General features: G+C 34.9%; 6 protein-coding genes, 1 long non-coding RNA gene and 1 other non-coding gene across 11 annotated transcripts; 6 read left to right on the top strand and 2 right to left on the bottom strand.

Moving 5' to 3' along the window:
- Positions 1-15,878: 15,878 nt before the first annotated feature.
- LOC120073832 (FAD-dependent oxidoreductase family protein) lies at positions 15,879-18,697 on the top strand. 3 transcript variants are annotated; one of them, XM_039026705.2, is made up of 3 exons: positions 15,879-17,012; positions 17,105-17,508; positions 17,772-18,697. In XM_039026705.2, the coding sequence occupies exons 1-2, from the start codon at positions 16,052-16,054 to the stop codon at positions 17,482-17,484; spliced, it is 1,341 nt and encodes a 446-aa protein (XP_038882633.1). In that variant the 5' UTR covers positions 15,879-16,051; the 3' UTR covers positions 17,485-17,508; positions 17,772-18,697. The 3 variants fall into 3 exon arrangements, with proteins under 3 accessions (XP_038882633.1, XP_038882632.1, XP_038882631.1); XM_039026704.2 differs by having other exon boundaries at positions 17,724-18,697; XM_039026703.2 differs by lacking the exon at positions 17,772-18,697 and having other exon boundaries at positions 17,105-17,661.
- A 10,752-nt stretch (positions 18,698-29,449) lies between these two features.
- LOC120074158 (microtubule-associated protein RP/EB family member 1C-like) lies at positions 29,450-31,618 on the top strand. Its single transcript, XM_039027184.2, has 6 exons — positions 29,450-29,743; positions 29,866-30,021; positions 30,193-30,299; positions 30,558-30,780; positions 30,869-30,982; positions 31,086-31,618. The coding sequence occupies exons 1-6, from the start codon at positions 29,636-29,638 to the stop codon at positions 31,365-31,367; spliced, it is 990 nt and encodes a 329-aa protein (XP_038883112.1). The 5' UTR covers positions 29,450-29,635; the 3' UTR covers positions 31,368-31,618.
- Positions 31,619-32,006: 388 nt separating this feature from the next.
- LOC120074560 (ADP-ribosylation factor 2-like) lies at positions 32,007-34,328 on the top strand. Its single transcript, XM_039027718.2, has 6 exons — positions 32,007-32,333; positions 32,820-32,890; positions 33,145-33,264; positions 33,362-33,480; positions 33,789-33,870; positions 34,002-34,328. Exons 1-6 carry the CDS (start codon positions 32,186-32,188, stop codon positions 34,020-34,022), a joined length of 561 nt encoding a protein of 186 aa, XP_038883646.1. The 5' UTR covers positions 32,007-32,185; the 3' UTR covers positions 34,023-34,328.
- A 944-nt stretch (positions 34,329-35,272) lies between these two features.
- LOC120074559 (cyclin-D3-3-like) lies at positions 35,273-37,515 on the bottom strand. The gene is made up of 4 exons (XM_039027717.2): positions 36,569-37,515; positions 36,225-36,426; positions 35,975-36,105; positions 35,273-35,866 (listed from the first exon to the last, which is right to left on the bottom strand). The coding sequence occupies exons 1-4, from the start codon at positions 37,073-37,075 to the stop codon at positions 35,681-35,683; spliced, it is 1,026 nt and encodes a 341-aa protein (XP_038883645.1). The 5' UTR covers positions 37,076-37,515; the 3' UTR covers positions 35,273-35,680.
- An 11,432-nt stretch (positions 37,516-48,947) lies between these two features.
- On the top strand, positions 48,948-49,985 carry LOC120073981 (uncharacterized). The gene is made up of 3 exons (XR_016528090.1): positions 48,948-49,150; positions 49,433-49,533; positions 49,612-49,985. It is a non-coding gene; the product is annotated as an uncharacterized LOC120073981 (long non-coding RNA).
- A 5,829-nt stretch (positions 49,986-55,814) lies between these two features.
- SDN3 (small RNA degrading nuclease 3) lies at positions 55,815-61,267 on the top strand. Of its 2 annotated transcripts, XM_039025597.2 has the most exons (13): positions 55,815-56,049; positions 56,275-56,457; positions 56,587-56,676; positions 57,127-57,195; positions 57,336-57,476; positions 57,665-57,781; positions 57,860-57,932; positions 58,838-58,938; positions 59,047-59,181; positions 59,273-59,380; positions 59,871-59,978; positions 60,218-60,627; positions 60,712-61,267. In XM_039025597.2, exons 1-13 carry the CDS (start codon positions 56,017-56,019, stop codon positions 60,716-60,718), a joined length of 1,575 nt encoding a protein of 524 aa, XP_038881525.1. In that variant the 5' UTR covers positions 55,815-56,016; the 3' UTR covers positions 60,719-61,267. The 2 variants fall into 2 exon arrangements, with proteins under 2 accessions (XP_038881525.1, XP_090167950.1); XM_090311824.1 differs by having other exon boundaries at positions 60,218-60,784.
- Positions 61,268-61,393: 126 nt separating this feature from the next.
- On the bottom strand, positions 61,394-66,544 carry LOC120073028 (phosphatidylinositol 3,4,5-trisphosphate 3-phosphatase and protein-tyrosine-phosphatase PTEN2A-like). Its single transcript, XM_039025596.2, has 13 exons — positions 66,193-66,544; positions 65,110-65,687; positions 64,735-64,836; positions 64,570-64,626; positions 64,324-64,389; positions 63,739-63,915; positions 63,547-63,633; positions 63,393-63,457; positions 63,242-63,318; positions 62,683-62,729; positions 62,456-62,586; positions 62,263-62,332; positions 61,394-62,158 (listed from the first exon to the last, which is right to left on the bottom strand). The coding sequence occupies exons 2-13, from the start codon at positions 65,521-65,523 to the stop codon at positions 61,649-61,651; spliced, it is 1,803 nt and encodes a 600-aa protein (XP_038881524.1). The 5' UTR covers positions 65,524-65,687; positions 66,193-66,544; the 3' UTR covers positions 61,394-61,648.
- A 23,343-nt stretch (positions 66,545-89,887) lies between these two features.
- LOC120074792 (small nucleolar RNA R71) lies at positions 89,888-89,994 on the top strand. Its single transcript, XR_005481074.1, has one exon. It is a non-coding gene; the product is annotated as a small nucleolar RNA R71 (small nucleolar RNA).
- The last annotated feature ends 27,034 nt before the right edge of the window (positions 89,995-117,028 follow it).

Raw genomic sequence — 117,028 nt, 5'->3', positions numbered from 1 at the left:
GTGAGAACGCAAGTGTGGATAACAATTTCTACGGTGTTGTAGACGAAGTATTAGATTTCCAATATGCGAACAGAAGACCTGTTTTCTTGTTGAAGTGTAGATGGTTTGACACAGATAACAACAAAAGTAATAGGACACATGTGGATTTAGGATACAAATTGATCAATACATCACACTTTTGGTATATCGATGAGCCTTTCATCTTTGCTATCCAAGCACAACAAGTCTTTTACATTGATGACATCAAATATGGTAGCATTTGGAAAGTTGTTCTAGTAGTCCAAAATAAACGAATATGAGATGTACCAGAAGTGGATGATGTTGAAAACGCACAACTAGATTTACTAAAAATTGTTGATGGAGTCCGAATGGATGAAACCATTGATGATGTTACTTTATGCAGAGTTGACGTTGATCCTGCAGTTGTGGAAAGACCAATTATTGTACATGGCGATCATGACTTCATAAACGATGATGATGAAGAAAAATTATCTCCCAATAACAGTTTACGTGCTGATGAATAATTTGAATTAGATTACGATGATGAGTAATGATGTATCTACTCAATTCTCTTTTTCTCTAGGTTACATGTATTTATTGTTAATTTAATATTGTTTTGTCTTGTTTGTGTTTGTATAGATACGATGTCAACCCCTAATAGGCAACAGGAGGCTGATGAAGAATTCCAGGAGATATATCTAGGCAACACAGTATCTTCTGTGGGTGATACTTCAGGTTAGTATATTTTGAAATATATTTTGTTAACTGAAATACATCATAAACTGTTTTAAATTTTTTATTCCTCAGATAGTAGCTCAGCATCCACTCAGAGAAAACACAAGCATTCGCGAACATCGAGTTGGAAAAATACGTCGAAAACATGGCAGAATTACAATCGTGATAAATGAGGGGGAGACGAAATCGATATCTCAACATTCGGTACGATTTAGTAATGCGATCAGCGTTGCTGTGAGATCTGCATTTCCAGTATGTTGTCGTACTTTTGCTGTGGTTCCAAACGAGTTTATAGAATTCGCTAAGAGTCAATTATTGGTAAGCAATTATAAGTTTATTCTTTTACAGTCATGAACATCATATATGTTAATTCTTCCCTCCCTCCTTTGTAGCCTCATTTCGAACTTGATCTGTCCAGTCAACAACTTAACCGTTTTATAGAACATCAAATGCAAAACTTCTTCAAAGAATTTAGAGCAGATTTGCACAGACATTACAGAAAATGTGGAAATCCTCAGCAAGCACGTGCCAATTTTTCTAGCTGGCTTAAAAATAGGCCAGAAGATTGGTACTTTTTGTGTGACCGCTTCGAGAGTGAAGCGTTTCAAGTAGAATATTTAGGGTGTGTATCATTTGCTGCATTTACTAATACATCACACTATTGACATTTTTTTTTTTTTTTTGAAATGTAGGAAATGTCTATGACGAACAGTAAGAATAGAGAGAAATTACCGTTCGACCACGTAGGTGGATCGAAGTCATTCCTATAAATTCAGGCAAAGGAAGGTCGAGAAATAGGACGTGTTGACCTATTTAGGGAAACACACTCTAAAGGTAGCAAGTTTGTGAACGAGACAGCTGAAAATACACATGTAACTTTTTTTGGTTTACTATCATGTTTTTTTTTTCTTTTTTAACTTTAGTCGCTCATTCTTACTCATTTAATTAATATGTCTAGCATCAAATGTTGGAATTACAATCCAGACCCACTCTAGAAGGTTCTTAACCACTAATAGGGGATGAAATCTGTGAGACAGTTTTGGATAGACGGCCCGAATATTCAAAAGGCCTAGGTTGGGGCCCGAAGCCTAAGTCAAGAAGGAGTAGCATCTCATCAAACTCGTCATCTACTCAAGGAACGAAGACGGGAATGGAGGAATTGAGGCCAATTTCCAACAGTCTCAGTCGAGGATTAAGGAACTTGAAGACGTTCAGAAAAAAATGCAAGAGGATCATGCAAGACAAATGGAAGAAATGAAAAAAATGATTGAAGACATGATACGATCACATAGAGGAGACCCATCAAATTAGGTATGATTACTACATTATTTAGTTGTCTAATATGTTGCTATCCTGCAGTTATGGTAGCAAAGTAGTTATGTCTTAAGTAGCTTTATGATAAAGAATTGTTGGCTATCTTGCAGTTATGGTAGCCAAACAACTGGACTTTGATATGTTTTTTGTTGGCTATCTTGTGTATTTATGAATGTTTACGAAGTTTAATGTGTTGTGGTGGGGGAGGGGGGTTGAGATCGGGTTAAACCATTTTGGGGACAAAGTTTGAGTTTTATGTGTGTTGGTTATTGTTTACTCATTTTGTGTATTTTTTATGTTCGGGAGATTCCATGTTTGTCATGTGGGGTGGGTAGAGTTTCATTACACACGTCTTGTCCTTGAACTCAGAGTTCTTGTGTATTTATGAATGTTTACGAAGTTTAATGTGTTGTGGTGGGGAATGAGGGTTGAGATTGGGTTAAACCATTTTGGGGACAAAGTTTGAGTTTTATGTGTGTTAGTCATTGTTTACTCGTTTTGTGTGTTTTTTATGTTTGGGAGGTTCCATGTTTGTCGTGGGGGGTGGGTAGAGTTTTATTACACCCGTCTTGTCCTTGAACTCGGAGTTCTTGTGTATTTATAAATGTTTACGAAGTTTAATGTGTTGTGGTGGGGGAGGGGGAAGGTTAAAATTGGATTAAACCATTTTGGGGACAAAGTTTGAGTTTTATGTGTGTTGGTCATTGTTTACTCGTTTTGTGTGTTTTTGATGTTCGAGAGGTTTCATGTTTGTCGTGGGGGGTTGGTAGAGTTTCATTACACCCGTTTTGTCCTTAAACTCGAAGTTCTTGTGTGTTTATGAATGTTTATGAAGTTTAATGTGTTGGGCTGGGGGGGGTTGAGATTGGGTTAAACCATTTTGGGGACAAAGTTTGAGTTTTATGTGTGTTGGTCATTGTTTACTCGTTTTGTGTGTTTTTTATGTTCGGGAGGTTCCATGTTTGTCGTGGGGGTGGGTAGAGTTTCATTACACCCGTCTTGTCCTTGAACTCAGGGTTCTTGTGTGTTTATGAATGTTTACGAAGTTTAATGTGTTATGGTGGGGGAGGGGTTGAGATTGGGTTAAACCATTTTGGGGACAAAGTTTAAGTTTTATGTGTGTTAGTCATTGTTTACTCTTTTGTGTGTTTTTTATGTTCGGGAGGTTATATGTTTGTCATGGGGGGTGGGTAGAGTTTCATTACCACCCGTATTGAAGTTTGAACGTGTTGTGGATGTTTATCGATATAACATTTGAATGTTTTTGTCTTATTGTAGAATGCTATTCGGAGATGAGTTGGGACAATCATTGAAGATGTTGTGTTCTAGACGTTGTTTTGATTTTTTTTCCTTTTATGTATTTGTGATATGAATGTTTATTAGGGTTGGCAAAATTCCCCACGAGATTGGGTCCCCACGGGGCCCTGCCCCGATCGAGGCGGGGAATCCCCAATTTGACCGGGGATGGGGTCAAACAGGGAAATTTTTTCGGGGCCCCGTCCGAGGACGGGGCAGGGACGGGGATGGCATCCCCGACCCCGACCCTGATTTTATATAGTTATATTTTTATTATTTATAAATATATATTTATAATATATAAAATAAGTTATTTATATGTAAGTTTATAATGTATACTATAGACTTATAGTGTTGTAAGCCCAATATTGAATATATAAATTCTAAATTTAAGCTCAAAAGTCAAGTCCAAACTTAAAAAATTAAAAGAAAAAAATGGGAAATCCCCGCGGGGATCTAATAGGGGATTCTTCGTGGGGAATTAGTAGAGGAATCCCCACGAGGAAAGAGGGAATGGGGCCCCACAGGGACCCATTTCCCCGACACGGAATCCCCGCCCCCGTCCCCACCATCAAATGGCGGGGATGGGGGGAATTTCCCCTACGGGGTCGGGGATAGGGGACCCTTCCTCGCCCCGCCCCGGCCCCGTTGCCAACCCTAATGTTTATGAACTTCTAGTATCAACTTTGTTTGGATATTGTAATTTTTTTATTTACTTGTTATAATATGGACTTCATTTTCATTTTTTAATTATGTGAATCTTTATTTGGTTTACTATGTTTTACAGGTTTTCAGATCAAATTTTAAAAAATTACAAACGATAGAATAAAAATAATTTTCAACTAATGAATGAACTCCCCACGCATATATTACTGCGTCGGGAGTTCTTGTATCTCTCGACGCATTAAATAAAACCGTCAGGAGTTCTGGAACTCCATACGCATAGAACAACCGTCGGGAGTTCGTGATCTCCCGATGCACTTTAAAATGGCGTCGGGAGTTATTCGGGGAACTCCCAACGCTCTATATGTGTGTCAGGAGTTTCCCGAATAACTCCCGATGGATTTCTCCCGACCAAACTCTCGACGACCTTTTATTCGTCGGAAAAGGCTCTCCCGACGCATTTTCCACACTTTTTTCGATGAAATGTGACGTCGGGAGAAGTCAGATTTCTTGTAGTGTAAATCATTTGCATATTTGTCATCTTTGTATTATTTACAATTTTTAACCCTAAATTTTGGGGAAGTACACTATATAAACTCACTAACTCTAAAGGCGTCGTATCTCTGTAATCTATATTATCCTCTCAATTGTTAAACTGTTCTCTAACTACCTGTGAACGTAGCTAACACACTGGTAGTGAACTACATAAATCTTGATTGTCGATTCTTAACACCAATACTAGATCAACAAGCACCCTCAAGAGTTATGGCATCATTTTGATTGATATACCTTAAAAGTCAAACTTGGTGCAGATTTGCATCACTCCTTTGTACCTTTTTCTAACACTTTTCTTCCTTCAATGTTAGAAGTTGGATTTTAATGGGTAGTTTTATAAAAGTCATGATAATATTTGGCTGATGATCTTGATAAGGTTAGATGTGTAAAAGTTTTGAGAATATTTGGCTCATGATCTTACGTTTGGATACAGATTTCTCACGTTGAAAAGGCTGAATTTGTACCATTTATTTCGAGTTGTACAAATGAATGAAAAACTATAATTTATAATAACTTTATATATATTTTTTGATTCGTTAGTCAATAATTTGTAATAAGTTAAAATGGAAGATAAAAGATAAGATTTGAGGATGGATTCGTAATCTTGTGAGGTAGGAAAGATGAAGTTAGATATTCTACATATCATAAACTGACTTATTTCACTTTTTTTTTTCTTTTTTTTCTTTTTTTTCTTTTTTTTTTTTTTTTTGAAAATAATGACAAATTTTATCGTTAACTTTATTATTATTATTATTTTAAAAAATATCAGAAAAAGATCCAAGTAGAATATATATATATATATATATAACTGGTATATAATTGATTTTAAGACAACTGTGTTTGAACAAATCATTGATTCCGCTTAATTTCTACTCTTGTCAACAACATTTAAAAAAAAATACCATTAATATTAAGATATTGATATAATTAGATTTACCACAACTTATTAATCTAAGCCTTGTTTATTATCATATTTTTAAAAACCAAATCACCTTTTAGGAAAAAAAATAAACAGTTTTTAAAAAATTTGTTCTCACATATTAATTTTAAGAGAGCGTTTGGCGCACGATAAAAGTAAAGAATTGAGTTGAGTTGTTAATTATTATCTTGAGAGTTACCTTGTCTGTGTTTGGTGTGCAGGATTGAGTTGAATTAGTAGTTATTGTCTATGTTTGAGAACAGAGTTGAGTGGGGTATTGGTACTGCTTTTGTAAATAAAATTGATTTTGTCTTCTTTTTTTTTCTTTTTTTGCTATTATTAATTTTAATTTTCAACTATACACATATTTTCCTAACTTTTCTATATAAAAAAAAAAATCAATTTTTTTTCCATTATCAAAATTTAATAAATTCTCTACAAAGTATTCATATACAGATCATAAAATTTTGAATTCAATTTTCTAAACACTCAAAAAGAAGTGATTATTCCATTTAAAAAACCAACTTAATCATTAATTACCATAAAAGTTAAAAAGAACTGAAATGATTAGTGTCATCAAATGAAATTATTGGTATTGTTTTAGATAGAAGGGATGACACTTAAATGTTAATCTTAAGAAAATCAAAATCTTAGAATTTAAATCACAACTATTAGATAGTCTTTTTTTTACCAATTTGTGGAATATGGATTTACCTTTTTCTAAAATCGATAAAATGATCTTAGAAATATTGATGTCTATTTTTTCTACTATAATGTTGCATTGGTATACAAACAATCTTTTCAAAAAAAAAGAAAAGAAAACTTGAGCGATAATTTTAAATACCACTTTTTCATTAGAATTATGTAATATTTGAAAACATCAAGGGATAAGTTGTTTAAAACATATCGTTAAACTTTTGTTTAGTGAGACAATAATAGGACGTTGTATGTAATAATTTTTAGACCTAAGAAAAAATTGAAACAGAAGAAGAATAATTAGATCTAAAAGAACAACCATAGAAAGAAAATCAAAAAAGAGAAAAGAGGAGTTGAGAAAGATTAGAGAAAATAAAACTCATACGAGCCAGACAGAGAAAGAAAAGAGAAAATGAGAAAGACGAACCAGAGGTGAAAGAAGAGAGAAGATAAGAGAATGGGAATAAATGTGAAGAGATGCATGAGAGAGAAAAATGACAAAGTAATCGAGAGAGTTAGGATAGTAATGAAAACGCGTGGGAAAATGGGTGAGAGTAAGAGAGATAAAATGGTAGATAATTAAATCCACCGTTTTATTTTTATCAGTGGTCATCAAAGTTGGGCACACAAAAGTAGTAGTTAGTGTATGTCACCAAAGTTGCTTGTGCGAAGGTAGTCGCTAGAAATGTCGTCGAAGGTGATTGGTAGAGTCCGGAGTTCTTCGTCGAAGTCGGTCATGCGAATGTAGAAGTCAGGGTTGTTTTGTATCAAGGTCATTGTCGGAATTGGTGGTCGGAGTTCGGAGTTGGTCGTCAAAGTTGGTCATTCGAAGGTGGTCATCGGAGTGTGGTAATAGTAATCGCCAACGGAGACCGATAGGTAGAATCATTAAAAATATTAGAGAGAGAAAATTGGGAGAGTTAGGATGAGTTGGGATGGATTGGTAAAATAACCAATTCAACCTTACTAATATTTAAAGTTGATTATCAAACATTAAATTGGTAAAAAATATCAACTCTTTTCGTATTGTCAAATATTTTGGGTTTTTTTTTTTTTTTTTGGTATTGGGTACAAAATATGTTTCAGTGTCTCTGGGCCTCTGGCAACAACAGGCCACCATTTAAATTATAAATATATTTCTTTTACTTACAGGTTAGAAAGAGATAAATAACTATATGTACATGTATATAATATACTGCTAAATTCCATAAAGCAGGAACGCCAAATGTGGAAGTATTTAATAATTTAGAAAAGTTAAAATAATTTCATGATACACTCAGATTATATTATATGCCATTATCATATTAGTGGACACGTGAGAAACGAGGATTCCTTCCTATCTATTCCAGCTTATAACGGACAAACTTGACAGTTGTTCGACAAAAGCTGAGCGACACGTGTCGTTCACATAACGCACCACGTCCTTCATGACTGGATTGCTCAACCTCAGACAGAGGCGTCCCAGAGCGTAGTCACGTCGGACGTTTCCATTTATCCACCACGTCACCACATGTTCCCAAGTGGACCCCATCTTCTTGTCGGTTCTTTTATCCGATTCAACCGTAGGTTCATAACTAAGTTCATCATTTTAACAATTAATTTAAGGACGTTTGCTCAAAGTTAATATGTTTGAGTTAAACAAATTTTGTAGATTAAATTCATTGATAAATACAAAAAAAATCAAGATGAAAAAAAATAGAGATATTTCATAAATTAAAAACTTCAATAATATTTATTATCCAAGTTGGAGTTGTTTTTTAATACAACTTCTTAAGTTGGTGGACCAAACGTCCCTCCTTATATTATAACTATAAAATTAACCTATTTATAATTATAATTATGAAAAAATATGTTGAAGTGAAAATCTCTAGTACTTTTGTGAGTTTTTTAAATGATGGTGATGTAATTATTTTTATGTATGTTTGAAATCTTAAGCTTGTTGAGTCTGAGGAATTAAACTATGAGGTTTAGATAATATGAATTTAAGAAAACTGTGTTTTGAATGTACATTTTGGAAGTCTGAGTTTAAAAAGCCTATTTCGAAGTACAGACTTAATAAGTCTAGGAATGAAGTGCAGATTTATAAATCTTGAATTTGTGAAATATTTTCTTGTACTTAATTAATGGTTAGATTTTAGATTAGTTCAAATTTGTCATCTTAATCATTTTAATATAGTTAAATTAAAAATAACCTACAAATTTAGAAGAATATATATACATATTTTTAATTTTGAAATAGAGATGCGACTAAAATTATAATTTTATTTAATTTATTATTTTAATAATTTGGTATTTTGATTTACGAGGTTTTGAGATAAAACTTCGTAGACTTTTGTCACTTTAACTAATTTAAAAATGATTAATTTTTTTACCATAACATGCTAACTTCAAATTAAAATAAACTAGTATTTTTAGTCTTAAATTCAATATTGAAACACTATAATTTTTTTATCAAATTATATTTGAGGAAAAAAATCATAAATTTTTAGTTTTAATTTTTATTTGGTCGCTAAGTTGTTTCCAACATTTTAATCCTTTACGTTTAAAAAAGAATTATAAATCTTCGAACTAGTTAAATTGACCAACAAAAAAATGAAAATGTTAAATTAAATTAGAGTTTTCTATACACATAGCCTAAATAAATATATCTGATTATACAATTGCAATCTAATGAGCATTATTTTACACAAAAATATAGCTCAATTTACTTTTTTTTAGCTCTGAGCTTGCAAAAGAAGTTTTATGTTGTCATGAACTTTCCAAAAAAAAGTTTTCTTTTCAAAATCTATATATACACGTAAGGAAAAAATCTCCAAAAATTCAAACAATATATTCGATGTATATTTACATTTTTTTAGTATATTTGTAAATACGCAAAAAAAAAAAAGAACATGGTCTATGTGATGCATTTATATTTGCTATAATATTACTTATATATTCAACATATACTTAAGATCTCAATAGATAGGTGATCGATTTTTAGCTAAAAAATAGAAAATAAATTGAATCTCATAAAATGAAGGAAACATTAATTTTGGACAAATAAATAAAGAGAAAGAACTAAAAAATCAATCTAATGATTATAATTTTTTTAAAAAAAAAAACTCCAAAAGAAAAAAAAATTTAAAAAAAGTATTTAAAAAAAATTATTGGAATTAAACTAAAGGCATCTTTAGAATTATTAAAGAAAAAAAAGTTGGTCGGTGGGGTTGCCGAAAGTGGTGATTAGAGATGGTCAGTAACCGTCATTAGAGGTGTTGTCTGAAAGTTGGCCGACAAACTTTCTAGATTAAATTAGGAAAAAAAATACTCACGAGTTGAATAGTATTTACTATTCAAACCCATAGGAAAATGACGTAGGAAGCAAAATTCCCAGATCCTTGTTGCAAACAAGGATTGGACTTAGAATAGGAAGCAAACTTTCTAGATCCTTGTTGTAAACAAGGGTTGACTTAGGATGCCTAACTCATCCAATCTCAATCGTATTCTTGAAACAAACACTTCTTAAAGGTATTGGAAACTTTTCTATGTATTTTTTTTTAATACAACAATTATAGAATAGAAGATTGAACCTTTGATCTTTTAGTCAAAATGTATGTCAATACCACCGAACTAAACTCACATCGGCAAATTCATCTATATGTTGATTACATTGAGATTTTGACTATTTGGACTAACACAATACTTGTTAACCAAGCACCCAACTAATTTTTTTTTAAAGACTAGAAGAGATAAGAGCGACCTATTTCTTGTTAAAAACAGCTAACGCATTCAAAGACTTAGTGGCAAGTGTACCCTTTGTCCATTCAGGAAGAGTATTTTTCTTAGAGTTTTCTTTCAAAAATTAGTTTAAATTTTACAAAATATTTTTCTAATTAAATTTTCTCATAAAAAAACTATTTTTACCCTTAAATATTAAAATTTAAAATATTATAGAGAGTTTTCTATCCCTCATATGTGATGATTGTTATGTATTACTTAATTATGTAAATGATTTTAATGATGTTTCTTGAGGTAAAATAAATGGTAACAATGATACCAATTGTATATATAATCATAAATTATATAATGTATTTTTTTTCATCCATAAACTACCGCATCAATTTTTATATATTATTTTTAACGAACTATTTTTAAATGTTTTGTAAAATCAAAGGCTCTTTAAATAAATTTTAAAATTCAAAGGTAAATCAGAAAAATTAATGTCTACCTCACAGCTCAAGGCATTTGGCATAATTTAACATAAAAAAATAAATTTGTACATAAATTCCGAAATGTGTGCCACACTATTTTAATAAATTAAACTAGAATGGCTATGTTTTATTATTTATTTATTTTATTTTTATTATTTATTTATTTTAATTTTTTGAGAAACTAGACTTTAATCTAATGGTTTAGGTTAGACATAAGGTCTCTCACTTGAACTTTTAGTAAAACTTGTCGAACTTAAATATAGTTAGAAAAAAAATTCTTTTAAGAAAATTAAGATTTAAATAAATCTATTATAATATTCTAAAAAATAGATTCTACTAGTTCTTTTAATTTTATATAGATGATGGAATACGAAAAGAGAGAGAGAGAGAGAAAGAGAATAATTTTAGATTAACATTCTCTTAAAATTTACTCATACTAAATATATTTTTTTTAAAAATGGAATACATGGGAAACAAAGTTCAAATTTTTTTAAAGTCTCGACAATTTATTTTGAAGAATGCATCCTAATAAAATTAAAAGATGGTTTTTTTATTTAAAAAAAGGAAGAAAAAAAAAGATGAGTTATATTATTATAAATGAAGTTATATATTTAAGGAAAATAGTGAAAGAGATAAGCATGGGAAGGCCACGTCATGTGAATCGCTAGCTGTAACGCAATTACTTTATGGTGATTAAGCCATATGTGATTGGGTGAGAGGCTATGAGTAGGAGGAGCCATAATGGACCTATTTATGAGTGTTGATTCACATATATTTTTGCACAAATCTCTATACATTTATTTTTCTAACTTTTTCCCTTTCATATTAATAATTAACCAATTCTTTTTCAATTTTTTCACAAACATTATTTAATTGAGCTATTAAATTTATTTTAACTTTTTAATGATCAAATACATCCATTTCCAATTGTAGTATGTTATAATTACACCTACTAATACAAACCTAGATAATTAGATTTTTTTTTTCTTTTTTTAATAGAAGATGATTAGAAATTTTTTATTATACCCTTCATTTAGTTACAAATCGATTATAAACACATAAGTATCGTTTTCAAATATAGGAAAATGAATCTTATAAATATAATAGAATTTCATTGTTTATCTATGATGACTGTGATAGACTATTATCTGTATTTACCATGATAGACAAGATATAAAAATAAAACCATTATTAAATTAGATTTTAAAGGTTAACATCAATGTTTTGAAATTAATTTAACATTAATAAATTCAAGCATAACGACCATTAAATAAGTGGGTAGTTAAAGAATATCACATTTTTTCTCTGATGTGAGGAAAAAAAAAACCTGAAATTTTGTTTATTTTTATTATTTTTTTTAAAAGGAGATAATGACATCTCCATTATTGACTATACATAAAATCTCTTATTGTATGATAGAAGGAGAAAAAGGCTTCAATGCAAAACATAAGAAGATATTCAATTTAGACAATGATCTCCACTAATGCAATTTCCCTTTTAACTAAGAGGGTTCATTAATTGATTGCTATAAGAACCTAATCAATAAGTCTCCCACTAGCAAACCCAACTTGGTGTTAATTCAACTAAATATATCCATATATTATGCATGCAATTTGGAAATCTTCCCTTTTATTATTATAAACTTTGGAGTTGTAAGGCATTATTTTGTCACATATATACATATAATATTTTCCTTTAAGTTGCTTTTAACATTTTTTTTTTAAAAAAAATTAATGCATAACTTTAAATCTTGTTTGTTTAATAGAGTTTGTGGTGGGTGAATAATTAAGTAACATTTTCTACTTCATCTTTTATATATATATATATATTGTTCTTTATGTATTAAAATGAATGTTAGTAGTCATTAATAAGTAGGGGTAAGTAGGGTAGCTAATTGGAGATCACGCCTAATAATTTAAATTTAGGTAAAAGTTTGATGAAAACGCACTTTTATAAAGGAAAGTCTAAGCTTATGATTAATTAGGATATATGTATGAATGTTAAGATAGGAGGATGGGGTTTTTATTTCCCAATTGTGATCTCTTTTTGCCTCATCTCTCCTCCAAACATGGGGGCCTTTTTCCACATCATCAATCCAATCAAGGCTGCATTAGCTAGAGATTACCAATATTTTGCAAGTTAAAAATATAACTTAGTTAACTTAATCAGTCTATCATACGATTTATAAGGATGTACATGGAATAGGTAGAGACGTTCAATTTATTCTTCATTCTTGTAAAAATTGTTCATCTATCCTCTTAAGTTAAAAATATAACTTAGCCAACTTAGTCAGTTCATCATACGATTTATAAGGATGTGCATGGAATTGGTGGAGATGTTCAATTTATTCTTCATTCTTGTAAAAATTGTTCATCTTAAAGTAATATGGTTGAGATTCCATCCAAGAAATTTGAGAGCATCAAAATTACTGATGGGTAATTATTTTATGGCTATATATCTATATATCTATATATATATATATAATTAATTAAACAATTTCTTTTGATTTTTTCTATAAATTAAATAGTTACCCTTTTTCATGAAATTGTCATTCAATATTGGTCAATTCCTCGTAAAGAATCTCTAATAAAATAGACTTTTTTAAATTCTAATAACATAACATATCAAATTAACTAATTATCTCTCATCCAGTCCAAATCTTTAACAATAGAGAGTATCCATTACGAAGAACCTTTTAGGAGGTTACGAGTAACCTTAAACCAACTTTGTTTGTATGAGCCTGTTAAATAAGAGGAAGATTCATAATATATAAGTAAAGACACCTAAGATTCATGGTATATAAGTAAGGACACTTAGCTTCAATGGTATAAAGTCGTTTTGGATGAAAACAAAAGCAAAACCATGAAGTTATGCCTAGACAAAAATCATACCATTGTGAAAGTAAATTAGAGGATCCATTATCCGTAACACATCCACTTATTTCTCTACACCAAAATATAAGTAAACCAACCAACTATATAAAAATAAATACCAAAAAAGAGAGAGGGAAAGGCAAGCCAAGTAGGTGTTGGGCTTGAAAAACAAAGCTTTCATTCCATGAATTAAAACTCCCCCAACCCATCGAATGCACATTGAGAAAGTGGAAATTGGAATTGTCAAAAAGAGTAGTGGTTGGTCCCTAATATATAATGTACTGCCCTTTTCTTTTCTCTTCTCTTCTCTTCTACTGTCCACTCATTAGGTGGTAGCAAGTCACCATCTGATTTGCATTAATTTTTCAGGACAATGTCCAAATTAAAGACCCCAAAACTTATAATATTAGCACAACACTAAAGATTTTTGAAGAGTCGTCAAACTTCAAAAGCAAACAAATAAAGCAACAAGAACAATTATCTTCGTCAGTATAGAACTTTTAAGTGAAAAACTAAAAACAAAATTACGGGAATTATGTTTAAAGGAGACATAACCACAAATAAAGTGGAAGAGTTATGTCTAAAGATGTGTTGGAGAATTGGCTATCCTAATTGATAAAGGTATTGTTTAGAATGATTATTTTTGTTTGTGTGTGTGAAATGTGAATGAAGGCAAACAAATGGTGTCTCTGCCTTCCAACTCTCAATCCTTTTGTCTTCTTCCTCTCCTCTGACTACTCTTCTGAATTGCTGCCTTTACTGGCTCTCTCCACTTTTTGTTAGCCTTTGTTCCCCATTTAGCTTTCAATTATTGATTCTCAATCTCCTTTCCAACTTCAATATTATCTTTTCTTTACTCACCTCTTCCTTCTCCTTTAAATATATATAGGTATAAATATTTAGGTTGGATTTCAGGAATTTTGAGGACTTTCATTGTTTATGTTCAAGTACTTCTAATAAGAATTTCATTATTTTATGCTCGAATTGGACAAAAGTTTCTATTTAATTGATCTCTTATATATGTATAATATATATATGTCTAATTTAATACTTGTATGACACAATGATAATTATGTATTAAATGAGCAAGCAAGGAGTAATGACCTACTTGAAAAATATGCTTCTGTATACTTTGATGCTTAAATTAGTATGAGTAATGATAGTGTTAGCATACCTCAAAAATGGGATTGTTCCACTTGTGAAGTATGATACAATGAAAGGTCTACCATCTCTATGACTTAATTGGCTTAAGTTTATCTTGACCCATGGTCTATGTCAAGTAAATTCATAACAAGTTTAGTTTTGTTCTTGAGTTATTCATGAAATTGATGAAATGAATTATTAAACACAAAACTAAAAAAAGTTTAAGGACCTATTACATGAACGTTATAAACTATTACTTTAGAGATTCTTACAGCTGAGAAAGCGGATTCAAAGATTTTTGTGTTGAAATCACACCGAAGTTGTTGTTGGAAATGACTTTTGGGCTTAGGTCCATAGCAAAAGTTAGGCAGTGGGAGAGCTTTATCCCACATTGAAAAATTTGACAATGTCTAAAGGTATAAATACCAAGGTACGCTAGATGTGATTCTAAAGTGTGTTAATGGTAGAAGTATAACTTTTTTACCACATGCACGCATCGGATTAGCACTGCCACGATTGAATGCTACTCCTACGAATTGATGGTCCGATGATTTGCTATCTCTTCCCTTTCTTATTATTACTAAAAGAAAAACTTGATTTTAGATTAAAAAAAAAAAAATTAGAGACCGGATTTCAAAATATAAAATTTTTCTAAAAGAACTATTCAAGACATAAAACTAAATAGACATTATTTTAAAATTATATAAGTACATATGTGTGTATATATGCCCTGTAGATTGTTTGGAGTATTAAAACAAAATCTCAATCATTCTTCTTATCTTCCACCAGATTCTTTTTATAAGTTACATGTTAATTTAGAATAATGCAATTAAAATTTCAAAGTACAAATCCACCTTTTAAACTTTTTATCTTCTTGAAAAACATTCCAAAACAACATTGGAAAACAAAATTTAAAAACATTTACTACAAAAAAAAAAAATAAATAAATAAAAACAGAGGAAATAAGCGACATGATTGTGTGGGGAAAAGCATCCCACTCACCACCAATCCCCTATTTGGATAGGAAGAGTTCTTATGCTAACAATTCAAATTGGATTTTAACACTAAAAGTTGGATTTTAATAGAAAATAAAGTGAATTTTAGCCTTTTGGTATTTGAAGATTATTTAAAGATTCAATCCATTATTGACTATATATTTTCTAATTTTATTACCATTCCAAATATATATATATATTACGATGTTTTGCTAATTGCTACAAAGTGTTCATGTTAATATATACATTTTTTAATGCTCAATTTTCAAATATCGCCATGAGCACTTTTAGCCTTCCATGCTATATATGTAAATTTCTACTGAATCGTATATAACTTTTTTTTCCTTTTTTTCAAAATTACCTTCTTGTTGATGATGATCTTTTCATATTACATTTTTTTTTTTCTTTTAATTTCAAATTGATCAATCTGTCAAGTTTAATAATTCAATTTTTTTTGCTCCGATATGACAGTCAGCATGACATAGATATAATTATTCTGTTGAGATCAGAATGTTCCGACCTCTTAGTTGTTATACTAAAAAAGAACATGCTTATCAAGGAAGGGCTTTAGAAAGGAGTTTCGGTTTGGGTTGTTTTGGGCCTTCAAAGAAGGGCTTCTGAGATTCCCTTTGGGCCGAAACCTGGCCCAAGTTCTGGACCCTACTCTTCATGAGTGGACCACACGTCGGCCCAAAAAAAGAATTTGGGAGGGAAGTATCGGCAGAAATGGCAGGGACACTATCGGTTTCATCGTTCTCTCCATTTCTTCGTTACATCCCAAACTCTCGACCTTCCACTGTCACATTGATTCGATCCTCCTCTTCTCCGGTGACACCGCCTACGTCCATGGATACTCCCCGGGAAACCAAGAAAGTAGTCGTTTGCGGTGGCGGAGTGATCGGAGTCTGCTCTGCGTACTTTTTAGCCAAGAAAGGGGCGGCAGTTACTCTCGTCGAGAAATCTGCAGTCGCTTGCGCCGCCTCGGGTAAGGCCGGCGGCTTCCTCGCCCTCGATTGGTGCGATGGTGGCCCCGTATCCACCCTTGCGCGCGCAAGCTTTAATCTCCACCGCTCGCTCTCACAGGAGCTCGATGGCCCTAAACAGTACGGCTACAGAGCCCTAACGACTCTCAGCCTTACGATTTCAGAATCGCAGAACCCTCCCACTCCCTTTACCTCCACCTCCAAATCCACCGGCGATTCCGTCGTGCCTTCGTGGGTTGACGGTCCAGTTCGGAATACGAGAACGATCGGAAACACCGAAACAACGGCGCAAGTTCACCCACAGCTCTTCACTCGGACACTCATATCGAATGCAATCGAAAAGTACGGCGTGGAGGTTTTGATCGGGAAATTGGAGAGGATTACGTTGGAGGGTGGCAGATTTGAATCGGCGGTGCTGGAGGACGGCCGAGTAATTAACGCTGATGCGGTGGTTCTGGCGTTAGGACCATGGTCTGGGAAGTTCGAGCAGCTATCGTCGCTGTTCAGAGTGTATGGCCTGAAAGCACACAGCATAATTTTGGAACCTAAGGAGCCGGAAGCCATAACCCCGCATGCTCTGTTTCTAGGTTACTATCCGGCTCAGGGTGGAAAGCCTTTAGACCCAGAGGTGTATCCTCGTCCCACTGGTGAGCTAGTTTTCTGCTTTTGTATTTTTAATACATATTGTTTTGTGGGATTCTGATTTTGAATGTAAATGGGTTTTGATGTTGGTGGGCAGGGGAGGTATATTTGTGCGGGATGTCGGCGGTGGCGGAAGTGCCGGAGGATCCAGAGGAGATTACGGCCAATCCAGAATCGATAAGCGTTCTAAAGAGAGTAGCGAAGACTGTGTCAAGCCGATTGGGGGAAGGAGAGGCGGAATTGAAGGCGGAACAGGCTTGCTTCTTGCCGTGTACGGATGATGATTTGCCGGTGATCGGGAAGCTTCCGTCGGTGAGTGGGTGTTATGTGGCGACTGGACACAGTTGTTGGGGAATTTTGAATGGGCCTGCAACTGGAGCGGCCATGGCTGAGCTTATTTTGGATGGAGAATCAGCAATTGTTGATCTTAGTCGGTTCAGCCCCGCCAGGTTTGTCGGACGAAGAAGAAACCGTTGATAAATTTAAATGGGGAACGAACAGGTTTGGTTTCTGACAGATGGATAAATCTCTGTGAAGCTTTTAAAATTTTCCTTTTTAGTTTCATAGAATGCACGTTCTAATTATGTATGGAATCACTTTCATATAAAAATATTGATGTTTGCAATGTAAAATTAAAAAGGAAATTACTTTGAAGTGATTCGTTTGATACTGCCCTTGATTAAAGTTTTCAATAAAAGATTTTTTTATTTTTGAAGGATAAATTCATTAAACCTAAACCAAATTACTGCCACTCTCAATTATAGCAAAGGAGATCCAAGAGGGAATATTATCCCCCCAAAAACAACAACCAGACTCTTCCAAAGAAAAGAAGAAGCATAGATGCTCAAAAAAGGATACAAAGCGGGTGGGGGAAACCGCTTTAGCAGCCCAGTGTGCGGTTGAGTTGCAGGAGCGAGAACACTTGGAGAATTGAATATTCCCCAAGGCAGGAGCAATGTGTAAAACATTACAAGCCACAGATTTTATGTTCGATATATCTGAGTTAATATCCTTCAGAGAAGTGATCGCCTCAGCCACAAGCGAAATGGGGATCTCACCTCGATAAGATATCAAAGCTTGCAGACTCTTCTCTATAGCTTTCATCTCCAGCACCTTAACCTTCCAAACTCTATTAATCTTGAGGAAGCCGACACCAACCAGAGATCCGGTAGAGTCACCCCTCCAACACCCAGCTCCCGAACCAACTGGCGTCAGTGTTCATTTTCCAACCAAAGAGGGGTGGAATCCAATGATCATGACTCGACGAGCTATCCAGCTTCGGCCCACTGAGACAAACGATTCTTGGTGGAGTGTTCACGAAAGCTGATACTGAATGCGCCCTTATAGATATGAAGCCCACGAAAGCCCCCGGGCCTGACAGGACTCGTGCTCTCTTTTTCCAACACTTACGGGATATTGTGGGTAATGATTTATCTCGCGTTTGTCTTAGTATCTTGAAGGGGTTAAACCGTACTTTTATTGTTCTCATCCTCAAAGTGAAGAGTCTAAGAGATTGTCTGAAATTAGGCCAATAAGCCTTTTTAATGTTGTGTATAAGTTGATCTCGAAGGCCTTGGCGAACCTTTTGAAAAGGATAATTAATGAAATTCAGACGAGTTTGGTAGGTGGAAGGAGAATGAAATCCGGAGAAATTCTCTTCCATCGGATGCCGAAACCATTCTAAAATGAACTTTAATAACCAATCATTTTCATGAACTTTAATATAATATTAGTAAGTTGAATTGGTTTTAAGTGATAGAATTGTGTTTTGGGATGATATCATTTTCAAACTTGTAATAACTTGAGAGGTAACTAGACCATCCATTTATTTTAATTCTTCTTTTTTAATATATCTAAAAATTAAATCGATCTATAGTAGCAATTTAACTGAAATTTCTCTACCCAAAATAAATAAATAAATAAAAGAACAAGAAAAAAAAATCTAATTCTAGTATATCCCATCAAATTAACTTTTCAAATACCAACTTAAAAGAATAAGGATTTATGCGAAATAAATAATAATACTTTTTTTTAGATAATAATAATACCAATCTTCTTGAATAATAATAATTCAAATATAACAATTAATTTCCATAAAATTTTCCTTTAGCATATAAATATAGGGAAATTTGTATGGATGATTTATTTTTTTGCTTCAAAATGTCAAATGACCCATTTCTAAAAAATAATGTCAATTGACTCTCTGTTGACATCATCGTCATACCAAATTACGTAAATTTTTCTTACACCAGCCTCACGAGGTAAATCTCGCTCTCGTCTAATTTAATACTCTTGCTCTCGCTTGAAATTCCCTTGTTTGATGTGATTGCTCGTCAGTGTACGAATGATTTACAATTTTCACAACGAAAGTTTCAAATCAAATCAATAATACCTAAATACAATACAATGGTGATTTCTTTAAACTCTAAGCTCCATTTCAGCGGTGATTACTTCTCTAGTTTTTTACGATATTTTGTTGGACGGAGATTTTTTGAACATGGATTTCCAAGACGAGACTTTTTCATAATGGATCAGGTTTTTCATAAAGGTGTTTCAATATTTTGAGTCTGTTTAAATATTTTTGTTGTGTTATTTCTGGAAATGTAGCATTACGAAATTTGTATTGGGAGAGTGTGGGCGAGAAATGGAATGAGAGTGAGAAAGAACAAGAGTAAGAGAGAGAGTGAGATTTTGAGAGAGAGCGAGATTAAGAGAGAAAGTGTGATTAAGAGAGAGCGAGAGTGCACTTCAATTGCTTGTACAACTTAATGACAAATGTTCTCTTGCTTTGTAGGATGACAGAAAAGTATCTACTTATTCGATATGGAGGTGATTGGGATGAGAATGTAGGTTCGTATATTGGGGGACAATTAACAGGAATCATTGTGTCTTATACATTGAAGTATGAAGAACTTAAATCTCACATTTACAGGGTTACAAATGTCAGTTTTTCAATGTTTGATCTTATACTGAAAGTTAAATATAAGCTTGAATATGAAGCCCCCCAACAATACATAAGGAATTATGATGATGTTCGCTTCCTTCTTTTCCGAAAAGAGCTTAATAGACTTCAGTTAGCTGTAACGTTGAAATCGAATCAGGAGGAAAATATTATGACGGGGTTTGGAAATGTGAGTTATGATGATACGACTGTGGACAGACAATACGAGGAATCATATCAGTTTCGTCGGGAAGAGGATGATATTTCATTGTCTACCAACACTGTACCATCCACATTATCACTAGACAACGACTGCACTAATCCAGCAAGAATGAATTCAGAATTGGGCGGTACTTCAGTTGTTGGTAATGAGAGACCATCTAGATTCGATTATATGGATTATGCTCATCCAGAGCAAAGTTGTGGTCCTTCAATGGATGTGAATGAGCAACCAACAAGATTGAATGAAATGGATCGTAATCATGGAGATCTGCGTCGTTCTATAGCAGCTTCAGTGGTTCCACCATCTTTATCTTCAAGTCATAGGACAGAGTTGATTATGCCTGGCACCTCTTCATCTAGGACAGAGAACGTTGAAGTTGGTCAACTATTTTTTAGCAAAAAGGACTTGAAAATGAGATTATCTATTCTGTCCATCAACAAAAATTTTGAATTTAAGGCAATGAGGTCAACCAAATCTTTGTTCACTATCAAATGTATTGGGGAGACATGTAAATGGAGCCTTCGTGCAGTCAAAATGAAAGAGTCTGATATATTCAAGATCACAAAGTACTGCATGTCGCATACATGTTCCATTGGAATTCTGAATCACGACCATAGACAAGCAAATGCTATGGTTGTTGGTCAGTTGATTAAAGATAAGTTCACGGGAATAGGACGTATTTATAAACCTTGTCATATTGTTGAGGATATGAGGAGAGATTATGGCGTGAACATAAGTTATGATAAAGCGTGACGTGCAAGGGAAGCCGTGTATGATCTCACTAGAGGCACTCTAGAATACCCATACTTCATACTACAAGCTTATGGAGAAGCATTAAAAATAGAGAATCTGGGTACAGTCTTTGAGATCGAACTTGAAGATAAGGTGCATTTCATGAAGGAAATCGAATCCGAGATTTCCATGAGCAGCGGAAATAAGATCATTCCAAATTACAATCATGAATGAACAATACAAATTACAATCGTACAGAAACATACGGTTATACAATTAATACAGAAATTACAGCATGAAAACTCAAATGAACAAAGAGAAAACTCTACGAACATTTGAAGATGCGTCTCCACGCTCCTTTGCGCATGACCGCTCGAACAACAACAACCTCAAACGCTCGATCTACATGACCTCAACACAGCACGAACACTTCGTGCTCGTCCTCAACGATCGCCTCGGTCACAAACTTTTTAGCAACACAAACGGCCTCCACAGAACCTCGGAGGTGTCGAGTTGAGTATGACACCACCAACAAGGGTACCTTGGTATTCTCAATGTGAGAATCCAGATGATGGGCTCTGTTCGGACTTGTAATGAGGCAGACGAAAGAGGAAACATCGATCGTGTACACGACTGGACAAGTGGGAGATGACGGAGACCTATCTATAGGTCGATGCCCAATCGTTTAGCTAAAGATATCCGGTCATCTAGCAAAATCTATGCGATCGTTTAGCTCGGTGTCTGTCGCCTCAAACGCTACACGATCGTTTACTTTGGGCAAGCGATCGTCTAGCAAAAGCTATGCAATCGTTTGGTAAATACTGTACAATCGTTTAGCTCGCCACTGCACGATCGTTTAGCTCGTCCAAGTTGTCGTTTAGTAAATCTGTATTTACTTGACAACTCCGTGAGATCCTTTTTTACGAGAGAGAAATCTCAAAAAAAAACTTTTTATTAAAACTTACTAAAATTAGGAAAACCATTTTTCTTTTATCTCACGGTTACTAAGAAAATCCAATAACCACCCACTCAATTGGTTATTAAAGAAAAAAAATTTAATTATCCAATAATTAATATTATTATAAATATAAATGATAACCAACTTATCATTCTATATTTATAACCTATAGTTTTAATATTTCATTTCATAAAACATATAAATCATAGTTCTTTTTCTATTCCATGGTACTTAATGTAAATCTCATTTACATCAATCCTCCACTAGATGTATCTCAAACATTATACCGATTATATCATATATAATCAAAATACCTCTTGTCAATTTGAACATTTCAATCAACACCAAGAGCTAATTCTCAACTGAATCCATTGAGCTACCAAGGGGACCTCATAGACCTGTCGTTCAAAGCTCCAACGGTACGTTAATAACTGACTAAACTCTTTAGTCACATGATCCACCATCCGTTAACCGTCAGACACTCCACAAAAGACTGACAGCTGAACTCTCCTTACCACAGATATATTATGTGTCCATCTTAACCAATCAGCAGTGCGACAACCTTTCACAGATCGCTCATAAGTACAGCTGGACCAATAACCGTTATGCCTCTATAGTTACATCTAACTCCTTAAGTACCACTGATCCCTCTAATGAACATAAGTCATAGTCCTACTATGACTGAGTCTTCTCTTCCAAAGAGAAGTTATGGCCACTATGTTCAAGTCCCGGAATCAGCTCTTAAGGGAGCAATCTCTCTACTTATCCCTGCTTCGGAAAATGAGTGAATTTCATCTTGTGGATTAAGTTCCTAGCTCCCAGATCAGACAAGTCTTTAAAAAGGTAGGCATGTTGAGTTAGCAATCTGGCCACTTTCACCCATACTAATCAAAGGACCGCCCTCAAAGATAGGAGTTCCCAAAACACTCAGGATTGAGGTCGTGTCACTTGTGGTCGTTTAGGTGAGATGCAAGTCTCTAGTATCAACGGCGTTATATACAAAGTCTAGTCATCTCGTGGTCTAGGTCTTATACAAACTCTTTGTATAGGATACCCCCGCTCGCACGTCTCCACATGAATGGTCATGATCTACCATCTGTAGTAGTTTACAACACTTGTAAACCTCTACAAAATGGGTCGTATCCATAGTGTCACAAGGATCAAGTATCCCACCTTAATCCTTATACTACAGACCTATTTAGGTTATATCACATATACATGCTTAAGTTCACATAAGATAACCAAGGAGCTTTGTTTATTGGATATGAGTAGATGCCAGAATTAAATAACACTTATTTTATTCATTAAACAATGTGTATCTTTACAAAACAACGAGATTCCGGGAGAATTAGAACACCAATCCCAACATTTCAAATATATGTTTATGGCATTAGGGCCTTGTATTAGAGGTTTCGCAAGCTGTCGGCCTGTGATAATTGTTGATGGGTCGCACTTGAAAGGAAAATACAAAGACACCATGTTGGTTGCGGTTTCTATGGACGGGAACAATCAATTATACCCACTAATATATGCAATAGTGGACAATGAAACCGATCGATCATGGAAATAGTTTATGTCAAACTTGAAATGCAGTATCAGAGAACCCAATAATCTGGTCTTTGTGTCTGATCGGATGGTATCTATATTCGATGCTATTCATGCATTTTTTTTCCCACGACATTTCATGGATTGTGCACATGGCATATAGAACAAAATCTTGTTACAAACTTTAAGGATAGCACGGTTGTTGGGATATTTAGAGATGTAGTAAGGGCATTTCGCATGACTGAGTTCCAGACAAAATATGACGAACTTCGTAGTTTTCGAGACGATGTTGTCACGAAATATCTTGAAGACATCGGTCTTCAAAGGTGGGCACTGGTTTACCAAATAGAACGAATATATGATAACATGACATCCAACAGTGTAAAGTGTTTCAATTCATTAACTAAAGAGTATCAACTATTGCCCATAGTATGCTTGATTGAACATGTTGGAGGAATGCTCCAATCGTGGTTTTACGAACAGAGGAATTACTGGACATCTCGAACGACATTACACTATGACTACTGTGAAACCCGATTGGCAAGTGAGGCTGATAAAGGCAAACAATATCGGGTTGAGCCTATTGATTGTTATTGGGTCCACATGCGAGATAATCGATTGGATGGTATTGTCAATCTTCACACGAAGGAATGCACGTGTAAGAAATTCGACTCACTTGGTATCCCGTGTTCGCATGCAATTGTTGCTGCCAAGGAAGGAAATATACCTATCCAAAGTTTTTGCAGTCAATTTTATATAATGGACTCTCTAATGACTGCGTATGTGGAGCCTATAAATCCACTTGGCCACATATCTAAATGGAAGAGACCTCTTGGATATGTAAAAAAGACTATCCTTCCTCCGAAGTTTGTGGCATAAGTCGAGCGAGGAATAGTGAGAAGAATACCATCCAGAGGAGAATTTCGCAGACAAATGAAATGTGGTCGGTGTAGGAATTATGGGCATAACCGCCAAAATTGTAGTGAACCGCTCACAACCGTGCGACGTGCTGAAAATGTCAGAAACCGTGACACAAACACCTCTCATCTAGTTTAATTTATAACTAACTTGTTTTTCATACGTCATCCTTGTAACATACTTGTAACATACTTCATACTTTTTCATACTTGTAATATACTTGTAACATACTTCATACTTTTTCATAATTGTAACATACTTGTAACATACTTCATACTTCATACTTTCATCTTGTAAACAAAAAACAATAACAAGCTGGAGTATTTCTATAATAGCAATTTTCATACTCTCTTAATCTTGCTCTCTCAATCTTCATACTCGTAACAAAAAACAATAACTTCATACTCTCACAATCTTGCTCTCTTTCAAAATCTCGCTCTCTCAATCTCACTCTCTCTCAAAATCTAGCTCTCTCAGTTTCACTCTCTCTTAAAATCTCGCTCTCAATCAAAATCTCGCTCTCTCAATGTTTGAACTTTGATATAATGTTCTATATACCATTAATATAATGAAAAGAGCAGTAGCTCAATTATACATGTTTTGATAAAATGTATGATATTGAACTTTGAACTTTGAACTAACATAAAAAAATACATGTTCAACTATACATGTATACCATTGATGCAATGATACACTGAAAAGAGCAGTAGCTCAATTATACATGTTCTATATACCATTGATACGATGAAAAGAGCAGTAGCTCAATTATACATGTTTTGATAAAATGTATGATATTGAACTTTGAACTTTGAACTTATATAAAAAATACATGTTCAACTATACATGTATACCATTGATACAATGATACAATGAAAAGAGCAGTAGCTCAATTATACATGTTTTACATACATAAAAAATACATGTTTTACATACATAAAGAAGACATGTTTTTATATACATAAAGAATACAATAAAAAATACATGTTCTATACACATAAAAAATATGGAGTGTTCGCCCATAGTTGATATGCTAACTGCATCCTATATTCACTCATCTTCTCCTGAGTGATTACGGATGGATCAGTACCAATCACCAGGTGTTCTAGTAATTTTATTGCAAAGATGCCACAATCAAGCGACCCGTGCTGTATATCGACGTTCATAGGTCGCGAGATTTTCCAACGAGCTGTGGATAGGTCCGGCTTTGAACGATCCACGTCATAGTAGTGAAGTAGGGATGGTACTGTGACAGTCAATGGCTCTAGCCAATTTACCAACTTTGTCATTAGTGTGTATGACGAAAGTGAAATGAACACAGATATGTGGCCTCTGTTAATGTCCATTGCAAGGACCATTCAGTGCTCACTGATATTCGTTGCTGTATAAATGAAATCCACATCTGCCCATTTGACATTGAATTTACCGGTGACGTAGTCCTTATATGTGTCTTCATCCTCCCATGCTAAGGCAACCTCCAGAAGTGTCTTATTCTTTATTCATTTAAATATCCCACCACGAGCATTAAGGTGACTCTGTTAAATAAAATGAGAATTTAAGTAACGAAATAAAATGAAAAGTTAAGTAACGAAATATCATATCAATATTTACCGTTACACCAATTGGCAAAATGGTGAACTTGTGCATGCACATGTTAGGCCAGGTATAAAATTTTTCTTTCATAAAATAAAATAAAGTATTTATGGTCTGCACAAAAAATTACTATGTCAGAAAAAGTACAAGATATCCAACATGTAAAGAAGTCAAGACCAGGAAACTTACATCGCACTCGACCCATGAACTCGGAAAAATCAATTCCTTGAAGAATTGCTTGGCGAATGGTTTAAAGGAGTTCTCTCGAACATTATTCTCGGTATACTCGTCCGAGATCCAACCCATCATTTTTGTAACGATATTGTGTGGAACATCATGTGCTATGTGTATGCGACAATTGCTCTGGATAGTGACGTAGCTACACTTGGGAGAGGATGCTTAACCATTTTTTCTTCTTTACTTGAGTTGGAGGTGTATATTTATCAACAGGTTTCCTCTTACGACTAATTCTTCGAGATTCCTACATAAATAGATAACAAAAAGAACACTCATCAAGAAATATAAAAATATAACAGAGATTACTGATCAATAATTAATCACCAATGTAACTCCTTCTGTGGTTGTAACAATCTCAGAAGTGTCGGCCTCTGGGATGTCAGACATGTCGGCCTTTGTATGTGGTATGGTGAGTAAGGCAGACATGTCGATTTTTGTTTGTGGGATGTGGGCCTCTATAGGTTCGACGTCAATTGGTGATGTTATTGTGGTATCGGGCTTTAGAAGGGGGGATGGGAGTAGGTGAAGTGGTGGTATTTTGAGGCTCTACAGGGGGATGGGAGTATCAGAGGTGGTCGCATTATTGGTATCCAGATCCCGAGATAGGATGGGTGACCTTGTCGTCTCCTCATTCGTGGAACCCTTCAATTAGTAAAGTAAAATGATGAGTTCACGAACATGTAAAAACTAAACACGTAAAGACATAAAATGATAGTAAATGCAAACCTTGCACATAGACTGTAATAGTGGTAGAATGGCCGACAATTTTCCTTTCATGTCTGTCATGTTTTCCTCCATATTGGATACACAACTATCTAAACCTGATGTACGGCCATTCAACCTCGATAGTGAGCTGTCAATGGTCTGCAGGTACGAATAAATATAATCATCAGGATTGGCTCCCTCCCTGCGGCGGGCAGCACACTCAGAACACTTCTCATCCACAGATCGCTCTCTATGGGAGTCCGCAAGATGGACATCAGGTGGGTTCAACTCGTCCTCATCGCGTATGTCCCCTACCACATCATGGAATATATCATCACTAGGTGTGTATGTCCCTCCTTCCACCCTTCCACATTCAACATCCCCGTGCTCAGAATGCTCATGTTCATCCCCTCTCTCCACCCTAATAACTTCATCATTGTCGTCTCCACAATGATCATCACCGTCACTTTCACTTTCAGAATTACCCCCATCACTAGTCGACCTATTGCCACTTTCAGCACTATTATCGTCCGCATCTAGATCAAATATAGGTTGCCTGTCCACTGAGGTATCCCGAAACTCCCTCTCAGTGTCTGTCATGACAGTACCCTCTTTATCCTTTATCTACATTAACAACCCACTAAATTGGTTAATGTCAATTTAACAACCAGATAAACATATTATGCATAGAGTAAACATACATTGTTAGACTCGAATATCTCTCTCTCTCGAGTAATTTGAAGGACACTGAGTGGGAGCATGACCATCGTAATGCGTGGGACAAAGCCACCTTGCTCCTTCACTCCGCAATGTTCCCAACTATCGATGCAACTAGGATCTCGTACGTCCATACCTAAATAAAATCTAACATATATTAAGAATAATAGTAATGTTAAATCAAACAACACGATTATTATGGTAAGCAAATTTACCTGGAACGCTTGTGGAAATCCATGTAAAGAGTACTTCACAACATAATTTTTATTTCCTTTTACCTTTGTCTTGTATAGACTACTCTAATCATTCAATGTAGTCTTTAGGGTATCCAGTGTCCTCTCGTAAATAATGGTACCCCAATCAAGACTATTGTAGTACTCTAAGTTTTAAACGTTCTTAAAACGTTTGAGGTCCACTGCATTTTTCTGTTTCTTTTTTCCCATCATTACAACCTCAATATAGTAGACTACTGCGATCTTCACAGCATCCTCATCATTTTCAAACTCTAACTCCTTGTTTTTCTTCAAGTAGACGAACATGTAAGATGTCCTTCGTCACTCGATTACTAAAATACTTGATTTGCAAGTTCATACGAGGACTGCTCATTCTGATAAACTCGTGTTGGGGATTGCCACAAACCAATCATCAACAAAAAATCATCCTTCGAAAAAGTGACGACCTTTCCACAAACAGAGAATGACATTGAGTCAAATCTCGTTCTCTTCACTTCTCTCAGCAACATGTGATGGATAATTAGGTTGTTAAACACCATGTCAACGTCTACAAATCGCCCAAAAATTGTTCTTTTGAACATGTATAACTGCCTTGGCGTAAGCTTCTCCTTCACAATCTTGTTTACATTAGCAATGTGGGCCAAGCTCGTTACTTGACCGAAAAATCGATCGGTTACGGGCATTCTGAAACGTGTTGCCATCTTAAATCACTTATGCATGAAATAAAGATTCAATAAGTAAACTCCCTCAAGAAAAAAAAATTGTAAAAAAACATTCTTTTTAAATCTCGTTGGCATTGCTCTCTCTGGTATTGCTCTCTCCGGTATTACTCTCTCTGATGTCACTCTCTCCAGTATCGCTCTCTCTAATGTCGCTTTCTCTAATGTCGCTCTCTCTAGTAACTCTCACTTATCTCGCTCACATTCTCTCTTTTTACTCGTCTTCAACCACATAACACATTGAAAACCAGAAAAACAAACAAAAAAACTATAGGTTCACAGTATTTCTAAACCCCAGAACGACTCACCCTTTCTGGTGTCGTTCTTTCTAATATCGCTCTACCGATTTCACTCTCACTTATCTCGCTCACAAACTCTTTCTACTCGTCTTCAACCACATAACACATCGAAAACCAAAAAAACAAACAAACAAAACTATAGGTTCACAGTATTTCTAAACCCAGAATGACCCACAAAGCCCCATGACTTATCAGTTTAAGACATTTTCAGGCACATATTGAAAGATTTACCGATCAGATTTGATTTTTCGGCGGTAGTGAAATCGTTTGCAAGCCAAAATGATGGATTCTAAGGAGTTTTTAGTTTATGAGTGATACGAGTTAGCCTTGGGAAATTTGAATGAAGAATTTTTAGTTTTAGTTGGTTTTCAGTAAAAAGATAAGAAGACGAAGAGGTACGGGAAATTTACGTAATTTGATATGACGATGATGTCAGCAGAGGGTCAATTAACATTATTTTTTAAAAATGGGTCATTTGACATTTTGGAGCAAAAAAAGGGGTCATCCGTACAAATTTCCAAATAAATATATGTCAATCGGCTGGGCCGAACTTATGTTTTCTGGTGGAGTAGAAGGGCCCAATAGCCAGCCCATGTATAGGTGGGGCGGCCGTTCCGGACGACGTGACGTTTGATTTTGAATTATTGGAAATCCCGCTCCTCCTCCTTTTTTAAATTCCTCTCTACAGAGAGCCGTTGGCAAGTGACCCTATTCGATCGTCGTCGCGCTCCAACTCCGAAGAGAGAATTTGTTTAGAAGCCGGTGACAAACTCCGGCAAATTTCTGTGTGAGAGTTTCAGAACCCTAAGAAATGGCGACGAACATTGGGATGATGGATTCTGCTTATTTCGTCGGAAGATCGGAGATCCTTGCATGGATCAACTCCACTCTTCACCTTAATCTTTCCAAAGTCGAGGAGGTTTCTCTCAATACCCCTAATTCCAATCCTTTTTTCGTTCTTACTTGTTTCGAGATTTTTGGAAAATTTTGTTTATTTGACCCTTTTAATGATTACCCTTATTTTGGATTCTTGAATTGTAGGCATGCTCTGGTGCGGTTCATTGCCAATTGATGGATGCGGCTCACCCAGGGATGGTGCCGATGCACAAGGTCAACTTTGACGCTAAGAGCGAGTACGAGATGATCCAGAACTATAAGGTTCTCCAAGATGTGTTCAACAAATTAAAGATCACCAAGGTATCTTTTTTAATAGCCCCCTTAGATTTCATCTATTGTTCTTGCAACTTCACAGGTTAATTCTGTTTCTTTAAGAAATGTTCTAACTGATTGGGATTTTCTTATTGGGTTCTTTACATCTGCTGTGTACTTGATCTATATTTTCTTACTGGTTTCTTTGAAATGTTGTAGCATATCGAGGTGAGTAAGCTTGTGAAAGGAAGGCCCCTTGATAATCTGGAGTTCATGCAGTGGATGAAACGTTATTGTGATTCCGCTAATGGAGGTGTTTTGCAGAGGTAATCTTGCCTGTTACCTGCTGCAATTTCAATTACCAGTATTAGTTTATCATAAACATCCTGCTTTTAACTCGTAATTACTAAAATCTGACCCCAATAGGATCTAACATGCAAATATTTTATGATTTGAACAATGTAAATACACAATGATCAACTTCAATTTTTGAAAAGTGATGATCATAAAGAAGTTTTAGATTGTCGAATTACACTATGGTAGTTCGTGTATGTTAATAGTTCAATTTTTGTTTTTCTTGTTAGTTATAATGCTTTGGAAAGGAGAGAAGCTTCCAAGGGAGGAAAGGACGCAAACAAGAAAAGCACCACATCACATTCTTCTGCAAAAGGTTCAACAGCTGCTGCATCCAGGGCTCAGGTCTCTCAGAATGCTCGGAGAAATGAGGCTTCAGTGAACTCTGGTAATCAGGCAGCAAATGCTTCAAAACCTTCATCAAATGGAGGATTGACTGCATATGATGAACAGGTATTTTCTGAAGCTGAGTAAATTTCTTGTATATAGATGAATAGAAACTGGAGAAGTATATATATATACTTACTAATGTAAAATGCAGATCACAGCATTGAAACTGTCAATCGACAGCCTCGAGAAGGAGAGGGATTTCTACTTTGCAAAGCTAAGGGACATTGAGATACTCTGCCAAACTCCAGAGATTGAAAGTTTGCCTGTACTTTTTTCCTAAATTGTCTCTGTTTTCTATCTGGATTTTATATGGTCTACTGGGGGATTTCAAGCCCATGAAGTTGAGCATTTATTTCCTTTTGTTTCAGGTTGTAGGAGCTATAAGGAAGATACTGTATGCTGTAGATGATGATGCATCAGTGGTTGCTGAAGCTCAAGCGATGGTTTCCGTTCACCAGAATGAACCAATCAATCTTTTGAGTCCAATTGCTGAAGTTTCTGATGAGAAGCTAACTCTAGAGACCCAGAAGAGAAAAAGTTTCATCAATTTTGATGTAGATGTTGCTGGCATAATAACTTTGTCTCCCAGGCAGAGGGTATCTGATGCTTCTGATGTTCATTGTAGTGGGTCACCCCTTATGACCTACTAACCAAAGCATTATTCTTTTATAACAGCACAATTCAACTGCTAGTATGGTTGTCAAGTTTACTCGAGTTGGCTGGCCACTGTATCTAGAGTAGCTCTGATATGATTTTAAGATCCTGTTCGTTCAGAATGTTTCATGTAGCTGTTTTTTTATGTAGAATTGCTGTAAGACCCTGAAAGGAAACAAAATCCCTTTTGGACAGAAATGTGTTTTGCTCAGAAATTTATATGTTATGATGTGGTATTGTGATCTCTTGTTCTACTCTCCCCCATTCTGTCATCATCATGCTTTTATTTCTTTTGGTTTTCTTAAGCTATGACCAACGAAATTGAGGGGAAAACTAGAGTCAAATAAATTGGAATCGATAATATAAATTTATCAACTTTGACCATTAATTATAGTTGAAAGTTAAAACTGACTAAAGCTATTTAGTTTGATTGCTTTTGTTGGTTTTCATTCCAACTGTACTACTATCTATCATAAAAAATGTGATAAAAATAGCTTTAAAAAGCAGCACTAAAATTTTTAGAATACTTCGTACGTTTGAGATCCATTGCTATTACTTGGTTGGCAATTGAAGAATCTCCCACAAGCAAATGGCCTATTGTAAGCCCACAAAATAATATTAATGCAAAACTCAGTCCCTTTATTCCTGAAGTCTTATCAGAATCGAATTCCTTCCCCTTTTAATCTGATGCCTTTTATTTATCTATCATCTTTTGTAATGCTCCCTTAACGCTACAGCCAAGCACAAGAATTCGTCCAAAGTAATTCATATCGATCAGTTGGTTTTGTGGTTTGAAATCCTGATTTTTGCAGCCATGGGAGTGGCGATATCTCGGTTTGTGAGGATGCTGTTTGCAAAGAAGGAAATGAGGATTTTAATGGTGGGTCTTGATGCTGCTGGAAAAACAACTATTCTGTATAAGTTGAAGCTTGGAGAGATTGTCACCACCATACCCACCATAGGTATCTGCGTTTTTCTAAAACCCTTTGGGTTTTGGTGCCTACATATTTCTCTGTTGTTTTACTTTTGTTCTTCCCCATGTTTAGGGAGACATCATCTGTTTTTATATGTAATGATTAGGTGTTCTTGTAATTGATAACAGTTTGGTACTACAAATTTCTGCTTTTTCGTGTGTCTAATTTGAAAAATGTATGATCAACGCTCGATGTTCTAAAACAAATGTTCTTGAATTGTTATATCTATGTTTTAAATAGTTGACGATTGCTTTGTGCCTTTTAATGTAATTTAGGAATTAAATTGTTTGTCAAGAAATGCCCTTAACCATTTAAAAGCAATTTTGCTACAAGTAAAAGCAATTTAGAACACTCCTTTTTTAGTGGGTATGTAAGTTTAAACATCCAACCTCAAGAGAGGTAGTACATGTCAATTAAAGTTAAACTAGATTGAATTTAACATATTTTTGTTAATCCTTTTTTTTCGTCGATCAGGTTTTAATGTGGAAACGGTTGAGTACAAGAATGTTAGCTTTACAGTGTGGGATGTTGGAGGCCAAGACAAGGTATTTTCTTCATTTGATCATTTGAGAAACACGCTCTATAGTCTATATGTATTCTAACAGTCAATCCAATAAAGAGGTTTTCCCTATATCACATAGAAAAAAAAAACATTCAAAATATTTAAAGTTAAAGAAAAAAGTTTGTCATGTGGTAAATTGTAATTAAATTATTGAGTGAACTGCACAAAGATAGGTACAGTCCAGAATGCATTCAAGTATTTTGCTTGATTCATTACTTTGTTGTTGATGATATGCAGATTAGACCTCTATGGAGGCACTATTTTCAGAACACACAAGGTCTTATCTTTGTGGTGGACAGCAATGACAAAGAAAGGATATCAGAAGCTAGGGATGAGCTTCATAGGATGCTCAGTGAGGTGCTTAATTCTTTATGCTACTTTTTTTCATGCTCCCTCACGTTTCTCTGTTTCTCTTGCCTTTTACACTTCATTTTTCTTTTTCTTCTCATTCAAGCATGAACTGGTTGATGCAACTGTGCTCGTGTTTGCTAACAAGCAAGACCTTCCAAATGCTATGACTGTTGCCGAAATCACTGATAAACTCGGTCTTCACTCGCTCCGACATCGTCGCTGGTATATATATCTCTCTCTAGAATCACATAGCTAGTCTCCCATATTTATAATCTTTCCATGACTTTATTCCCTACGATGGCACCTCAACAATATTTCCAACGAGAACTTAACTATAGCCAATGTGGAAAGAGTTTCTTCTTACTTTCTTATATGGTTGGTTTTGTAACTTCAGTATTATCTTATTCAATCCATATATGAAATACCACTGATATTTCATATTCGGTCAAAATAGACCACATCAAAAGACTTAGATAGACCCTTTTTTTTCCATTTTGAATATTATTGAAACATAGAGATGAGTGATGCAGGTACATCCAGGCTACTTGTGCCACTTCAGGCCAAGGACTGTATGAAGGTCTTGACTGGCTGTCTAGCAATATCTCAAACAAGGCAAGTCCCAGAGCTTTAAGGCTTCCTCTATGTTTCCCCTAAAGCATAATGGGGTGCTTAGTTGGACTGGACTGAAAAAACAGAATATTTGCACTCAAAACTAACGGGTTGTTTTGTACCCATTCTTGCAGGCCCAATCTCAGTTGTTTTGATAAACATCTTGGGGGAAAGCTCTTTAAGTGAAGCCAGAAGGAAACCTAAATATGTAACTGATACCTGTGCACTCTGATCTGCAGTGTTTGAGCTCTCATGTTTTTGTGTAAAGTTTTGGTTTGAGATCCAAGAAAAATATGTACAAAAGCACAAATAAATGTGGTTCGTATGCGTAAATCTTGTTGTAACGTTAAAATCCATTGCCATTGATCAGAGAGTTTTCTGTGATCTTCATTATCTTGGGAGGATTCCTTGTCCACCCTTTTGTACTCTTCCACTGTTAAGGGTTTTGTTGTTGTTTCTTATCCCCGAGGTTGGTGCCCCATGTATTCTTGGAAGAATATTGTCATTAATCTTATGAGCCATCATGGGAAACTCAATCAACATAACTATGCCAAAATGAATGGGGTCCAGAGTAAGCAATGACTAACAAAAAGTGAATAATTTAGACCCAAAATAGAAACATTGAAACAATGAAATATCGGTTGTCATCTAGACAGTTGCCAAACTCAACAAAGAGAAAAAAAAAATGAATTTGCCTTGTACTAAAAAGGCCCCCATAAAGTTCAAGGTTTCCTTCAATTATGGGACTTTGGTCATGGTTATTGGTTTTGCAAACAGATAGGTACTCTTTGAAGGCATATGCAGATGACACAACAAAAATTTCCAAGGTTTATGCTATTTGTTTGACAAAATTCAATTCTCAATTCCTGTTCCTATTTTCTGCTGTGGTTTTGATTCCCATTTTACCATGCCTATGAATCCAAAACGTGCAGACCAACCTTTGGATTTACTGCTTTGAAGAATGCCAACTGTGCAGTCAAGTTTGAGCTGTCAGTTTTTACAGCATGATTTTGACTCCATGAAGCTTCACTGTCATCCAACTGTTTATTGGAGAACCAAACATCCTTTCTAGCCAGTCCTACAACAGTCAACAGTTATATCCTTTTACACTTGGGCTGCAATTTTAAAAAGTAAATGTGAGATCGAATAGGTGAGGCCTCAATAAGTTCATAATTTCAGTTCTGAACTTCCTTTTCTAATGTATCTACTTGATACCACGTTAGATGTTCATATATGCAAGGATTGGGATATCATGTAATGTTATCGTTTACTTTTCACTGATTATTTAACAATATAATTAACATTAGAGTCCGAATTGTACTTATAATATGAAACTAAAAATAAAATATAGAAGCATTCGGATCGATCAAAAGATTACAAGTAGCAAAAATCCAAATCTAGGAAGGAGTGGAAAAGAAAACTGGATTCGAATTTAGAATAATATCATATCGAATTGAAGTACTACATCTATCTCAGATGGAGTACATGAAAAAACTATTCATAACTCAACATAGAAAGCCAACCAAGGTCTCTTCCATTCTCCAACGCCCCCACTTTTTTCTCCCCTCTCACCAGTGAAAGAATTAATAAGCTTCTTCAGAGCATTGATTCCTAGTCTCATTAGTTTACTTCCCAAGGGCTGTTGGCCACAAACAACATTGGATATCATATTACAAAATGCATGTGAGGATACAGTTACTGTACGTGAAGAGAGTCCTAAAACGATAGGAAGTAGGAAAGTCAAGAGTGATACGGCTAAACGTAGCACAATTGCGAAGGCAGATGGATTGATCTCTCGACAATGAGTTTCAGGCTAGGGTGAGATAGATGGTACCATTGGCCATGAATCATTCGAGGAATCGGAGATGAAGTATCCATCCATTACATCGCAAGGGCTGCCTGGTCCGCACATTTGTTTGCTTCTGTTACTTAGATTTTGTGAGCTGTCATGGCTGCCCAGAGAATCAAGGATGCATTTATAGCATTCATCTAGGTGATTCTGTAAAAATATCAACAAGTTTCAGCTGTCAAGAATTTGGCAATAGACTACAGTATAAACACAATTTAAAATACAGAGAATACAAAACTTTCAGACATTCTTCAATACCTTATTAATTTTAAGTACACTGAGAAACTCATTCTGGTACTCCAAGAAATTGTATGGGGCAATCTCTCTAATGATATACAATATTGTTGCAGTCGCCAAGACAGAAGGCAGGTAGCACAAGAATCTATGATCTGGTATTGAAAAAACTAATGATATTAAGAACCCAACCATTTCATCATGGAACATTTCTGTGCTAGCTTAAATAATCAAAGAAATAAGCATTAATAATAAGATACATTTAGCCATTTACCAGCTATGATAGAAAGAAGATGCTTCTGAAACCTCCCAAGAAGTTCCCAAAGCATATCGTTCTTCAAAGGCAACCTCCTGATAATATGATGAAAGAAGGAAATGGGGGTTACTGGATGCATCTTCCATTGAAGGGCTGACAACACCAGTAGCTCCATTCTTTGGATGGTCTTGGCTTCAAATACAAACTTGGATTCCACCACCTAAAACATAATAACAAAAACAATGCCAAGTTTTAAAATGGGTTTACACTTCACAGAGCAAATGAAGAAGAAATTAATTTCACTGCAGCATTTTATCAAATACTTGGAAGGTGAGATTTATAACTGAAGGATTCATACATACTTGAAGGTCGAGAAGAAGGGGAACGTGGGTCTCTTCCACCTTGGCAGCCAGCGAGAGGCAAGCAACAGCTGCAAGCTGACTCATCCATGGTTTGTCCCTCTGAAACCTCACATTGGAAACGAATCTATCAAAGTAGTTGACAGCAAGAAGAGAAGTCAAAGCAGAGAAAGCGTAGTGGTGTTTGACTCTAAAAATCCAGGACAACGCCTCATTCCGAGCTTCAATTAGATAGTCATCGGAGCTCATAGAAGCATAACAAACTTGGGTTTGCTCTTCTTTTGAAATCAGAGAGTGGAGCTGGTTATCAGCCCAAAGTGGGTCGCTTTCCACCAAATTGAAATCGAAAAAAGGCTGGTCTTTTCTCAGAGTTTCCCAGTATTGAGTGTCTTCATCAGAGCCATTAGCAGGCAAATCCTCGTCGCAACAGAGTTCTTCACAGAAAAGAGCATCGAGAAGAAAGGAGTGGGTTTGAATGTCCTGAACTTGGGGTTCGTCATGGAGAGCCATGGAGTTGGAAAAAGGGGAAAAGGGGTAGGTTCATTTGAAATGGAGAATGTGAAGAGGAAAGGAGAAAAGGGGAGTGGTCAAAGGGATATCCATAGGAGGAGGCGTATCCGTTACAGGGAAAAGATTGATAGAAGGAGCAGAAGAGGAGGAGAGAGGAAAGAGGAAGAGAGACAATTCCCAGAATGAAGCTAAGAAACAAAGAGGTTTTATGCCGAGAAGGTTGCACGCCTGTCGTCTTTTCACTTTCTTTTTTTATTATTATTTTATTTTATTTTATTTTGTGGAGTTTCATTGGAGATTTTGGCTTTGGGTTTCCTCGAAAACTCTTTTTAGATTTATAAAATAAGAGAAGGCAAAAAAAAAAACAAAGAAAAGACTTTTTGGAGTTTGGCGCGGATAATGAAACGTAACGGTAGACTGCACAGTACTCGAGTGACCCCAAGGATGCCTCGCATTTTTCTTTATTTTCCTTTTTAACTCTTTTTCTTTCTCATTTTTTTCTTCGTATTTATATATATATATACTCTCTCAGAAAAAAATTGAATTTTTAAAAGCTTTAACACAATTGGCTTCCCACCCTAAAGAATTTCTTCGTTAAATTATGGGGGGAAATTGTTTTTTTTCCCCAACTTTTCGGTTTAATTTCAGTTTGATTTTAAAATATTCCATTTAATTCTTAATTTCAAGTTAGTTTTAGGTTTCAAACGATTGTGATTCTACTTTTGAGATTTAACTTTTGTTTCAATAAGACCTCTAATTTTCAAATTTTACATTTTTAATATTGATTTTTCTTTAAATACTCATTTTCAATTTTAGTTAATGTCAATTAATTAATTTAAATTAATGTAATTAATTTAAATTAATGTAATTAATTAAGTTTATGTTTTACTTACCACATAGTTCATAATGCCCAAATGGGTAACCAATCAAATAAAAAGATTAACAGTATACTTAATAATTATTTTTAATTAATTAATAGACTTTAACGCTAATGACTAAAAATGAGTATTTAATGAAAAATTAAGTTAAAATGTAAACCTTGTAATTTAAAGATCAAATTGTAACAAAACCCAAATCTCGTGAATCAAAATTGTAATATTTTGAAATATATTAACTAAATTGAAATTAAACTAAAAAATTTAAAAATTAAATGGATAATATTTTATAATCTATAGACCAAATGAAAACTAAACCTAAAATCGAGAATCCAAAAAGATACTTTTCTCATTAAATGGTCAAATATACTCTTAAACTATAGGTTCGCTCCAATTATACATTCGAAGTTTTTTTTTTTTAAAAAAAAAATGCTTTGATTTTTAACGAAGTCGTTAAGTTCATAAATAGAAAGGTTTTGTGTAGAGTTATGTGAACAAATTTGGACAGATACATGGAAACAAGTCAATATATTGAACCGCATGGCACATACATGAACTATATTTCTTGTCGTTTTTTTATTTCGACCTCACGTTCCCTTTCATGTTCTTTCGTTTATGAATTTTTTCGCTCCAACTTCCAAATTTTATTTCCGTATATATTTAGACTTATTCATTCAAGCAATACACGAAAAATACAAATTTTTATTTCCATGGGTTTAATAACTAAGACCTTCGAGAGTGTTTTGAAAAGGGCATAAAAAATTGATTAATTTTGAAAGTTAAAATATATATTTTTTTAAATTTAGAGTATACTTGAAATCAACTTCATAATAATTGTAAACATATTAGGGATAATAATTGTAAAATATTTGAAACTATTTGTAATGGAAATATTAGAGTCTGTTTTCATAGAGTTTAAGTCTGAAAACGAGAAATTCAATTGTGTTTTCAAATGTGTGTTTAATTGTAGATTCAAAATTTTGATTTCAATTTAAAAGATGATTTAAAATGTGTTTGATATTATATATAATAAACCATAACTCATATTAGTTGACAATATACTATTGTTAATTAATGTATGAATATATTTATGTAAAAAAAAACAATTATTATTTTGTAATATTATATCATTAATACATTACATAATACATATTATATTTTTGAAAAAAAAATATTGAGTTTATAACATACATATTTTATTTCGAGATGTTTTGAGGAAAAAATACATTTTTAGTCCCTATGTTTTGAGTTTAGTTTTTATTTGGTCCATAGGTTTTAAAATGTTACACATCTCGTCCTTAAATTTTGCGTTCGATTTTAATTTAATTCATAAGTTTCAAAATATTACAATTTTACCCTTAAGATTTAAGTTTTGTTTCAATGTGGCCCTTAGTTTTCAAAATTTTACACTTTTAATCTCTGTTTTTTTTTTTATTAAATACCCACTTTCAGTTATTGATGTTGATGTCTATTAATTAATATAAATTAGTTATGAATCAAAATTTTAGATTTAATTTTAATTGTGATGAAAAATAGTGAAACTTAATTAATTATATTATTATAAATTAATTAACAACCATTAACACTAAAGGCGAAAAATTGATATTTGGAGAAAAATCAGGATTAAAAGTGTAAATTTTGAAACTTAATAATCAGATTGAAAAATTACTCAAATCAAGGGTAAACTTGTAACATTTGAAACCGAACAAAATTTAGTAATTAAATGTGACATTTTGAAAAGTAGGACTGAATGGAAACTAGTCCCAAAACTTAGTGACCAAAAAAATATTTTCCCCTCTTCTTATCTTTAGTTAATATAGTTTTATAGAATCTGCATGGTTTTTGAATACAAAATTTGAAAATATTGTTCAAAAACAAAATTCAAATGATATGTCAAATATTTACCGAACTCAATAAATTTAAAAAACATAAAACAAAATATAGATTCTCTACCAGAAATATTTTGCAAAAATAGTGATACTTGTGGCCATTGTCCACGGCTCACATATTTATGTCATGAAAATTGGTTTTTGAAAAGTCGAACAATTTCCCTCTCATTCTCAAGACGACCATTGCCCTCCTCTCATTGACATACTTAGCCGTTTATAGTTACCTTCGATTTAGATTCAAGACACTTTTAAGCTATAATTTAAGAGGTTATGATTTGAAGTTTGAGAAATTATTTTAAATTAATTACTTTATTTGAAATGAAATTTTTTTAAATGAATATATTTAAAATTATATGTTTAGTTCGTGGCTGAGAAAGAAAAGAAAATTAAAATTTTACTAATATGAACTCTTAACTATGATTTGTTAATTGAAAACCATAACACAGCAAAGTTAAAGTAGTAGTCTACTTATAAATCTTATGAAATCCAACCATTTTAGTCCCATTTTTTTTTAAAGTAAACTCAATATTTCAAATCAATCCGGTTTTTAAAGTCATTATCTTTCTTGCCATAATAAATCACATAAGCCATTTAAAATTAGTTATATCTAGAAGTCCCTTAAAATCGTGAGATTTCAAACATACCATTAATTATTTATGGATATCTCGATTAGTGAAGACATATTTGAAAAATAAAGTATTCAAAGCAGATCGTAGAAGTCAAACAATCTCTATGTATATGAAAAAAAATAATAATAATAATAAAATAAAGCACTTTAAAAGTCGAATGGAAAGAAAAGGTTAAAAGAGAGAACTTCATGGCATAAGTAAATTAAAAAGAGAAAAATCATGGGATAGAAAAGTTAATTGAAAGGGTTGGTCAATGGAAGTTAAGAAGAAAAACAAAGAAAAAAACTGACTAATGAGGATAACAATTTTTATAATCAAATGTAGGAATTTGTTCAGGGAAAAAAATGATACTCAGGTTTCCATTATCTTTAGTTTATTTTAGTTGTATATTCTTTTTTCCTCTCTCGTCCATTTTCTAACACGAATTTTTGTCAATTTACTTTACAAATTTTGTTCATTCTTTTTCATCTACCTACTACTTTTTAAAAAAAATTCCCAAACAAATTTAGTAGCAGTTTAGGAAATTGAAATATAATCATTACTGAAAATCAGAGAAGTATTAGAATATGTGAGGATTCGAAGACGGAACAAGAATTGTGAAACATAAAAATGGTAGGAAAGAAAATTAAATTAAAAACTATCGAAATGAAATGAATTAAATATTACAAATCAAACCCAAAACGTTTAATTCAAACATTGGTTTTTTGATTACATTACAATCTAAACACATTCCATTCGATCCCCAAACGACCTCTTAATTATGAGGGAAAGAAATGGAAAACATATTTTACTTAAATGTGGCCAACACTACACACACCAAACTATGTTGCAGTATTTCCTTAAAATGTGTCTTTTTTTATTGTTTTACATGTTACAGTCATGTTTTTTTTTTTTTTTTTTTTTTTTTTTTTTTTTTTTTTTTTTAAACGTGTCATGTCATTTTTTCGTCTTTACTTTTTGAGGAAAAAAATGATATGAAAGTTATTTTGAAAAAATTTAAAATCCAAAAAATTTAACGTTCTTGAAAATAAAATTTTCACCGATAGAAAAAATGTCAAATTATTTATAAAAATAATAAAAAAAACATTGGTAAACATAAATAGACTTCTATCAGAACGTGAAAATATGTCAAACTATTTATAGAAATAGCAAAAAAATACTGATAGACAACGATATATTTTTATCAACATTAGTATCAATGAAAGTTTCTAACACCGATAGATTTCTATTCGTCTCTATCAAAAAATATTAAAATTTGTTATTCTGTGTAAATGATTTTTCTTATTTGTCTGTTTTTGAAAATTCCCTTAAAATAAATCTCAATGCTATGATTTGTTTGTATATAATTTAGTATCTTTATTTATAAGAAAATAAATTCCTGACTATTAGTTTACAAGTTACACCATTTTGGAAAAACTGCGAGTCTAAAATTCTCCAACCCATTGGCTCACTACTGAACCTAACTATAACCATAACTCCTAAAAATGAAGCACAATGGTGTGATTGAAAAGGTTTGCATGAATGTTTAATGTTTTTTTTTTTTTGGAAAAATCTTTAGTGCATCATGAGGTGCACCATTTTTCGAACACCCCTCTCAAATATTCAATCATGAAGTTATCACGTGACAAAATTTTCTTAAAATTAATTTTCATCATTATTTTATTACTTTTAAAAGTGTATGATAATAAAACTAGATTCAAATTGTACTAAAAAAAAATAAATTTAAATATACAAAAAAAAAATATACATCAAATTAAGTGTGGTCTTTGAACTTTATGGAGGCGGTATTTAGGGAAGAATTATCCCAAGACTATAATAACCATTATAGTAAATACTATTTTAAAACTCCTAATTAGCTACTGTTAACACTTATAGTGTTTACTATATGCTACCGTTTTTATTATTTTATATTTGTCATTTTTTTTATTATTTGATACAATGTTTACTATTTCCTTCTCATACTAAAATAATTTACACCTTAAACGCATACTATTATAACTCAAGCTAAAATAATCTACATCCCAAACATAAGTTATTATAATCTAACTGTAATAATTAGGATAACTGACTTCTTGCCTCAAACGTCCCTTAAATTAAAACTTCGTCCATTATGGATATATTTATTCACAGTGAGAAGAAAAAGGGCAAAAAAAATTTATCCAACTCTTAGTTTCCAATTTTTTTAGTTTAAGAGAGAAAATACAATAAATAATAATCAAGCAAATTTATGCTTATGTTTATTGTGTAGAAAAATAGTTGCCAAACATATTCATGTTTCCAATTTTAAAAAACATAAATAAATAAAAAAAAAATAGTAAACATAAAACGAAAAAGTTATCAAATCTGTTATTGATTTTTCTTTTGTTAAAATCTTATTTATGAGATAATACAATTTTCTTAATTAATGGGAAAAAACAATAATATGAAAAGAATGATGATTGTCTAAATGTTTAGATCCTATATAGTAACCATTTCGTTTTTCTTTTTTTGAAATTAAGTATATTTTTTCCTTATTATTTACAATGATTTTTATATATTTTTAGTATAATTGTTGAATTCTTAGCCAAATTCAATAAATAAAAATAAGTTTTTAAATCTATTTTTTTTAGTTTATAAAAATTGGCTTAGGTTTTTAAATAATTAATGAAAAATAGATAACAAGTGAATAAATTTGAAAATGAAAATAATGTCTATAGACTCAATTTTCAAAAACAACAAATCAAATAGTTACCGAACAATACCTTAATTATTAAAATAACTATAAATTAAAACATAATATTTGCTAAGTGTTACATTCACAATCTAATGTAACCAAAACCACATGTCTCTCTCTTCTTAATAGGCGTATGTACTCACGTCAAAAGTCAACGTTCCCACGATAATGTGTAATTTTGACATCTGACCTTCCTTCTCACACAATTTTTATAAAACAACATCGAGAATAATTAAGTCATTCGCAATAGGGGTGTACATCGGTCGGTCGATATTGGTTTTGGGGAGAAAACCGACACCGAAAAATCGACAAAAAAAAGGGTGTACATCAGTCGAAAAAAAAATAAGTCAAGGTGAATGAAAATGATAGATGAATTGATAATGTGTTATTGTTAGGTTAATAAAATTAACATTAAAAAAAATTAATCAATCATTTTTTTATGAAAAAAATTTAAATAAATCATGTAATGAGTTTGAAAATTAGGCAACACGTAATGGGTTTGTTTTTATACTTAGTTTATATATATATATATATATATATATATATATATATATATTATACATTGGTCGATCGATCGGTTTTCAAATTTTTTTTAAGGGAAACTGAAAACCAACCAAAGGAGCATGACCGACCTTAATTCGGTTGGTTTTGATCGGTCGAGTCGGTTTTGGTCAGTTTGATGTATACCCCTAATTCACAAACACAACACAATAACTTAAACACTATAACAAAAATGTGTTTGGTTTTGTTTTTTTAATATTTAATATTAGAAAAAAAAACTGAGTATTTAGCAATAATAATTCAAAATACCTTTTCAAAAAATAAGTTTATTTTTTAGAAAAATGACTATTGAGTATTTAATGATTAATCTCTTTCTAATTTATATAATTCTTGAAACTACCAAAATGTTTTTATTTGTCATCTATCTCACTTTCATTGTTTTATAGTGGCTACCACTGTCCTTTGCCAGCCACCTTTGACGACCTATTTTGGTGGAACTTCTTGTAACTATCTTTGACAAACACCTTGGCAAATCATTGCCTTTGACAACCATCACCATCATCAACTTTGATGATGTCCATCTAGACGATCAACTTTGATGACCATTATTTTCATTTACTAGTTCATAGTATTTTATAGTCGTTATATATAGTAATTTTATAGTCGTAATTTTGTTTTATGTATATATATTTCTTTTGATCTGATTTTATTTTATTGTTTTCTAATAGTTTATTATCTAACAACTCCTAAATTATTTTTTAATATTTTGAAAATAAAAATTTTACAACATAAATTGAAGTTTGGAACATTTTTCACGGAGAAGTGTGGGCCTTTAAGTAGTTTTGTATGTTATTATTTTTTCATCTCTTTTGATTGTATCGTGACTTGAGGTTGTGAATTTTATTTATTTTTATTGCAACTAAAATCGAGGATTCTCTATTTTTTTTCAAAGGTAAGACAAATTACTAGTCTAATCAAATATATGACTTCCGAAAAACTTAAAAACCAATTAATCTATTTTATATAGAATTGAATTTATGTCGACTTATACCCTGACTTGTAATTTTGTGTTTAAGAAATTGTCGTACAGGCCAATGACATATAAAACACAAAATAAAAGTTTATAAACTTGCTAGAAACTTTGAAAAGCTAAAAATCAATAAGTCAAAGAGCCCGTTAACTCAAAAGTTGAAACACTAGATAGATATAAATAGTATTTAATTGATGGAAAATAATGGAAGATGATAAGAGACAAGAAAAAGAGAACAAAAATGGTAAAGGTAGAGTGGGCAAGAAAAATATGGGTAAGGAATGGAGAGAAATATAGGATGAAATAGGGAGGTCTTAAGGAAATGGCTATGCGATTGCCGTGGAGGACGTAGTTGGCATTTTCTTTTCCCTCCTTCCATTCTTTTTCTTCGTAGATAAAATTGGTTATTTAGGATTTGTTTGATGTCGTTTTTGTTTTCCATTTCTTGTTTCTTATTCATTATTTTCTCTTTTTTTAGAATAAGAAATATGGATATGTTTTATAACTATTTCTGTTTGTTTCTTAAAAAAAAAAAAAAACATAAACTTGTTTGATAACTATTATTATTTCTTGTATTTTTTTTATTTACATTTTTCTTTCATATTTTATAGTTTAAATATAATCTAATTATATGAAATACAAAATTTAGCCATTAAAATATAAAAAATAATTATCAAATACACATAAGTCCCGGCAAAAATTAATAATAATAATACAATTGTTTATATCATTCATATATTGTTAAAATTTGATTTACACTATTATTTCTCACTCAAGTCATTTATTTTAATTTTTAAATGATGTAGACTCGAATCTAACTCAATTATATTATTACGTAAATGTCGTGGTTGTAAAAATATTAAAATGAACCTAAATGAATATCTCAGTAGACAAAATTTATATATTGTAAAATTATAATTGGATTCATATGAAAGAAAAAAAAATAGAAAATAGTTAAACATTTATATTGAAAAATTTTAAATTTTAAATTTTAAATATTTATATATACAGATTGAAAAGGGAAATTATTTTAAACAACAAAATTGCTAAAAATATTTACAAATAATAGCAAAATATCACATTATCTACCGCACACGACACAGATAAACACAAATATTAGTCTATCATGATCTATCGCAGATAGACAGTAAAATCTTGCTATATTTGTATATATTTTGGTTCATTTTCTTATATCTGAAGACGACCCTATAGAAAATTTAAAATTTCTAAATCAAAATAATATATAAATCTAAATATTTGAAAATTCAAAATTAAATTGGTTATATTTGTAAATATTTTGGTTAATTTTCCTATATTTGAAAATAACTCTATTGAAAATTTGAAATTTGAAAATCAAAATAGTATATAAATCTAAATATTTGAGAATTCAAAATTCAAAATTAAATTAACACATATATATATATAAACAATAATAAGAATAAAGAAAATAAATAAATAATTATATATAAAAAAAAATCTATAGAAAAAAATGAAATAAAATAAAATAAAAAAGTTTGAGATTTAATCATAAGACCATAGAGTTAAAAAGTGTTTAAGACGTGTTTTCTTGCCAACTAGCCAAGTCTACAATTTGATATATCTTAGAAACAACTTTAAATAAAATAGAAACATAACTGATCAATTTTAACCCAATTTTTAGCAATGTTTCTCAAATTTTAGAAACAAGAAACAAATAATAGTTATCAAACAAGTTAGTTTCATAAAAATGAGAAACATAAACATGAAAAAGAGACGTTATCAAATGGGCTCTTATAGTCTATAAATATTCGGACTCCAAACTAAAATAATTAGAAATATAATAATTTGTATTTATGGTGCAAACCAAAATAGTCTAGGCTTTGAGATACGTATTATTTTAGTTCGAGCTCAGGTTTTTTCTATTGTTTTTTTTATTATACATGATACCTTAAATGTTATATTTTGTCAATCATATAAATTCTTAATTTATACCTAATCAATTGATTAAAACATGTATTTGTATTCAAATTTAAAAAAAAAAATACTCAAACATATACCATTATTAAATTTGGACCTCAAAATTTGTAAAGTTGTAGTATTTGACCCCTTAAAACTTGTAATTTGTTACATAATAATTAAAACGAGTATTATTATTAAGATTTTTGTTTGTATTATAATTTATTTTATTATTCTCTATGATATATAAGAACATGAAAAACAATTATTTCCCTACATTTGTGATACATTATTTCTTATAGTTAATGCACTAGTTTTGGTTTAGTTTTCATTTGGTTTTTATGCTTGAAAATGTTATACGAATTTATTTCATAAGTGTTTTTATTCATAATTTTGTTTGATTTATCATTATTGAAGTGATTCTATTATTTCAAATGACTACAGAAGAAGACTATTAAGCACAATGAACTGATTGTCGGTATTGGTTGAATAGGTGGTCTTCAGTAGAGTTGGCAAAAATCCACGTGAGTACCTACCCCAATCTAGATCGAAAATCCCCGATTCGACCGAAGATGGGATCAAACCGAAGACACAAATCGAATTTTCGGTCTAGGGATGGAGAAGGTATCCCATTTATTTATATTTATATTTAAAATTGAGGATGGGGGACGGGGATTAAAAATCCCCATGGAGATGGGAGTGGGGAATGCATCCTTGGCCCCGCCTCATTCCTGCCAACCCTAGTCGCCGGACTTGTTGAACCTAGCTTTTGAAGGTGGATGTAATCGATTTTGGGGGTTGGAGGTGGTTTTCGTTGGAGTTAGTTGCCCAAGTGATCATTAAGTTGGTCGCATCCGTGGTTGTCGAAGGTGATCATCAAAATTGTTTGTTGAAGAGAGTCACCAAAGCTAATTGCGGAGGTGATTGTTGTTGAATTTGGACATTGAACGTGGTTTTCATTGGAATTGGTCACTCGTGAGAGAAGTCATTGGAAACATTGGAGAGGAGAGACCGATGAAAGTTGCTCATAATCATTATTCTCCATTTATTATAACACCCACCCTAAATTAATAGTCCACTCAACCTAACTCTAAGTTGGAGCTCCAAATACCTCTTAAAAGTTCCTACATCCATTATTTTAACACCCACCCAGCCTACTGATTTGTTAATTTTACCATAACAATGCAAGAGAACGTTGCATTTGAAGATTACTAGCCGTTTCTTGTCCCAACCATTTATTGGAGTAGAAGAATAGCTCGTGATGCTAGCTTGTAACTTAACCATTATCTCTTAAACCCACCAAAAGTTACACGAGTATTAAATAGTACTTTTGAAAGTAGGACGTAGGTGTTAGTTTGACTAATGTAAAAAGTTAAAAATTAAAGAAGATGAAAGTGATTTTAAATTTAAACCACCAAAAAAAGATAATGAAAATACTCACAAGGAAAATGACAGTCAAGGGAGGAATAGGAAGGGAAGAGATACGGGTCCTTAGATAAAGAGGGAAAAAAATCTGCATAATAAATGTGGCGTCTTGTCGGCTGAACTCAGACGGCGTACGGCTTTCTCTGATGTCTTTACATTTCCTCATTAAACTCTAATCCTCTGCCCTACTATGCACCCTACCTCCCTGTACCTTCCCAAAAAACAAACTCCTTTTTATTTTCTTTTCGGTTCAAATCTATAGTATTTTAACTTCCAGCTATATTCTATTTTCATCTTTAAATTAAAAAAAAAGGTATGTTTTGATCTTTAAATTTTGAATATTATTTTATTTTAGTTGTTAAATTTTTAAAATGGTTCTTTCTAAATTTTTAAAAAGTACTTATTTTAATTTCTACAATATTTAGAATAAAATGACAAAGAGATTTGTATTTTTTATGACTAGACTATCAAATAAATTCAAAACTTAGAGTTTTTAATTTTGAATATGGCAAAATGGGATAATTTAAAATACATTTTTAGTTCAAAATTTTGGTCTTTCAATATTTTGGTATATTGGTTGTTGATATTTTAATCTACCTTCATCTTGCTTAATACATCTAGAGCATGGTCATAAAAAAATGCACTTAATTTCTTTTGAATAATATAATTTAAATGATAGGGACTAAAATATAACAAGTTTCAAAGTTTAGAGAATAAAATAGAATTTAGAGTAAGGGTAGTGGCAGTCTTTTTAGGGTAATTAATTAAGAATATGGCAAAATTTCAAACAAATTACAAAAATAGCAAATCTTCCCCAATATCCTAATTCGTTTTCTTTTATTCCTAAAATACCCTTGTTCAAGTGGAAAAAATCTGACGCGATTTTCTCATCTTCTCCAACCTCTCAACCCTCCTCTTACGCAATCTGTCGGCGACTCTCTAATTGTTCCTCACGCTTCGATGATTTTGTAAGAGAAACAAAATTGAAATCCATCCTCTCTCTCGCTCGCGATCATTTCTTAGTTTTAGAATGCACGCCTCTCTCATCGTTTCTAACGCGTGCTCGATGATTTTGGAGGTATGATCAGATTTCATCTCAGTTTTTGAATTTGTTCTCAGTTTCTTTCTCATTCTCTCATTTTCTTATTACAAATTCGTTTCATCGTCTCCTCATGCCATTCTTCCTTCGTTTTTGGTCGCGATTCTTCCTCAGTTTTGCGTTTGGCTTCGTCTATGCTTTTTAAATTTGATTTAATCTGTGCCTTTGTTGGTTTCATTGTTGTTTAATTGAAGTGTGTTGATGTTATTAGTCAATTTGATAATTTCACCAAGCCTCGTTTACTTTGATTTTTCCTTTTAGGCTTCACGAGTTAATTTGTGTTTTTAGCGTACTGCTTGACTTGGCGAATGACAATGAAGAGCCTAATTGAGGAGCAGAAGAAACGAATTGCAGCTGGAGAGGTAGTTTTTCCTTCCTTCTCTTAAATGGAAATGAGGTTGTTCACCTGCTCTATTTGACTTGGCTTGAATTTATGATAGAAAACGAATTGCTATGCTGATTTCTTGTTATCTGAAGCAAAAACACTTACAGAGGATCAGATAGCCATGTTGCTTTGGGAGACAACCTCTGTAACCTCAGCCACTACTATGGTATGTATGAATGGGGCTATGTATGAACTTGCAAAAGATTCGAAACTTTCTGAAGTTATAAGAACCATTTTGTGCTCTGCTTCAACATTATCTTAGTATTAGCTTTAGTTGCATTTGGAAAACCTTGTTCATTAGACATTAAACTTATTATATTGGTTTTTAATGGAGCAAAAACTGTAGGAAATAGAAAGAAAATCTATAATGTAATCATTAAGATTATATTACAGTATGGTGGGAATCTAAAAGGGTTTGAAATATGAAAATTAGAATGTGCTTCCATGCCATCCTTTTGACCAAAAAATAAAACATTTTTGTTCCATTTTTGTTAGTAGTTAATACAAACTCGAGTCATTTTTTGTTAATATATTTTGAACATTTTGAAGTCTATCGGTGATTGGAGTTATTGCTATAAAGAAAGTAGTTACAACATGAAGTTATGTTATTGCAAAGTCTATCTCCGATGACATTTTTTAGTGATAGATTTTACGGTGAAGCCTGCCACTAATAACTTGTATTAGTGATAGACTTCAACATGTTTTAAAGAACAGCATTTGTTGAGTCTTTAGAATTTTTTCTCGATACAAAGTACAAAGATAATTTGCAATGATCCAACATTTCCTATATTGGAAATACAAAATCAAGTTCATATAAAGAAAGTAGCATCTTGAAATAATATCATTGGAAAGTCTCACTGATAGACTTGAGTACTCATTAAAGAATAACAATTGTAAAGACAAATAATTTTGCATTAATCCAAATATTTTATATATTAAAAGTACAAAATCTCATATGAAGAAAGTAGCATCATTCTAAAATAATGTCACTGGTAAAATCCATCAATAATATAGACTTCAACACCTATCGAAGAATAACAAGTGCTTAGTTTTTATAACTTTTTCTCAATAGAAAGCACAAATACACATAATTTGCAATGATCCAACATTTTTCTATATTAAAAATTAGGGGTGTTTATAGGTTGAGTTGAAAGACTTTTTAGACCTAACCCAATTGTTCGGGTTATAAATTTCTTCAATAATCCTTATTAAAAAATAAATCTAACCCAACTCAACTATGAAATATTTGGGTTGGGTTGGTTCGGGTTAATCGGGTTATTTATTTAAAATTACGTTCTTAAAAGAAACAAAACGTAAATTTGTAAAAATCTAATTTAATTATTTTTATATATTGAATTAAGATTAATTGCTCTAGTGAAATTTGTTTTTCTAAAGTGCAAAGAAACTTTTTAAGAGTGATTGAAGAATAAATATTAAAAAAATAGAATTAAATAAAATTAAAATAAATATATGTATAAATAATTGTGTTATAAATAACAAAAAAAAATATTTTAAAGTTATATCACCGATAGACTTTAGTACCCAGTGTTAATCTTTAGAACTTTTACTCAATAGAAACAAAAGCACATATTTTATAATGATTCAACATGTGATTCAACAATTTTCTATATTAATATGACATAATTAAGTACATATGAAGGTAATGTCAAGGTAATGACACTGTGATTATGGTATCTTTCTTTGATACTACAATATCCTCAAAATTAAGGTAGTATAGTATTTTACATTCTTTTGGTTTCTTGCAATCTTCGGATCTTTTAAGATTCTTTTTACCTTTTTTTTTTTTTTTGTTGGCTTGCTTTCCATAATTACCTTTTCCTTATCCACTTGTTAAAATAATAATAAATACTTCATTAATCAAACTAACCACTTTAAACTTATTAGTGATAGAAATCCATAATCAATAGACTCGAATCAACAATACTACAAAATAGCATTTACATTTACTTACTTTTCATGAAAATAAATTTAACATCATCTAAATCTATTGATAGACTCTAATCAGCCAGGAAAAAAAAACTATACATTTACTTACTTTTCATGAAAAATAAATTCAACATCTTTAACATCCTTCAAAATAGAAACTTATAATTGATAGCCTCCGATAAGCAAGTCAGAAAACAGCAATGAAACTGTACTTTTTTCTTAATTTTCTCACTTTTCAATGCGATTCGCGGCTGATTTCAACCTGATAGAAGTTCGAACTGGTCGATCCGTGACCAATAACGTTAACGAAAAAAAGTATTCAATTCGTGGCCAGTAACGTTAAAGAAAATGGAAACGTCGTAACTGATGGATGGAGATCGCCGACTGATAGATTTGGAAACGTTTGGATTTTCGAAACTAAAAGAAACATATGGATGGATGGGAAGACATGAAATAAACTTGAAGAAAAACCTGGAAGAAGTTCGAATTGATCGTGAAAATGTTAGGATCTTCCAAACAAATCGGCCGCAAAATCGTAGAAGATGTTATGGCTTTTCGAAAAAATAGGAAGAGAAACTGGTGGGCTTTTTAGTCTTTTACTGTGGGCTGAAGTCAACTTTTGCTATATTTGCAATTTGTTTAGGTTTTTACGATATGTGCAATTAAATTGGGCCAAAGTGATACATCTGCAAGCAGCTTAAAAAAAATGACTATTCGCGTATTGACAATTTGATAAGGATTTTGAATATTTCCCATGTTATCAACTAAAAAAGTGGCTCACAATGACATGCCCTTAAAATGATGATTAATATGTCTATGTAAATGATTAAATTAATCATGTTATGAAACTTTTCTTTAAAAAAAATAAAAAAATCATGTGATAAACAATATATTTTATAAACTGCTGTACAAAATTATCATATCAATGACAACCAAGTTTATAATGTTAAATTTACTTTTATCTATTCTTAAATCACCAATGGACCTAAAAGCTTAAGCTCGTTAGTGAAGGTAAATTTAATTATATATCACTAATACTCTTTCATTTCTGCTACAGTACCATCTTAAATCCTCAATTGACCTCGAAACTTAAACTAGTATGTGAAGGTAAATTTAATCATATATCATCTAACACGTTCCCTCATTTGTGGGCTTGAATTATGAAAAATACCCAATAAGTGAAAATCAAGATATTGATTTTCCAAATTTCAACATAAGCTTAAACTTCTGGATCAATTGATAATTTAAGACAACTTAACTTAAGTTTTTGAACAATGAGTGATTTAACTTAATATCATAATAGAAGGTCGTGTGTTCGAATCTTAATAAATTATCATTTACTCTACATTTAAATTTACTATTCTCCTTTTCAAGAAGAAAAGTGTTACAACTACTCTGCTTTTTATAAAATAAATAAAAGAAAAAATATACATAAAATCAAATTACAAATACTATTTTGGTCAATGTATCCTCAAGTTTATTCAATTTAAGTCCTATACTTTTAAATGTTCAATTTTAGTAATGTATTTTCAATGAATCTTAAATTTAGTCTAAATCACTTGTTTATGGTTGATTTTTTTTTTTTTAAAAAAATTGTTCTTTATTATTATTTTCACTCGACATTTGGAAAAACACATTCACACGTTATATTAGCATAAAAATTATTATTATTCAGCCCATTTTTAAACATGGAGGGACTATTCATTAAAAGAAATAGAAGAACTAAATTTAAGAATTATTAAAATCAGATATTTAAAGTTAAAACTGAGAAACAAAAAATTTAAAAGGCAGGGACTAAAATGATATTTTAACAATAGGCCTTTTGTTCATTTCTGGAAGAATTGTGGGCCGATTCCGAAACTTCAAACCTTGACGCACTTTGGATGGTCGGAAATTGGGTCGGTCAACAGACGTCTCCACGTTTCGTTTTATCAAAATGGGCCAAGTGTAAATGGCCTTTTCTGGAGAGGGAAAGAAAAAAAAACGTTTGTATTCGAGAAAAATCAAATATCTTAGAGGTGTAATTAAAATGATGATTAAAAAAAATTTATCTTCACATTAACTGAAACCAACCTGGAAGAGCTTCAAAATAAATAAATAAAACCAGCCAATATCAATTTTTCTTGAGGCTCTTAGCATCACATATTAAATAACATGTGAAAATGAAGATTCGAACATTTGACTTTTCAATCGAAGTTGTAATGTATCAATCAATTGAGTTACGTTCAAATTGACTGTTTGATTGCTCCTTAAACTTCAACAAATATTACAATATTTCTCTTTAACACGAAAAAGTGTACAATTATCACCATTTATTTCATTTAAAAATTTGTCAAGAAACTTTTTAATATGTACATTTAATAAAACTAGTCGAAACTATATGCATTGGACGTGTTCTATAACTTTGAAAATGATATGTATGTGTATAAATTGAAAAAATTATTCAACCTAGATTCCAATCTCATACAAATGTTAAAAGAAACACAATTTAAGTTACAATATAAGAAAAAAGAATTACGAAAGAAAATATACCTTGTGCAAAAAAAAAAAATTAACGTTCCATTTATTTAATGTGAAACACATATTAGTTAGAGATAAAATGTATTTTTTTTTTCTTAAAAAAACCCTTTTTATTTAAAGTGAAGTGGATACCAGTTACTAGTTAGAGATAAATTATCAAAATTTTAATAAATATTTTTTTCTTTTTAAAAAAACAACTATTAGTTAAAGATAAAATATGAGTATTTTTTTAACTCCCTAATGCGAGGTAAATATTAGTTAGTGATAAAATATGATTTTCTTAAAATAAATATTTTATTTAATATATTAATTATAAGTAAAATGTGATTTAAAAATATATATATATTTATTTAATATGAAGTAGATATTAATTAGAGATCAAATGTGTTTTTTTTTTCTTCCTATTTTTATTTCAATGAATTATATTGCTAATTTCAAACAATATTTAAAAGATGACTGCGATGATTACTTTATTTTATTTTTTATTGAATGATTTGATTACTATGTTACTTTTAAATTTTAAATTAAATATTTAAAAAATCACGATAGTAATCTCTTAGTTATTTTTAATTTGTTTATTTTGATTATTTGATTATCTTAATCTCAAATATTGATTTAAATCAATATTTAATATATATATATCTAAAACTATAATATAACCAAAGAGAGTAAAATACATAGTCAACCGTATTTATTTTAAGGTTTAAACTATATATTTGGTCCATGAACTTTGAATATTGTTTTATTTCGATTCCTAAATTTTAAAAAATATTCGTTTTAGTCCATAACCTTTTAAAAAATGTTTATTTTGGTCATTATTGAGATTGTGCAATTTTTTCTTTCAAGGATGAAATTGCATATAACATAGATTGAGCAAGAAGAAGGTGAAGTAAAATGTCAACAACCAACACAATGCGCCAAAATAGTGAACGACAAAAATCTCGAACAAAAAATAACTTTTGCTCTCTTATAGAAAATTGCTTTACCACTTGATTCAAGTTGAAACCCTGGATTTTTTAGCGTTCATTAACTTACTTGACAGCCTAGTCATATAAAAATACAATTTATCTCACCAATTTTGTTTAAGAGTTAACATAATTTTAATAGCAAATACCAAAATAGAACAAGATCCAAAGTTCAAGAACCAGATAAAATAAAGTTCAAAGACCAAAGACCAAAATAGAACAAAACTAAAAATTCAAGGAGCAAAATATAATTTAAACCTTATTTTGATAAATGAAAATAAAGAATAGTGATATTTATAAATAAATGAAAAAAAGGTGAAAGAAATAAATTAAAAGAGGATGCCCTCAACTCGAGAATCTAAATTTATGTTTCAAAAGGGTATTTAAAACTTTTGAGATATCCTCTTTAAGATCATCATAAGATGCTCGGAATCTCCAAATGACTAGATATCTTACATTAATACAAAATAAACGGGGTGATTTAGATGATCACTCGATGAAAATTTTGGATTCTCATGAACAAACGACCCTAAATGTAAACTAAACATAAAATGTAGGGACGAAAAAGAGAAATTATTTCAAATGGTAAAACTGTTAAAAATATTTACAAAATATAAATATATCAAAATTTTAGAACTATCAATTTTAGATGTTAATAGACACGGATAAACTTCTTTATCAATGATATTGATGGACACTATCAACGTCCATAATTGATAATTCTAAAATTTTGCTATCACTTATAAATATTTTGATTTGTTTTTCTATATTTAAAAACAAGGAAAAAAAAGTATATTATTATCATTATTTTTTTTAAAAAAATTTTAGAAAGAGAATTATATTTAGGTTTACGTTTACCCCCACCCGAAAACCCGGCCCTAATATTTCCGGTTGCTTCTTCATTCTCAGCAGGTTTCTCGCAGTCATAGACTCAAAGACAAACTCCGCGGCGGGAACGCATCCACTCTTCCAAAATCCTCACTCTCTTCTCAGTTCCGCCCGTACTTCAAATTCCGGAGGCCTTTCTAATGGAGGACAAGATCGCTACAGCAGAGAAGAAGGTAATCTCCCCGTTCTCCAAGCTATCTCTCTTTACCGTTTATACGTTGTTACTCAATTAGTCTGCAGAGTGAATGCCTGGTACTTTGTTGCTTTTAGACATAGAATCCGTCAAAACTTTGTATGGTCTCGGTGCTTCTGTTAGTTGAAGGGAGCAATCTAAAAAATACTAGTGGAAGCGGTTTAAGTTTATATGAAAAGCTCTTTCCCCCTTGTTTTCACTGTAGGTGCTCGTCGAGATGGTGCGGTTGACCCAAAAGCGAGGAATGAAAGGTAGTGAAGGAGACTGGAAGGAGTTTCTTAATAGTCATGACCCTAAGTTCGGGGCTAGCATGAGCGACCCGTCCAAGAGGCCCAATGATTTGTTGATTGCTTTTCTCAAGACATTTAATAAAGAGGATGATATGATGGTAATGAATCATTGTCTCTCTGTCTATCACAAACGCCATGGGAAATCTGTGTTATCTGCTCGTTGAGCTCTTATGATTTACCAAACTAAGAGTGACATTAATCACGCGTATGGTTTTTGTTTTTATCAGTTTTTGGACAAAATAATCCAGTGTAACGAGAAGCGCAATTTTGTGAAGCAAGTATCGCAGAAAACTCCAGAAAATGAATCACCCGAGCAGGTGGGTTTTTTTTTTTGGTGGAGGATCAATATTGCAGTGACGATTTTTTTCTAATTTTGTTACTTTGATTTGCCCATTGCAATTTTTTTCTGTAAGTAGTAAACTTGTTTTCTCAATTTACATGGACCTTTGAATATTTTTCTTATGAGCTATTTTTCTTTTCATAATCATGCTACTATTACATTGCTCAAAACTTGTGATAAGGAGCAATGAGCTCTTTCAAATGTATTCTGTTAATGAAACCATAATCTGTTTGTCTTGGATTATTGACGTGCTTATTGATTGCATTTGGTCTAGTTGTTCCAATAATTATTATGCAAGTCCAATGTTGCCTCACTACAATGAACTTATCCTAGTTTATTTTCAGCCTTGTATTTTGTCTATTTTCCATTCTTTGGATTTTTTTAATTCTCCAGTAAGTCTTTTTAACCAATGTTCGTGGCAGTGCAGAAGCTGGTTCGGCTTACACTTGAACACCCACAGTACCCGTTGGAATATTCGTTTCCATCATATGATAAGGTAGGATTTCAACTTCTGCTGTTGCTTTGTTTTGTGCGTAATTCTTTTTTTCCATTTTAATATGCAATGTTTTCAATTATTACCAAGTGGTTGCCTACTTGTCTGTGAATTTGTGTTGACTTATGGGTTTGATTTTGAAGGAATGGATTGTCACAAAATTCAGTCAAAAGTCTAAAGCACCGAAATCAAATTCGATTTATGCCATTGACTGTGAGATGGTTCTCTGTGAAGATGGAACTGAGAACTTGGTGAGGGTTTGCATGGTGGATCGTGACTTACAAGTATGTTCTTTACCTATTTGTTTTCTTGTAGCCTCTATTCACACCTCCCTTTAAACACACATACACACATATTGAAAAACAACGATTCCATTAGTTTGCCCACAATATGATGTCATAGCTTTTCTCAAAACCTTTTACGATGCCCCCCTGCTTAATTTCTTATGGTAAGTTTAGAGATCATCCTGCAGGTGAAGATTGATGAACTTGTAAAACCTAGAAAAGCTATTACGGACTACAGAACTGATATCACTGGAATTTCTCCTGGGGATTTGGATGGAGTTTCTTGTTCTTTGGCTGATGTACAGGTAATTGTAGTTTGCTTCTTATGAGGATGGTTTACTCCTTGAACATGTATGATCGGCTATTATTTGTTCAAATTGTAGAAATCCATTACAAAATTGCTTTCACATGGAAGAACTATTTTGGTAGGCCACAGTCTGAACAATGATCTGCGAGGTAATCTAAAAGTGATCATCGGTATTGGATTTCCTTCAATTCTTTAAGGGCCATATTTTTATTTTCAGTTTCATTAAAATTTATGCGTTTAGTGTTTTAAAAAAATGTTGCAGTAAAATATATTCAATTAATTGTATTGTAGTAGCGTCTTGTTCAATTTGATGGAAGATATATGACTCTAATATTGAAAATGTATCCACCCCATTTAATTAATTTGCAATACTTATCCAACTCAAACTTGATTGCTTTTGCAAAAATTGGGCCTTACAACATTCTACTATACGAATGACTGGCCGCCTTAGTATGAGGATACTATCTCAAAAATTCCATGTCATCATTATTTTAATGTTTATTGAGAGTAAAAATTGAATAAAAAGCTTAATACATAAAGGGAAAAAAGACGTTTTAAAAGATTAAGAATAGCATAAGTAGTGACAAAATTGTACATTTTTAACCCTTATTTTTTCCCCTGATAGAAAGTTTTTATTTATACCAAAAAGTGAATGATTCGTGCATAAAAATTTTATTATGTAAAATTGAATTACCGTTTTATTTTAAATGAATGAATATGTAAATTTCTACACATTCAATTTAACGTAAAAATATTAAAAGATCACAACGATATGATAAAATATAAAGTAACTAAAATAACAAAAATAATTTTACAGTCATATACTCTTGACCAAGAGGTCAGTAACATCTCCCCACCCCTAAATTGTTATACTAAAAAATAAAGTTCAACTTAGAGATTATATAAGAGTGTTACAACAAAACAACATTAGCCATAAATGGGGTGCCATTTGAATGCAGAAGCCATATGGATTCCATGTTAAGCATCCAAATTCCTTGCAAACAGTGCATATGACATTTGTTTTCTTTTTTCCTTTGTTCTTTTATTGCTACAGCACTGAAATTAGATCACTCGAGGGTGATTGACACTTCCTTTATCTTCAAGTATTCCAATGGATCTATCTATAGAAGGCCATCTTTGAGTAAGTTGTGTAAGGTATGTGTAAGATATATGTTTTTTTTCTGCGAGGGCATTTATTTGTCTAACTGAGAGCATTTGTGTCTTATAGATGCCCATATTTTCTTTTCTTTTTTTCTTTGACAGTCTATCTTGGGCTATGACCTTCGGAAGGAGGGTGCTCCACATAATTGTTTGGATGATGCTCGGGCTGCCATGAAACTTGTTCTTGCAAAACTAGAGAGCAAAGCTGATGATGCGATTGCCATAGCCGATGAGGATGTAAGAATAGGGATTTTTTTCCAGCTTAATCACAGTAGAGTATATGTTGTACGTGCTCATATATTGATATTGACTTCTTTAAATGCTGCAGACACCTCAAACTGGTATGGAGAAGTTACTTCTTCATCGAATACCAATTCATGTACCAAGTGAAACATTAGCTGGAGTTATTCGTGGTGACTTTACCATCGAACTTAAGGTTGACTATGCTCTACTCCATTTGTGTACAATCCATGGATATGCTTTACAATTATTTTTTTGTGTGTTAATCTCCACGCCACATGCATTAGTTCGGATGTAAGATGAATCCCATAAAGATATAATGCACGTAGTTCAATATGCAGGTCTAGGATCCTATACACTTTTGAAGACTGCTTATTGAATGTATTCGTTGTGGATTAAAAAAGTGGAGTGGCTGGGGTGGACTTGTGATTGGAAACTATTTGTTAAGGGCTGGGCAAGTTAGCACATAGCAGAGTAACTCTTTTTAAGATAAAACTTCAATTTTCTAGTAACTGGACCCAGCAGTTTAACTAGTAAAACCTAGGGTGTTGGGTTGCACAATCCTCTTCCATGTAGTCTAGCTACTATTAATTAAACAAGATGTCGATTATGTAGTGTCTATATTCTTCTCCACCTTCTACCTTTTACCAATGAATTTCATGTTTTGATGATTGATTTTCCAACAGCCACCTAAGAAAGGTCAAGGGGGGGATATATACTCTGCATTTGCCGTTTTTAAGAATCCCAAGGAGGCACAGCAAGCATTTGAAGAGATTGAAGGTAGTGCAGATGAGGTAATATTGAATACACATTTCTCTATTTTTTGTGAGAAATGATTTGTTTTCTTCATTCGTAATGCTGTCTTCCCTTATAATACCAACTCAGTTCTCTCACTACTATGGCATTCCCCCACCAAATTAGTTAATCATATTTCAACACTGGGTAATTGATGTCTCATGGAGAATTTTAGGATAGTTGTCACTTGCTCGCTTGGTTTTACTGATTAAATTCTCCAATCCTGCAATACAATCAGGACTCATCTGGACGGCCTCAGAAGCTCATCAGATTTCAACATTCAGGATCCATAGTCAGTATCTACGTTCGCAAAATGGGACAAAAGGATTTTGCTGACAAATTCTCATCTAGGAAGAGAGATCTGGAGGTGATTGAAAACCTAGTCATGGCCAAAAAGCAGAAGACTGACCATAAAATGGAAATGGAGACGATTGCAAACTCGAGTAGATGTTGTGACCACGTAGAGGAGGTTGAAAAATTGAAGCAAGAATTGAAACAAAAGGAGGATTCGAATCACTGTTGTGATCACTTGAAAGAGGTTGAGAGCCTGAAGGAAGAATTGAGAAGGAAGGATTATGAACTTGGTATCCTGCGTAAAGCTATCGCCATTGTGAAGAAGGATAGCAGAAGGAAAAAAGGAAAGAAGAGGTAAATTTTGCTCTGGGTCGACTCCCTTTGCCAAACCTTTGATTTTGCTCTTATTCCTCTTCTGTTTTTTTTCCTCCTCCGAAGGCACTAGTGCCTTTATGTGAATTGCAGTGAAATTTGAAAGGGTTTATGGTGAGATTATCGGATCATCACGGACAAATTCCATCCTTTTATTATGCTAAGATTCAATGGGATGATCGACTAGGCAGCTGCCAATCCAATTCCCTACCGTGGGGCAAATAATCTGACATAATTTATGCAAAGACTCGGTTTCGTCGTTGTAGATTACTGAACCAATCTCGTAGGGGCAAGAGAGAAAGGGCTTCAACTTCCTGGTGTTATCGCTGAAGAACCGTGTCGTGTAGGTTTCCTCCAAGTGCTTCAATAGGCCAAGAGGTTATTTTTGTTTCTTTTTGTGCACCAAGTCCTTTTATTTTTCAAATCTTCTTTTCATGTCTCGGCTGTCTAATTCCTGCTAGAAATTTAAATTTTTATTTAGGCAATCTGTCTCAGTTTTCAATTGTATCAGAGAAGAGGCCAATGTTTCAAATGATTGAGAAGACATCCAATGTCATATTTAACGTTTGACATTATTCAATTTAATTAGATGAACTAATTCCTGTCTTGTTTTGGAAACAAACTCTTGCAAATATGGTAGGGTAAAGACGCCAAATGAATTGATAGATGGCAACTTTCCATGACCAAAAAAAAAAAAAAAAAGGAGAAATGTTTGCTTCCTCAACCAATGGATGAAAGAGTAATAATATTTTGCTACCTATAAAATTAGCTTTTGATAACTTCTGAAAAAAAGAATTGTGTTAAGCAGTACAATGATGTGAACAATACAATTAAGTATTTTCTATTAATTTTTCTCTACCATGAGGCCGAGCGGTTTAAAGGAGGGATTGTATCATTATAATGGAAAAGACAGCCAATTGAAAGCCGACCTTACTTCAAATATCACAGCTTCTGGTAACCCAACCTTTGTGAGTATTAATGGTTTCTAATCAGCGTTCAACTGTCATTCACTATCAAAGTCTTCTTCATCCCCAAATGTGAAGAATGACGCATCAGCCGCTATTGCCTTGAAATCACTTGCTCTTACTGAATCCAAATTCGTGATCTCAAGGCTTGATGGTTGTATCACGGCCGGTTCTTTTGGAGCATTAGGTTGTGAGTTTTTCTCATTTCCGAGGGACAAATGACTGGTTTCATGCGCTAAATTCCCAATTCTTTCAGAGGCCATTGTTGTTGATGAATGGTCAGCTTTTGAAGTTCCATTTCCAGTTCCAGAAGTTGATTGAGCTAGACTGGTTTTTATGTCACCATTTTCTTCATCACTATCAGAGAATAAATTGTCGTCATTCTCCTCACCTCCGGAAATTTTGTTTGAGTTGGATTGTGCTGCGTCTTGACCTGATGCCCGATCAGATCCTTTGCCAGCTGAACCAGTTTTCAATCGTGTTGGCAAAGAACCATCATAGTCTATCATCACAACTTCGACTTGAAATCCAGGAGTTGGGAGTTTTCTCTGTATATGCAAAAGCAAATGGCGTATAATTCAGTAATGGATCATGTTAAAAGATACTATAATCGGTGTCAAAGTAGTTGAAGCATTGTGCTGATAGTGATTACCTTATCAAAACCATCAAGATCCGTGTCACTTAATAATACTTTGTTTTCTGTCATTGTTGTATTTAACCAACTGGAAAAAGTAAATGAGAAAACAAGGTCAAAACCTTCGCAACACACGGGGCACGATTTGCTCCCAATGACAAGATTTCATAACTAATAAAAAAGATTGTAAGTGAGAAGGAAATTGGCTAACCAGTAAAAATCTCCATGCCGGTCGTGAAAATGAATCTTGAAGTCCCCAGACAACTCTGTCAAACCAGGCTCACCCGGGAGTGCAAAAACCACAAATCCTTTCTTCGGTGCCCTAATCCAGAAATCTTCTGGCTGCAGCATAAGTCGAAGAGCTCAGATTGGAGATGCAAATCATACTGATATGTTATAGTGGAACTATACCAGAGGTTTGAACTTCAAGAACTTTACCATTAAATCTTTTGTCTTTGGATGCTTTCTTGTTGAGAACAAAATCTCTGTAGATTATCGAAAAACTTCGGTAAGCATTACACACACACACAAACATGCATAAGTGTCGTAAGGTATCTTTGAAATCCATAGCCATCAAAACCTAAAAGGTGTTGTTGCTACAACGTAGCTTGCCAGATTGTCCTTACCAAAGTCATCAGTGAAAGAAAACGAAGGGATTACAAACATGCATCAAGCAGATATACAAACTAATCCCTCACATCACTATAAAAACCGGAGGCTGTATTCAGATTAAAAAAAATAAAAATTGCAGATTAATGTGATGACATATTCTCATCAGAGATGTTCACCAAAGTCCAAATCCCTTTCTTTTTATGCTACCCTTGACCAGAAGGCAGAAATTAATATCATAATCAACTATATCTAAAACAGAATAATTGCAAAAGAGGGACAAACATAGCCTCGTTAAGGAGAAGTCAACTGGAAGATGTCAACTAATATTGTATGACCATATAAAAAGATTATAGGATAAAGAAAACAGCAGAAATTTACAAAATACCACTGTGGTTTGATATTGTAATGGAAGGCCTAACCCAATACGGGCACTTGTGAAGCCGAAAACCTCTCAGCATGCACCTGTAAATTTTTAACGTTAGTAAACTGGAGGTGGATCATATATATGTTCTCCGTCATAAGTATCAACTACACACCTCCGTCCTGGTGGAGTGTTCCCGTTGAAATGTGTTAAAATGCGCTCAAAATACTTGACATACCTCTGCATCAAGTGAATAGGCATCAGAATAAAGGAACTAAAGAAAAAAAAAAAAGCGAAAGCAAAAGAAAAAAGGGAATTGAATGGCTAACAATCTGGCTAGGAAGAACCAAAGCCTTCCCATCCACGCATCTTTTCTGATTATAATAGTCAATTGCCTCTGCTGATGTTTGGAAGAACTGCATTCAAATGGAAAAGAAAGATAGTAACAAACAAGCCCAAAGATGAGGTAAAATTGAAAATAAATCTACCAACCTTATAACGAATAGACTATATAATCTGACCTTTAGGAACAAAAGGAGGCTGCAAATCATTAGCCCTGTTCTTGCCATACCAGCTTTACAATGAACAACAACCACATTCTCAATATCCTCCTTTAACCATGCATATGCACTTTGACAGAATGATTTTGTGAGATGGATAGGAGGACAATTATGATCATCAAACGGGAAATGAGCAACCTGAAAATTCAAAATTTGCAAATCGAAGAAATAGTTAATGGGAACAGTTTAGTAGCTGTTTCCTGCCTTGAGAAATAAAATAAGCATCTATCATTTTTTGACTGTCCATTATTCAAAACTACTCAGAAAATAAGATTTGCAGTGAACATTTGTAACACCTAGATAGTTGTGCTATAAATCCTATATTTTACAAATAAGAAATTATTTTGGGTCACGGGATCCTATATATTCCTCAAACTGAAGTACGTTGGAACAGCTGATTGGTATCAGATAGACACAAACAATGCCAAATTTAAGTTTGCAGATCAACCAAAGGAAAAGGAAGCTTATACAGTTCTTGTTGTACCATTGATTATAATTGAAATCAGTGAGAATGCTCAATTGAAGACTTGAAAAGTGAAAGGTTACCTTCCCCTCAAATAATGAGGCATCATACAAACGCTCTGAGCAAAGATTGTAAACTTTGTATTTTCCCTGCAAATAAATATCATTCAATTTGTGGACATTTCCAATTAATGGGTTAAGCGTCTAGGAAAAGAGCAAGATCAGCAAGATGTAGATAGGCACGATATGTAGTAATGCTGATCGTGACTCTTCCCTTCTCAAGTCTGTGGTTTCATAAAGAACCAGAAAATATGTGAAAATAAATTTTACCTTATGATGAGTTTCAAAAAATTTGATCACTTCTTCCATATGATTTCTGTAAAATCCCTAGAAAGAAATTCCAATTATACGTGTTAAAGATTCAAATTAATGATCTCATCCACTAAAAACATAAATGCAAAATGAACTAAATTTATCTGAATATTTTTCTCTTACCTCAAGGAATCCGAAAAAACCAGAGCTAATGTGACCAGCAGGAAACCCCATAGCAATTATGTTTTCAGTGATATATGTCATATCCAAATCAAATTCTCCTTCCTGTTTAGGCAATCGATTTTATTAACGTATTCAATACATTGAAAAATAGGAAAGTTGGAGAATCATTTTTTTTACTTTTGTAAACCATCCAATTAAAAATTCTAAACAAAATTTTCAATTAATAATGATAAATGGTGCATTTGGATTGGTTTAGAAGTAGTGTAATATTATAGATTATAACTTGTGATCAGTAAGAAAAGAACTACGAACAGTGCATATAAAAAATACAACGAGAACAATAAAACGGAAGAAAATATAGCACACACGACCTACCTGATATCTTCGCTTGTTCTGAGAGACAATATGGCGTGCCTTTACCTGCATAGCCTTTACTGCATTCTGAGATGTGTCAACTAAACCTTTTGTCAATGATTCAAAAACACCAGATTGCATTGCTGATTTGGTATCTGCAGCACCATCACCCTGTGCAGGAGACATCGCAGGTATCCGGAGTCCAAAGCCACTGCTGAAACGAGCAATTGCCGACATCCCAGAACTTCCTGCCTTGGAGTCATTTTCAGCTGCTTCAGGTGGTTGTGGATTTCTAAAACTCTTGGCCCATGACGATATTCCAGACGTAGATAAAATAGATATCAAATTATCTCCTTTACTACTTTGGCTATCGACTTTTGGAGCCGAATTGTTGACTGCAGATTCTGTTGAACTATTAGAAGTTCCATTATCCATTTTATCATACGAATGAAACAGGTTGAATGCTGCTTTACTATCCTGGTTAAAACTGAGAACTACGTGGATCTCAACTCCTCAAATAGAAACCATGAAGACCAGACCAGAAGTAGAGATATTCACAATGAAGTTGCAGCTTCCGTAGTTAAATCTTTATATCCAATCTGCAATACATAACCCCTATGAACACACTTGATATCTTTGCTCATGCTAAAATGCTATATTGAGATTTAAAAAACAATTGTAATTCATGATATCATCATAAGAAAACCTAATCAAGAAGTCTCATATAACAATTTAATTCAACAGCCATGTTCTCATTTTCTGGCTATTCATCATTTGTTTTATGCATATAAACTAGTGAGACTTTCTGAACATACTCAAACATTATATTGCTCAAATCATCATTTTCCATTAACAGACTATATTTTAACACACCTCTAGTAGAACCTATCACTTAAATTAATCACACATGTTTATAAGATTCGGGAACTTGATTTTCAACAAAGCACAATGTCAAGGAAGAGGTTTAGATCTGCAAGTAAACACCGGAAATTGGCACAATGAAACACGAATCTAAACGCCAGAGTAACAAATCATGCGCAACATCAACTTATAAGCAATACATACGCAAATGCCGAGTTTGAGATGAAAATGAGGCCAACTTACAGCGACGAATAGAAAAGTAGAGCTCGATCTCATGGAATCAATGATTGGGAAGGAAAGAAAGCGAAGAAGATGGCGCGACGAGTAAAGATCTCCGCGAAGGTCGTTTCTGGTCACAGTTCGAAAATGGAAACGAGGGAACTGGAGATTATTACTGGAGAGGAGGAATGATTAGAATTATTACAGGGTCAGGGTGTGAAGAACTTTGATAAAATTGGCGATCGATTGGCTAATTCCATGTTTGTTTAATCTGTTTGGATGGATGATGTAGTTCAATTCCCGAGTTTATTCATCTCTACATCAAAGAAGATACGACACGTCGACTCTGGTCAATTGATAATTTTAATTTTGAGATAGGTTGTTATCGTAGGATGACGGTAATAATAGGATAATCTCTCTCTTTTTTGTTTAATTAGTTACATTGTCCGGTAATCATTTCGTAAAATTTTAGTTTTTTGTTCTTGAAGATTAAGAAAATTAATTTTCTAAAATAGTTTGTAAGGATGCCAGACCTCAAACTATAAGGGTTGGACTGAGTTAGTTTTGTTTTTGGTTGGGTTGAATATTTTCTATTTTTCTTGGGTTGAATTGGGTCGGGTTGAATAGTAAAAATTTGGGTTGACCTAACCTAACTTGAATTATATATATATATATATTAGTAAAAATTTATATATGTATAAATCTCTTAGAACGGATGAATTTTTTAATTCTTTATGTTTTTCTTTAGATTGTTTATTTTTGTATAAAGTTTGTAATAGATATTATAGCTATTTGGTATGTAAGAATTTAGTTTTGTGAGATTTTAGTTATTAGATATGTGTTGTAGATAAATTTAAATATTTTAAATTAAGAAGAAAAAATAATATTAACCCAACAATACAACCCAACCCAACCCAATCTTGAGTTGGGTTGGATTTGTCGGGTTAAAATTATTTTCTCTTTGGGTTAGAGATCATTTTTGTTTTTTTTTTTTAAGAAAATAAAGAAAAAAAAAAAAAAAAAACAAAAAACAAGAGATTAAAGCATTAAAAGCAAGAAAAGGATCAGCCAAAGAAAATCCCTCCAATCTGATGTTGCCAACTACATTAATTAGTGAGCAATTCGATTACCTTCTCAAAGAATGAAACTAAAACGCATCGTGGAGGAGGAGAGAAATTGTCTATGAAATGCATGAACAAGAAGGCCAATCTCAAACATGTCATTGACCTCATCAACCAACAACTCAAAGATACATTGAAAATCAGTTCCACTACCCACAACCAACGGATACAACCCCATGGAAAACGTCGTCTAAAATCCTTATAGCAATTGCCTCTGCTATACCAATCGAACCCACATGTTCCATCGACTTAATTGCTAAATGAAACATATACCCATCAGAATTCCAAACAACATACCCACACTGCCATAAAGCGATCCTCACGAAACGTGACATCAACATTCAACTTGTACCAACTAGAAGGTTGAAGGGAATCAAATCTAGCAAAAGCGTGTGATCTCGGTGTAATTTCAAAGTCGGTTTTATAGAAAACAAAAAAAGTAAACAACTTACACTAAACAAAGGATAAACATCAAATTTAAGCATGCTATTAAAGAAGTAAAGGGAAAAAGGATCTCACCTTTGTCGAATCCCAATCTTCACGATCTCCTCTCACTTTTTCTCATGAACGTCTATTTAATGAATAAGGACACCACTGTAAGAGTTATCTTATTATTCTCTTGGATTCCAAGGTGTAGAAGTGTGGCTCTTATACCTTGGAAGAGAAATGTTGGAGTTTATGTCCTAAATCTCATGTATCTTATGGTTTGTAAAGACAAGTTACATATTTAATAAAATAAGAGGTATTTTATTGACGCTTGATTGCTTTAATTCAATTCAATAAACTAAGATCCAAGGTTATTTGATGAAACTTAAACATGTATGTGGAGACATACAGGTGGATTACGTTTAAGTGATGACCTAAATGGTCTGTAGTATATGGATAAGACTGGGTACCTTATCTTGATGACACTATGAATATGACCTGTTTCATAGATGTTACAATTGTTATAAAGTGCTACAAATGATCTGATCTTGATCGTTCATGTACAGACATGCGAGCGGGGTATTCTGTACAAAGAGTTTGTATAAGACCGGATCACGAAATGAATAGACTCTCTATATAACATCATTGATAGAAGAAACTTACCATGAGTGACCATAGGTGACTTGACTTTAATCCATGAGTGATTTGTGAACTTCTGTCTATGAGGGTGATCATTTGATTTGTATGGGTGAGAGTGGCCAGATTAGTCGACTCAACAAGCCTATCATTTTGGGGATTTGTCCGAGTGGAGAATTGAGAACACAACTACACAAGATGGAATTCACTCATTCCTGCTAGGGGAAGTAGATAAATTGCTCACTTAATAGATGATTTCGGGTCTTAAACATCGAGGCCTCAACCTCTCACTGGCTCGAGAGGAGTAAGTTTATAGTTGAATTATAAACTTTTTGTTCATTAGAGGGACCAGTGGTAGTTAAGTGGTTAGATGTAACTAAAGGGGTAAAACGGTAGTTTGACCCAACTGTAGTTATGAGCAATTTGTGAAGAGTTGACTCGTTGTTGATTGGTTATATCTGTGGACACATAAATATATCTATAGTGTGAAAAGTGCAGCTATCGGTCTTTAGTGAAATGTCCAGTTAATAAATATTGATTAATTTAATTAAACAGTTTAATTCATTAATCTCACATCATTGGAGCTTCTAATCTGTAGGTCCATAAGGTCCCCTTGTTAGCTCACTAAAAGAAACGAGGAATGATTTGAATTGTTCGAATTAATTGATGGAATAACATATTAATGAGATTAATATGATATGGTTAATTATAGATCTGATCTATAACTGAGAGAGAAATATTTGAATAGGATTCAAGTATTAAATTCTTATGAATTTGATTTATAAAGAATTAATTAATTAATTTTGAGAGATAGAGGTTGAAGGAACCCTGAGGTTCGTAGCGGAAGCGGGCTCTGTTCGAAATTCTATTTCACAGAAATCAATATTTACAGTATATAAATTGTGCATTAACAATGAAATTTACAACATTTAATTAACAGAGGATATTAGGGAAAAGGGAAAACTTACCCTTGAAGAACTGATTCTTCGCGTATTCTCTCCCAATCAATCATGAATACTTCGAACCAAGAACCGTCAATGAGGGTACCGCCACAAGATTTTCCTTTGTATTCTCTGTAGGGGTAGAGAATTCTCAAGAGTTGTGAGCTCTGAGATATTTTTGGGAGAGGGAGAAAGTTTTGTGAGAAGAGGAAATTTCTTTTCTAGAGAACACACACTGAGACTTGAATTACATAGCAAATCTTTTGTATCTCCTTATAGTGAAAAAAAAGAAGATAAAAAACTAATTTCCAACTCTCATCTCACGTTTCTGAGTATGTGAGAGATTTAGGGAGAGGGAGTTATAACTCCCTCCATTTAAAATTTCAATAAATTTAAAATAAAATTAAATAAATTAAAATAATTTCAATTTGTTATATATATATATATAATTATACATTAACTACCTTAGTATATAACATACATATATAATACTATATGTTATATCCAATATAACATATAACCTATAGTTTACATTGTATCAAATACAATATAACCTATAGTTTGAATTTTCTCAATCATTTATGGTGTTTAATATAAATCACATTTATATGATTATTTAATTATATGAATCTCATTCATATCATTAATATTTGAATCAAATTCAAATATTTAATTCCTCTCAAAATAAACTTATATTATAATGTATCAAATACATTATATTAATTATATCATATATAATTAATTTTCTCAATTGAATTGAACAATTCAAATTAATCTAAAATTGATTCTCAATAATCCCTGTTGAGCTACAAAGAGGATCTTATGAACCTGTAGATTGAAACTCCAATGGTACTTGAATAATTAATTAAATTATTCAACATCCATTAACGGCTGGTCGCTCTACTAAAGATTGACAACTGCACTCTCTGCAGTACAAATATATTTCTGTGTCCACTGGATATAACTAGTCAATAGTGCGATGACCCTTCACAAATTGCTCGTAAGTAAAATTGGGTCAAAATTACCATTTTGCCTCTATAATTACATCTAACTTCTTAAGTACCACTGATCCCTCTAATGAATAATAAGTCATAGTCCAACTATGACCAAACCCCTCTCGGACTAAGAAAGGGTGCGACGCCACATTGTTCAAGCCTTGAAATTAGGAGCAATTTATCTACTTACCCCTATATTAGGGAAGGAGTGAATTCCGTCTAGTGTAGCTATGTTCCCAACTTTGCAATTAGACGAATCCCTAAAATAATAGGCTTATTGAGTCGACGATCTGACCACTCTCACCCATACAAATCAAAGTACCGCCTTCATAGGCAGAAGTTCACAACTCATTCAGGATTCAGGTCATGTCACCTATGGTCGTCCTGATAAAATGTAAGTCTCTACTATTAACGATGTTATATAATGAGACTAATCATTTCGTGGTCCGATCTTATACAAACTCCTTTATATAGAATACCTTCGCTCACATATCTCTACATGAATGATCCGGATCAAATCATTTATAGCACTTTACGACAATTGTAACATCTACAAAGCGGACTGCATTCGTAGTGTCACTAGGATAGGGTATCCAACCTTATCCATCTATTACAAACCTTTTAGATTATCACTTAAACATGATCCACCTGTATGTCTCTACATATATGTTTAAGCTATAGAAAATAACCTTGGACGTTAGTTTATTGGTTTGTGGGTTAATGCTACCATGTTTTATTAAATAAATAAAATTGTTTGTACATTAAAATTACAAACTATAGGATGAGATTTAGGGCATCAACCCCAACAGAGGCAAATAAATATATGATGTTAATTAATTAATTAATTAAATATATATTAAATTGGATTTAATATGATTATTTAATTAATGGATTAATTAACTAAATAATGATTATTTAGTTAAATTATCTCTAAAGGTAACTTTGAAAAGCTATGGAGAAAGTCTTCATATAAATTCATCATTTTGCCCAAATTAGAGCAAGAGAATTCATTTGGTGAAATGACATCCTAGCCTCCAAAATTATTCTCCTCTCAAAATTTCTCCTCCATATTCTTCCTCAACTAAAGTGTGAGAGACCACTCTTCTCCCCTTAGTTCCTAGAGAATAACGAGGTCTCACTTACCGTGGTGTCTATTGTTCGTTGGAGAATCATTTCAGAGAAGACAACGAGGAAATCATGAAGAGTTCGGGAATCGAAAAAGGTATGTGATATTCTTCTTCCCCTTTTCTTTTCTACTCTTCAAATAGCATGCTGGTTTATCGAATGTTTATCCCCCGTTTGGTTCTATTTTTATGCTGATTTTGTTTCATTTAAATTGAAAGAACAAAATGCAAGACATTCACACGCTTCCGTTCGGGATTCGATTCCTTCAATTGGTATCAGAGCCAATTTTCTTGAATTTTCATTCTTTGATTTTGTTTTTGAAACAAAATCTAGCTTAGAGGTGAGTTTGATATTCTACATTTGGAATGTTTGAATGTCGATTTTCAATATTGGATGTTTACAATTTTTGGAACATAGTTTTTGCATTTTAATTTGATTAAAATGTAAGGGCCCAATGTTTTTGGGCATTTAATTTCTTGATTTGAGTCTGTAAGTCCGTGTCGATAGAAAGAACAAGCATTATTGATGAGATCAGGGAGAAACAGAGGCTTTCGGAGATGTTCGAAGCTGGAAAAATGCAAAAAAGATGCATTTTGCCTAGCAGCGTCGCGAAGCTATGACGAGAGGCGGAAGGTGCAGCGCTTCGTCTGTTCGAGGCTGATGTGCTATTGTAGGCGCTGCGATTAGTATATATATAAAACGCGCATTAAGTTGACATCATTTTGTTGGTTGACTTGTTGGTTGCAGCCTTTGCCTAGAAGCTTGAGATCGTGGGTTTAAGTCTTGCCATTGTATTCTTTAAACATGTTCATGCATCATATCTAAGTATAAATGTTATATTTTTTTATGCATGATTAAATTAGCATGCTCATGCATCTTAATATAAATGTTATATATTTTAGATGTATGGTATATTAAGCATGTTCATGCATCATGTAATATTATAATTGTTATAATGTATGATGGCAAGATGGTTGATGATGCTTAATGATTATTTAATATAAGAGTTATATCTTACAATGGAAAAGGAATTTGCATTGAGCATGACATTAATTAGATTAATATAAGTGTTATTTTTAATTAATGTCACGAATACAAATTTATAGATTTTATATTTCATTATTTTATAATGATTATAAGAATAATGAAATTAGAATTAAAAGCTATAATCAAGAGTTGTATGCAAACATTGGTCAAAATTAATTTTAAACGGTTTAAAATTAATTCAGCTAGACTTATGTTAAACGCGTTTCTTATGAGATTAGAAATATGTTAATCTTTAATTCATTTTAATAGGATTAAAATGAACTCCGATTAAAAGATTAAATTTATAAAATGATTGCCTATAAAGGACTTTTGTTTAAGGAACATTCTGTCTAGGTTGAGGTTTTTAAGTTGACAAAAACAGAGCACCTCTACCTAAAAACCGACTTGGAAGGTGAATTGGGCAAATATTTTATAAGCATGCAATAAATGATCAATTTTGTTAAAGAGTTTAATGAATGAGATCACATATTGTTAAAATATTCAATATAAGCATTATTGAGCAAATTAACAATGACTTAGATAATTTGAATTAGTCGGATTTGCCTAAGTATGAAACCCTAAAATTTTAAAATACTCAGTGGGAGGAAAAGGATGTATATGATATGCCAATTTTTCACTCACATTTTGCTTAAAAGTTCACACCATGAGACTTATGCTCGGCCTCGTGGCGCCCTGGGAGCATCCCCCTTCGGATGGTGCTTATATGGGTTGATATCAAGGTGAATGGAGAGAGTGTTTATGGTAAGTGGGACAAAGATGTATGTCGGCATTTCCTACATTCTCCTTCATTAGTTCGTGAGACCTTCTTGCACGACCTTGTGGCGTCCTGGGAGCACCCCCGTTCGAATGGTTTATGCATTAGGTCAATATCAGGGGGAACTTTAGAAATGGTTTCTAGATAGGATCGCTCTAGTTTTTGCCCTAATCGGATTTTCCCTTCGGTTGGTTCATTAGGATGGAACTCTAGGGTCTAAAATGAAGGGTCATACTTATAAGAAATTGTTAAGCGAGTTAAAAATTTCTTGACATAAAAATAAGAGTTATTTTGATGTGATGATTGGTCGAGAAGTGCTTCAATTCAGTGTAGGGGTGACTGACCACCCTTCAGTGGCTTTTGTCCTAAACCGCTGAAGCATCATTGTAAAACGGAATAATGATTGTGGTTCATTATTAAGGTTTTGCTAAAATTGATTGGACTAAAATGAATTTTTGCATAAGTTTCTAAAATGGGTAATTTGTTTTGTATCAGCAAACATGTCTAGCACATCAACGAACCTTCTTAAAGCTAAAATGTTGACTGAATTCGATTACAAAACTTAGAAAGAATCGATTAAAATTATGTTCCTGGTAAATGACCTTAACTTCTCTTGAGTGAGGAATGTCCTTTGGTTCTAACCCTTGATGCAACACGAAGTGTTCGTGATGCATATGAAAGGTGGATGAAGGCCAATCTTGAGGCATGAGTTCACATTTTGGCAAGCATACCTGATGTCTTGGCCAAGAGATTTGATTATATGGCCACTGCACTTTAAATCATGCAATTAATGCGAGAATGTTTTGAGCGAATGTCCTAACAATTCAAGCAGGATAGGGTTGATATAGACAAAACCAGTAATGTTAGCTCCTTATTTGAACTCCGATACATATTGAATGTCAAGGGACTAATAGAGAAGGCAAAAGTTGCTAACTCTAGCAAATTTTATCAAAGAGGTTTTGCCTCAAGATAAAAACTTGGAATTCATAATAAGAGTGTTCAAGCTGATCCCACTACTATCCAACATAGGAAAAGATCCAATGACAACAAATCTGATTTACTTGTCTTGGAGTTGTGCTTAGTAGAGAATAATGATTCTGATTGGATAGTTGATTTAGGGGCTACTAATCACGTGTGTTCTTCCCACCAGGGATTTGATTTCTAGAGACAATTGGAAGTTGGAGAGATGACTCTTTGAGTCGGTACTGGTGAGACCGTTCGAGCTGTTTCTGTAGGCAGGCTTAAGTTACTCATGGACAAAAAACGATATATGTTATTAGATGACGTATATGTAGTTCATAATATGAAAAGGAATTTGATCTTTGTTTCTTATTTGATTGAGCAAATTTATTCTATCTCCTTCTCTGTAAGTAAAGTGTTTATTTTCTAGAACGGAATGGAGATAGAATTTGCTTCAAAAGAAAGTAACTTATATATACTAAGGCTATTAGTTATAAAGGCTGTCCTAAATACTGAAATGTTCAGAACGACAACAATTGTGAAGAGACCAAGGATTTATCCTAAAAAAAATGCCTACCTTTGACATCTAAGGTTAGATCACATTAATCTCAATAAAATTGAGAGATTGGTGAAAAATGGACTTCTAAATGGTTTAGAAGAAAACTCTTTACTTGTATGTGAGTCATGCCTTGAAGGCAAGATGAAAAAATGACCTTTTACTGAAAAAGGTTATAGATCCAAAGAGACCTTGAAGCTTATGCATTCAGATCTTTGTGGTCCTATGAATGTAAAAGCAAGATGAGGGTATGAATATTTTATTTATTTCATAGATGATTATTTAAGATACGAGTATCTTTACCTAATGCAACACAAGTTTGAAGCACTTGAAAAGTTCAAGGAATATAAGATTGAGGTTGAAACCTTGTTAGGTAAAAAAGTTAAAACACTACGATATGATCGTGGTGGAGAGTATATGAACTTAAGATTTCAGAACTATATGATAGAACATGGCATAACGTCCCAACTCTTAGCCCCTGGTACTCCCTAGCAGAATGGTGTGTTGAAAAGGAGAAATAGAACCTTGTTAGACATGGTTTGGTCTATGATGAACTATGCTCAACTTCCTGACTCGTTTTGGGGATTTGCAATGGAGACCGTTGTTTACATTTTGAACAACTTTCTATCCAAAAGTATTTTTGAAACATCTTTGGAGTTGTGGAGAGGCCGTAAAGGTAGTTTACGCCACTTTAGAATTTGGGGGATGTCCAACCCATATGCTTGTGACAAACCCCAAAAAGCTGGAACCTCGTTTAAAAGTATACCTATTTGTAGGCTACCCTAAGGAAACGAGAGGTGGGTACTTCTTTGATCCAAAGGAAAATAACGTGTTTGTATCGACAAACACTACTTTCTTGGAGGAAGACCACATAAGGGACCATAAACCATGAAGCAAAATAGTTTTAAGAATGATTTCTAATGATAATACTGAGACTTCAACAAGAGTTGTTGAAGAGACTAGTACATCAATAAAAGTTGTTGATGCAGTTCATCCAGTCAAGCTAATTCATCTCAAGAGTTGAGATTGCCTCGACTTGTAGGATATTTGTGAACCCACTTGTTTACTACGTGGGTTTAACAGAAGCCCAAAACATCATATTTCATGATGGTATTGAGGATCCATTGTCTTACAAGAAGGCAATGGAAGATGTTGACAAGGATGAATGGAATAAGACCATGAATCAAGAAATGGAGTCTATATACCTAAATTCTGTCTAGGAGCTTGTAGATCAACCTGTTGGGGTAAAAATTATAGGTTGTAAGTGGATCTACAAGAGAATAATGGGTGTAGATGGAAAGGTATAGACCTTTAAAGCTAGACTAGTGGTAAAGGGTTATACCCATGTAGAGGGAGTGGACTATGAAGAAATTTTCTCACCTGTTGTCATGTTAAAGTCTATTCGAATTCTCTATTCCATAACCACATATTATGACTATGAGATATGGAAAATGGACGTCAAGACTACTTTTTTGAATGGTAATCTTGAAGAGACCATTTACATGACTCAACTAGAAGGATTCATTGAACAAGGACGAGAGCAAAAGATTTGCAAGCTTAATCGGTCCATCTATGGACTGAAACAAGCATCTCGATCTTGGAATATAATATTTGATACTGCGATCAAATCTTATGGCTTTAATCAGAATGTTGATGAGCCTTGTATTGGGGTTGATGCCTTAAATCTCATAGGGTCCTGTAGTTTGTAAACACTTATATGAACAAATATTTTGTGATTTATAATATATGATATTAAATACACTTCAATCTATGAATTATTGGATATTTTAGTTGCATTAATCACAAAGCAATAAACTAAGATCCATGGTTATCGTTGTAACTTAAACATGTATGTGGAGACATACAAGTGGATCGTGTTTTAAATGATAACCTAAATGGTCTGTAGTATATGGATAAAGGAGGGATACCTTATCCTGGTGACACTACGAGTATGACTCGTTTTGTAGGTGTTACAAATGTTGTAAAGTGCTACAAATGATCTGATCCTGATCATTCGTGTATTTGACATTCGAGCGGGGATATTCTATATAAAAGAGTTTGTATAAGACCAGACCATAAAATGTTTAGTCTCGTTATATAACGTCGTTCATAATTGAGTTTTTCATTTCACTAGGATGACCACAGGTAACATGACCTTAATCTTGAGTGAGTTATGAACTCTTGCCTATGAGGCCGGTCCTTTGATTTGCATGGGTGAGAGTGGCTAGATCGCCGGTTCAAGAAGCCTACCATTTTGGGGATTCGTCGGACTGGGGAACTAGGAACTGAGCTACACAAAATGGAATTCACTCCTTCCTCGATGCAAGAGTAAGTAGATAAATTGCTCCCTTAAGGGCTGATTCCGGGGCTTGAACAATGTGGCAGCCACACCCTCTCTTGGCCCAAGAGGGGTTTAGTCATAGTGGGATTATGATTTATTGTTCATTAGAGGAATCGGTGGTACTTAAAGAGTTAGATGTAACTATAGGGGTAAAATGATAATTTGGCCCAGCTGTACTTACGAGCGATTTGTGAAGGGTCATCGTACTGTTGATTGATTATATCCAAGAAATACATCTGTAGTGCGAAAAATGCAGCTGTCATTTTTAGTGGAGTGCCCGACAGTTAATGGATGGTAGATAATGTGATTAAAGAGTCTAGTCAGTTATTCAAGTACCATTGGAGCTTCAAGGTACAAGTCCATAAGGTCCCCATGGTAGCTCAATGAATTCAAGTTGAGAATCAGTTTTTCGGTGAATTTGAAATGTTCAAATTAATAAGAGGGAATTTGATTATATATGATATAATTAAATTAATTAAATTATATATGATATAATTGATACAATGTATTTGATACATTATTGTTTGATTGGAGGAACTAGTATTTGAATATGATTCAAATATAAATTCTATGAATAAGATTCATAGTTATTAAATTTAATATAAATATGATTAATATTAAATGCCATAAAAGAGAAAAAGAACTATAGTTTATATATTGTATATGATGCAATATTAAAACTATAGATTATAAATGTAATATGATAAATTAGTTATTGTATTTATTTATAATTTATTAATTATTTGATAATTAAATTCCTTTTTCTCCAATAACCACCCTTAGTGGATGGTTATACGATTTTATGGCAACTGTGAGATAAAATGAAATTGGATTTCAAAATCTTACAAGACAACAAGTTATCAGATTGACTATCGAGTAAAAAAGAGTTATACTACACGATAGCTTTAGAGAGTTTAAATGACCGAGTATCGAGTCTACGAGATAGACCTCATCTTCTACACGACAGTGTCATCGTCTACTCGATCATTTCCTCCTTCATTCCAATCCTTCCCTCAATCCAAAATAAGCCAAAGCCCACCATTCATGATCATCACACCGAGAATACCAAGGTAATCAAGTGGTTGTGTTCGGATTTGTTCGAGGATTGAGTTGATACTCGTTGCTGGTGTTCGAGGGAGTTCGAGTTCTTGCTCGTTGCGTTTGAGTTTGATCGAAGGATACACTTGAAGAAAGATACTTCAAAGGTATTATTTTCTTGATCCTTTATATTTATTTCAAGAAGCATGTTGTGATTTATTAATTAATGAATAATCTATTTAATATGATTGTAAATGTTTGAGTTCTTTCACAATGGAGTTTGGACGATCCGCTTTAGCTCATAGGTCCTCTATATTTAGAGTTCCTTCAATTGGTATCAGAGTCAGGTTGTTCTGATTTTTCAAATTCCATTGCTGTATTGAATTTTATTTACAGTCTTGGTGGGTTTTAAGTATTCTGCATTGCGTTTAAGTGTTAAATGTTTTGTGGATGTTGTTGATAGATGTTTACGAGATAATGTCTCTATTTAAAGCTTCATTTACTTTTACAAAAGTCAATTTGTAAGGGCCCTGCGTTTTTGGGCATATTAACTTGCAATCGAATCTGTATTCGTTTATGTTTTTTGAGTCGTTCGTGATGAAGCTTCAGACGCAAGAAGTTGTTGTTCACTTCGAGGGAGAAGACGAATCGATGGTCGCATGATGTAGCTCAAGCTAAATGATCGTTTAGATTTGGCTATGCGATCGTGTAGAAATTTTATACTCGATCGTGTAATATTTGCTAAACGGTCACATAGCTAATGCTATGCAATCGAGTAAAGAGTTTACTCAATTGTGTTGCATTGGCTACTTGATCGTGTAGATGCTCGGGGTAAACGATCGTGTAGGCTATCATGCTCGTCGCATTGTCACTAGCTACACGATCATTTAGTATACGATACTCGACGCTTGCTACTCGATCATGTAGATAATCATGCTCATCACATAGTTGTTAGCTACACGATCGCATGACATGCGTTACTCGATGTGCGCTGCACGATCGTGTGGACTTTCATGCTTAGGCACGCGATCATCGCTACACGATCGTTTATACTCGATGTGTGTTACTCGACGATCTGAAGGATTTGCTATACAATTAAGTGACGTGACTTCAAGCAGGCAGTTCAAGACCCGGTTCACCTGTTTGAACCGGTTGACTTGGATTCTTTTGTAATAATTAGCTTTTAATTTTTGATTTGAGGCATATTATCCCGGTCTATCAACTTTTATTGAATGTACATGTGATGTATGTCTATATTATATACCATATAGTTTTAAAAGCTACCATAGGTTATGCATTTTATTCATGCATCATCTTTATATCATAAGTGTTATAATATAGTAGTTTGCATGATTAAATTACTTAAAGCATGCTCATGCATCATATAATATAAAAGTTATAATATATGCATGCATTAAAGCCTTTCATGCATTATCTTTATTATAAATGTTATAATATAAGGATGTATGTTAGCATGTATGCTTAGTTCATTACTTGTTATATAAAAGTTATATATTAGTAATGAATGAACATTGCATGTAGCATGACACTTAGGTTTATTTATAAAAGTTATAAATACCTTGTGAATGTCTAGCTTAGCAATGTGGTTGGTTTTAATTGTTTTGTTTTTTTATAAGTGTTATAATTAATGAAATTAGAATTAAAATCAATAAAAAAGAGTTGCATACAAACTTAGGCTTTAATCATGTTTTAAAAGAGTTTTAAAATTTGATTGAGATAGACCTAAGATCACGGTTCTAATGAGATTAGATACTTAAGTTTAATCTTTTAATTCGGTTTAATAAGATTAAATTGACTAATAAAAGATTAAATATATACCAAATCTATTTATAAGGGACCTTTTGGCCAAGGCTTGTTCTGGCTAGGCTGGGGTATTTAAGTCGATGGAAACGTCGCACCCCTACCTGGAAAGGTGAATTAGATAGTTTTGTTACATGCATGAAAATTTGATGATATTCTGTTAAAGTGTTTAATAAGACTTGAATCAAACTTGTTTAATCATAAAAAACAAGTTTTGTTTTTGAGCAAATTAAACAAACCACTTAGTTAAAATCAGTAGCCGTATTTTTTAAGTTAATAAATCCCTAGGTAGAACATTCAGTGGGAGATAATTGGGGTATATGATACTTCACTTTACCTCTACACATTTCTCCCTAAAAAGTTCACATCGTGAGATCTATCCTCGGGCTCAAGGCATCCTTGAAGTGTCCTCCTAAAGGATAGCATTTGGGTAGGTCAATACCAAGGTAAATGGAGAGAATGTCCATAGTAAGTGGGAGCAGGATGTGTGACAATATATCCCTCGGTCTCTCTCATTAGGTTGGATAAAGTTTTAGTGCATCGCCTTGAGGCATACTGGGAGTGCCCCCCTAAAGGATGGCTATATTTTGCATAACTCTTTATCTGATCTCCAGAAATGGATAGGGTTGCTTTCGGCTCTTGTCCTAATATGCTTTGTCCATACGGTGGGGGCATTAGAGCGGGACTCTAGAGCCTAAAATGAGGGGTTACACTTACACAAAGTTGTTAAGGATGTTAACAAATTATGAACTGAACAATGGTGACTATTAGATTCAGTTACAAGGAGTTGTTTCTGTCTAATGGTTGAGATTGTCTCATTCCAGTGAAGGGGCACTTGATCACCCTACGATGATTTTGTCCTACCTCACTGTAGCATCATTACAAAATAGATGTCACTTAAGATACAATAGAACTATTTTGCTAAAACTTAATTGGTGTTAAAAGTGGTAATGCAAGTAGACTTATTAAGTTTGTTTTTTTTTCCATCAACTTTTATAATTATGGCTACCGCTACTCTTGCATTATTAGCCGCAGATAAACTGACTGGCGAGAACTATGCTAGTTGGAAGAATACCATTAACACGATCCTTATCATCGATGACTTGAGGTTCGTCCTTATGGAGGATTGTCCTCCTATTCCAACTCCCAATGTTGCTCGAAATGTTCGAGAGGCGTACGAGCACTGGACACAGGTGAACGAAAAGGCTCAAGTGTATATCTTGGCCAGCTTTAACAATGTTTTGGCCAAGAAGCATGAGCCCATGATCACTGCACGCGAGATCATGGAGTCCCTGAGGGGAATGTTCGGACAACCATCCACGCAGCTCAGGCACGATGCTTTTAAGTTCATCTTCAACTCCAAGATGAAGGAGGGAACATCTATTTGTGAACATGTTCTAAACATGATGGTCCACTTCAATGTGGTGGAGATGAATGGTCGAGCATCGATGAAGCCAACCAAGTTAGCATTATTCTAAAGTCGTTACTAGAAAGCTTCCTTCACTTCGTAAGCAACGCTATTCTGAACAGAGTTGATTACAACCTTACAACTCTACTCAACGAGTTGCAGACATTCCAATCCTTGCTGAAAAGCAAGAAGAAGAAGGTTGGTGAGGCAAATGTTACTTCATCATCCAGAAAGTTCTATAAAGGTTCAACCTCTGGAACTAAGTTTGCACCTTCTTCTTTCGGCACCAGCAAGTCGAAAAAGAAGAAAGGTAGTAAGAGGAAGGCGCCTACTAACCCACAACCTGCCACTCCACAGGGTAGCCAACCAATGCGGGTTGACAAGGAAAAATGTTTCCACTGCAACCAGGACGGGCACTGGAAGCGAAACTGCCCTCGTTATTTAGTTGACAAGAAAAAGGCTAAACAAGGTAAATACGATTTACTGGTTTTGGAGACTTGTTTAGTGGAGAATGATGATTCTGCCTGAATTATTAACTCTAGGGCCACTAACCATGTTTGTTCTTCATTTCAGGGAATTAATTCCTGGTGGCAGCTTGGTGCTAGTGAGATGACAATGAGTTGGAACCGGGCACGTTGTCTCAACTGTGGCAGTGGGAGGTCTTCGATTGACTTTACAAAATAGGTTTATCATTTTGAATGATGTGTATATAGTTCCCGAGTTAAAGAGGAACTTAATTTTTGTAAAGTCTTTGCTTGAATGTAATTATACACTATTTTTTTTTTGTTAATAAAGTGTTTATTATGAAAAATGGTGTTGATATATGTTCGGCTCAATTGGAAAAAAATTTGTATGTGCTAAGGCCGTTAGCAACAAATTCCCTCCATAACATAGAGATGTTAAAACTGTCGTAACTCAAAACAAAAGACTTAAAGTTTTGATGCGTGTTGTTAATGCAATGAAATAATGGTGTAGAATGCGATGTGGGATATGCGTTGTGCATGCAAGTTTTCTTAGCAAGATCCAAGTATAAATCCTACTGAGTTACCTGGTAACCCCAGGGTCGAACACAGGGACTAAGAACACAATATGCGATGGTAAATTTTGATTACTTTGCGGTAACAAATAATTCAATGCATTGGTTGGTTTATTGTTTAAGGTATAAAGTTTATGCGGCGGATTTGAGAAAAGAGTTAATTATGCGAAAGATACAATGAGTATGCGGAGGAACGGGTTGAAAAGGTCTTTAGCTAGCGTTTCCTGAGAATGCGTTCAAGCTACGCGATCATGCTACACTCATGCGACAACAATTCATTTTCCAATACAAATGTGATAGCTCCTAGTTTCAGGATGCATGCGATGTATACGATGATGTCTATAGAGCTTATTCTAAGTCTCTACTTCTTGCCTATGCGATGATGAAAGATGCACATAGGTACAAGGTGACCGCATACAATCATATCCTATCTCTAGGGTGCATGCGATGCGTTAATAACAAACAAAACTTATTCCTAAGCTTCTATCTCTTGATTATGTGGTTCTAATCTGACTCTCCTGAGCCTCGATTCTAATATGACTTTTTCAAGCCTAGATTCTATCCTTAGATTTCCCTCCCGAGTATCTCTAAAGGATGAATGACGCATACATAATACAAGATAATCGCATAAAGTGAAGATCTCAGGTTATGCTAGCTAAGTGCTTCTCAGCCCATTCGACAGTTTTAGCTACTCATGCGTACTGTAAAGAGAGTAGACAGATATATAGATGCAATTTCCATTTTATAAATAAGTTCAGAATTCAAAATGACAATGGAAGAATAAAGGTAGAGAGCCTGGTAGTAATATCTTGCTTCCCAAGGCTTTTACAGTGGGTTATCTCTATTCTGCCCAAAAGATGTTCTTGCTTCGGCAAGAGTTGGCCCTCTCTTTGTTTTTGACGCTTCCCGACACTCTTCCGAGTTAACCAGGACGATCTCTCGACATATTCTCCCTTCATTCGCTTCTGCCTTCTAAGTAAAAGAAAACTATGAACAAGGCTAACTATCTTCTATATGGTGAGTTCTCCAAACTGAGTGAACTTCTTAAATGAAGGTGGCCTTCATTATTTATAGAGCTTCAGGGTGAAGAGATTTTTCTCTCGAATGATTGCACTGATGGGATGTCATTAATTCTTTGTCTGATGTGCCGAATAATTGTCATCGAAACGCTGAGTGTACTTACTACAGTGTCATTAACAGCTTGTCAACTTAATTCGGAATCGACCGTCATCAGCTTTCTATCCCATCGTGATTTATTAAGCTTTCACCTTGATGTGCCAGCTTTATGCAGCCACCTTCTTGAGCAGATTTTCGCAAGCGCATATGATCGTATAGCCTTGCGGTCGCAATCTCTTAATGCGCTCGGACATTAATTTCTTCGGATCACATTTTCGCCTTGCGTCAAGCATTTTCCTGCATAAAATACATAAGTTAGCTGTTTTAATGCGATGGACGCATGCGATCACAATGTTGTAAACTTAATACTTTTGGATGCAATATTATATGTTTTTACTGTCGCAATCCTGCATTGTTTATATCTTTGCGCTGTAATAACATGCATTTCTGCCCGTTATCACACCCCCAAATTTAAAACAATGCTTGTCCTCAAGCATAGACTAAAGATTTTCTTTAGAAAGTCGACCGCCTTCTTCTTTCCTAGATTTCTCAAGGTTGCCTTATTCCAATCCTATGCACCAAAATTTCCTTAATTCTTATCCAGGTCTCTTCTTGAAATATTTCTAAAATTTAGGGACCGCAAGTTTAATCTTAAAAAAAAAACTTTACTAGATTCCAGGGCATCACATGATTTATTTCATAAAAAAACCTTTTCAACTGGGATATTTTCAAATGATTTTTATCATTGCGTATTTTAGACATATATATTTTTTCTATGACCTTGCGTTGATCCAAGTGCCTGGCCTTCGTTTTGGCTTGCCCCCACGTGTGTCATACGGTCATCTAACTACGAGCAAGACGCTCTTTCTCAGTTTAAACTCATGCCCATTTGGCAGCGGAGTTTCGATCATTTTATTTATGCGTTGATCACGATTTCTACCTTTGTTTTGGCTTGCCCCCACGGGTGTCATGGGGACATCCAACTATGAGTAGGATCCGATCACAACGTTATTATTATTATTTTTTTTGTAGTGCCTAAAAATAGCAAGGTTGAAAATGAATACCGCACCCCCAAATTTAAACGCAGCAATGTCCTCATTGCTGAAAGATTGAAAGGAGTCATGCGATGCTCTTAGGAAGTTTCGTAAAAAGTCAGTTTGAAAGAAAGCTGGCAGACCACTACTTCTAGAAATATTTCATGAGTTGACTGTCTTAAAATTAAGTTGACTCTAGTATATACGAAAAAATAGAGGCATGCTTTTCATCATTGAAATCATAATTGGCAAAGAGAGAAAATACAGTGACTTACGAAATTAATCAATGTGTAATGATTGCGCCGACTAAAGAGGATGCAATTATAAAATTATCAAAGTTAAAAATATATACGATAGAGAAAAATTTAGAATAAACAAATTCAAGGAAAGATACAACCCCCAAATTTTCTCTATCGCCCGCATTATTTGTGAACGCATCCTTCTTTACGGCGAACTGCTCTCTTCGATTGCGGTGGCGGAATAAGCTAGTTGCGTCTTTCGTGTAGCTCCTCCACAATTGTTCACCATGATCATTGCAAATAAAATATTGAGAGGGTCAAATAAAAGAGTTAGTAATTTTTTTTTGAGATAAAAGACAAATAAAGGATAATCGATATAAAAGAAGAGTAGTGAGGGATACTCCAAAGGACTTGCACCCCTGATGATCTTCTATCGCATGACAACGAAGGGGCGCTCGATTTTTCTTCATTCAGGATTTCTCAGGTCTACAGAGGTCTTTTCCCATTGAAAATCACCTTTGCATTATATCTTGACTCTTGCCCGTTAACCTTGAATGCGCGGGTCCCTTCGTCATTAGTCAATTCGACCGCACCATGCGGGAATACTTCTTTGATTATAAATGGTCCGAACGATCGTGACTTTAATTTGCTGGAAAAGAGCCGTAGCCGTGAATTGAAAAGTAAGACTTTTTATCCGACTTGGAGATTATTCTCGCATAAGTATTTGTCGTGCCAGCGCTTTGCGCGCTCTTTGTAGATTTTTGCATTCTCGTATGTGTGAGTTCTCTATTCCTCCAGCTCGACCAATTGAAGTTTCCTTGCTTCCCCTGCGGCCTTTAAGTCGAAGTTTAGCTTTTTCACTGCCCACAATGCTTTATGCTCTAACTCGAGTGGTAAATGACATGCCTTTTTAAATACCAATGCATACGGGGACATGCCTATAGGTGTCTTATAGGCGGTCCTATATGCCCACAAGTGATCGTTCAGCTTTGTTGCCCAATCTTTTCGTGAAGGCTTCATCATCTTCTCTAATATTAGCTTGATTTCTCGGTTGGACACTTCAGCTTGACCATTTGTTTGTGGATGGTATGCGGTGGCCACTTTATGGAGGATATTATATTTGAGCAGCAAATTTTTGACAATGTGATTATCAAAGTGGGAGCCTTCGTCATTTATTATGGCACGTGGAGTGCCAAAACGAGTGAAAATATTTTTTTTTAAGAACCTGGAGACTACCGCGCATCGCTTGCGGCGCACACTACCGCTTCTACCCATTTGGAAATGTAGTCGATGACTAACATAATATATTTGTGACCATTCGATGGTGGGAATGGTCCTATGAAGTCTATGCCCCAAACGTCGAACAATTCCAGTTCTAAAATGATGTTCATGGGCATCGCCTGCTTCCATGAAATATTTCCCGTGTGTTGGCACCGGTCACATTTCATCGCGTAGTCTCTTGCATCCTTAAATAATGTTGGCCAATAATACCTACTTTGTAACACTTTCGTGCTGTGCGTTGGCCTCCAAAGTGTCCCCTATATGGCGAGTCATGACATTGTAATATATGCGTTGGTCAACAGCATCTGGTATGCACAGGCGCAAAATCTGGTCTGACCCCTTTTTATATAGATTTGGCTCGTCTCAATAATATGATCTGCATTCATGTCTGAGCCGCCTCTTTTGGTGGTCTGTATAGTCTTCAAGAAATTGTTCGCAAACCAGAAAATTGACCACGTCCGCGTACCATGGTAGTTCTTCAATCTTAAATAGTTGCTCGTCTAGGAAAGTTGCATTCACCTCTGACTAGTTGCGGTCAACTTCTTGATTTTCTAATCTCGATAGATGGTCTGCAACCTGGTTCTCCGACCCCTTGCGATCAATAATTTCCATGTTGATATCCTGGAGAAGGGGAACCCATCTAATCAATCTCGGCTTCGCATCTTTTTTGTCATTAAATATTTTATCGCCAAGTGGTCAGTGTGAATGATTACTTTAGTTCCCAACAAATAAACTCTGAATTTTTCCAACGCAAATATCACTACAAGCAATTCTTTTTCTGTGATGGTGTAATTTGTTTGAGCAGGATTCAAGGTTTTACTCACATATGCGATGGGGTGTAGCATTGTTTTCTTCTTTTGCGCCAGAACTGCTCCCATTGCATAGCCGCTTGCATTGCACATTAATTCAAAGGGATGTGTCCAATCCGGTGCGATCAACACAGGTGCAGTTGTTAATGCGTTCTTCAGTCTCATGAATGCATTGCACTCAGTGGTCATGCAATCTTTGAAAACTCTTTTACAAAACGTCTATAGAAGCCAACATGTTCTAAGAAGCTCCTGATAGCCTTCACATTCGCTGGAGGTGGAAGCTTTTCAATCGCCTCAATCTTTGCCATGTCCACCTCCAGCCCATTCTTGGAGACCTTGTGCCCAAGCACAATACCTTCCTTTACCATGAAATGGCATTTCTCTCAATTCAGCACGAGGTTTGTCTCTTCACATCTTTTCAATATCTTCTCCAGGTTGTTGAGACAGACTTCCTATTTTGCCCATACACCGAGAATTCGTCCATGAAAATTTCCACAGAATCTTTGAGATATTCATAAAAGATGGCCATCATACACCTCTGAAGAGTGCTCGACACATTGCAAAGGCCAAGCAACATGTATCGAAACGCAAATGTTCCATAAAGTGAATGTGGTTTTCTCTTGATCTTCAGGAGCAATCATGATCTGGTTATAGCCGACATATCCATCCAAGAAGTAGTAGAAATCATTTCCAGCTAGGCGGTCTAGCATCTGGTTGATAAAAGGAAAAGGGAAATGATCCTTCTTTGTTGCCGCATTCAGTTTGCTGTAGTCAATGCAAATCCGCTATCCGGTGACGGTCCTCATTGGTATCAGTTCGTTATTTGCATTAGGGACTACCGTCATCCCTCCTTTCTTCGGCACGCATTGCACGGGGCTGACCTACGTGCTGTCAATTATTGGATAGATAATTCTCGCGTCTAACCACTTGATTATCTCCTTCTTTATGACCTCCTTCATCGCAGGGTTGAGTTTGCGTTGATGTTTGATCGATCCTTTGTGATTCTCTTCAAGACGAATCCTATGCATGCAGTATGCAGGGCTGATTCCTCTAATGTTTGCGAGCGTCCAACCAATTGCATTTACATACTTTCTCAGGATGCTTAGCCGCACATTCTCTTGATCTTCATTAAGTGTGGAGGAAATTATTACAGGTAGCTTTTCATTCTGCCCCAGGAACGCATATTCAGGTGGTTTGGAAGGGTCTTTAGCTCTATTGTTGGTGGTTGTTCCAAGGATGGTTTTGTTGTTTTTCTTTCTTCATTCGTTGTTATGCTTGTCTTCTTTAGATGCGATCATCTCATCTTCTTTGGTTGTTTTTTCTGTAATCGCATTGCATGCTACTATGGATGTGGTCGTATCCTCATCTTCATTTTTTATCTATAGACTTTTCTACTTCATTCAAACTTGGTTCATCGTTGGATTCATTGATGTCTTCTTCATCAGGATATTTCATGGCTCGGATAATGTCAAACTTGAGCTTCTGTCCATTCACATTCAGTGTGATCTCTCCTTTGTACACATCAATTTGGGCGCGACCAGTGGATAGGAATGGTCGTCCCAGTATGATGGGTATATCCTTGCCTGCTTCATAGTCTAGGATGATGAAGTCTACTGGTAATATAAATTTGTCGATTGTAACTAGAACATTCTTCACCTTCCCCTCTAGATGCACAAGAGATCTATCCGCTAATTGGAGAGTCACCGTCGTGGGCGCCAGTTGCCCCACATTCAGCTGCTTGAAAATTGACAGGGGGATTAAGTTGATGCTGGCCTCAAGATCGCAAAGCGCTTGACCGATGTAGAACCTTTCAATAGAGCAGGGTATAATGAAACTTCCAGGGTCGCGCATTTTTGGTGGAATTATGGATTTTGAACTTTGCGTTAGTGCCACCGTTGCGAACTTACCAATGTTTCTCTTCTTTGTCACTATGTCCTTTAGAAACTTCGCATACGTGGGCATCTGTTCAATCGCTTCAGTGAAAGGAATGTTAATATGCAACTGTTTCAGTATGTTCATGAAGCGTTGATACTGTACCTCATAATTTTTCTTCTTTTTGAGTCTCTAGGAAAATGGTGACAGCTGTATTCTCACGGTCCCCTGTTCTTTCGTCTCCGAGGTGGACGTAATATCCGGTTTCTTTGCCTCTTTTTCTTCTGTTTCTCCTTGATTCAACGCAATCTTCGATTCCATCACAATTGGAATAGTCCGACTAGGCTCCTTCTTCTCCCCCGCCACAGTCTTTCCGCTCCGCAACGTCACGACTTGACATTGCTCTTTTCTCGTACCCCCTGGGTTGCACGGGAGTTCTGTTGAACTCAGCAGGGCCCCTTATGGTCTATTCTTGAGTTCACCCGCAATCAGACCTATCTGAATCTCCAGGTTGCAGATAGACGTCGCTTGATTTTGAAGCACTGTTTTATTATTTTCAATATATTGCTTTAACAAACTCTCCAAAGATGAAGATTGCGGCGCCTGCAAACTGTTGGCTTGGTTTTACGTTTGACCGTTTGTTCGCGAAAAAAATCCTGGTGCTCTTCTTTTTGTGCCACTGATTGAAAATATTGTTGTTGATTTTTCCATGCGAAGTTAGGGTGGTTTCTCCACCTGGGGTTGTACGTGTTGAAAAACAGATTATTCGTCACAAAATAGACTGACTATCAGTTTCTTGGGCATTCCTCCATTGGATGGCCTTCAACGCAATTAGCATAACTTGCGCCTTCTGGTTGATTGCGTTGACTTGCGCACTATGCGTTCTTGGGCTACTGATTGCAATTCCTTGTATCAAATTCATCATTGTAGTCATTTGGTTCTGAAGGGATGCGATGGCCCTGTTATTCGCGTCACTGTCCTTGATCCTTAATCTTTGATCGCTTTCTTTTCAGTCTTCATGATTTTTAGAAATACGATCAATTATATTCTTGGCTTCATTATATGTTTTATCAAGCAGACCTCCAGCTGCTGCCACGTTGGTAGTAGTCTGCAAAGCAGGGTTCAATCCATGGTAGAAAATTTCCATTTGTAAACAGTCTTGTAAGCCATTATGTGGGAAATCTCTTACCAGCCTCTTAAACCTCGCCCAGGCATCACTGAGCGATTCGTCAATATCTTGTTCAAAATTGGTGATCAACTTCCTCCTTCTGGCGTTCTCTGTAGGGGGAAAGTACTTCTTCATGAACTTTTCAACTACTTGTTCCCATGATGTAATCTCCCTTGGTTCGAGAGAATAAACGCATTTTCGTGCCTGGTCATACAACGAAAATGGGAACAATGTTAATCGAACCTCCTCAGCGGAGATGTTTGGGAACACGAACGTGTTGCAGATCTCAATGAAACTTCGGAGGTAGGCGTGCGGGTCCCCGCCATGCCTGTTGCCAAACTGTCTGGCAGTTTTGATAATCTACAGCATCACCGGTTTCATTTCAAACCTTGATCCGTCAAGAGCTGACCTCATGATTCCTGGGGAGAAATCATAGAGGTTGGGCGACGCATAGTCCCGAATGGGCCTATTGTGGTCGTTTGCCAATAGGATGGGATTCACCATGATATTATTTGCATTTGGTGCTCTATTTTCTGGTTGTGCCGCCATGTTTTGATCTTTCTCTTATTGTTGTTGACGACTGTCTCTTCTTCTCCTTTGGAACGTTCTCTCAATGTCTGGGTCGTAAATGGTCTCAGGATTTTGTCCATCGCTCATACGACGCCCAATTCTTCTCTTACCTAAGGAGAAGTAGTGCACAGGGATAGAGAGTCTGCAAAGAAAATAAAAAAGTTACCGTTAACATAATGTATTGCCGTAGTCCCCGACAACGACGCCAAAAACTTGAAGCGTATTGTTAATGTGATGAAATAATGGTGTAGAATGCGATGGTGGGATATGCGTTGTGCATGCAAGTTTTCTCAGCAAGATCCATGTATAAATCCTACTGAGTTGCCTGGTAACCCCAAGGTCGTACACAGGGACTAAGGACACAGTATGCGATGGTAAATTTTGATTACTTTGCGGTAACAAATAATTCAATGCGTTGGTTGGTTTGTTGTTTAAGGTATAAAGTTTATGCGGCGGATTTGAGAAAAGAGTTAATTATGCGGTAGATACAATGAATATGCAGAGGAATGGGTTGAAAAGATCTTTAGCTAGCATTTCCTGAGAATGCGTTCAAGCTATGCGATCATGCTACACTCATGTGACAACAATTCATTTTCCAATGCAAATGCGATAGCTCATAGTTTTAGGACGCATGCAATGTATGCGATGATGTCTAGAGAGCTTATTCCTACGTCTCTACTTCTTACCTATGCGATGATGAAGGATGCACACAGGTACAAGGTGACCGCATACAATCATATCCTATCTCTAGGGTGCATGCGATGCGTTAATAGCAAACAGAACTTATTCCTAAGCTTCTATCTCTTGATTATGCGGTTCTAATCTGACTCTCCTGAGCCTCGATTTTAATCTGAATTTTTCAAGCCTAGATTCTATCCTTAGACTACCCTCCCGAGTATTTCTAAAGGATGAATGACGCATACATAATACAAGATAATCACATAAAGTGAAGATCCCAGGTTATGCTAGCTAAGTGCTTTTCAACCTATTCGATAGTTTTAGCTACTCATGCGTACTATAAAGAGAGTGGACAGATATAAAGATGCAATTTTCATTTTATAAATAAGTTCAGAATACAAAATGACAATGGAAGAATAAAGGTAGAGAGCCTGGTAGCAATATCTTGCTTCCCAAGGCATTTACAGTGGGTTATCTCTATTCTGCCCAAAAGATGTTCTTGCTTCCGCAAGAGTTGGCCCTCTCTCTGTTTTTTACGCTTTCTGACACTCTTCCGAGTTAACCAGGATGATCTCTCGGCGTATTCTCCCTTCACTCCCTTCACTCCCTTCCACCTTCTAAGTAAAAGAAAACTATGAACAAGGCTAACTATCTTCTATATGGTGAGCTCTCCGAACTGAGCGAACTTCTTAAACGGAGGTGGCCTTCGGTATTTATAGAGCTTCAGGGTGAAGAGTTTTCTCTCTCGAATGATTGCATTGATGGGATGTTATTAATTTTCTGTCTGATGCGCCGAATAATTGTCATCGAAACGTTGAGTGTACTTGTTATAGTGTCGTTAATAGCTTGTCAACTTAATTCGAAATCAACCGTCATCAGCTTTCTGTCCCATCATGATTTATTAAGCTTTCACCTTGATGCGTCGACTCTACATCTTCTTGAGCATATTTTCGCGAGCGCATATGATCGCATAGCCTTCCGGTCGCAATCTCTTAATGCGCTCAGACGTTAATTTCTTCGGATCGCATTTTTGCCTTGGATCAATGCATTTTCTTGCATAAAATACATAAGTTAGCTGTTTTAATGTGATGAACTCATGTGATTGCAATGTTGTAAACTTAATGCTTTTGGACGCAATATTATATATATTTACCGTCGCATTTTCCTGCATTTCTGGCCATTATCAAGTTTCTCCTAAAGAAAATGCCCAACTTGGGCACCTACGTTTAGGGCACATTAATCTCAATAAGATTGAGAGGTTGGTGAAGAATGGACTTCTAAACGAGTTAGAAGAAAATTCTTTACCTGTGTGCGAGTCATGCCTAAGGAAACATGACCAAAAGGCCTTTTACTGGAAAAGGTTATAGGGCCAAAGAGCCTCTAGAGTTAGTGCATTCAGACCTTTGTGGTTCGATGAATGTACGAGCTAGGGGAGGCTGAATACTTCATCACTTTTATTGATGATTATTCATGGTATGGGTATGTTTATTTAATGCAACATAAGCCTGAGTCCTTTGAAAAGTACAAAGAGTTCAATGTTGAAGTTGAAAACGCATTGAGTAAAACGATCAAAACGCTTCGATCTAATCGAAGTGGAGAGTTTTTGGATTATGAGTTCTAGAATTATATGATAGAACATGGAATAGTTTCCCAACTCTCAGCACCTGGTACAGCTCAGCAGAATGGTGTATCAGAGCGGAGAAATCGAACCCTGTTGGACATGGTTTGATCGATGATGAGTTACGCTTCTTTACCGGACTCGTTTGGGGTTTTACAGTAGAGACTGCAACATACATCTTGAATTGGGAGTTTTAGTTCAAGTGGGAGTTTGTTGGGTTTTATGCCCTAAAACTCGTAAATAGTAAATATTATTAATTGATCGTCATCAATAAAGAGTTATAGATGTTACTTCAATAAATGTTATCGATTATGTTGTATTCTATTTTGTCTTAATAACCCTAAATCCAATAAACTAACATCCAAGGTTGCCTTATGAGTCTTGAATTGTATGTGAAGACATACAAAGATCAATGTTCAAGATAGAGCCTGAATGGACTATAGTATAGGGATAAGGCTGGGTACCTTATCCCGGTAACACTTCGGATATGATCCACTTTGTATTTTATACAAACACAATGATCCAACGCGTTCGTGTAGTTGACATGCTAGTGGAGGTATCCTATGCAACGATTTTACATAAGACCAGACCATAAAATAGTAACCACTAGATGTAACACCGTTAACTAGTTAGGTTCTTATTTTAATACAATGACCTAGGCAATTTAGTCTTAATCCTAAGTATATTATGAACTCTTGTCCACGAGGGATTGTCCTTTGATTTGTATGGGTGAGGGTGGCCAGTTCGCTGACCCAATATGCCTACAATTTTGGGGACAAGATCAAGTGAGGAGCTGGGAACATAATAATACAAAATGGAATTCACTTCATCCCGTCTTAAGGATAAGTAGATGGGTGTTCCCTTAAGTGTTGTCTTTGGGACTTGAACAAAGGGCCCAACCCTTTCATTAGCTCGAGAGGGTTCTGTTTATTGGTTGGACCATAAGTAGGTTGTTCATTAAAGAAGCATTGGTACTTAAGAAGTTAGGGGTAACCTAAGGGTAAAACGGTAATTTGACCCAATTAGAGTTACAAACACTCATGAAGGACTAACTTGCTATTATTAGTCTATATCTGTGGACACAGAAATATATCTGTAGTGAGAAGAATGCAACTGTGGGTCTTTGGTGGAGTGTACCCATAGTTAACGAATATTGATTAACTTTGTTAATGAGTTTACCCAATTAATCTCATATCGTTAGAGCTTTTGATCTATAGGTCCACTAGGTCCACTTGTTAGCTCACTAGAGGATATTTAAAAGGGATGATTTAAATTGTTCAAATTAAGTTGAGGAAACTATATATTAATGTGATTAATATACAATTGATTATGGACATGATCTATAGTTCAAATTAAATTGAAAAGTAATATTTGAATAAGATTCAATTAATTAACTCAAGTGAATTAGATTCACAAAGAATTAATTAATAAAGAGGTATTGCACATATACATATGATGTTTATGATAATCAAATATATATACATTAAATTAGATTTAATGTATAAATAGTTATTTAATTAATGTAGAAATTAAATTAAATAAGTGTTATTTAATTGTGCTAATTAATTAAATAAGTGTTATTTAATTAATTGTGCTAATTAATTAAATAAGTGTTATTTAACTAATTAATTGTGGAAAAAGAAAATAGAAAAAGGAGTAGGAAAAGAGCTTGGTCATTCTCTATATAAAGACCTCCCTATGGCCCCTTTGGGAGACACTGACACTAAGACTGATAATACACAACACACAAGTGTTATTGTGCAAAATTTTTCCTAAGCCACAAAGAGAACCCTCTTTACTCTCCAAAAGCCTTTTCTCTCCCGCTCCCAATAGTTGGATACCACATATCCCTCTATTGGAATCTTAGAGTATAACGAGATTACTCTCGTAGTAGTGTTTGAGATTGTTCAAGAAATCGTTCGTGATCAAGGTCGTTGGAGGAGTTGTTCGTTGGGACTTCGAGAGGATTGTTCGTGAATCTTGGGAATCTACAAAGGTAAGAATGGTTCTAAAATTTTCCCAAAGCATGCTAATTTACATGTTTATATTTTTTTTTGTATACTGAATTGGTTTATATAAAAATCGAATTGCGGGATGCTAGGCATTCACAATGTTTCCACTGCTGATTCGATCCCTTTAGGAATGGCACCCTATGAGATGTTGTATGGTAGACGATGCAGAACACTTGTATGTTGGGATGAAATGGGAGAAAGAAAGTTGATAGATCCAAAGTTGGTCCAAGCTACTTCGGAGAATGTAAAACTAATCAGGAAAAAACTGAAGACAACCCAAGATAGATAGAAAAGTTATGCATATAAAAGATGAAGAGATTTAGAGTTTGAGGTTGGAGATAAAATTTTCCTCAAATTGTCTCCATGGAATGGTGTTTTATGGTTTGGGATGAAGGAAAACTAAGTCTGAGGTGTAGGACCCTATGAGATCCTAGAACGTATTGGACCATCAGCTTACAGGTTGGCATTACCTATGAAGTTTTCCAGAATCCATGATGTGTTCCATGTGTCACTATTGAGGAAGTATGTCCAGATCCAACTCATATACTTGAGTCTCAACCAGTGCAACTAAAAGAGAATTTGTCGTACGAAAAAGAACTTGTTCAGATCCTCGATAGGAAGGAATAGATATTAAGAAACAAGACTATACCATTGGTGAAAGTCCTATGGAGGAATCACGATGTGGAGGAGGCTACTTGAGAAAGTGAAGATACAATGAAGGCTAGTTACTCTCTGTTGTTCTCCTGATAATGTTCCCTGAATTTCGAGGACAAAATTCCAATAAGGGAGTGGTAACTTGTAAGCCCTAATCGTTACTATTTATTTTTTAATTAAGTTAAGTTTCAATGTCTCATTTGAATATTAAAAAGCCAAAGTATATTAAATGAATTTTAGGATCGGAGTAAGGGAATTTTATCCTAAGTATTGTGCGTAGTTGAAATGGTAAAAAGTAGCTATACAATTTGGCAAATCAAGGTGAAAAATGTGGGGAATTAAGGTAAAAAGGAAGTATTAGTTTAATATTAAATAGGAAATAAAAATTTTTCACAAGTGTTGGTCATGGGAAGGAGTACCAAGAGGATTAGTAATTGAAAGTTGGAATTTCAATAGACTAAAAAGGAAAATTTGTGGGAATTTTGTAGAAATTGGAGTAAGAAGATTTTATGGATTAATTTGATTAAATTTTAAGAAAATTTAAAATAGAGATATTTAAGTATTTAAAATAAAGAAAATTAAGGAAAAGTTTGTAAACAAAGGTTAGTGAGATTATCTATTGAAGTAGGAGGTGGAAGCTCATAATTGGAAGTTTAAAAGATGCAATTGGTAAGTTTTTTAACCCGATTAGGGGGGTCAGCATTTTCATTTCCTTCATGTCATTTTCAATTTTCTTCGACCAAAATACAAAGGAATAAGTTAGTGTAACAACCCAAGTTTTGAGGTAATTTTTAATTTAATTATCTAATATTGTTTGGGTGTTATTTTGAATTTTGAGGTGAAATTGAATTATTGTAAAAAAAAAAAAAAATCAATTTAAAATTTTCGATTCAGTGAAGGAATTTTGGAAATTAAGTTTTAAATTAAGGAGAATTTTGGATTTACTTCAATTTTAATTTAATTGGGAAAATTGAACTTAAATTGGGAGATTTAGAATTTGTTTATAATTAGGAGAAGGAAATTGGATTTTTTTTGGGGTAAGGACTAAAGATTTTATGAGATTTGGAGATTTGAATTCCTAAAGAAATTTAAATTGGATTTGGAATTAAAAAAAGGAAATATATATATATATATACAAAGGAAAAGAGTTGTGATTTTGAAATATAAGAGGGAAAGGGAAATAAATATTTATATTTGTGCAAGGGTTAGGTGAGGAAAAAAAGGAAGAAAAAGAAAAGAGAAGAGAAATGAATTCTCTCTCTCTCTCCCTCGTTATACATAAGATCCCCCGACCCCCCCCCAAGACTTTCATTTCGTGTCTCACGCCCAGCTCACTGCGGAACTTAGGTTGCTGTGCCTCTCCCCTGTTTGATCTCCACCCGGTCGACTATCAGCGCCACCGTTGTGCTTCGCCGGTACTTTAGCATAGACGTTGTCTGTCGCCGCCCGCTTCCAGATCTCTTCCAGTCGTCACTGACGTCCCTCTTCAGCATCATCGTTCTTCCAGCCGTCTGCCGTCGACTCTGTCAGCGTCTCTCTCTCCCTATAACCTCTGTCCTATTGGGATTGGTGTCCTAATTCTCCTGGAGTCTCGTTGTTTGTAATTATACACATTGTTTTATGAATAAAATAATTGTTATTTCATTCTGGCATTTACTCATATCCAATAAACAAAGCTCCATAGTTATCTTATGTAAACTTAAGCATATATATGTGATATACAAGTGGATCATGCCTTAAGTGATAACCTAGATAGGTCGTAGTATAAGGATTAAGGTGGGATACCTGATCCTGGTGATACTACGGATACGACCCGCTTTGTAGAGGTTTGCAAGTGTTGTAAACTACTACAGATGGTAGATCCTGACCATTCATGTGGAGACATGGGAGCGAAGGTGCCCTATACAAAGAGTTTGTATAAGACCGGAACACGAGATGACTAGTCTCTGTATATAATGCTCATGATATTGGAGACTTACATCTCACCTAAATGACCATAGGTGACATGACCTCAATCCTGAGTATTTTTGGAACTTCTGCCTTTGGGGGCGGTCCTTTGATTAGTGTTGAAATGCCTTGAATCTGTTTGTTGGCATTTCGAACAATCAAGGATGGGGGTCTCGCTAGGGTTTCGAACAACCAACATATTTATTTATTTGCAGTTATTTACGATTATGACCCTAGGGTTTAGAGTAGTACGCTATATAAACTCTCTAAACCTAGAGGCGCCGTTTTGATGTAATTTCTGAAAACATTCTCTCAAATAATATTATTATCCCTCTGCCCGTGGACGTAGCTAACACACTGTTAGTGAACCACATATATCTGTGTGTCGATCTTCTCTATCTCTACGTTCCTTTTTTATGTTCTTTAATTTTCGATTTCGTAACAAACTAGTATCAGAGCCTTGTTAGAGTTTTTTCGAAATTCCGCATTTGTTCGACAATTGAAGATGCTTGGCGTGAACGTAAAGATCGACAAATTTATCGGGAGGAACAATTTTGGTTTATGGTAGATCAAGATGCGATCCCTGCTAAAGCAGCAGGGGCTGTGGGCACCGCTGATGGGTAAGTCAAAGAAGGTTGCCGTGGATGATGAAGAGTGGTAGACTCTTGAGGAGAAGGCTCATTCGACAATCATGCTATATTTGGCTGATGACATCATCATCGAGGTCGCAGATGAAGAAACTGCCGCTGGTCTTTGATTGAAGTTGGAAAGTATTTACATGACGAAATCTTTAACCAAGAAGTTGTTTATGAAGAAATGTCTGTATCATCTACGTATGCAGGAAGGTACGTCTCTACGAGACCATCTTGATCAATTAAATAAAATTTTATTAGATCTGCGTAATGTAGAAGTTAAGGTTGATGATGAGGATGCTGCCCTAATTCTGTTGACATCTTTGTTGTCATCGTATGAGACTTTCGTTGACTCATATATTGGAGGCAAAGAAACTCTGACCTTAGAAGATACAAAGTCCATGTTGCGTATGAGAGAGGACTGTCAGAATGCAGGAAGTTCAGTTACAGAAAATCAGGCATTTGGGTTAGCTGCTACAGGGAGTAAGGGACATAGGAATTCTGGTAAGCAAAAATCGAACCAGAATAAAAGGTCTTTGAAGTCAAAGGATTCTAGGTCAGATGATATTTGTAACTACTGTAAAGAAAAGGGACATTGGAAAACCGAATGTCCTAAGATAAAAAGGAATCAGGAAAATAAGGAAAAGAGTAACAAAAGGGAAGCATCCGCCTTTGTTGCACAAGTTGAGATTGATTCTGAAGAAGTCAAGATCGATTCTAAAGGAGATCTAGCTTTAGTTGTGAATGAACATTCACATTCTGATGATGTATGGGTTCTTGATTTTGGGGCATCTTATCAAATATGCCCAAATAGAGAGTGGTTCTTAACCTATCAGCAAATAGATGGAGGGAATGTTATCATGACTAATGATGCTGTATGCAAGATAGTTGGTATCAGCTCAGTTAAGATATAAACACATAATGGTGCCTTCTACACTTTAAAAGAGGTTAGGCATGTTCCACTAATGAAGAAGAATTTGATATCCTTTAGTGTACTCGATAGCAAGGGCTATATTTTTGAAGGTAAAGATGGAGCAATGTATATCTATAAGGATTCTGAAGTAGTTCTGAAAGGCATAAAGCGTGGAACACTGTATTTTCTATTAGGTTCCACAATAATAGGTTACGCTATTGTTGCATCGTCGGTCATTCACAAGGATGATATAACTAAGTTATGGCATATGAGACTTGGTCATATGAGTGAAAAAGGGATGCAAATTCTGTCAAAAGAGATCTTCTTTGTGAGCATAAGGTGTAGGATTTTGAATTTTGTGAGCATTATGTTTTCGGGAAGCTTCATCGCAGCAAGTTTCCAAGAGGTGTTCATCGTACAAAAGGGACACTTGATTATATTCATTTAGACTGTTGGGGACGTTCCAAAGTGGAATCTATTGGAGGCAGTAGGTATTTTTTTTTTGTCTATAATTGATGATTACTCAAGAATGACTTGGGTTTTTATGATGAAACATAAAAGTGAAGCCTTCAAGAATTTCAAGCAGTGGAAGATATTGATTGAAAATCAAACTGGGAAGAAGATCAAAAGGCTGCGAACTGATAATGGTCTGGAATTCTGTGGATTTGAATTTAATGAGTTCTGTAAAGCTGAGGTGATTGTTCGCCATCACACTGTTAGGAATACTCCACAGAAAAATGAGGTTGCAGAACGTATGAATCAGACGTTGTTGGAGAGAGCAAGATGAATGCTCTTTAATGCAGGGTTGGCTAAAAGGTTTTGGGTAGAAGCAGTAAATACATCATGTTATCTAATTAACTGTGGACCTCACATAACTATTGATTGTAAAACACCTTACGAGGTGTAGTCTGGTAAGCCTGTAGATTATTCTTTATTAAAAGTTTTTTATTGTACTGTCCACTATCATGTTAATGAGGGTAAATTAGAACCAAGAGCTAAAAAGGGTATATTTGTGCGTTTTGGGGATGGAGTTAAGGGATATAGAGTCTGGTCACTTTCTGATAATAGAGTCATACTTAGTAGGATTGTGATATTTGATGAAAATTCCATGCTTAACTCAACTATAAAGCCTTTTGTGACGTCTACTGATGTGGGAGAAAGTAGTAGTGTTAATAAATAGGTGAAGATACAATTCACTTCAGCTATGAATGAATTACAACATCAAGGTGTAGAAAATCAACACGTTACTACAGAAACTGATGTGCAACCAGAAATTAATGTGGCTAGAACGTCAGAAGTTGCTTTGCTTGAGAATTCTAGATCACGAGTAGATCAACCGAGCATAGCTGGTGATAGAGCTAGAAGAGTTGGTGTTGGACCTCCTATGAGGTATGATTTTGAAGATATGGTTACTTTTGCATTGTAGGTTGCTGAAGAGATGGATCCTCATGAGCCATCCACCTATAGAGAAGCTATATCATGTGGTGAGTTTGCTAAATGGCTTGTTGCTATGGGGAATGAGTGATAACAGGCAGAAATGCAAGTTATCATAGTACTAAATTCTTAAACAATGTTGAATTGCGTTGATGAAATATGTTAAATTGCGTCCATTAAGCATAAATTCTCTAATATTGCGGTCGCATGCGTTCAATGCATTAGAGTAGTTGATCTTTACATTTTTTTGTGTAGAATATGCGTTAACCCAATGCAGAGAGTGCGATCGTAGGCATACATTGGTCGAGCGCAACTTCACCGTAAGACTTTGCGTTGATCGTGCTCGCAAACATTCGTCCAAGAAGAATCATCGCAACTTGGTCAGCGCAACATGGTGGGGTGCATCTGGGTGAAAGGATAATTAAGAGCGATGGGACGGAAAGCTGATGACAGCCGGATCCAAATTAAGTTGACAGCCGATAACGGTCACGAAGTACATTTAGCTTTATCGGTGATAATTATTTGACGCGTCAATCAGGAATTAAAGCTGTCCCATTTGTACAAACGGGAGAGAGAAGCCGCCTTTCACCATGGAAGCTCTATAAATACCAAGTGTATTCTTCAGAGAAGAGGTTAAGCAGTCGATTACTTCATCACTTTACGAGTCCACGCTTCTGTCCATAGTTTTCCTCCATTTTAAGGCAGACGCGAGGAAGAATGTGTGCCGATAGATCGTTCCGGCAAGCTTAGGAAAGCACCGGAAGCTCCAAGTCAGAGAGAGGGCCGATGCCTACGGAAGCGGAACATTTGTAGATCAGAATAGAGATTCAGTGTAAAAAGCCTCGGTCAGCAAGGAATTGTTACCAGACTCTCTACCTTTATTTTCCATTATCATTTTGTACTCAACTCAGTTATAAGAATGGAATGTCTTTCTCTATATCTATTCACTCTCTGTTATTTAAGCATGAGTAGCTAAATTAGTTGAATGGGTTTAGAAGTAGTTAGCTAGTATAACGAGGAAATCTTCATATTTGCGATTATCTTGTTTATGTATGCTTCATTCGTCTATTAGAGATACTTGGGAGGGTAGTCTAAAGACAGGATCTAGACTTGGGAAGGTCGTCAGAATCTAGGTTTGGAAGAACCAGATTAGAACGCATAAACGGGAGATAGACACTTAGGAATGAGCACTATTTGTTATTAACGCATCGCATGCATCTTAGCAATAAGGTATGATTGTATGCGGTCACCTTGCTTTCATGCATTTTTCATCAATGCATAGGACAAGAGTAGAGACTTAGGGATAAGCTCTATGGACATTTTCCATTCAACACATGCGTCCTAGACTTAGAAGCATCGCATTTACATTTGGAAATGACTTGCTGTGCATGGTTGTAACATGATCGCAAAGTTTGACGCATTCCCGAGTAACGCTAGCTAAAGATCTTCTCAACCCATTCATCGCATACTCATTGCATCTATCAACTCAACTATCTTTCTCAAATCCGCCACCTTTATTTACTTCTTTTTCATCAACACAACAACATACCCACACTTTATTTATTTACTTGGTTACCACAAGGTTTTCATAAACATTACCAACGCAACTATTTTCATAAATCCTTGTGTTCGACCCTGGACTTACCAGAAAACTCAGAGGAATTTACACTTGAATTTCACTGGGGAAACTTGAGTGCACAATGCAATCCACCAACGCATATCCTCCATATTTTCATTCATAAAAATAACGCATCAATGAGATGGAATCTCTTGACAAAAATCAGACTTGGGAATTAGTTAAACGACCTAAGGAGAGAAAAATTGTCACTTGTAAATGGGTCTTCAAGAAAAAGGAGGGAATATCACCTTCAAAGGGCATTAAATATAAAGCTCGAGTTGTTGCTAGAGGCTTCACACAAAGGGAAAGAGTTGATTATAATGAGATCTTTCCACCAGTAGTTAGACATACTTCTATCAGTGTGTTACTAGCTATAGTAGCACATTAGAATTTGGAACTTGAACAACTAGATGTGAAGACAACTTTCTTACATGAAGAGTTGGAGGAAGAGATTTATATGACCCAACCAGATGGGTTCCAGTATCTAGATAAAGAAGATTATGTTTGTAAGTTGAAGAAATCTTTGTATTGGTTAAAGCAGTCTCCAAGGCAGTGGTACAAACGATTTGACAGTTATATGATTGGACTTGGCTATAACAGGAGTCCGTATGATTGTTGTGTATATCACAACAAAGCTGATGATGATTTGATGATTTATCTACTTTTATATGTAGATGATATGCTCATAGTTGCAAAGTCTAAGTTTGATATTCTGAAATTGAAGGATCTTCTCAATGGTGAGTTTGATATGAAGGATTTGGGTGCTGCTCAGAAAATTCTGGGTATGAAGATTATAGGGACAAAGATAAGAATAAGCTCTTCTTGTCACAGAAAGGATATATTTAGAAAATATTGTCTAGGTTTGGTATATCATTAGCTAAGCCTATAGATACTCCTAGTGCTGTAAATGCTCGGTTGTCATCTGTGCTTTCACCACAGTCTGAAGCTGAGAAGAAGTACATGTCTCGAGTTCCTTATGCTAGTGTAGTGGGAAGTTTGATGTATGCTATGGTCTGTATTAGGCCTGATCTTGCCCATGCTGTTAGTGTTGTCAACAAGTTCATGGGTCAACTTGGGAAGGAGTATTGGCAAGCCGTTAAAAGGATTTTTCGTTATCTTAGAGATACATCTGATGTTGGTCTTATTTATGGGAATTGCACAGAGTATTTGGTGACCGGTTATTCTGATTTTGACTATGCTGGAGATGTTGACAGTAGGAGGTCTACGACTGGCTATGTGTTCACTCTGGGTGGTTCTGTTGTTAGTTGGAAGGCAACATTACAGCCTACAATTACTTTGTCTACTACTGAAGCAGAGTACATGGCCTTAACAGAAGCTGCTAAAGAGGGAATGTGGCTGAGGGGGTTAGTTGGTGATCTTGGTTTGCATCATGACCAAGCTATTGTATATTGTGATAGTTTGAGTGCAATATGTCTAGCCAAGGATCAAGTTCATTATGAGAGAACTAAGCATATAGATTTAAGATATCACTTCTTAAGAGGTGAGCAGAGAGTTAAAGTGATGAAAATTGGTACTGTTGATAACCCTGCTCACCAAACCAGTTCCACAAGGCAAGTTCCAACATTGTTTGGACTTGCTGAATGTTTTGAATTGTTAGTGGTTCCCATTGTGGGACACTTTGTGGCATGAGGGAGAAGTCTGGGTACATCTGGCCATATTGATTTATGTTGCATTTGGTACATCTGTTATCTAGGAAAGAATTTAAGTCAAGGTGGAGATTTGTTGAAATGCCTTGAATATGTTTGTTGGCGCTTCAAAAAACTAAGTACGGGGATTTAAAGTAGTACGCTATATAAACTCTCTAACCCTAGAGGCGCCATTTTGATGTAATTTCTGAAAACATTCTCTCAAATAATATTGTTTTTCCTCTGCCTGTGGACATAGCTAACACACTGTTAGTGAACCATGTATATCTGTGTGTCGATATTCTCTATCTCTACGTTCCTTTTTTTGTGTTCTTTAATTGTCGATTTTGTAACAATTAATATGGGTGAGAGTGGCCAGATTGCCAACTCAACATGCCTACCTTTTTGGGGACTTGTCTGATTTGGGAGTTGGGAACTCAATACACAAGATGGAATTCACTCATTCCTCGAAGCAGGGGTAAGTAGATAGCTTGCTCCTTTAAGGGCTGATTCTAGGGCTTAAACATAATAGCCATAACTTCTCTTTGGAAGAGAGGACTCAGTCATAGTAAGACTATGACTTATGTTCATTCGAGAATTCAGCGATACTTAAGGAGTTAGATGTAACTACAGGGGCATAACGGTTATTGGTCGAGCTGTACTTACGAGCGATCTGTGAAGGGTTGTCGCACTGTTGATTGGTTAAGATGGACACATAATATATCTATGGAAAGGAGAATTCAGCTATCGGTCTTTAGTGAAGTGCCTGGCAGTTAACGGATGGTGGATCCCGTGACTAAAGAGTTTAGTCAGTTATTCACGTACCGTTGGAGCTTCGAGCTACAGGTCCATAAGGTCCCCTTGGTAGCTGAATGGATTCAAGTTGAGGATCAGTTCTTAGTGTTAATTTGAAATGTTCAAATTGACAAGAGGTAATTCGATTATATATGATATGATCAGTATGGTGTATGAGATACATCAAATGGAGGATTAATGTAAATGAGATTTACATTAAGTGCCATGGAATAGAAAAAGAGCTATGGTTTATATGTTTCATGAGATGAAATATTAAAACTATAGATTATAAATATATTATGGTAAGTTAGTTATCATTTATATTTATAATAATATTAATTATTGGATAATTATCTCTTTTTCTCTAATAACTAATTGAGTGGAAGGTTATTGGTCGTTTCATTGTAACTGGGAGATAAAAGGAAAAATGTTTTCCTAATTTTAGTAAGAAAAGGTAAGAAAGAGAAAAGAATTTCTGTTTTTGAGAATTCATATCTCGGAAAGTTCTCACGGATAGTTATCAAGTAAATAAGATTTACTAAGCGACAACTTGGACTTAGCTAAACAATCGTTGAGTGTTCTAACACGATAGACACTCAGTTAAATGATGAGCTAAACGGTTGCATAGCTTTTGCTCGATGATCACATAGCTTTTCCTAAACAATTGGGCATCGACCTATACGATAGGTTGTTCCATCTCCCACTTGCTCAATCGTTTACACAGTTTTCTGCCTCAAACCAAGTCCACCCAGAGCCCACCCTTTGGATTCTCACACCAAGAATACTAAGGTAACCTTCTTGGTGGTGTCATACTCAACTCGACACTGTCGAGGTTCTGTGGAGGCTGTTCGTGGTGTTCGGGGTGTTCGTGACTTTGGCGATCTCTTAGTTCGAGTGTGAAGTGTTCGTGCATTGTAGCAACCGTGTTGGACGAACGTTCATGTGTTGCTGTGTTGCTGTGATCGAGCTTTCGTGATCAAGGAACTTGAAGATGAGTCTATAAAGGTTTGTTGATTCTTCCTTGATCTGTTGTAAAGCATGTTGTAATTTCTATTTTATACATAACCGCATGTTTCCGTTTGTGATTGTAATTGTAAAGTTCATCTACGATTGAAATTTGGAAAGATCCTTCCGCTGCTCATGGAAATCCTCATATTCGATTTCCTTCACGTCTAGCCACTGCTCAAGTGTCGTTCACCTTTTCCGTCACTGGATCTATCGATTTGGGTAAGATTTCTGCCATTTTGGTCCGTTTTCGGATGATTCTTGAATACTCATTTACTTTTGGCATCAATTGTTGATGTCCATTGTGTTTCAGCTTTGGATTAAAGTTTTTTGAAGGTATTGAGGTGCCAATCAGTGAAGTTAGAGTTTGTTTCAATGAGTTCTGGTAAGTTTTATGCTTTGATGACCATCTTGTGGATTAATTTTGGTTGTTGAGAAATTTTACACTAGAGAAGGAGGCACGAAGAAGGCGCGAAGGAAGGAGAAAATTTTACACTGGAAGGAGGAGAGAAGAATAGAAAAAGAACAGTAAGAGAGTGAAAAGAAAGAAGAGGAGAAGAAGAAACAAAGAGTTGGGCGCATATGTTGGGATTGATGCCCTAAAGTCTCGTGTCCTATAGTTTATAAACAGTTTGTATGAAAGCTTGTGATGTATAATATATGATATTTTACTTCACTTCTTGATTTTGCTCAGTTGATTATTTTATTTGCTTTTCAATAAACCTAAAATCCTTGGTTATCTGTATGTAACTTAAGCATGTATGTGGTAACATACAAGTGGATCATGTCTTAAGTGAACCAAAATGGTCTGTAGTATATGGATAAAGGAGGGAAACCTTATCCTGGTAACGCTACGGATGCGACCCACTTTGTGGAATGGTCACAAGTGTTGTGACTTGTCACAGATGATCTAATCCTTATTCGTGTAGGGGACATGCAAGCGAGGGCTTCCTATACAAAGAGTTTGTATAAGACCTAACCACGAAGAGTTAACGTCTCGTTATATAACACCGTTTATGATAGAGATTTTACATCACTAGGATGACCATAGGTAACATGACCTCAATCCTGAGTGAGTTGGGAACTCCTTCCATTGAGGGTGGTCCTTTGATTTGCAAGAGTGCGAGTGGCCTGGTCACCGACTCAAACCTACCATTTTGGGGATTCATCTGATTTAGAAGCTGGGAACTCAACTACACAAGATGAAATTCACTCCTTCCTCGAAGCAGGGGCAAGTAAATAGATAGCTCCCTTAAGGTTTGATTCCAGGGCTTGAACGATGTGGTGTCACACACATTCTCTTGGCCCAAGAGGTGTTAAAAAATAGTTGGACTATGTTGTATTGTTCATTAGAGGAATCAGTGGTACTTAAGGAGTGAGATGTAACTACAGGGGCAAAACAGTAAGTTGGCTCAATTGTACTTACGGGCATCTGTGAAGGGTCTCGTACTCATGATTGGTTATATCCGATGGACACAGAAATATATCTGTGGTAAGAAGAGTTCAGCTGTTGATCTTTAATGGAATGTCTGGTAGTTAATGGATGGTGGATCTCGTGGCTAAAGAGTTTAGTTAGCTATTCATGTACCATTAGAGCTTTGATCCATAGGTCCATAAGGTCCTCTTGGTAGCTTGGATAAAGTTGAGAATCAGTTTTTGGGTTAGTTTGAAATATTCAAATTGACAAGAGAGATATAATTGAACTGGTTAATTATATATGATATAATTGACTAAATGTATGAGATACATTGTTTTAGAGGAAATTAGATATAAATATGATTTATATCAAGTGGAGGAGAAATTACCATAGTAGATATGTGATATCAAACTATAGGTTAAGAATATAATATGATTATATTCATTATTTAATTGAATAGGTGGTTATAAGATAATTGGCCGAGAATTCCTCCTAAATTGTGCGAAAGTGGGAAAATTTAATTTCGTTCTTGTAACTGAAGAATAAAATTAAAATTAGTTTCATTTTGTAAGACACGTAGAAATTCGCTCACGGTGTGGAAATTCACGATCGCTTAATGTTGAGAGCCTATACGATAGCGCCCATTGCCTAAACGATCGCACACTCGCACACTAAACGATCGCACGTGATTCTAAACGATCGCTTATCTTTTCTAAACGATCTCTTAGCGTGCCGAGCTAACCTAAACGATCGCTTAGTAAAACCTACACGATTGTGTACCTTTCTCTAAACGACAAGCGCCCGACTATACGATAATCATCTACTATCTCCCACTTGCTTGTTCATTCTACACGATCGTCTTTTCCTCCTCTCTTTACCAATTCCATCAAAGTTCACTCTTTGGATTCTCACTCTGAGAATACCAAGGGCTTCGAGTGGTGGTGTCTTCCTCGGTTGCTACTTGTTTGTGCGCTGCTGTTCGTGTAGACGATCGTGGTGCTGTTAGGGACTGATTGTTGGGCGATAAAGATCGTAAAGGAGTCGCTTCTGCTGGATTGAGTTCAAGTGAATATTGTCTTCAATTGGTACGTTTACTCAATTTGTTGTATTTTAATTGTTAAAGCATGCCAATAATTAGTATTACAATGCATATCTGTTTGTTAGAATGTGTGTGTGGTAATTCGATCATAATGAAATAGGAAAGATCTGAACCCGCTCATGGATACTCTCGTTTAAGAGTTCCTTCAGCATAGTTGCTGAGTGCCCAAAGGATGTAAAAGCCCAGGCTAAGGGCAAAAAAAGGGTAGTGAAGATTTCCCCCCCAGAGTCACAAAGATGGGGAAGAAGGAAAATGATGACGTATTGCTGAAAATAAGGTTCTTCTCAGCATAATCACCGCTACCCAATTATATCACGAGCTGGGATGGGAGGACTTTTGTCAAAGCCCATCCATAGTCATTGTGAAAGTTGTGCGTGACTTTTACCATCACCGTTTGCATGCTGATAAGGATGTGGTGACGATTTTGGGTTGCTATATGTCGTTCCGTGCTCAGGACATCAATGAACTATTCAAGTTAAAAGACAATATTGATGCACTTAGCAACAGGTTGATTGAGGCATCGAGCAATGAGTACATGGTTGATGTGTTGAGAGTACTGGCCAAGCCTGGATCCAACTGGAAGATTTCCCTTACAAGCATCTAGATTTTGGCTTTCGATCGAGTACTTCTTGAAGTGAGGCTGTTGGTTTATTTGGTCAAGAAAAGGTTGACCCCACAACACATGATAAAACAATATCAAGGGATTACCTGATGGCTACCTACTGCATTTCCAGAGGCATCCATATGGATGTAAGGCGCCTAATAGCACCGTAAATCAGGGGAATATATGGCAAGCCTCGAGGCTAACTCTTCTTCCCTTGGACAATCACTAGCCTATGCCTTTGCATTGGCTTCAACGTAGAAGAAGAGCCCTTGGTAGAAGTAAATGGAGTCCTCACAAATCAGATCTTGCATTGATTATTGAAGAACTCCCATCACTACCTTAAGCTTGCCAAAGCCCCCAAGCCCCCAACCCTCCTTAGCTTAAATGCCTCTTAGCCTACACCAGCTAAACGCCAAAGGTCCAAGGCCAGAGTTGGGGAAATGGCCGGAAAGCCCTAAACGCATTGATCTTGAAGATCTATGCCACTCCCCATCGCCGCTAAAGATCCTCACACCCCAAGATCTTTTGCTTCTCCTATCCCCTTTCCCACAACTCTTAGCTTGCTTACCTCTCCCACTAATCCAAATGGCCAATCTTTTGCTAAGTTACAAAAGAACTCCCATTCACTACAGAAATCTCCCCCCGCTGACCCTAAAGAAAAATCTCCCCTGCCGCCTCTCATGGACAGATCTAATGACCCACTCGATTTGAGCGCTAGCCCATCTAATCGGCACTAAATCAAAGCTGGTGAGGATCTGGATATCTCGTCGCACCAATCCTCTCGCCGCATTGCCTCACCACATCCACCCACCTCCGCCATCAACCTTGAGGAGTTAAAGGACTTTATTTGCATAAAGCTCACTTACCATTTGTGGTCTCTGCGATAGTCCATTAACTCCCTGTAGCGAGATGTCTCTATCATGTGCCAACATCTGTCCCTCCAACCCAGAGGAACCATGAGTACTTTAATTTCTTAACTGCCTATCTTCTGGTCCCGCTATCCCTACTCATCTTCGCCACCCTCTAAGCTTTTATGATGACCCAGATCTTGCTCCTGAATGCAGGAATGGCGACCCTCCGTGCCGCAATAAATTTGGGGGTGTTGTTTCGGAAATGGATTCTCTTTATTTTTTATTTCTCTTGCTTCAATTTATGTATTTTGTAATTCAGTGCATTGCATTCTTTTAATGAAGTGAATTCTATGATAATTTGTGCTCATTATTTCACTTTTATCTGATCTTCCCTTGTTATTTTTCATATCTTATCCTTTTGAAATTCTTCTTCATTTTATGTCTTTTTTGCATTAACAAATTAGCATCTGTGATGATATCTATGTCAATTCACTAAGTCCACTCACTAAGAGTCGCTTCCCTTTCTTGGCCTTAGTAGCTTCTTCATCATTTGACAGTCTCAATTTTTATGTGCGCAAGTCTTCGCTTAAACCTCTTTTTCAAAATTTTCAAATAATTTTGTTTTCAATTTTTCAGCAATGAGGACCTTGCTACTCTAAAAAAAATTGAGGGTGGGAGAGTTCTGAGCAAATGCGTTTAGCTTACATATTGCATTACATACATTATTTTACTTCAAATAAATAAATAAAAAGATTTTTTTTAACAAATAATGAACTCCGCTATCAGCGTAAGGGAAAAACCCAACCTAATAAGAATTAAGTTGTGAAAGGAACTAGTTCGTAGTTAGATACATCACATGACATCTGTGTAGGTAAGCCAAAAGGAAGGTAGGTAACCAAGTCAGCGCAATGTAAATAGCATTTAATAAACACAACTCCAATGTCTATAAAAGCTAAATTTAGCTAAGATAAGAGTTGAGTTAAACATAGCACACAACCGTAGTTGGATGTTCGCATGACACCCGTGGGGGCAAGCCAAAAAGAAGGGAGTAACCAAGTTCAACATCATGCTATAATCTGAATAAGAAACTGCAAAGTGTCAAAACTCCTTTTCTTTTCAAAACAAACACATCGAAAAAGAAAAAGGGGGATACAAAAGTGTTTGAAATGAGAAAAAGGTTTTGAGTGAATGTTTGCCAAATTGAAATTAAGAAAATATAATTTTAAAGAAGTGATCGAGCCCAAGAAAATAGTGTGGTTTGAGAAAAGAGTGCAAGTGAGAAGCATTTTGAGAAGCTAGTCAGTGCAGCTTAGAGGTGTAGAATAAGTTTGAATTTCCTTAGTATAAGATATGCTTGAGGACAAGCATTATTCTAAATTTAGGGGTGTGATAACTTGTAGAAATATAAGTTATTGTAGCATTTTTCTTAGAATAATGAGGATAGATAAGCAAAATATGTGTTAATAGTACTAGGAGTTTAAAATATGTGTTAATAATACTAGGAGTTCATGCTTAAAAATATATTTACGCTAAAGTACGTTTAAAATCCCTATTAACCGCATATCATGAATTAATCCGCCTGAAATACTATATTTTGCGGTTGATCATAGGAACTATTCATATGTGTCGAGCTCATACCCGAAGAAGAAGCAGTTGATCGCATGCTTTGGGATCTTTGACGTAATCCCAATGGATATTCTGCCACAACTCAGAATGATGACCATGATAATAGTGCTGACATTCTCACCTACTTGGTCAGGGGTGGCGACTAATCATTGCGGGATCCCCGAAGTCATCAGGCGGTGGCTCTATAAATAGAGCCTTAACACCAATGTCAAAGAATTTGGAATTTTTGTTTGAGAATTATGTGATCTCAAGTAAGAGCACAATCAAGCATTCCTTTGAAAATCCTTCACTCCCAAAAACCACCTCTAACTACCATTGGAACTTCGTTAGAGAAAGAGCTTGAAAGGGCCTTCTCCACTCCATACCACCATTTTGTCACCAACTGCCTTGACATTTCATCTGTTTGACATAAGAGATTGCTGAGAACTGACCTATCATCATTTTCTTCTTATCTTACGATTGTGTACTTAAAAAATTCTTATCTTACGGTTGTGTTACATTGTGTAGTTAAAAAATTAATCATTTTGTGAACAACACTCCTATTTCGATCTATATATCATCATGTCTACTCCCATTATCTCTTCTATCTTTATTATCACTTTTGCATTTTTCATAAGTAATTCATTTCAACGGGGTAAGAGGGAGTCTGATGCTATGAGCTAAGTTGAGTCTTTAAGGGTCAATCTCGTTTGCTTAGTGTATGACTATTTAAATGCTTGTCTATGATCACTCATTGAGTCAAGTAGCTATAACCAACTGCCCGAGAGGGTAAGTAGTTGTAGATCTCACTAAGCAAAATAAGAAGTATTTCTAGAGATAGAAACAATCACATGCTCACGCAACATTATTCATGCGTCATAGAGATATGACAAATGTGACTGGCTACCGAGAGGTGTGCGATGAACGAATGTTGCGAGCCTGGATTACCCTTGAATCTAAACTTAGAAACTAAACATAGATTTCCCCCAAACCTTGCTTCTCCATATATTTTGTATACACGTTAAAGTTGTTGTCTATCCAAGTTTTCTTTGAATTAAACTCGAAGTGTTCATTGCCTATTTAGATAATTTTATCTCATAGTTTCTTTAATCGCTTGTTTTTTTTTACTTTACTACAATTACTTTAATCCTTGCTGCACACACGTTACTTTTCGGCCATTCGTAGTTACTTCTTATTTTATTAAATAAATAATTTGTATTTATAAATAACAAACTACGAGATCCATGAGATTTAGGACACTAAATCTAACAACGACATGCTTCGACAATCACATCCGGCAATCATCTTCAGCAACCACCTTCGACGTCTAACTCCACGTGACTACCTTTGATGACCAACTTCGACGATCACATCTGGTGAGCAACTCCATCTATCATCTCTAATGACTAGCATCTAACGACAAACTCAACTTATCATATACTTGAAAAAAAAAAACTCGGAAAACCTGGTTGTTGAAAGTATTTTGAAACACAAAATTGGAATTATTAGTTCATAGAAAAACACTATTGAGGTGGTTGTCGGATTTCGTTCACAGGAGATGGTTGTTAGAGCTGAAGGAACTCTTATCAAAGAGACTAGTGAGCGGAAGCGAGATCATTCCAAACCCCATTGTGACAGAACATACACATTTACAATAAAACAATAATGGTTATTGATAATAAGCAGAAATACATGTTATTACAGCGAAAAGTTATAAAACAATGAAGGATTGCGATGGTAAAAATATATGAAATTGCGTCCAAAAACATTAAGTTTATAACATTGCGATCGCATGTGTCCATCGTTAACTTATGTATTTTGTGTAGAAAATGCATTGGTGCAAGGCGGAATTGCGATCCAAAGAAATTAATGTCCGAGCGCATTAAGAGATTGTGACTGCAAGGCTATGCAATCGTTTGCACTTGCAAAAATCTGCTAAAAAAGGTGGCCACATAAAGCTGGCGCATCAAGGTGAAAGCGTAATAAATCATGATGGGACAGAAAGTTGATGACGGTCGACTCCAAATTAAGTTGACAAGCCGATAATGACACTGTAGCAAGTACACTCAACTTTTCGGTGACAATTATTCGGTGCATCAGACAGAGAATTAATGCCATCCTATCAGTGCAATCATAAGAGAGAAAAAGGTTTTCACCCTGAAGCTCTATAAATACCGAAGGCCACCTTCATTGAAGGAGTTCGCTCAGTTTAAAGAGTTCACCATACAGACGATAGATAGCCTTGTTCTTAGTTTCCTTATACTTAGAAGGCAGAAGTGAGAGAAGGGAGAAGACGTCAGAAGATCGTTCTTGTAAGCTCGAGAGAGTGCCAAGGAGTGCGGAAAGTAGAGAGAGGGCTGACTCTTGCCAGAGCAAGAATATCTTTTGAGCAGAGTAGATAAGAACAGTGTAAAAGCCTTGGGAAGCAAGAAATTGCTATCAGGCTCTTTATCTTTATTTCACATTGTCATTCTATACTTTGATTTCATATATAGAATGGAACTTGCATTTCTACATCTGTTCACTCTCTTTAAAATATGCATGAGTAGCTAAAACTGTCGAATGGGTTGAGACGTACTTAGTTAATATGACCTAGGATCTTCATTGCATGCGATCATCTTGTCTTATGTTGTGCCCATCACCCTTTAGAGCTACTCGAGAGAGCTTGTGTATGTGTGTGTCATTCGTCATCGCATAGACAAGAATAGAGGCTTAAATGTAGGTCCTATAGACATCACCACAAACATCGCATGCGTTCTAAAACTAGAAGCCATAGCATTTGTATTGAGAGATGATTTGCTGTTGTATGTATGTAGCATGATCGCATAACATGAACGCAATCCTAGGAAGTGTTAGCTAAATCCCTTCTCAACCCGTTCCCCCGCATACTTATCACATCTTCCGTATTATTAACTCTTTTCTCAACTCCGCCACATAAACTTTTTACTGTAAACACATACCAACCAACACATTGATTTATTCGTTACCACAAAGTAATCAAAATCTATCATCGCATAATATTTCCTTAGTCCCTGTGTTCGACCCTAGGCTTACCAGGCAACTCAGTAGAATTTATACTTGTATCTTGCTGAGAAAACTTGCATGCACAACGCATTTTCCACCATCGCATTCTTTACCATTATTTCATCGCATAACAACACGCATCAAGTTTTTGGTGCCATTGCTGGGGACTTCGGCAATACATTGTGCTAACTGTAATTTTTTTAATTTTTTGCAGTTTTCAATCTCTGGCGAATTACTAATGGTGTGAAATTAGCCTTCAAAGACTTGATGACTAAAATTATGGTGATCGCAATATGTGATGCATGTCTTAAGTTAAGCGTTTATTATCATGCGTCGGTGGTCATGCATTGGAATGAAAATATGCGTTACTCTTATATGCGATGACCATGCGTTCCTGTCACAAGTTTTCTTGCGCTCATGCCAAGTATAACGCGAACGCAAGTTTCTCAGGTGATCCGAGGTCGAACTCAGGGACTTGTAACTAAAGGTATGCGGTGATGTGTTTGCGGCTAATAAATACTCCTACTTCTAACTAATAGACAAAGCAGTGAGAATATGTCTGAGAGGTAGAGAGAAAACAATTGTTGACGCGTAGTAAATGCATGGAAAAATAGATAAAATCTGAGGATGTCTTCATTGCAACCTTAAGTTTGACCGCAAGGGCAACCCCAACTAGTGCAAACTATGTGATCATGCTACACATACGTGCCTAATTCTAGGACGTATACGATGTATATGCGATAGTGCCAAGAAGCCTATTTCTAAACCTCCATAACCCACTCACGTGCTCTCGCCGCATAAGCGTGATAGCCGCATACGACCATATCCTACTTCTGGATGCATGCAATATCCCATCTATAGGTTGCATACGCTGTGTAATAGCAAACAGAGAATATCTCTAAGTTCCCCATTCTTGCTTATGCGTTCCAATCCGCTCTCTCGAGTCTTAGATTTGGTTTTTAGACTATTCTTCCAAGTATGCCTAAATGATGAATGATGCGCTCATAAGACAAGTTAATCGTATAAACCTGGCTGACGTAAGATTATTCCTATCTCTAGTGAATACTTGCTTACATTACTTAATGCGACCAACCACTTACCCTCCTGGGCAGTTAGTTGTTGCTGACTTTACTCATAGACAAGCGTTGCGTCCGCCTATAGACAGACGTTGCTATAGCTTCACACTAAGCAAATAAGGTTTTCTCATAACACTCATGCAACGCACACGTCCCGGTAGTTTGCTACATGCTTCATATTCCTATGCCGCATTTGTCTGGATCACAAGGCCAAAACTTGGATGATATGAAATTCTGCTCACCGGCTTCTATTTATAGAGGTTGATCGCCGACAACATTAATGGACCTACTTTGATTTTGACATTCGCGGTGCGATGGTCCTTTTCTGAATCTCTGCTGCTAATCGCGTGGTAGGTGAAATGTCAACATCATCTTTTGATTCTCCCGAGATATGCGTTAATGTTTCCATTCCACCAACTTTGTGTTCCTCTCGCTATTATGGTTATCATCATGTAGCCGCAATCTTGCGATGACCGCATTCTCTTGATGACCGCAAATTCTATGCGATGACCGCAATCGCTTGACGATCGCAACTCCTATGCGATGGACGTATGCGTTCGCCTTTGCGATGGAGAAATTCTCCGCATGCGGTCGTCTTTGCAATAGCCCGGCTTCCACGTATGCGTCCGCTTCCTGCGTTAGCTACAAAGATAGATAATTGAACGCATAATAGTGGGTTAGCCGAGATTCTTAATGCTGAACGACGTAAACTCATTTTCTCATGAATTCCTTACATATTCGCCACATATTTCACTTAACAATCCTCATAATTCTAAATAAAAGGCCTAAGATGATGCGCATTTTTGCCCGTCATCAATTACGACCCGAAGATTGAAAGAACGTTCCGACGAAGATTGAGAGACAACCGCCAACAACAACAAGACGGAACTCCAAGAATGGCGGAACAACCGGAACAGAGGGCCACAAACGCGAATAATATAATGGCCAATCCATCCTCCTGGCGAATGACCGCAATAGACCCATTCAGGACTATGCGTTGCCCAACCTATATGATTTCTCCCTAGGAATCATGAGGCCAGCTCTGGATGGATCAAGGTTTGAAATGAAACCGATTATGTTGTAGATGATTCAAACGGCCGGACAGTTTGGTGGAAGGCGTGGTGAGGATCTGTACGCCCATCTCCGGAGTTTTATTGAAATCTGCAACACTTTTGTGTTCCCAAATATCTCTGCTGAGGAGGTTCGACTAACGTTGTTCCCATTTTCCTTATACGATCAAGCAAGAAAATGGGCTTATTCTCTCGAACCAGGGGAAATAACATCGTGGGAACAAGTAGTGGAAAAGTTCATGAAGAAATACATCCCTCCAACAGAGAACGCAAGAAGGAGGTTAATTACGAATTTTGAACAGGAAATTGACGAATCGCTCAGTGATGCCTGGGCGAGGTTTATAAGGTTGGTAAGAGATTGCCCACATAACGACTTACCAGATTGCTTCCACGGACTGAACCCTACATTACAGACGGCTGCCAATGCGAGAGCAGCTGGTGGTCTGCTCAATAAGACATATGACGAGGCGAAAAATATACTTGATCGCAATTCAAAAAACCACAAGGACTGGAGAGAAAGCGATCAATGATTAAGAATCAAAGACAGTGACGTGAACAATGGGGCCATCGCATCTCTACAGACCCAAATGGACATGATGATGAACCTAATACAAGGCATCGCAATCAATAGCACGGGAATGCAAAAAGGGCAGTTCAACTCAATGTGAAGAAGCACATCCGATGGAAGAATGCCCAAGGAATCTGTTGTCATTATGCTTCATAAAGAATAACCCTTTCTCTGATACGTACAATCCCGGGTGGAGAAATCACCCTAACTTTTGTATCCCCCTTTTTCTTTTTCGATGTGTTTGTTTTCAACCAGTGGCACAAAAGGAAGTGCCACCAGGATTTTTCCCGCGAACAAACG

The sequence above is a fragment of the Benincasa hispida genome, chromosome 3 (assembly GCF_027475165.1).
Source record: "Benincasa hispida cultivar pf3 chromosome 3, pf3_genome.v1.1, whole genome shotgun sequence".
In the NCBI taxonomy this organism is placed as follows: domain Eukaryota; kingdom Viridiplantae; phylum Streptophyta; class Magnoliopsida; order Cucurbitales; family Cucurbitaceae; genus Benincasa; species Benincasa hispida.
The sequence above is the reverse complement of the archived record's forward strand: the minus strand, read 5'-3'. Positions and strand labels throughout refer to the sequence as shown.

Coding starts and splice junctions, on each gene's coding strand:
- LOC120073832 (XM_039026705.2), top strand. CDS start 16,052: ATGAGTGGACCACACGTCGGCCCAAAAAAAGAATTTGGGAGGGAAGTA. Junction 17,013..17,104: donor GGTGTATCCTCGTCCCACTG/GTGAGCTAGTTT, acceptor GTTGGTGGGCAG/GGGAGGTATATTTGTGCGGG.
- LOC120074158 (XM_039027184.2), top strand. CDS start 29,636: ATGGCGACGAACATTGGGATGATGGATTCTGCTTATTTCGTCGGAAGA. Junction 29,744..29,865: donor ATCTTTCCAAAGTCGAGGAG/GTTTCTCTCAAT, acceptor CTTGAATTGTAG/GCATGCTCTGGTGCGGTTCA. Junction 30,300..30,557: donor AATGGAGGTGTTTTGCAGAG/GTAATCTTGCCT, acceptor TTTTCTTGTTAG/TTATAATGCTTTGGAAAGGA.
- LOC120074560 (XM_039027718.2), top strand. CDS start 32,186: ATGGGAGTGGCGATATCTCGGTTTGTGAGGATGCTGTTTGCAAAGAAG. Junction 33,481..33,788: donor TCGCTCCGACATCGTCGCTG/GTATATATATCT, acceptor TGAGTGATGCAG/GTACATCCAGGCTACTTGTG. Junction 33,871..34,001: donor CTAGCAATATCTCAAACAAG/GCAAGTCCCAGA, acceptor CCATTCTTGCAG/GCCCAATCTCAGTTGTTTTG.
- LOC120074559 (XM_039027717.2), bottom strand. CDS start 37,075: ATGGCTCTCCATGACGAACCCCAAGTTCAGGACATTCAAACCCACTCC. Junction 36,427..36,568: donor CCCTTCTTCTCGACCTTCAA/GTATGTATGAAT, acceptor ATTATGTTTTAG/GTGGTGGAATCCAAGTTTGT. Junction 35,867..35,974: donor GTGTACTTAAAATTAATAAG/GTATTGAAGAAT, acceptor ATATTTTTACAG/AATCACCTAGATGAATGCTA.
- SDN3 (XM_039025597.2), top strand. CDS start 56,017: ATGGAGGACAAGATCGCTACAGCAGAGAAGAAG. Junction 57,196..57,335: donor CGTTTCCATCATATGATAAG/GTAGGATTTCAA, acceptor TTGATTTTGAAG/GAATGGATTGTCACAAAATT. Junction 59,182..59,272: donor TTGCCATAGCCGATGAGGAT/GTAAGAATAGGG, acceptor TAAATGCTGCAG/ACACCTCAAACTGGTATGGA.
- LOC120073028 (XM_039025596.2), bottom strand. CDS start 65,523: ATGGATAATGGAACTTCTAATAGTTCAACAGAATCTGCAGTCAACAAT. Junction 63,916..64,323: donor CCTCATTATTTGAGGGGAAG/GTAACCTTTCAC, acceptor TTGAATTTTCAG/GTTGCTCATTTCCCGTTTGA. Junction 63,634..63,738: donor GCCTCCTTTTGTTCCTAAAG/GTCAGATTATAT, acceptor ATTTGAATGCAG/TTCTTCCAAACATCAGCAGA.